Here is a 144,179-nt window from a genome sequence, read left to right on the forward strand (position 1 = left end):
AATGACGAGATTGAACAATTTGTTATTAAATGCAGAGATGGTCTCTGTAATCAATTCGACTAACACTGAGCGCGAGAAAGAAACAAGACTAATATTAGCATAGATGCCATTCTTTTTACGATGTCACAAGTACATTGTGGCTTAGAAGTAGTGTTCCCAGTTCCAGCGGATCTAATTAATGCAGCCTAAAAATCCTTTAACGGATTTGAATAATAAAAGTGTATTGGTGTGTTATGTGTAGGCTAGGTTATTAGGTTTATAGGTAATTAATAAGATTTTAAAATCTATCCAATGTTTAATAGGGAGCCAGTGCAGTGTTGACAGAACTGGGCTAATATGATCATACTTCCTAGTTCTATTAAGGACTCTAGCTGCTGCGTTTTGGACTAGCTGAAGTTTGTTTATCAAGCGTGCAGAACAACCACCCAATAAAGCGTTACAATAATTTAACCTTGAGGTCATAAACGCATGAATTAATATTTCTGTATTAGATGTTGAAAGCATAGGTCGTAATTGAGATATATATTTTTTTAAGATGGAAAAACGCAGTTTTACAGATGCTAGAAACATGGTTGTTGAAGGAAACATTGCTGTCAAACAGCACACCTAGCTAGGTTCCTAACTGATGATGAAGAATTAACAGAGCAGCCATCAAGTGTTAGACTGTGTTCTAGATTATTATACATGGGGTTTCTTAGGTCTAATTATTAGCACCTCCATTTTTTCAAAATTTAGCATTAAGAAGTTACTCATCATCCAGTTTTTTATATCAATTACACATTCTGTTAGATTCTCAATTTGGTGTGTATCACCAGGCTGCGCTGAAATATAGAGCTGAGTATCATCAGCATAGCAGTGAAAGCTAACACCATGTCTCCTGATGATATCTCCCAGAGGTAACATGTATAGGTTGAAAAGTAATGGTCCTAGCACTGAGCCTTGAGGAACTCCATATTTCACTTGTGAGCGATATGATACCTACTCATTTAGTGCTACAAACTGATAGCGGTCAGATAGATATGATTTAAACCATGCTAAGGTGCTTCCTCTAATGCCAACATAGTTTTCTAGTCTATCCAAGAGAATGTTGTGATCAATAGTATTGAAATCGAGTCTTAAACAAATCCAGGATTACAATTTACTGAATAAGTAGGTTCCCCATCTACGAGACACGGCGTAGAGTCTGACGGGCTCTAGTCCAAGATGACACCTCTAGATGAAGGTGTGGGCAGAGGGGACCACAATTTTGGATTCCATACTGGGAAAAAGAGGTGGCTGGTGAGAGGCCCATGGACGACACTGGCAATGAGTTATGCGCATACTCAACCCATGACAATTGCTGACACCAGGATTATTACATATTAATGCCAAATGTGATGAGTCGGCTGCCACTCCCCTTGAGTGTAACCATCACCCTGTCCTTTATTCGCCGCCCTTCGCCAGGCACCCGACAGGAGTGAGTGCGTGTGAGAGGAGGGGGGTGGTATTGAACATGTCTGGTGGAGTGTGACGAGGCACACCAGAAGTGGATTGAGCCTCGTCACCTCTGCAGTTAAATGCCAAGCGCGCCTCTCCTCGAGAGACCGGTCTCTTCCACCGTGCATGTGCGCTGGTGTCCTCGTGGGTTCAGGAAGGGCACGTGAAGGAACTCTCCACGCCGCCAGAGAAGCTAGCCGTCGGACCCATAGTCCCGGCAACGACTGCACACGTGTACCGCTGACGGGCCAGGATGCCGGGCTGTTTATCCCTTCTGACTGCCATTCAGAAGAAGAGGAGGATAAGCTGCCGGACCAGAGAGGGGAGCGTGTGCGGCCACCAGCCCCTTACCTGGACCCTTCCCCCTGGAACACTGCTCTACATGCACTGCCCCTGCAGCACGACGAGGACACCAGTTCCCCCGTTTATTTTGGACACTTTTTTCCCTGGACACTTTATTCAAATGTATTTTCATTAATACAAAAGCTTCTCCAAGGCCTGACGCCACACCCACTGTGTCTGTCTGTGTCTCCTCGCCACACCCACTGTGTCTGTCTGTGTCTCCTCCCACCACACAAGAAAAGGAAAAAAAGCACACATATATAGCACATGAGCTGTACTTATGTACTTCTACAACAAAAATCATTCAGTGGACAAAATACAAAGCGTTAGAAACTTAAATATTTTACTTTTTGTAAATACGGACTAAGTTTAGCCACCAGTGCAGCATCATGCATGAAGGATGTCTTTTTATACGTTATTTTTTCTTGCAGAAAGTATTCAGATTAACCATTTGTTCCTCTGGCTTATTTAACAGAAGATAATTACATTTTTAGAAGTTTATTTGTTCACATAATAGCCTGTATATATAATAGCTTGGCTATAGAGAGGCATAAGTAGGCTATATCTAATATTAGTATAAAATCTATATTTATATTTATGTTTATATTAATGCCTATGTAACCAGTTAAACCTATGTAACCGGTTTGTGTGACATTTTCATTGTGCTGACAGCAATTCTTATCTGCTAGGAATAGATAGTAGGACATTAATAAGGTTATACTCTACACCAGGGGGTTGAGTTTGGCATCTTGCCAAAAAAAAAACCTTTTCGCCACTATATGGTGGGCTAGAACATAGTCAAAGGATAATTTAGGAAATTAATTGATGAAACATTAAACTGGAATTGTCACTGACTGTCATAATTGTAACTGTCTTTTGTAACTGGTAGTGAGCTGTGTTAAATTCTGTAGTAAGGCAGCCATTAACAAAAAGCCGCGTGTCACGGATCTGCCAGGTTCTGCCACCACCCAATCCCAATGATCCACAGTTCACTCAGTGTCCGAGCTCGTACTTATGATGGAAGACTTAATATTGCACTTACCTTTTTGTTATCTGTGCTGTGGTGTGTGCTTCCTGGATCTCCCTCCACTTTGCATAATTATATCCTGGAATATATAAGAACTGGTTTCAACCTTGTTGAATCACCTGTCTCAAAGTATCTGTTCTCTGTATACAGACCTGTTTATCTGCAAAGTTCAATTTATGGTCTTCTGTGCTAATAAACCTTGTGAACATTTTACATACCTTCTGTGTGAGTCTGCATCCATTAAAGAAGCTCGGACCATATCATAAGTGCAGAATGTTACGAGCCTCCCCGTTTGTCTAGGGGGCATGTGAGGCTGTAACAAATAAAGTCAACAAAAACAGACAAAAAAAAAAAAAAAACGTCTGACGGTCACATCAATCCCCTGATCCAGAAAAGCACAAACGCAGTCTTGAATAAATCTTTCATTTATTTAAGAACAGAAGAATGACAGAGGAAGCAAATCTTCAGGAGAGGGCAAGGCCAACATAATAAACAAAACTCTCTAACTACGTTGAATATTATAAATAACCTGCTCAAAAGAAAATAAATAAATAACAGAAGTTATTTATTTATTGTCTTACCTTACTCCCTAACTAATATAAACATAGGCAAAATCTCCATTTGAAAGAAAATGGCACCCTCTCCCTACCGCTTCCAAAAGACAAACAAAGTTTAAAAGAAAACTGAAAACAAATCAAACACCAGAGCATCCACATGCTCTCCTATAGTTCGCGAGAGAACAATTCCCTCACAATACTAAGAGATAAAGACCATAATCGGCCGCCCTAAGTACAACACTTTCTGGATCAGGGAAAAGAGTGAACACGAAGCTGTCAGCGTCCATCATGGTTCCTCTGCGATCTTTATGCAGATCAACGATAAGCATCAGCTGGGCCCCAATTAACAATCTGCAACAAAGAGAGAAAGAGGGAGAGAGAAAGAAAGACATGCAACACCAAACATGCCCAATAGGTGACATCACCCTCTCAAGATCGCACATTACCCAAATACATCCGCAGGATGTAACACCCCCACCACTAAGACTACAAGTATTAAAAAAAAAAAAGAATTTAAGGTCAACTATTTGACTCTTAGTTAGTGGACAACATTTTGGTAGTTCTCTTATACTTTCAAAAGGGCATCCGCCATAACATTTTCCAGCCCTTTCTTGTGCCGGATATCCAAGTTATACTCTTGTAGTATAACTGCGTGCACACGCAGCGGCTCCTCTCTCTCCCTGCAAATCGGCGTTTTTGTGTCTTTTTTGTTGTGCACCTTTGTGCATTTGTCCGTCTTTGTTGCGTCCATTGATCCCAAGGCGCACATACTCCCGTGAATTCCTGCTCGCCATCGGTAAAACGATAAATGCGGACATAAGCGCGGACATTGATCCAGCGATCATGGAAGAGCTGCATGTCAGTGGTCAGCCCCGGAGACCTATTTGATCATCGACCCCCACGCCTGCAACCAAGCCGCAGTGGAAGCGCCACAGGCGGAACATGAGGAAGCAGAAGAGGGGGAAGCGCGGAGGCATCCGGGCTAGGCTAACGGCTAGCCCTCACCGGCCGGCTATCCCTACCATCATACTGGCCAACGTACGGTCACTGGACAATAAACTGGACTACATTCGGCTACTCCGCACAGCTTCCAAGACGGCGAGTGAGTGTTGTGTCTTTGTGTTTGTGGAGACATGGCTCAATGACAGCGTTCCGGACTGTGCAATTCAGCTAGCCCGGCTAACGTGCTACCGGGCAGACAGAGCGCTCGTCGAGGGGGGGAAGACTCGCGGCGGGGGACTCTGTGTTTACATCAGTGATGCCTGGTGCCGTAATGCGGTTGTGGTCTGTAAACACTGCTCTCCATTGGTGGAGCTTATGATCATCAAGTGCCGGCCATTCTACCTGCCGAGGGAATTTAGTGCCATATTGTTGGTGGCAGTCTACATCCCTCCTGGCTCCAGCAACAACAGGAGTGAGGCACTGAACGAACTCTATCAGCTCATCAGCGAGCAGAACACAGCCCACCCTGATGCCTTTCTCATCCTGGCTGGGGATTTCAACCACGCAAACCCCAAGAGCGTGCTTCCACAACTCCATGGTCACATCAACTTTCCCACAAGAGGTACCAACACTTTAGACAATGTTTACACTGCTCGTAGAGGAGCCTACAAAGCCCTCTCCCTCCCCCACCTTGGAGCCTCAGACCACACCACTGTTATGCTAATGCCAGCATACAGGCCACTGATTAAAGTGGCCAAACCAGCTACAAAGCAGGTACGTGTGTGGCCTGTGGGATCTACAGAGGCACTCCAGGACTGCTTCTCCACCACAGACTGGAGTGTCTTCAAGCAAGCAGCCACCTACAACAACATCACTGACCTCCAGGAGTACACGGAGACCGTCACGTCCTACATGAGGAAGTGCATGGATGATGTCACTGTCACCAGAACCATCACCATACGGGCCAATCAGAAACCTTGGCTAACAGGAGATGTCAAAAGGCTCCTGAGGGCCAGGAACACTGCCTTCAGAGCTGGGGACGAGGTGAGCCTAAGGACTGCCAGGGCCAACTTGTCTCGGGGCATCAGACTGGCCAAGAGACAGTACTCCAGGAGGATTGCAGACTGTTTCAGTGACAGCAGAGACAGCAGGAACCTGTGGCGAGGAATCCAAACCATCACGGACTACAAGCCCTCTCCACGGACCTGTGATAGCTCCACCTCTCTGCTGAACCATCTGAACAACTTCTTCGCCCGCTTTGAGGCAGACAACAACACTCCAGCACAGAAGCTACCACCTTCTCTTGGTGACCAGGTGTTGATACTGTCCCCTGATAGTGTGAGGCGCTGTCTCAGAGGGACAAATGCTCGCAAAGCCCCAGGCCCGGATAACATCCCTGGTCGTGATCTGAGAGACTGTGCTGCTGAGCTCACAGATGTCCTCACGGACATCTTCAACATCTCACTGAGCCAGGCTGTTGTCCCCACGTGCCTTAAATCCACCACAATCATCCCGGTACCGAAAAAGTCATCTCCCTCCTGTTACAATGACTTCCGCCCGGTCGCACTCACTCCCATCCTCATGAAGTGCTTTGAGCGGCTAGTCATGCACCACATCAAGTCTGTCCTCCCCCCTGCCCTGGACCCCTACCAGTTTGCATATCGGTCTAACCGATCAACAGAAGATGCCGTCTCCACTGCCCTCCACTCAGCACTCACCCACCTGGAAACCAAAGACTCACATGTCAGAATGCTGTTCATCGACTTCAGTTCAGCATTCAACACCATAATCCCGCAGCAACTCATCCATAAACTGGGCCAGCTGGGGCTCAACTCCTCCCTGTGCAACTGGCTGCTGGACTTCCTGACAGGAGACCTCAGGCAGTTCGGGCTGGCAGCAACTCCTCCAGCTCCATCATCATGAACACGGGGGCCCCCCAAGGATGTGTGCTGAGCCCCCTTCTTTTCACTCTGCTGACCCATGACTGTACTCCATCATCCAGCTCTAACCTCTTCATCAAGTTTGCGGATGACACGACTGTGGTGGGTCTTATCAACAACAACAATGAGACACCCTACAGGAGTGAAGTGAGCAGGCTGGCCATGTGGTGCAAAGATAACAATCTCCACCTGAATGTGGAGAAGACAAAGGAGATTGTTGTGGACTTCAGGAGAGCGCACACCCAGCATGCTCCGCTGATCATCGACGGTGCTGTAGTGGAGAGGGTGAACAGCACCAAGTTCCTGGGTGTGCACATATCTGAAGACCTGTCATGGAGTCACAACACCGCATCACTGGCCAAAAAAGCCCATCAGCGCCTGTACTTTCTCCGTAAACTGAAAAGAGCAAAAGCCCCACCCCCCATCATGCAGAACTTCTACAGAGGCACCATCGAGAGCATCCTGTCCAGCTGCATCACGGTGTGTCTGGAGCCTGCACCGTGTCCTGCCGTAACACACTGCAGCGCATCGTGAGAGCTGCTGAGAAAATCATTGTGTCTCTCTCCCCTCTCTTGGACATTTTCAACGTTCGTCTCACGCGAAAAGCCACCAGGATAGCAGGAGACCCCACCCACCCATCCCACTGCCTCTTCAACCTGCTGCCGTCGGGGAAGAGACTGCGGAGTCTCCGAGCCAGAACCAGCAGGCTCAGGGACAGTTTCATCCACCAGGCGGTCAGGAGACTCAACTCCCTACCTACTCTCCCTTCACTCACCTCTACCTCTGGCCCCTGCCTCAGGCCTCAGACCTCAGACTGTGATCCCGCCCCCCACATAAACTCATAATCTCAGGGTCTACACTTTTGCACCTCAACGCACTACCTCACTTTAACTTAATTTAATTTTCCAACAAGTGCCTTGTCTGTATGTTTAATGTCTGTATGTTTAATGTTGCACTATTTATATTTTAGATATTTTAGATATTTTACCATTATTTTATTATACTTTAGTTTTTTTATTCTTTTATCTTTATTCTTTTATTCTGCATGATTGCAAGGTCAGAAGGGAAGGAATTTCATCTGTGCTGTATGTTGTACATAGAGCATATTTGACAATAAAGTTGACTTGACTTGACTTGACTTGACTTGTAGAGTAAGGGACCACCGTAGCAAGCATTGATTTTCACCTGACATACGAAAAAGGAACACCAAGGGGTTATGATCAGTATAAACCACCACAGGGGTAACACTGTTTCCCAAATACACGTCAAAATGCTTAAGAGCTAATAATAGCGCAAGGGCCTCTTTTTCGATCACACTATAATTCCGTTGAGCTCCAATGAACTTTCTAGAAATATAGGAAACGGGATGTTCAACACAATCTTCATCTTCCTGTAACAACACTGCTCCAGCACCATTATCGCTTGCATCCACCTGCAACTTAAAAGATTTTGAAAAATCAGGAGCAGAGAGAACAGGAGCCTGACAAAGGAGATCCTTTGCGGCTTCGAAGGAAAGTTGACAGTCAGTGGACCACACAAACTCCCGTTTTATGCTAAGGAGATCAGTGAGTGGACAGACCAAAGTAGAAAAATTTGGACAGAAGGCTCGATAGTAACCACTCATCCCCAGAAAACGTCTCAATTCACGCTTATTAGATGGAACAGGGAACTGGAGTATGGCTGCTATCTTAGCATCAATTGGTTTCACGTGTCCCTGACCAACTTGCTTGCCCAAGTAAGTGATCGTACCTTTAGCAAATTCACACTTTGCCAGGTTCAGTGTTAATGATGCAGTCTCCAAGCGTCCACAAACATCTCTAAGAGTCCTCAAATGTTGTTCCCAATCATTTGAATGAATCAATGTCATCCAGGTACACTTCACAATCTGGAACTCCAGACAATACGTGATGCATCATCCTCTGAAATGTAGCAGGTGCATTTCTCATCCCGAAAGCTAAAACTGTATATTGTAGAAAACTATCGGGGGTTACAAATGCAGATATTTCAGAGGCTCGTTGAGTAAGAGGCACCTGCCAATATCCCTTCAATAAATCCAGCTTAGTAACATATCTAGCTGAACCAACCTTATCAACAATCCTCGATTCTAGGAAGAGGGAAAGAGTCAGGCTTTGTTATACTATTGACTTTACGGTAGTCCGTACAAAATCGAAAGGTTGAATCAGGTTTAGGTACCAGCAGACAGGGGGAGCTCCATGGGCTCTGACTGGGTACAACCATACCATGCCTTATCAAGTAGTCAACTTCTGCTTTCATAACTTCACGCTTTTGTGGATTTAATCTGTACGGATGCTGCTTGATTGGATTAGCAGTCCCCACATCAATGTCATGGGCACAGACAGAGGTTCTACCAGGCACATCACTAAACAAAGTCGAAAAGTTACTCAACAACTCCAACAAGTCCTGGGACTGTTCTGCAGTAAGATGTGAAAGAAAACTAGAGAGATCTTGCAGTATAACAGAATAACGAAGGCGGGCAGGGGAAATAGGGCAGTCTCCGCCTGGGAATTCACCTTCCTCTGCAGAAAAGTTAGCCACTGTGCTCACCGTAACAGCAGCACAAGTGAAGGGAGGATCAACTAGATTGCTATGGTCGTCACATGAAGTCCTACTCACATACGCTTTAAGCCGATTTACATGGCAAACACGACTCTTGCACCTTCGGTCCGGCGTAGCAACAACAATTTGTTTTATTCAACTTCCTTTGAATCAAATATGGACCTGCAAACTTGGCATGCAGAATCGACCCAGGCATAGGCAACAAAACCAATACCCGATCACCAGGCCCAAAGTCTCGTTTCACGCTTTTAGTTTCAAATCGTTGCTTCATTTCTGACTGGGATTCAGACAGATGTAGCTTAGCCAAATCGCGTGCTCTACATAACTTGTCACGAATAGAGGTAACGTACTCATCAACAGGCACAGGCTTAGGGGACTGACTTAACAGTTGATCACTCAATAATTTTAATGGACCACGCACAGTATGTCCAAAAACGAGTTCAGCAGGGCTGAAGCCAAGAGACTCCTGCACAGTCTCTCTTGCTGCAAACATCAAATAAGAAAGACCCTCAGCCCAATCTCTACCAGTCTCGATGCAGTATCGTCGTAACATCACCTTGAGAGTCTGGTGGAACCTCTCTAAAGCCCCCTGTGATTCAGGATGGCAAACACTGGACATTTGATGACCAATTCCAAGCATCTCCAAAGCTTGCCTGAAAACTTTGGAGGTAAAATTTGAGCCCTGGTCACTTTGAATGACCCTTGGTAGCCCAAAAGTAGTACAGAACTTAAGAAGCTCCTTAACCACCACCTTAGCTCTCAATGTACGTATTGGAATCACTTCAACAAAACGAGTTGCTGCACACATTATTGTTAAAATGTACTGATGTCCTGTTGGAAACAGAGCTTTTAAGCCCAGGCCAGAAAAAGTACCTAGAAATACGCTAATAAGTTTTTGTTATACCAAGATGTCCCGAAAGAAAGTTTTCATGGGCGAGTTTCAAAACCTGTGACCGATAGGTAGATGGCAAAACTATTTGCTGAACCTCCTGCCATCCTAGCTCTTCTTTTGAGGGTTTCCATTTGCGCATTAGCAAGCCCTCTTCCCAAAAATATACCACTCCTGATGTAGAATCATGGGCACCACTCTCAGCAGCCTTTACACATTTCGCCAAAGAAGGGTCTGCTCTCTGTGCTGCAGCTAAAGACTCTCTGCCAACCTTCAAAGAAGTCTTCACATCACCCTCCTCCCCCAAAGAGGGAACATCAGCATCAGAATCTGGTGATACAAACAAAGTACATTCTACAGAATTAGACATGTCATTAGCTAAAAAAGTTTTCGACAGGTCTACCACTTCTTTAAACTTCTGTGCTTGAGCACGAGTAACCGCACAACAGGGAAACACAGAAGGAAACTTTTCAGCTATATCACCGCGTAAATAGGTATTAGGCATGCGAGTCACAATCGGTGTAGGGAAGACTATGCCACCTGCAAGATCATTCCCAAGAATCAAGTCAACACCATCCACAGGTAACCGTTCACGCACAGCTAAATTGACTATCCCACTAACGATATCCGACTTTAAATATACAGTATGAAGCGGCACGTTCACGCAGCGCATCTCAGTTCCTCGTACCAGTACTTCATTACCAGTAAAGGAAGAATCAGAGAACGGCAAGACGCCTGCAGATATAAACGATTGAGCTGCACCCGTATCACGCAAAATTACTACAGGTTTAAACTTGGAATCAGACGATAACGAGACTGTACCCACAAACAAAAAAGGCTGATAAGGCTCTTCTTCATTAACAGAGTGTACGGACTCAACAAGAGCAACATTTTTAGGTTTAGAAGCGCCATTCTTCTGATTCCACACTTTGCAATCTGCAATTAAATGATTTGGATCGACAAACTCGCTTATTAGCACCCCCACTTGATTTGCGAACCGTTTCACCCTTAAACGAACGGATAACACGCGGCGTCGAATTTCCTACATCCCCCACTGGAGTTTTGACAGTCGCACCGGAAAAAAAAAACATTCTTGTGTGTCAACACAAATTCATCCAAAACAGCAGCAGTAGCAAGAGAAGTAACTTTTCGTCCGTTTAAATATACACCAATATTAGTTGGAACGCAATTTTTAAACTTTTGTCGATAGGCCTCAGGGACCAGCTCATACGCACGCAAAACAGCAGACTTTACAGTTTCATAGTCAAGGGAAGCTTCAATAGGTAAGGCTGAACAGACCTCTTGAGCTTTCCCTGTGAGACTGCATTGTAACAGCAAAGCCCACATCTCTTTTGGCCATCTTAGCTTAGTCGCAATTCTCTCAAATGCAATCAAGTAAGAATCGACTTCAGCCTCCCTAAATAGAGGCACAAGTCGAATATACTTACTAACGTCAAACACTTCACCCGAATCAACTTGAGAATAATCCTCAGTCACAGTGCTATCTGTCGTAATTATGGGCGAGGATACCGACCTAGGTTGAGCACATGGAACAGGAATTGGCCCTCGAGCCAACCGTTCAGATTCCAAATTCAATTTACGCATTTCAATATCTCTTTCTGCCTGCTTTTCTAACATACGAAATCTAATCCTCTCTGCCTCACATTCTTGTTTCTTAATTAGGAGATCATCTCCTTTAATTTTAAAACAATCCTTGGATCCTGAGGTCCAGAATCAAAATTCGGACTCACCTCTTGCGCCATAACACCCACTGCATCAGCATCCCCTGCCGCACCCATCTGAAGCTCATCATCGTCACCAGATTGCCTAGGTAAAATGCCTGCAGCTAACAATTTCTCATAAAGATCTTCTTTAAGCACCTGTTTAGTGGTATCCTTTTGAATCTTAATATCAAAGAACTCCGCGATCAAAATTAAGTCTTTTTTTCTACAACTATTAAAAACTTCGACCGTAGGCGCAAGTGTGAATGCCGTTAGATCAAATTCCATTATGCGTCTCTCTATTCTTTCCCCACCCACAGATGAAAACAGTCAAAACATGAGAGAAAAAAGGAAGAGTACTCACCACAATACGCGGCCTATCAAATCCCGATCGTTACACATTTCAATTTAGGGCGAACAGAATAAATCGTCCACTTTACGATCCACAACGTAAACAAACTCTCTCTTTATGGGGAGAAAAAGAGAAACGGACGAGCCCCCACTTGTTACGAGCCTCCCCGTTTGTCTAGGGGGCACGTGAGGCTGTAACAAATAAAGTCAACAAAAACAAAAACAAAAAAAAACGTCTGACGGTCACATCAATCCCCTGATCCAGAAAAGCACAAACGCAGTCTTGAATAAATCTTTCATTTATTTAAGAACAGAAGAATGACAGAGGAAGCAAATCTTCAGGAGAGGGCAAGGCCAACATAATAAACAAAACTCTCTAACTACGTTGAATATTATAAATAACCTACTCAAAAGAAAATAAATAAATAACAGAGTCTTACCTTACTCCCTAACTAATATAAACATAGGCAAAATCTCCATTTCAAAGAAAATGGCACCCTCTCCCTACCGCTTCCAAAAAACAAACAAAGTTTAAAAGAAAACTGAAAACAAATCAAACACCAGAGCATCCACATGCTCTCCCATAGTTCGCGAGAGAACAATTCCCTCACAATACTAAGAGATAAAGACCATAATCGGCCGCCCTAAGTACAACACTTTCTGGATCAGGGAAAAGAGTGAACACGAAGCCGTCAGCGTCCATCATGGTTCCTCTGCGATCTTTATGCAGAGCGCTGATCAACGATAAGCATCAGCTGGGCCACAATTAACAATCTGCAACAAAGAGAGAAAGAGGAAATTTCGGCTGAAACATACAAAATACACCATTTTGGCACCCATTTGGCTGCTGCGTGTAAATCCGCCAGGCTGTCCCCCAGAAAAACAGTTTGTACCCCAAGAACAACGCTCACAACTCCATGGACTCATCCTTGGGCACTGACCACCTCACTGGCCTCTCTCACTGCTACAAGATCGCTTATGGTGGCCTGAAATGGCCAGAGATGTGAGAAGGTACGTGAGTGGATATAGAGATACCAGTCAGCAAGCTATGTCCACTTCCAATCCCGAATCTGGGATGGAGCGCATCAACATCTACAATGGGGGCACTAGCGCAACATCACCGTCATTTTTTTTCATTTTTAAAAAGAAAAGGAGCGCTTCACAAAAATTAACCGAGACTCAGCGAAAAAGACATAATAAAATGAAGAGTCAGGAAATTAATCTTTGCTACACGAACTCAGAAAACAATTGTTATGAGTAAATAATACAAATATCTTTATATTATTTTCCCCCGACATGTTTATGGTAATCACTTTTGTGTGTCTTTGTAGAACTTCAACTTCATCTGCTGACGGAAGCTCTCTTCTGTTGCGGGAAACTGAACACCGTGGAGTCGCCCTAAGTCGCGTATCACATTTAGTGTTGTATTCACCAGCGTCGCACGGCAATTTTTTGATCACTAATTGATGGATGTCTAAAATATAAAAATAAAGAGAAGCCTAAAACAGGCCTGAGGGTTGGTAATTGTCTGAACTATGAAGTGAATGAAAATTGTCCCGAAGCCAGACCCAAGGTGACGTAAAAAAGTCGGGGGCCGTAGTTCCCAGGGCTCTAGCACACGTTCTGCCTTACTAAAACACACATATGTGGGAGATGCAATGGACAAAATAAATAAATAAAAGAGGACTTGAATAAGCCCATTAATGCTAACTAATCCCAGCAAACATTGGTTCCATGACAATGTTCTGTCCGTGGACAAAAATAGTCGCGGTAGGATGAATAAATATGGATAAATATGTAACACTGAATATTTCCTAAATACGCATTTAGATACGTTGTTACATGTCTACAGTTCTCTGTGGTTGCACGTAAAGTTTTTACTTTGACCATTAGCTGCGTTTAGTTCAATATATATCCTGTTGTGATTCAGTTGTGTGAGGACATCCAGCAGGTCCGCGCACCATCCGCATTATGTAATTTTCGTCATCAGGAGTGCAGGCAATTGTTTGAAACTGCTCATGTATCGAGTTCCTACGTCCACAACCCAACCTAAGCGAGTCCTCTGTGATCTGAGCAATGAATCATGAACAAAGGATCTCCATATATAAACCAACTGCAAATAGATGAAGATAGCAAAGCCTGATAAGCTTCAGGATACAACACAACAAAAACTATGGACAGATCTCATAGACACTGATACTTCTACTCATTTCTTTACTAACAGTTTGTCATCCAGTGGACGCCTGGTACAAACAAGCAGCGAGACCGAGTTATTACTCCGTGGGCAGAGCTTCCAGACTCCTGTCAGAACCAAAACTTGAGCCCATCGCCCCACTAACAAATATCAGTGCCCTTTTCCCCCTTTCTCGTTTTCTGTAGCCTATTTGTGTGAAGGGTGTCTTTCCAGAACTGCAGAGGTGTGAGTTTCTCCAGGACAGTAGCTTGTTTCAGTGTGGGGCCAGTGTAATCTTCAGTATGCACTTACAGTTTTTCTCAATTGCTTAAACACATTTCTTGAAACTATGCCTCGTATTCTCAAAACAGTAAACACAAATCCATAACGTCTCACCCAATTCCCCAAACATCCTATTTTCAGGTCAAAATGAAGCTCTACACTCAAAACCATTCACTCTTGCTGAAAAAGCCTTCAGACATCACACACAAGGCCTCAAAAACACTCACACTACAACATAGTCTTACACACTGGTGCAATAAATTAAAAACAATATTTCCAAAACTGGGAAGTTATGTTGCTTGTGGTTCTTCCCCTCAAAAACATTTTCACATGATGAACAAAAAAGACGCAACCAATGTACACTGGCAAATTTTTATTCATGTACTATACAGTACAACACATACACAAAAATTATTCCACCTCAGCATCCCGTCTTTGGTCTGGGTCAGGCCAGAGAATCTCATCTACGTCACAGGCTATATTGGCCCTAGCCAGGCAGCGGGGGTAAAATCCTCTTGCATGCCTGATCCACCCCTGGCATGCATCTACTGTTATGTCTAGGCAGGCTTCTTCCATGGCCTGGAGGAGGTGAACACGGACATAAGGCTCTCTGTCATACACTTTCCACCGCCATGCCGAAAAAAACTCCTCTATCGGGTTTAGAAAGGGAGAGTATGCAGGCAGAAAGATGTTAGAAAACCTTGGGTTATTGGTAAACCAGTCACAAACCAGAACAGCATGATGGAAGCTGACATTATCCCAAACAACAACGTAGTGAGGCTGCTCTGGCTGTGCTGGTTCCCTGTAGTCCAGCTGGAACATATGCTCTCTTAGACCATCAAGGAAAGCAAGGAGGAGCATAGTATTATAGGGTCCTAGAATGGCATGGCGGTGGAGTACCCCTCGTTGGCTGATGGCTGCGCACATAGTGACATTCCCTCCACGCTGACCAGGGACATTTACAATAGCCCGATGACCAATTCTGTTCCTCCCTCTTCTCCTCCTTTTGGTCAGGTTAAAACCTGCCTCATCCACAAAGATAATTTCATGGGGAACAGGCCGTCCTTCAATCTCAAACATTCTCTGCAAAACACAAAACACAGTAGAGTAAATCACTACCCTGAACCACAGTTCAAGAGGGCACAAATGGCAGCATAAACTGCTATGCTGTGATGGAACACAATACTTCATACAAAATCAAAACTCATACCTGAACATATTCCACTCGTTGGTTTTTCACTCTGTCAGAGTTTCGTTCGAAAGGGACGCAGTACACCTGTTTCATCCGAATTGGTTCTTTCGGAGGATGCGATCAATTGTGGAGAGGCTGATGGCATTTATCCCTCGAAAATGATGATCATCCTCAATCACTCTCCTTTGAATCTCTCGCAGGCGGATTACATTATTGGCAATTACCATGTTCACAAGCTCCCTCTCTTGCTCCTCTGACAAAAGCCTTAGCCTGCCTCCACCAGGTGGTCGTCTCTGTGTCCTGCAAAAATAGAAGCACTTATTACTGTAACTGTCCCACATCCTTTTTACAGGAAAAAAATGGAAACATACAGAAACTCTGTATGCAAGGCAATTTGATGCATTTCTTTATTACAGTAGCATAGTACAACAGTGTATGTGTTGTCACAGCATGAGTTCAGCACTCAAAAGTTACTGTACAGAGCAGTCTTACTGCAACAACATCTACCTGTTTTCCTCCCTGAAGGTTCTGATGATGGAGGCAACAGTGAAGCGACTCAAATTTGGCTGTACTCGTTGCCCAGCCTCCCTCATAGTCATACCATGGACAAGAACATGGTCAACTATAGTGGCTCGAATTTCATCCGAGACTGCTTGTCTCCTTGCCCTTGCTCTTCCCCTTCCTTGTTGTCGTCGTTGTCCTCCTCCTCCTCCTCCTCTTCCCCTTCCTTGTTGTTGTCGTCGTTGTCCTCCTCCTCTTCCTCCTCCTCTTCCCCTTCCTTGTTGTTGTCGTCGTTGTCCTCCTCCTCCACCACGTCCTCCTCCTCTCCCTCCTCCTTCACCACGTTCTCTACCTCTACCTCTACTTCTTCATCCTCTTCCTCCACCCTGGTGTCCCTGACCTCTTCCCTTACGTCTCTTTGGATCCATTGTTTCAAACCTGAATAAGTTGACTTTGGCCCTTTTATCTATCCATCGAAGGTTCTGATTGGTGTGTGATAAATTTTGACTCCTAGTGTTTCCACTTGGTTAATTGTGTGCTAATTGAGCTCAAGCTGTGCTGTGTTAAGTTAACATTATTGAATGCTAGTGCTTTCTAAATGACCACATGGTGTAAGCACTGAGAAATGTAGGGATTTGTGTGTAGAGTTTTGCAGTAACAGTTCACAAATATAACTCATGTGTCAAAGCAGGGAATAGTGTTTATAGTTTAGGGAAATGGGTGTGCTTTTTCAAAAATGGCGTTATAGTTTTGAAATTTTAGTTCAAAAGACTGGTTATAGTGTTTTAGCAATTGAGAAAAACTGTAAGAATCTGCCACGGCAGCTGAGAATGGACCTTTTTGTTATTCCGAACTATACATACAGTATCTGTGAGCAAGGTGTGAACAAGTGCACTCTTAAAATTGCAGCAATGTGGATTAAAACGTTTGAATGTCATTCATTAATTCACTTCAAAACTCTAATGTATTCTTTACAGTATGAACAACAGTGAATTTTAGTGGATGCATGAAGTTGAGTGCAAACACAGGTGTCCACAGGAGTAATCACAAATTACTATCAGTTTCTCTTATATTACATTGTGTGCCAACCACAAAGTTAGTCGACTAGAAGAGGTTTGGTCAACCAAATTTTTATCAGTCTCTTAAAAAACCCGGCGAAGTCATTTAACAGGTCGTTAGACTAGTCTATGATAAAACAATCAAGTGCATCCAACGCTCTCCTCAACGACCTCAAATATGATTAGTGTGAATGTTTCATGTGAATTATGTGTATATATGAAATATGTAAGCATTAGCAACTTTACAATGCTGCTCAATCTAATGTTAACCCAGAGAAATGTGTGCTGTTGAAGTGTGTGGGCAGCGTGAAAAGCGCTCACTCGCTTCAGGATAGATGAAGGTGGCTGAGCACTTACTTGCGCTTAAAATGCTGCAAATTTTTGGCCAAACAGGAGTAGTACATCTTTAGGAGTAGTACATCGCTAAAGATTGCGTTTATTTGTGTGCACTTCACATTTTTGTGAAATAATTAAAGCAAACATGATGTGCTTTCTGTAGTCTTGGTCTTTGAACGTGAGCTCGAAACACCGCATATATATTTGCTTTACATATATTTAAAATCTCTCTTTAGTGAGTGAAATGTATACTTTTAAACGAATCAATTAAAACACTTTAATGATCCCACAATTATGTAAATTAAGCAGGTAACAAATTAAAGAGGCTCGTAATTAAAACATTATAAAAACACATTTATTTATATATGGATTACCTGATCCATTAAAAAGGCTATTTTATTAAAAATAGACAAACAGCAGACAAAAATAAAAATGGGAATATTAAAAAAAAAAAATTAGAGTAGTGAGATTGTTTGAAGGTTATGTTTAACAATAGTGCTCATGATGAGCTGGAAGGCTTCATGTACGCTGGAGGGGTCTGTGGCATTGGTGAAGTGAGAGTACACCATCTTGCCTGAGGTGGTAGCACATTCCACAAACTGGTTAGTTACATATTGAGCAGCACAACTTACATCACAGTCAGAACCTGCATTCCAACAAAGAGAAATACATGGATCAATTAACTTAAATGATTCAAACTTGACCAAATATTATTCCAAAAGTTAAAAAGATGACGACATTTCTATACTACTATTACATACAGTATAACAGCGATCCACTTTCCTGCAGAGTTTAGCTCTAACCATTTATACACCTTAAACCCTGCCTTAACTGTGACATTTCTAGGCAAATCATTATATACTAAAACACACACACAAACACTAAACAATGTGTAGTACCTTTGAAACCTGGCTGATAAAGTCGCAGATGTCTTCCAGAATACAGTATTTTCTCAGCAAATAAATCAATTTTGTTCATGAATAAAACCTGAAATTGAATTCAAATGTAGTTAAAACAAACAAACAAAAAATCTAAAGCCATTCAGCCCTTTCAATTAATTCATCCCTATTTTTTTTCTATTACAGAACAAAGTGTTTGTTCTATTTATTAATATACTGATTGAAAATTATTGTATAATAATTCTTAATAGGAGCATTAACTAATGGACAAAGGTTCCATCATATGAAAATGCATAACTGAGATAAAGAATAATGGGTGTAAAGCCAGAGACACACTGCATCATTTTCAGCTGTCCAAGCCAAAAGATTGGCACTGTAAAAAATACATACATGCATACATAATCATCATGGCAATTGAGAAATCTTAATTGTTTCACAATGCCAGTCTTTCGACTGGGACAGCCGAAAATTGTCCAGTGTGTCTTGGGTTCAGCACTTGTGATGAAGCAGATTGGGTGCACACACTAAATCTTAATAATTGCAGACAATTATGGCCGGTTACATGCAGGAAGATGGGCTTATGAAATGAAACCTTTCAATGGACTCTTTTTTTTTTATCCTAGTTCAGATCAAAGAAGACAATAACAATTAAATATATAGCGTTAAAGCCATGTCAGATTACACCATTTTACAGACAGACATGAAACAAACCCAGCTCACCAAAGAAGTTCCTCTGAAAAACATACTGTTACACGTGGATCTGAAGTATTCCAGGCTTTCATGGAGACGGTTCTGTTGTTCACATGCATATACACATATGCACACACACAAAAAAGTTAACTTACATGGAACAGATAAGACAGCATTTTACATTTTGAAGGTTTTTGTAGCATGGCACAAGGTCTCTAAAAATAAAGTAGGCCTATGCTATACTCACCTTGGAATGATTTTCATGAAGATTTTGATCATACCCACTAAGAGCCACCATAAACAGCACTGCCTGGACACTGTCAAAATAACTGTACCACTTCTTTCTTTCTGAACAATGACCACCCACATCATATAGCCTATTTACAAAAAAAAATAAATAAATAATTAAAATAAATAAAAATAATAATAATGATAAAGGAATTAATGAGTCAATTGTCAAAGAGACAAATGTTTTAACAAAGTTGACCAATTTAATAAAGTTAAGTGGAAATATACAATGTGCTTTGATTCAAATCAAATTCAACTGTACATAATAATAATTTTAAAAATCATATTTTTAATCTTGACTAGTTCTGCTCACTGATTTTACAGTATGGAAATGAGCCACATGAACATTCTGATAAACATCATCTTTAGTCAGTCAGTAAGGAAAATATGGACACAGAATCACACATTTAAACATTTTTAGCTATGATAATTTCAGAAATCTATGCTTGCCTGTACAGTGAGTTGTTGACTCTGAACTGGCTTTCAATGACACCCTGAGTCCTTACTCTCACTCTGAGGACATCTGTTTTAGTGGGGATGTAGTTTGGAGCGATGATGCGACTTATGTTCTCAAAAAAACTAGGATTTGTGCATACAAAACAGAGGAAAACACAAAGCACAAAATCAGATAAAACGTTTAACGCTCATTTCTACCACGGTCCTCAGTAGAACATTGTTACTATGTAGCAGCTTTAAAGACAGTGGGTAATTTTTTCTCTTCTTCTCCAAATGTGATTGGGGTTGTTAAAAGTAATACACAGCCTCCCAGTAATCACTCTTGAGAGGGTCAAGTGAACTGTATTTCAGATCATTCTTTTTAATCCTCCTTCAAAGACAACTGGTGACAAAATGGAAGACTACGTCTGCTCGGCATAGCTCGTGCATCCATGGTCATACTTGTTTCAGTTTCAGTTTTGTGAAAAGATTAAAGACTTGAAGAAATAGGAAGAATGCGGTTTTGAAGGCTGTGATATAGTTTATTTTTGCCCTCCTCTGGTTATGCTGCAGTTATTTGCATCATCAAAGAATGATTGGTTACGTTGAAAGACCACAGATGCAGTAAAATACAGCAAATTATTGGAGCATTCCATAAACAAATGTGGCATTATTAATATGGTATATGTAGGAAAATATTCCATGATTTTTCAGACCATTGATAAGACGGATGTTCTTGTAAAATAAAAGGTAACTTCTGTCAGTGGTTGATTATAGCCTCTGTAATTATTGTTGGTAAAGAACAAAGTGAGCAGAGCATAACTCTGACTAGCTAATTTATCATGGGTCACAAACTCTTCATTGGGTGACTACTTAAGTTATTTTAATATTTTAATTTATCTTGTGTGTTCATCAATGAAACTGAAACGCCTGGTTTTAGACCACAATAGTTCATTAGTATGGTGTAGAGCCTCCTTTTGCAGCCAAAACAGCATCAATGGTAATAAAGTCTCACACAGTGGCCAGAGGGTTTCTGAGCCATTCCATAGTTGAGATTGTGTTTGTAGTTGAGAGAATGAGAAAATGCCAAATTGTGAGTTAGCAACCAAGAAAAACTAATATAAAAGATCAAAAAGGATTAATGATACAGATATGAATAATGAATGAGGTTATGAGATATATATACACACATTAAAATAACATAAGACAAACCAATTTAATAATCAAGCAATAATAATAGGATGTAAATGAGAATAGAAGCAAGACCCATAGAATTTACAAATGCACATTTTTACATCAAGAAAAAATTGGATATAAGATGATATAAGGGTGATTTAGAACATGTGGAGTATCTCTTTCATGTCAGTAAATTTAAGGGAAGCAAACAGTGTCACCCAAAAGGAAACTATAGCTTCATTATGCACTGACGCAAATTGCAGAGAGGTGATTACTCACTATAATGCAGAATCATTGAGCTGGAACTCATGGCCTCTGGACACTGCTGTCCTCATGCCCAGATCCCCCCACAGACTGCAGAATGAATAAGCCACAAATGGCAGCAGCTCCATATCCTCTCCTACACAACACTTACATGACAAGATTGCGCGTGCGTGGGCCTGTAAGAACATAACAACCTGAATGACCTGTTATTGAATCAGTCAGGCTTCCTCTCAAGGCCTGATCATAAGGTTAAAAAACAATTTAAAATTGCAAAATGATTAAAACAAACAAAAAAGCAGAATAATAAGAGTAGGAAAACAAATAAAAGAATGCTTTCAGAAATATAAATAATCATTGTTTATTTTTTGTCAGTTTACAAAATGCAAAGTGAGCGAACAAAAGGAAAAATCTAAGTCAAAACAATATTTGGTGTTACTAACTTTTGCCTTCAATTCTTATAGGTACACTTGCACAAATCAGGGATGTTGCAGGATTATAGGTGTATGATCAAACAATTATACCAAACAAATGCCAAATGTCACACATAGGTTGAAACACAGTCATGAACTGAAACAAACAGCTGTGTAGGTGGGTGAAAAACTGGATGAGAAACAGCCAAATACTGCTACCAAGGTGAGGTTGTGACCTCACAGTTTCATGTCACGGCAAGATTGAGCACAGCAACAAGACACAAGGTAGTTATACTGCATCAACAAGGTCGCCCCCAGACAAAGATTTCAAAGCAGACTGGGGTTTCAAGGCCAAGGCCATGTATGCATTAAAACATAGGAACTGGGGTGCAGAAAAGTGGCAGCAGGTGGTCTGGACTGAAAACTAAAAATGTGAAATAATTGGCTGTAGCAGAAGGCAGTTTGTTTGTTGAAGGGTTGGACAGAGGTACAATAACGAGGGTCTGAGGCACATTTGAGGCTGCATTTCTGCAAATGGAGTTGGAGATTTGGTCAGTATTAATGGTGTTCTCAATGCTAAGAAATATAGGCATAATGCAATACCATCAGGGAAGCATATAATTGGTGCCAAATTTATTCTGCAACAGGACAACGACCCCAAACACGCAGTCAAAATAATTAAGAACTATCTTCAGCATAAAGAAGAACAGGTAGTACTGGAAGTGATTGCATGAGCTACAGAGCCCTGATCTCAACATCGAGTGTATCTGAGATTACGTGAAGAGACAGGAGGATGTGAGTAAGCCTACATCCACAGAAGATCTGTGGTTAGTTTTTCAAGATGTTTGGAACACGCTACCAGCAGAGTTTCTTTAAAAACTGTGTGCAAGTGTACCTAGAAGAATTGCTGCTGTTTTGAAGGCAAAGGGTGGTCACACCAAATATTGATTTGCTTTTGATTTCTTATTTGTTCATTTATGAAATAAATGTTTAACACTTCGACTTTTGAAAGCATTCTTTGTGTATATTTTTTCATACCTGCCTAAAACATTTGCACAGTACTGAATATACCAAATGCTGTTTGTTTTTATAATATTCTATATTATAACTAGACAATATTTTCATACAATATTATGTATGATATTAGAGAAAAAGTTTTTAGGTGTAGATAGATGTGAGATACAAATTGGTGTCATGTGCATGTACAAAAATGTCATTGTAATTCTTTTTAGTTTTAAGAAAACAGAAAGGTTTTTTCACAATGAACGGATATAGGGTCTAATGAAACTGCCATGCACATCATGAACAGATGTATATAGAGTAGTCTGCATTACCTACCTTGTTTTTCTTGTTTGACAAATTAATGCGCAGCATTCCCATGCCATGCAGCACAAACTTCATATTTGTCAGCAAGTTATCCAACACAGCAGGCTGTACATTTAGAAGAAACCAAATAATTAAACATACATTAACCATTTAGAAAATAATAAACCATGCAGTGTGCTTTATTGATGTACTAATGTTGTAGCACTGTAAAATACAGCATAGTCCAATACTATTTATAATTCATATTGTACAAGCCATGACATTATTGGATTATGATCAGATTATGTTTAAAGATGTGTATTCTACATCTTTAATTAGATATATTTACATTGTGCACAATTAGCTTATAGTTTCTGTATAAACTTAAGTCACTGTTCATTATTACAGTACACTGTATTACTGTTCTTTCTAACCTGTTTTTAGGATGTATAATGTGAGCTTTACCCTAAAGTTATTAGGACAAAGAACTAAAGCAAGTTGGACTTCTGTGCAGTGTAACTTAAAATAACTTATATTACCTAATCAGGTTATTTTTTCAATTGATAATGCATCACAGCAAAATATATCTGAATATATTTTTCATACAATGTAATGCAATTTATTTTGTTCAATTGAGAAATATAGTTTGATCTTGATTTCTTGATTTGTGTGTGCTGAGTAAACATGATGGTTATTGTTAAGGGAAAAACTTTTCAAAGTATGGAATCCATTTATAGGATTTTTGAAAGAAGCTGAGAATTTGTTATATATATATATATATATATATCGTAAATTCTGGACTATAAAGCGCACCTGCATATAAGCCGCATCCGCTCTATTTAAAAAAGTTTTGCTCTTCCCGCTGCCTCCTCCAGCGTCTCACCATAGACTCATTGACGCTAAGCTTCCGAGCAGCAGCGCGGTTTCCTTCTTGTATAGCGAGATCGATGGACTTCAACTTAAAACTTGCATCATACGAACTTCTTCGTGTGGGTTCCATGATGAAGGGTGAGGATTTGAAAAGATAGAGTTTGACAGGATTGGTCATTTGTCGTCCTTCTATCCGCTTCTACCGACTTATATCTGCTAAAGAGGAATTAGCATATGCTTCTTGAACTAGCGTATTCTTCTTTGCATTTATTTTGTCTTAGTTTTGATTCTAATTCCGGTTAGAGCGCCCCTAGCGGTGGGGAAAAAATCTGCAGAATAGCCGCACCTTTGTATAAGCCGCATGGTTCAAAACCTATAAAAAAAGTAGCGGCTTATAGTCCAGAATTTACGGTATATATATATATATATATATATATATATATATATATATATATATATATATATATATATATATATATATATATATATATAAAACTAAAATAAGTGTTAAGCTATTCATTTTTGTAAGCAAGTGCAGCCCAGTTGAGAAGTTAACAAAAGTAATGCAATGTAAAAAAGCAATTAGTTACCTTTAAAGGGAGAAATGCAATACTGTAATGGATTTCTTTTAAAATTAACAAAATACTAATAAATATAAAATATGCAAGTCAGTGTTGCACCTTGAAACTGATGAGTTCTTGTTTTGTAAAGCCATGGCTGTAGATGATCTTCGTCTGTTTGATTAATGTACTTTTGCCGCTTTCTGGAGTACCTATATGTTTGGAATAAAACATGGCAGTAAAGTAGTATTACATTAATACATTTCTATTGAATAAATCAAATCAGACTTGAAACTATAAATACGATGCGAAATGGTGGTTCAAAGGGACTGCGTATTACATTCAAACTCAATTAATACATTTTAACACGGATTTATTTTGTACCATGTTTCTCTATCACAACAAGACCAGTTTAGAGTTACCCAGTATTAGGACCCTATGCACTTGCGGTTCACGCTCAATTCGAGCATGCTGCTGATTGCAGGATCTTTTCTCTTCATTTCGCAGAATCACGCAAGTCTGCACAGCCGCGAGACATCCCTCCACAGGATCAAACGACAACATTATATGAATTAACTAGCCTACTACTCAAATCAGCATTGTCATTTGAATACAACTTGATATTTAACTTACCTGCAGTGATGTTAAAACGTCAAAACATCGAAACATTTCTAAAACGATTATATACTTAAAATCTTATTTAAAACTGACAATATTTACGAGTAGTCTTTGGGTAACACACCTTTTCGAAATGCGTCTCAGGAATGTGACGTCACTGCATATAATAAGTAGGCTACCTTAATTAAACGTGCTCTCTAATTGGTTACGCAAGACAATAAACAGATTAACAGAGATTAAAGATAATAATAATAATAATAATAATAATAATAATAATAATAATAATAATAATAATAATAATAAAGAGTAATAGAATGTGCTTTCTTTGTTTCTTTGTATGTATCTAAATATCAAAAATAGGCCTAATTAGATATATATTTAGGCAGACGTGATCTCCCTTTCTTTCTTAGTAGAAATCTTACAAATTATGAAAATGTTTTGTATTTCACAGTATTATATTAGTTTCAGTATCTTTCAAGTTAACTAATATGTAAAAATAGGGTTATACTATATAAAACAAACAGTTCAATGTTGATTTGAAATACTATAATCTCTGAAACCATTATATTTAGACAGTAGTTAGTATCATGATTAAGGTTTCTTGTTTAAAAAATTGCTTATAATTAAACACATTATATAGCACAGTGCATCAAAACAAGGTTAGTTGGTTTCAGTGCATTGTGGTTTGTATGAATTTTACACAGATGTCCACAGACATGAAGACCTCTTGTAGCTATAATTGGTAGCTCATTCCGGCATACACACATACATGAGAAACAAACTCAAAACTATCTATATATGAAGACTGTAAAAGTGTTTGCCTGTCCTCATGTATAATGTGGCTCAACTTGACATGCTGATGTAAAAATTGTCTTCTAAAATCACTCTAAATAAAATAGAAAACAAAGGAACTAACTCTGGATCAGCTCTTTCACTCTAGAATTATTTAATTCTAAATCCATTTAAAACATATATTGTATTTTAGTTTAAAGGAAAATTTCACCATGAAATAAAGTTTTGTAATTTATGAAATGGAAAGTTTTCATTTGTCCACAAAATATTTAAAGAAATGTGACAGTAAAAATGTAAATAAGACTGACATTTCATGCCGTTTGTTTACACAAAACTCTTTTTTTAAAAGAAGACGTTTGGGAAAATAAAATACAATATATGTAAACTTTTATGGTGAGTGGATTGCCACGAGTGAATTTTTTTTGTGACCTATACCCTTGGACATTTATCTGTCTAGGGAAATGTATCTAACAAAACATCCTGAAATACATTATATTCTTTTGACTAGTTATAATGGTTAAGTTCAAAAACTATAATAAACAAACATTTTTTGTGGGGTTTTTAACTAAATTAAACCCCATGTTTGATAAACACCATATCTTAACTATTATTTTCATATATTTTTTTAATAGAACAATTCACTTTCTTATATACCTTACAATGAAAAATACTTCATATGAGGATTAGCCATTAATAATGACAGATAAATATTAATTATTCATAATTAATACACTGTTTAGGACAGAAGACTAGTGCTCTTCTGATGGGTTCATATCTTCAGGAGTGTTGGTTTCCAAGCAAAGCTTAGAACAACTCTGGAATTAGATGTGGAGGTAAAGGTCACGTAGGTCATGTTGGTCACCAAAGTGGCAACATCCTGCACACAACAAAGTGCAGCACAAGTTACAGCCTCCTTATTTCCTTAGTGAACAGATCTGATGGAAATGGCCCACTGCAATCAGTAAATGATGAAAAGGGCCATCAGTTGGAGAGTGTGAGAGTGGTTCACAAAAGCAGATGCTCCCAAAAACACATGCTAATTATTTAATAAAAGGAGCTCTCAGCTGCTGGTGTTCTGACAGTATGTAAGTCCAGAATGTTGAAACATTAGAAAAAAGTCAACTGCATGTACTGGGTTTTGTTAGTCTTTCATGATGTTTTTCCCCTTCCCTACAGCACAGCCTGCGCTCTCTCTTTAGCTTTCTCTTCTTCTCGTCGCTTCATAGCCTGGATCACCGCCATCTCTTTGGCCTCTTTTTTCTGGTTTCTTGCCTCAAACAGCAGCCTGGAAGAAAGGAATAATGTCAACATTGATCACTCCTGACAGTGATTATGCATTACAACTTACTGTAAAAGAAATACTGAAGGAATTTTCTAGATTTTCTATTATTACCAAAATGTTAGCTATGTTCATATATTAAATTTAGTTGTAGCATCACTTGACAGAGACTGTAAATCTATTGATAAGGTTTCTTTTTTTATATATATATATATATATATATATATATATATATATATATATATATATATATATATATATATATATACACAAACCAGATTCCAAAAAGTTGGGACACTATACAAATCGTGAATAAAAACTGAATGCAATGATGTGTAGGTGCCAACTTCTAATATTTTATTCAGAATAGAACATAAATCACGAAACAAAAGTTTAAACTGAGAAAATGTACCATTTTAAGGGAAAAATATATTGATTCAGAATTTCATGGTGTCAACAAATCCCAAAAAGTTGGGACAAGTAGCAATAAGAGGCTGGAAAAAGTAAATTTAAGCATAACGAGGAGCTGGAAGACCAATTAACACTAATTAGGTCAATTGGCAACATGATTGGGTATAAAAAGAGCTTCTCAGAGTGGCAGTGTCTCTCAGAAGCCAAGATGGGTAGAGGATCACCAATTCCCACAATGTTGCGCAGAAAGATAGTGGAGCAATATCAGAAAGGTGTTACCCAGCGAAAAATTGCAAAGACTTTGCATCTATCATCATCAACTGTGCATAACATCATCCAAAGATTCAGAGAATCTGGAACAATCTCTGTGAGAAAGGGTCAAGGCCGTAAAACCATACTGGATGCCCGTGATCTCCGGGCCCTTAAACGACACTGCACCACAAACAGGAATGCTACTGTAAAGGAAATCACAGAATGGGCTCAGGAATACTTCCAGAAACCATTGTCAGTGAACACAATCCACCGTGCCATTCGCCGTTGCCAGCTGAAACTCTACAGTGCAAAGAAGAAGCCATTTCTAAGCAAGATCCACATGCTCAGGCGTTTACACTGGGCCAGGGATCATTTAAAATGTGTGTGGCGAAATGGAAAACTGTTCTGTGGTCAGACGAGTCACGATTCGAAGTTCTTTTTGGAAATCTGGGACGCCATGTCATCCGGACCAAAGAGGACAAGGACAACCCAAGTTGTTATCAACGCTCGGTTCAGAAGCCTGCATCTCTGATGGTATGGGGTTGCATGAGTGCGTGTGGCATGGGCAGCTTGCATGTCTGGAAAGGCACCATCAATGCAGAAAAATATATTCAGGTTCTAGAACAACATATGCTCCCATCCAGACGTCATCTTTTTCAGGGAAGACCCTGCATTTTTCAACAAGATAATGCCAGACCACATTCTGCATCAATCACAGCATCATGGCTGCGTAGGAGAAGGATCCGGGTACTGAAATGGCCAGTCTGCAGTCCAGATCTTTCACCTATAGAGAACATTTGGCGCATCATAAAGAGGAAGGTGCGACAAAGAAGGCCCAAGACGATTGAACAGTTAGAGGCCTGTATTAGACAAGAATGGGAGAGCATTCCTATTTCTAAACTTGAGAAACTGGTCTCCTCTGTCCCCAGACGTCTGTTGAGTGTTGTAAAAGAAGGGGAGATGCCACACAGTGGTGAAAATGTCCTTGTCCCAACTTTTTGGGATTTGTTGACACCATGAAATTCTGAATCAACATATTTTTCCCTTAAAATGGTACATTTTCTCAGTTTAAACTTTTGTTCCGTGAGTTATGTTCTATTCTGAATAAAATATTAGAAGTTGGCACCTACACATCATTGCATTCAGTTTTTATTCACGATTTGTATATTGTATATTTTTTTATATATATATATATATTATATATATATTTTATTATTATTTTTTTTTTTACAAATTAAAAGGTAGGATATAACAGGGCTAAAGGCATTTCATAAAATTGCTTCAGAAAAGTTTAGCACTATTTTCTGTATATTTTGTAGATTTGAAGGAATTCCCATAATATGGTTATGCATTATTGACAATAAATAAAATATTTTGTTAGATGATGTTATTAATATGTTTAAATATTGTTTCAACCTAAATGAATTTATTAACTCTAAATTGCATACCCATAAGCACAGCCTTTTACATCATTTTTAATAATTTGAAAACTGCTTTAAATACATTCGAGAATCATTAATTAGACCTCTGTCTCAAAATAGACAAGTAGAACATCGAAAAAATCGAATTAGGCAGAATCAACAGTGTTGTGTGCTTTGGTGGTAAGTATGTGTTGTGCCATCAAGTGGTTTAAGAAAAATGAAGTAAAATTTTTCAAGGGAAATTAAGTCACATTTACCCGTTCTACCCTATATGCTGGTTAAGTCATAATACAGATTACAGTGAACAAAGAAAGTTGTCACAAGTGACAGAGATTAATATAACACCTGTTTTTGATGATTCTTTGCACAATGACATCAGTGGTAAGACTGTTTCCACTATCCACTGTTCGCAATATTCCCATTTTTCTGGGTACCTGTGCATAGAAAACGTACAGAGATTATGAAATAGAAGTATACTGGAAGTGTGTTGGAATTCTGAATAATTATCATATTGTGCCACTTACAGCATATGGGTCTGATCCATCTCTGTCTGGAAACACTTCAGTTTTTCCATGGCACACCAGGTCTACCTACACCATAGGGACAGTGTATTATTATATGGCTGCGTTTACACAGCAGAATAGGGTTTATTTCATTATGTTCCCACACATATTAGTTATTGCTAAAAGCAACTGCATTTTATAGCCAAACTCACTCCCTTAAATTTTTGGATACTCAACGGCAGTTTTGATTTACTGTACATGAACTTTTGTAAATTTATAATATGGATGTGTCCAAACACTGAAATGAACGTGTCCAAAACAGTATTATAAATACAGTATCATAAAAACCTTTAAAATCACGATTATGCACGATTGTCTTAACGCAACTCTACACAAAGGTCCTTTGGAAAATAATTGTAAAAATGATTTTATTTACCATAACATTTATTTTAATTATTTTAATTACATTTTAATGAATATATTAAAATTCATTTTAGAATTGTAATAAAAACATTTAAAAAAATGATTTTTTTAAAAAACAAACCTAAAAACATGACTACTGGCCACACATTGTATGGTGATGGTCAACAACCAGTGTTCTATCCACTTCTGTTAAGGTCCACAAAGTCTGACAAAAAGCCAAGAATCAAATTCAATACAGTAGATGAGTTTTTACCTTGAAATGGTCCAATAAGTCTTTTGTGACAGCATATGGTGCTCCTATAACAACCTCAGAGACATACTGGGAGATTTAAAACACAAAATGAAGAAATTAATTCATATCAAACTATTTATATAAAACAAGACATAAATAGCATTAACTGCAAAGCAAAATATCTATTCTCACTCGACAGGCCAGCACACTCAGAGTCCTCTCATGGATGTTCATGATTGGGTAGTTTTTCCCCTTGTAACGATTTACCTCCTATATGATTATAACAATAATGAAAAACAAACAAACATGCAATAATGTTCACTCACATGTCCTTTGAAAGAAAATCAGCATCATGCTTAACCTTAGAAAATGTTAAATACATATAATTTTAAAAATATTAAACATATTTTAAAGATTTTCCTGTATTCGGATTACCTGATCGAAGTGCAAGCCTACAATAACATACGGCTTCTCTAAAAGCTGGGACACTGCATCCAGGAAATCCACATGGCCAATATCTGATTTGCATCAGGCTCAAGAGGACAACATTAATATTATCTTACTTGTGTTCTCAGAAAAAGCAAAGAATGCAGGAATGTGTCAAGAGCAAAATACAGAATGCATATTCACAAAAAAAAAAAAGGAAGAAAAACTATAGCACTATACCCACATTGATAAACAAATGTAGGATCTAATTTGTATTTCCCACAGGCAGAATAGGTCAGCCATTTAAATATTAATATAAAGAATAAATATATAAAACTTGCTACTTGCAATCTGCTATAGACTAACTGAGAACTTCTATATTTTTGCTTTCAATGATAAATGACTAAATATAAAGTACATATTTTTGAACATAGTAACATTTTACACAAAGTCAGAATGTGTTCAAAGTTTAGAATGTGTATGAAGCCACTGAACCTCTTAACAGCCTTATAAAACAAAACTTTTATTCACATTGTGAATGTATTATACACAAAATGCAAGAGTTTTGCATCCAATAAAATTGGTAAAAGAATAAGTACAATTACTGATGAATTCTTTTTTAAATATAAAGGAATGACAGTATAATGACTCTCTATTCTGTGCTAGTTGTTTGCTTTGATGCTGTCTGTTTGAAAGGACATTATTTAATTTGTTGTTGTTTCTGAAGAGCATTTAACATGAAGTTCCCAGCTTACCAAATAAAAATGACAATAGATAAGAGAAAGAATAGAATAACAATGATAACACAGTTTATGGCACAGTAAGGTTAATTATGTGCCTTTGCATATAAAAGTAATTTATATACCTTTATATAATAGGGGGACATGTCTCCAAGTGATTTTTTGTTTTTCAGTAGTGTAATTGCTAGCTCTTGATGTTGTGAGTAGCCAGTACTCGCCAACTGTCTAACTTAAATGAAAAACCTATTTCAAAAGGTCTGTTCAATCCCATGCGATACAGTTTAAAAAATGTATTGCCAAAAATGTAAAATTGTATTCTTTTAATTTGACCAAGAAATTTTGGGTGCCCTAATTACTAAGCTTGTAAGGATACGAAATAGATCAAAAGCTCCTGCCACATAGATGATGCTATCTCCCGGCTGTGGTTCCTTTCCTGAGGCAAACTGAATTATTTTTTGGGATGTCTGCAGGAATTGTGACACTCCTGTCCAGGGACTGTGGCCTTTAGGGCCCTGTGGTGTGGTGAGCAGAACACAGATGATAACAAATATTATTTTTCTAATCATTCTAACATTCTAATCATTGTTAATAATGGACATTTTTATAGTAAAACACTTATTATAATTAAACACAATATATGGAGCACAATAAGAGCACTTTGGTGGTTCTGACAGGTCATACAAGAACTCATACAGAACCAGCAGCCCTTTGAAGGTGCTAACAAGTGTTTTTTTTTGTTTGTTTGTTTTGTTTTGTTTTTGTTTTTTGATGTCAAGAGCACACAGTAATGACTGAACAATAGTCTTGTCATCAGCAATCTGACATACAGTGCATCTGTGCCTCTGTACCTGAGTCTCTATTTAGAGGCAATGACTAGGAAATATTTTGTCAATGTTAAACTCAGAAACAGATTGTGCCATTCATGGTTCAGTCTCTGATCATGGTTCTGGTCTGGGACAACAATAAACTTTTTTATGTGCCAACTTGGTAGAGGCATGTGAAGGCAATGCTTTCAGTAGGAGGAGCAAAAGGGCAAAGCAGAAAAACAAGTAAAGGCAGGTAGAGGTAGAGGCAATCTTGAGAATGACTAATCAAATTTTTTTCATTTAATTTGTACTATGAAATTCTGGGCTCCCTACTTACATTTGCAACTGAAATAAAAAAAATCCAGATTGCGTAAAAATCATTATGACAGGCTTGTCATGCTTATTTGTTTAAGGCAATAGGGTTTTGTAAACACTAGAAATACTCGGTAGAATACTTTTTTTAAATGTTTCACTCTTTAAAAAAACTTAAAAGAAAAGGCAAACAAAAGGGAATAAAACACTCACTCTTCCAAAGTTGTCTGTGTGTTGTTGATAGTCTGAACTGCCCTGAAAAAGAAATAAAAATGAAAAAAAATTATTGTCCAATTTGACAATGTGTAATAGCATAAATATAACACATTTTAGAAACATACTCAACACTGCAAAGAAAAATGTGCCGTTAAATAACAGTAATTTATTAGAAGCAGAGTTGCCAGTAATGTTATGATTAGGGTAACTTTACAGCTTTACGTCACCTACAACTTGGATGCCCTGGGGGTAAGCAGATAAACATTAAATTGTAATTATTTTGGTGAACTATCCTTTTGACTCTGTGTAACATAGTTGGACTCTTTTGTTTTTGTTTCCATGCACCATGTGCTCTGTGTGTGCCCTATTTTCTGTCTCCTGTTAATAGTCTCATTTTGTTCAGCTGTGTCTTGTTCATTTAGTAATTTCCTGTGTGTTTATAAGTTCCAGTTTGCCTTAGTTCTAATCATCAAGCAAGAGCCCACCGATGATGGAGGATTGGAGTTAGCAGCGACCACAGAGTCATCGCCAGAAGGAGCGACAGAGCAGTGGATCGCCATGCTAACCAAGCCGACTACGTCAGACCAGGTGCGTGAGCCGGCAAGAGTGCACGCCACAGTGGAGAAAGCCAAGTACACTGAGAGCGCGGAGGGGAGCTCCACTCACTGCACCAAGGCTGAGGGTGAGCTTATAATCCCTCTGGGGCTGCTGGATCTATAGGAGGAGCTGGATGACTGTGATCTGGCAATAGACCTGGCACATCCCCTGTATCTTGAGTCCCCGCCAGTCCCGTCCAGGCGTTCTGAGTTTGTGCCTCCAGCGCTCCCTCCAGTGATAACAAAGCCAATGCTCATGCAGCCAGAGTGCCCTCCAGTGCCCGCACAGCCAGAGTGCCCTCCAGAGTCTGCTCCTCAAGCATGCCCTCCTGGCATAAAATTTTCCCACCCCATACACTCTCTGTCTAAGTCTCCTAGCAGCCCATACGCTCACCTTCATCTCACCATCTGGTGCTGGGGTTCACCACGGGTCTGCCAGTCACCGTCGTGGGTCTAGCTCCCTCCTCTCCACCATGTCCCATCAGCCCATCAGCTTCACCAGGCTCCATCGTTCCTCCAGCTCCATCTTGGCCTGTCGTTGGCCATTCGTCACCTCGGTATTCCTCTCCTCCGGCTTCCTCTCCTCCAGCTTCACCTCGTCCCTCCATCCCTCTGGCTATATCAGGCTGCTTCATCCCCCCGGCTCCACCTTGGTCCTCTGTCGCTCTGGCTCCACCGCTCCTCCTTCTGGTTCCCCGTCTCCGCATCGGTTTCCGCTGCCATCAGCGTTGCCTAGGTCCTCCTGCTCCTCGGTGTTGCCCTGGCTCTTCGGCTCTCCGTCTCCATCTCTGTCTTCTCCACCACCACCGTCGCCAGCCATTCCTCCTCCGTGGCTCCTCCCTCCATTGACTCCACCGCGGCCCGTCATGGCTGTGCTCTGCATCTTATGGGTCTCCTCCTGCTCTGGACCCCTCCTGTCTCTTCCCTGGCTACTCCCTCTGTCTGTTCCTCCCTGGATGTTGGTTTTAATGACTCTGTTTGCCTCCTGGGGGTTCGTCCTCCACCAGACCTCCTCCTAAGTTCCGTTATCCTCATTCTGTTTTAGGTGTGAGGACGCACCTTCCGAGAGGGGAGTGAAATATAATATTGTTGGACTTTTTTTGTTTTTATTTCCATGCCCCATGTGCTCTGTGTGTGCCCTACTTTCTGTCTCCTGTTGTCTCATTTTGTTCAGCTGTGTCTTGTTAATTTAGTAATTAGTTTAAGTTCCAGTTTACCTTATTTCTAATTGTCTGGTCTTTGAATGCGTGTGGTTACAGTCTGCCTGCTTGTAATATTATTATTTGCTCTTTTGTTGAAGATTAAAATTATTGAAAGTTATATTATTTTCGAGTGCTCCTTCCTACAAACAGTTTGTTTAAAATACACTAAAAACACTAAATACATAAATCATGTTTAAAATTCATTCTGTGTTAGTACTGTGAACTTATATAATTTCAGTACACAGAGGACACTTTTTTTATTATAAAACTGCCAACATTTTAAATAACTAAAAAACTGTCTTTAACTCAAATTGTTGCAGTTCATCATCAGCTACAGCACATTTACTAAAATACTTAAAAAAAAGCCCTGCTTAAGCAACTGCACAGTTACTGTCTTTAAATAAAGCTGCAGAACATCTGTGTTTATGGCACATCATTGGCTGAAGCACAGACTCTACTCTGCACAATGGTGACCCACAAAACTACATTAAACTAACAGCTCTCTAAAAGACACATTAATACAGTTGTTAACATATTTACTCTCCTTCATGACTTCAGTTCATGACTTTGCATAACTATTTTCTATGGACCTTCACTACTATTTCAGTAAAAAAATTGTTAGGTTAATCTGTCTGTTACATTTTACAGTAAATTTGTTTTTCTTTGAATTAACAAGAATCTACAGGCAGCTCAGTTCCCAGTAATTAACTGCTTTTCAACAGGCTATTGCTGTAATTTAATTACAGTTTATTGCTATTAGATTAGCCAATAAATGAGAAGACTATTACCTATAAACCCCCCAAAAACATGTTTTTTTTGCTATAACAAATCTGTTTTACAAACAGTTACCACAGCCCAAAAAAAATCTAGTGTTAAAAAGTAAAGGGAAAAGAGCCCAACCAAAGACTGACACTGAATGCAATAATGGTGAACGAAACATTTTCAATAAAACATTGAAATGTATATTAATTCTCAAATAATTTTTGTAGATATATGACAGGAATAAAGTCAGACTTTAATGTGTGAAGCTGGTTATGTTATGAAAGAGGTGTCTGAAATGTGCGGATCCATCTGCAGGTTTTCATTGAAAGGTATAGTCAAACAGGCAGGGTCGAGAGGCCGGCAAACAGGAATGGCAGAGACAAAGATGCAAGAATAGTCCTGCGGCTAGTGAGGGTCAGTCGAACAACAAACAAAAGTCCACGAAGGGGTAAAAGAGAGCAAAAGTCCAATAGCAAGGCGAAGGTCGGTACACAGGCAAACTAAACACAAAAACAAGGCTAGGAAAACAACAAAGGACCACTTTGTGGGAACTAATTTCAACACTCAGTGGAGAACAGATTAGAAACTGTTGTTTAAATAGACAGGATAACAAGCTGTCAAGATAACAAGGGGGGGAGGGGGTGACCCTGGTGATGCTGTTCGCGGAGTTGTTTGATCATTCTTTGCTTTTTTTGTTCATTTTTTTATTTCATCAAAGGCTGTGGCTAAAGTGAGTTGTAGTTACTCAGTGAATCTGTTTGTTAACAGCAGCTGTTCATCATTGGCTGAATTCACTCAGTTCTCATGCACTCTGACAGGTGGACTACGTTAGTAAACTCATGTGGGGAAAAGTTAACAAGGCAGTAGAGTGTGATTTGAAACACAGCCTCTTAGTGTCAGTTTTAATTAACAGGACAGCAGAAGGCTACTTTGTCAAAAACATCAGTTATTAGAAGGAAGCATTGTTTTTTTTTTCAAAGATTTTACTGCTGTAATGGAAAAACAGTATGTTACTGTCAGAATATGGCCGTTTTTTTATGTTTTTTTTACAATGTACACAAGTAGGCAAAAGCAGACATGAATACTTGGCCGAGGTTGACTAGTGAGACCTATCTACATTAAATGTTGAGTATTTTTGGGCCTCACCATGTTGCTGTGATGAGCTTTGGTCATAAGCAGCATGCGGCCGACCAGATCTGTAGTGGACACACCTTGGGTTCTCTTGCATTCCCTGAAAAACACCAACTTTAAATGAGAACCATAATAAAAATTTGCAGCATGAACATGAGAGGTGGGAATGGCCTTACCTGTACCTACCCGACTTCTTCACTTCTTCATATGTATCTTTCCCATCTACTGTGAGAGTGATGTCATCTAAGGAGACATGACCACAGTTGATTCTGGGCATAGTACAATTTGAATTGTTGTGAACTGAATTGAGTTGTGAAAAACTGTGCCTGGAGGACCAAGACCGAGGAAAAAGACAAGTTACTGAAACTATATTCACTAGGAGAGTAGTGATGCTCTGGAAGCATTAAGCTTTGCTTTTACTTAGATGCAGGACATACATATTTTACTTAAACAAACTGTTGACATTTTACGTGCAATTTGTGCACAGGAGCACTGCCTCACCATGAACAGAATAGGTACAGCTTATAAAAGTAAGTACAGCTAATGAAGTAATAAATTAAGTAAATATGTTGCACTTATATTTTTACATTGTATAAATTGTATGTTCATTTTAGTATGAATGTGAAGTATGTAGTTCAATCCATTACTGCAAAGCATCATGGCTCTAATGGTCTCATATTCTGTAATGACTTTAGTATCAATATTTTAGACATGGTTATTATGATTAGGCACTGACCTCCATGAACACAGAAATCGCAAGAATATTTGTCCAAAGTCTCAAGTGTAGTAACGTATGGAGCTCCTTCCACAATCTCATCCACCCACTTGATTGCTCGCACCATCTTATATCTCTCAGCTTGGGTGAACACTGGAGGACCTTTGTGCTTAGAGATCTCCTCTGCATGAAAAGAAAGACATTAGTTAACTTAATTTCCATCTTATATTATTAGTTTCACACACACACACACACACACACACACACACACACACACACACACAAATAAGTCCTTTACACAATCTGACATAGCTGTGTTTAAAATTGAACTGGAGTTTAAATGCTGGGCATCCAGCCAGAGGAGAACTGGCTCCAACTGAGCCTGGTTTCTCCCAAGGTTTTTTTTCTCCATTCTATATGGATGGGGTTTTGGTTCCTTGTCGATGTTGCCTCTCGCTTGCTAAATTGGGGACACTTAATCTCTAGTGATTATCGCCAAAATGATTACAGAGACCGTCTCAGCATTTAATGACAAATTGTTCGATCTCGTCACTATATATGCCTATCATTGTACTCTCCTATTTTATACTGTTCAGTGCTTTGATACAATCTGTATCAATCTTTTAATTAAAAGCGCTATATTAATAAAAGTGATTTATTGATTGATTGTTTCACTATGAAATTTGTGGCAAACTCTCCTAAAAGTGTTTCTGATTTTAACAACTAGGTAGCGTGGAAAGCAAATATACAGCGGGGGAAATAAGTATTTGACACGTCAGCATTTTATCAGTAAGGCGATTTCTAAGTGGGCTATTGACACAAAATTTCCACCAGATGTAGCCAACAAGCCAAGTAATGAATTCACATAAAGAAATCAGAGCATTTAATTATATAAGTTGAGTAATAATAAATAAAGTGGAATGACATAGGGAATAAGTATTGAACACATGAAGATAACAAGGTGCAAAATGGCATAGAAAACCAGGAGATCACCTGAAATCCGTTAGTATTGATAGAGAAACCCTGCCCCCTATCAGTACTAATTGATATCAGCTGCTTTATGATGGCCTATAAAGGCTTCTCATTATCCAGGAGGCAGACAGGAAAGACTTCATTATGGGCAAAATCAAAGAACTCTCTCAAGATCTTCGCAATCTTATCATTGAAAAGCATTTTGATGGGAAAGGTTATAGGTGCATTTCCAGAATGCTGAATGTTCCTGTGAGCACTGTGGGGGCCATAATCCGGAAATGGAAAGAGCACAAGTTCACCATAAACCGGCCACGATCAGGTGCTCCACGTAAGATCCCTGTCCGAGGAGTCCAAAGAATAATCAGGAGAGTTCTCCAAGAGCCAAGAACCACTCGGGCAGAACTTCAGGAAGACCTTGCATCAGCAGGTACTGTTGTTTCAAAGAAAACTATAAGCAATGCACTAAACCGCCATGGCATCCATGCACGCTCACCACGCAAGACTCCATTGCTGAACAAAAAGCATGTTGAGGCTCGGTTAAAGTTTGCAAAAGAGCATTGGGAGAAGCCTGTGGATTATTGGGAGACTATAGTATGGTCAGATGAAAGCAAAATTGAACTTTTTGGCAGTCATTCTACACACCATGTTTGGAGAAGAAATGGCACTGCCCACCACCCCAAGAACACCATACCAACAGTTAAGTTTGGGGGTGGAAGCATCATGGTTTGGGGTTGCTTTTCAGCAACAGGTACTGGCAGACTTCATATTATTGAAGGCAGGATGAATGGAGAAATGTACCGGGACATTCTGGAGAAAAATCTGCTGCCATCTACCAGAAAGCTGAAAATGAAAAGAGGGTGGACATTTCAGCAAGACAATGACCCCAAACACAAGGCCAAGGAAACAATGAAGTGGTTTCAAAGAAAGAAAATCAAGTTGCTTGAATGGCCCAGTCAATTTCCTGACCTAAATCCCATAGAAAATCTATGGAGAGAACTGTAGATCAAAGTTCATAAAAGAGATCCAAGGAACCTTAAAGATTTAAAGACCATTTGTGTGGAATAATGGGCAAGAATCACTCCTGAGCAATGCAGACGACTGGTCTCTCCATACAAGAGGTGTCTAGAAGCTGTAATCACCAACAAAGGCTTTTCTACAAAGTATTAAATAATGTGTGTTCAATACTTATTCCCTGTGTCATTTCACTTAATTTATTATTGCTCAACTTATATAATTAAATGCTCTGATTTCGCTATGTGAATTCATTACTTGGCTTGTTGGCTACATCTGGTGGAAATTTTGTGTCAATAGCCCACTTAGAAATCCCCTTACTGATAAAATGCTGATGTGTCAAATACTTATTTCCCCCGCTGTATTATAGAAGCAAAGTACGAATGGAAAACGCATGTTCGGCTCTCCTTCAGGTATAAAATCTATGAATCGTAAATGATCTTGAACTTGCTCTCAAATAAAGGGTTTCTGTCTTGTGAACGACTCCTAATTAATGTCATTCACATATAAAATATCACCAATCATCATAATGTACAGCAGTGAGCTGCAAGAACATCTTACATTTTTAAAAAAACCTACAATACATAATAAATTGCAATAAATACTCTATACTCAATACAGCAATAAAAAGTGTGTACATCTGCTCAGACCCTGACATGACTATGCAGTTTTCCACATTTAAAGACAAATTTATGCATATGGATACTGTAAGATCAAATATTTTAAATGAGGTCCATGGACTCTGACCCATGACTGCCTGACCACTTTTCTGTCTAATACCTAAGAGCCGGACACCACTCAGTGTGGTTGTACTGCAGTTGAATTCTGACTCAAGGACCTACATTACTACATGCTCTAACATATTATTACTTAAGAAAGTATTTTCTGTGGCCACAAAAATAGTACTTCTTAGAGCTGATATGAACTTACACGAAATGTTTGATGGAGGAACAGATTACTTGATTGTAATCACTTATTACTTACATTTCCCTTTTGAGCAGATTTGCTACAAATATTCTAAATCAATCAAAAACTATTTCAATTATGTTTTCATTCCATGTCTGTGCAACTAAACAAACATATCAGTCATTGATTAAAAAGCCTGTTGTCTATGCAATTTACATATTTTTGGTATACAATATTTCATCATAAAAATAAATATGTAAATAATTACACATAAAGTTTAATCCTACTGCCCCAAATGTATTAAATTTGTCAATGTGTTACACTTGTGTTGTGTTGATTATACTGAGTGTCATGTCAGTGTAACACATACAATATCATGAAAGGATAGTCAACAAAACACTGGGACCGTTTGTGTGTGTAAATACCCTTACCGTCGGTATGCACTCCCACAATGAGATAGTCCCCCATAGCCTTGGCTTGTCGAAGTTGGTTGGAATGACCATAATGGACCATGTCATAGCTAAAAAGGGATTAAGGGTAGATAAAGACAATTGTTAATATGAGGAAAATATCATAACATATATGTTTTACCTAGAAAAAGTTGTGTTGTTATTCGTTATTCTCTCTCTCTCTCTCTCTCTCTCTCTCTCTCTCTCTCTCTCTCTCTCTCTCTATATATATATATATATATATATATATATATATATATATATATATAGATAGATAGATAGATAGATAGATATATTGTGATGAGCCAGCTGCCTCTGCCCTTATTATCACCATCACCCCGTCCTTTATTTGCCGCCCTTCACCAGGCTCACCCAACGGGAGTAGGTGTGTGTGTGTGAGAGGAGGGGCATGGGATAGGACAGGTCTGGCAGCATGTGACGTGGTACACCTGATGGAAATTGAGCCTTGTCACCAGCGCAGGATGCCAGGCTGTTCATCCCCTTTGACTGCCATTCAGGGGAAGCCAGGAGAGGCCGCGGCCACCGCCCCTCACACTCTGGAGATTCCCCCTGCAGCACACTAGTTCCCCAGTTTATGTTGGAAACTATTTCCCCCTTGGACACTTTATTTTGTATTTTAATTAACAAAAAAAAAGCCTCTCTGAGGCCTGACACCACACCCACTGTGTCTGTCGTATGCTCCTCCTGTCACACTGTTCAATCAATCAATCAATAATTTTTATTTATATAGAGCTTTTAACAACGCAAATTGTATCAAAGCACTGAACAGTATAAAGTAGAGGAACACAATGATAGGGATGTATAATGACGAGATTGAACAATTTGTTATGAAATGCAGAGACAGTCTCTGTAATCAATTTGACGATAATCGCTGGAAATTAAGTGTCCCCAACAAAGCAAGCCAGAGGCGACAGCAGCAAGGAACCAAAACCCCATCCATATAGAATGAAGAAAAAAAAAACTTGGGAGAAAACAGGCTCAGTTGGGGTCAGTTCTCCACTGGTGGAAAATGTGTGCAAGGCGGAGCTTAGACAGCATAGTTGGGTAACACCTGATGATGTCATCCCCTCTCCTAAAGATTGGGACAACCATGCCGGGATAGAGGAACGACGGAGGCTCGCTTCCAGCCACCAAAGGGGTAAGTGATGTTTGCTTTTGCTGTCATTTACCCAGTGGTTGGTCGAGCTTGTTGAATTCCCAGTTTCTCTGTCCCGGTGTGAGAGGGGAGTTGCCCAGAGAGGAATCCCTGCCCACTCCTGTTTGGGCGGTGACCACTTGATGATTGTTGGACACTATTTCCCCCTTTGACACTTTATTTTGTATTTTAATTAATAAAAAAAGCCTCCCTGAGGCCTGATGCCACACCCATTGTGTCTGTCGTATGATCCTCTCATTACAATTTTATATATATATATATATATATATATATATATATATATATATATATATATATATATATATATATATATATATATATATATCATTTAGCATCTGCTTTAATTTATTAACAGGATGAAGCCAACAACTAGCTGACAGCTTGACTTTGCTGTATCTTAAGTAGACAGAATTACAGCAACACTGGCCATGAGCATGAAATATTAATTACTGAAACCGGTTTGCACTTTGCAGGCACCCAAACAGCAACTGAGCTGGGAGAAAGATATCACGTGTAGAAGCCAGCAGTGTTTGAAAGCCCTAGAAATTTGATGACCCTGGCCATGTATGGGGTAAATATGACAAAGCTTTTTATATTTTGCATGCTATATTTCACACTAAAATCAAGAGAAAAAAAATTATATAATCTAAAAATAAATAAGTAAACAAATTCTATATATAAAAATGCCTTTGCTGTAATAATAAAAAAATATTCCAGCATTTATACATCATGATAGTATTTAAAGTAATATATTCACTATAGTATTATGGTCATGAGAGTTTAATGAGGACCGTTATATTGTTATAATGTAAATTTAGAAAGTTTAATGTAAAGAAAAAGTAACATCCAATGTGGGGGCACAACAAATCATAAAAAACTGTTTGGGTTTTTTGGGGGGTTTTTTTCAGAGAGTTTGTAGATTTTAATGTTTCACTGTGTGATTCTCAGTTAATCACATACTAATACAAAAATATATAAAGATAGTTAGTGACTGAGTGACTCACTCTCAGCTGATCAGACTTGCCTACCACTCATGATATGAGGTTGCTGCAAGGGTCATTTTATTCTTCTGAGGTCGATACAGCCCTGTTAAATCACTTGCTTGTCTGTGTGGCTGACCATAAACGCTGACTATTGCTCAACATGGACTTCTGCATTCTTGTGCTGCAAACAGTACATCCTCCTGACCTATGCCCTGGTCAGAACATGTCAGTGATGGATTACATGACATTTTATTGTGAATGGACTTTAGCATCCTGACAATTTAGGATTAGTGATGCGCTTAGACTTTCACCTAGAACCTTCACAAAAATATTCACCAAGATTTTCACTTGAGTTAAAATGGTTATTATAAACCTTTGGCCAGTAGTGGTCTGGTTACTAAAATATACTGTAAATGAAAAACAATTGTGGATATGGTACATTTCTGTAACACTGATTCTTTGAACATTTAGACAGTTTTTTAGGCAATGAAAAATGAAAATAAGATAGATAAAATAGATAGATGCCAGAAAACAACATATGTAGGTTATATGGACTGCTTATCTTAGTGAAGACAATTCTTCGACTCTGATTCTATTTCTCAGATTTCACTTCTAACCTAGTTGCTAGTTCAGACAGTCTCAATATTAACAATTCTGGTTTGCCACTGACTTTGGTCCAAATTTGAACATTGGTCTTTTAACTGCATCCCTTATTCTGACCTTTCTTTTTGCCTGCATCTTCTGGATAGGCTTAGTTGCTGTCTGGACTGCTTCCCTGGGCTTGGACCTTTGCCTGGCTTTCAAGATTCCTTTTGGTTTACCTTGCTGTTGAAGTTCTCAGAACTCTTTTCAGTAAAGTATTGCTCTTAAGTGTATCTGCTCCATTTTTTCTGAAATCCTTGCATTGCTATGCAGGTAGGTGGTTGCTTTCTGTCCCAAGCCAATAAAGCCAAACCTCATTATGGTTTTTATGATATTGTTCTCCATGAATATGATATGGGCTCCTACTTTAATGTAACACTATGGGATACAATTTGATCATAGAGTGTGTGCACACTTAAATTCACACCAACGCTCATATTTGTAAAAATCTTTGATTTGGAAAAGTACTTAGGGTCATGTCAGGGTCTAAGAAGACGTACAAATTGTGGATTTGTGAATTAGGTTTTATAAAATGAGCAAGTTGTTGATTTTTTTTTTTTTACGCAACAAGCATGTTGCCAATATCATCCAAAACGGCTTAAAGAAACAAGCATTTTGTTGTAGTAAGAACAAGAAAAAAACAAGCAATGAGCATATTATTTTATATTTTTTATATATTTCATATTATTATATTATTGTAAAATTATTAAATTACAATTGTCACATATTGTGATAGCCAGGTGTTGTATATAGATAGACATGGATCAGATATAGCTGATGTAAGCTAAACTAATGTGACCTGCCAGATGCTATGCTTGATTACTGTAGTATATTCCTCCTCAGCATGATTCTGCAGATGTCTCCTGAAGATGTCAAAGGCTCTCAAGCTCATACGGCTAATAGAACTTATTGATGACATAGCTAAATGCATTACTAAAAAACCCAACCTGGCCTCATAAAAATATGTACCTTTTTAATGTACCTTACTGCACTTTTCACCTCAGTTTCAAAAAGAAATTTTTTACAGGTTCAATACATGTTGATATATGTATGTATTGCAGCGGAAATATCTGTGGACTGTCGCAAAAAAGGTTAATGCTCTTGTGGGAAATAATTCCCTACACCAAATCCAACCCTAAACCTACCCAGTGTTGACAAATACAAAACTGATATAAAAAGTATTAGTTGTTGCAAATGTGCCATTTCAAATTCCTTTTACACAGATTTGAACTGTTTTGTCAAACAGTATTTACAAGGCATTAAAAATTCCTTGCCTCTCAAGTACATCTCCTTACAACATGAGCTACTGAACAAACCTACAGTCTACAAAAACCCATAGATACTAAACAGGATATGTATAATGTTAACATTCAAAAGTATAATTTTTCAAATCTCCCAGCATATTAATACAGTATTATTTTGAAATGGCAACATGATATTCTTCAAGTAATTGGGCGTCACTTTCACAAATGCTATTGGTTGAGCTTATCTTTATTTGTGTAAGTTGTTTATTACTTGCACAAAAATTGCACATTTTTTGCAGTTGGCACATATGTTGTGGTTTTAAGAGACTACATACCGCATAGCAAAAAGACTGAACAGAACAGGGACTATAAATACACAGGAATAATAAGGGAACTTGATAATAAACAGGTGAACATAAGTAAATAAAGAGACTAATAAAAATACACTAAGACTAAAATGAAAGAGTAAGACACAAACTAATCCTGACACTAAACACAAGACTACAAGATAACAGATGAAGATGAAATGAAAGATGTAGATTAAAAAGAGGAACCAGGAAAGGGGAACACTATGATTTGTGCAACCCTTTTAGGTATTGCTATAATTATGTGCTAGAAGGGATACAGCTACGTCAGGAAACAAAAATAAATTTTTCTACCTATTAATTGTGATCTGAAATTGTTGTTCAAAGATGCAAGATGTGCGCAGGCACAGTAAGCCCTGGTAGGACAAGATAGGTAAACCAGCCCCTCCTCTTTATTGTCACCAACCCCGCCCTTTATTCGCCGGAACACTATCACCGATTTGAACAACCGCTGGTGTTTGGGTAGGGTGCGTGATGGACCTCACCCCCCGCCGTCCGAGAAGCGCGCGTGGGACCTCCGTGAGTCAGGGTGAGCACACAGCTCATCCCACTCTGCGCCGAGCAAAGAAACGACGGAGACGGAAGAAGAAGCCGCCCCTCGCCCGGGCCAGAAAAAAAGCGCGTGGCGACCGCCGGACTCCGCCCCTTACCTGGACCCTTCCCCCTGGAACACGGCCTCAAACTTTCCCAGCGGCACACGCGAGGACACCAGATCCCCCTTTTATTTGACACTTTTCTACCTTTTGTATTATTATTATTATTTTGTCAATAAAATTAGATTGTGGTGGAGAATATTAATATCTACGCCATCCCCTCTCGCTGGTACGGAGGAACAAAGACTCGCTCCCAGCCACCAGGAAGGGTAAACGCATGCGTTTACTAGATTCGACTACAAATAGACCGCTAACTCCTGTTCAACCTGGGAGGAATGTGACGAAGTCGGCTGCCCTCCTTTTGTCCTTTATTCGCCGCCCTTCACCAGGCTCCCGACGGGAGTGGGTGTGTTCGAGAGGAGGGCGTGGTATCGGTCAGGTCTGGCGGCATAAATAGCGTCTCCTACCGGTCTCTTTGCATGCACCGTGGGTCCAGGAAGGGTGCGTGATGGACCTCAATCCGAGAAGCGCGTGGGACCTCCGTAGTCCAGGCTGTGAGCACACAGCTCATTGTTCGCGCCCGGGCCAAAAGGAGCGCGGCGACCGCCGGACTCCGCCCTTACCTGGACCCTTCCCCCTGGAACACGGACATGGCACGCACGAGGACACCAATGGACACTTTTCCCATGGACACTTTATATTATTTTGTCAATAAAAGCCTCTCCGAGGCCTGACAATCTGATAGGTAAGATAAAAAATATAGATAGCCCTTCCCATATTCTTTCAGTAACTGGGCATTCTAGATAGTTGAACAATTGTAGATAGTTAGTCTGTCACATTTATTGAGGATTCAAGGAAATGCATGATAAATGCAAAATAAGAAGGTGAAAGATAGATCTAGGAAGATTTTTATGGACTAAAATAAAAGATTAATAAGGAAACCAAGACATACAAGCATAAATGCAACAAGTCATAATTATCACAGCAATACTGCATGCAATATTGCTTCCTCTACATCTTTGACGAAGAGTCAAAGATGTTCAGATCCATTTGCAAGCTCTTTATTGAGAATGGTCTAACAGGCAAAAACTCAACAACAGCGACAGTAATATCGGAGACAATTTGGAGGCAAAATCATAAACAGTGCAAGGCTTGGGTCGAGGCAAGCAGAGTCAAGGAATCCAGGCAAGGGGTCAAAAGGCAGGCAGCAAACAGTCAGAAACAAACAATAGTCCAAGATTAACATGGGAAATCAATAGTAGAATAAGAACGCTCAGAATTACCAGCTGGGGCAAGGATAAGACTTAACACTGAGGGTGAGCAAAGTTTATATAGAAGGTATAATATAGAGGTACACCTGTGCAGGTAATGATGTAACAATATGAAACAGGGGTAATTTGTTTTATGATCTTGAAGGGACCCACATACCTAGGGCTTAGTTTTTTGCAGGGAAGGTAGATGCGCAATCCCGGGAAGATAGCCAGACCCATTGCCCAGGTGAGTAGACCGGAGACTTTCTACGGTGACAGTCGGCTTGTTCTCTTACTGTTCTTATGGCTCGTTGCAGGTGAACATGAGTAGAGTTCCATGTTTCTTCACTTCTTTGCAGCCAGGTGTTACCAGCCGGAAGGTCGGAAGGTTCACCAGACCAGGGGAACAATGGTGGCTGGAAGCCCAAAACACATTAAAAAGAAGTCAGTCCTGTGGATGGCTTATGTAGGGAATTCTGAGACTATTCAGCCCATAGGAGGTAGTGGCTCCAATCTTGCTAATTGGCATAACAATAGGATGTCATTCAGATAGACCTTAGAAGCAGAAGACTTGATTCATTAACTCCTCAGCTGTCTCCTAGGCAGTGGGCAGTTTGTGAAGTGGCCTGAACCATCAAACTTTGGAAAATCTGTCAACAATGGTGAGAATGGTGGTAAAATCATCTGAAGGTGGTAAATCAGTAACAAAGTCTACTGCAATGTGTGACCAGTGTCTTTGGGGAATGGGTAGTGGCTGGAGTAGGCCTCCAGGTCATTGGTGAGATGACTTTGTGACATTACAGGTAGGAAATTGTTGGACGAATCTCACCACATCCTTCTAAAGAGTGGACCACCAAACTTTATTTGTGGTGAGTTGGAGAGTCAGTGTGATGCCTGGATGTTCTGCACTGGGAGTGTCGTGGACCCAGTGTAGAACATGGGTTCGAAGATGTTGAGGTACAAATGTCGGTGTAGGCAATTTGGTGTTGGTGGATTGTTGTTGAGTTTGTTTTCGGTGATTATGTCCCATTATACTGGTGCTATAATGATTGTTTGTGGAAGGATGGGTTTGTGACTGGGAGAGCTTAATGTCAAACTGCCTGCAGAGCACATTGGCCCGTCATTGTGACAGTAACACTCCTATGCCTGTATTTGAAGCATCCACTTCCACCACAAATTCTTTTACTGGATCGGGGTGATGAAGAATATGAGCCATGGTGAATTTCTCCTTAAGAGCTTGGAAAGCCTCTATACACTTGGGCGACCATTGCAGATGATATGTCCCTTTCTTGATGAGAGAAGTGAGAGGGGCGCTGTTGTGCTGAAGTTACGAATGAATCTCCGGTGAAAGTTTGCAAATCCTAGAAAGCATTGCATCTCCTTTGTGGGTTGAGGACAGTTGATGCTGGCATGAACCGTGTGATCATCCATGGTCACCTCCCCAGGACCAATAATGTAGCCTAAAAAGGAGACTCGGGTCTGGTGGAACTCACACTTCTTTAATCTGGCATAGAATTCTGTATGAATTGTTGGAGGACAGCTCTGACGTGTTCTATGTGGGATGAGAAGTCTGGTAAGTATATGAGAAGTTCGTCAATGTAGAGAATGAGATGTTGGTTTGCCATGTCTCAGAAGATTTCATTGACGAAGGCCTGGAACACGGAAGGACTATTGGAAAGAAGTTTACATCATTAAACTTTAAAAGAAGGCAGACTAAGGGATTCCAAAGAAAATGAGACATTCACCAAAGCATTATTGGTACAAGTGGGTGGACAAGGACAGGATGCTCGTAATTGTCTGGATTGCCCACATTAAAGGCAGAGATGATTCCGTACAAGATTCTTGCATTCTTCTGAACTGAGATGAGTATAGCCGATCTGCATAGGCTCGGATTCTGACATGGTTGATGGGAGTCCGAGCGTCAATGTAGATAATGAGATGTTGGTTTGCCATGTCTCAGAAGATTTCATTGACGAAGGCCTGGAACACGGAAGGACTATTGGAAAGAAGTTTACATCATTAAACTTTAAAAGAAGGCAGACTAAGGGATTCCAAAGTAAATGAGACATTCACCAAAGCATTATTGGTACAAGTGGGTGGACAAGGACAGGATGCTCGTAATTGTCTGGATTGCCCACATTAAAGGCAGAGATGATTCCGTACAAGATTCTTGCATTCTTCTGAACTGAGATGAGTATAGCCGATCTGCATAGGCTCGGATTCTGACATGGTTGATGGGAGTCCGAGCGTCGCTCGGATTCTGACATGGTTGATGGGAGTCCGAGCGTCGCTACTGGAGCTGAGGCACCATGGCAAATACTTATGAAAATATGGATGCAAATAGTGAGTTTAATAAACTGATCCAAAGATTTGCCATCATCGTGTTAAGCCCCTTGCTATACATCAGTCTGAGCAGCTGCAAGAGTGCAGAAGGTTAATGTGTATTAATGTGTATTAATGCGGCTGTGCTTTTACCTTCCCTTTAGCCGGGTATTCAAACACGTCTCTGAACTGATGCAGGAAATTGGAATAGGAAGATAAAGTCATTTGTCTGCCCCCCAACATGGCGGTAACCCTATCCAGTGCTTTCCCAGTCAACAGTGAACATACAAAAGCCACCTTGCTATCATCTGTGGGGTATAAATGGGGTTGTAGAATGATAAACAGTGAGCAATGCAGTAGAAAACCTTTCTATTTGGAGGGTTCGCCATCAAACTTGTTGGGCAGTGACAGTCGAGAAAAGGCGGCAGTGGCACTGACGCTGGTGTTGATCTGAGTGGGGGGTGAAGCTGCCCAGTAGCGTTTCTGGTGAGGGGTGTGAAGAGTTGCACCATGCAATCAACATGTCAAAATCGACAGTAGAACAAGAATTACCAGTCATGGCAAGGATAAGACTTCGCACTGAGTAGTTTATAAAGAGGGTATAATGAATTACACCTGGGGAGGTAATCAGCCCTAGGTATGGGGCATGATGGGAAATGCAACTCGGAACGGTTAGAACTCAGAAGAGAGAGCCCCAGAGGCCGCGATTTATGAAAATATCACACATCCAACAATATAAATACTGCAGTGTCCTAAATGATTGTCATATTTTTACAATTTAACAATTGTAAATTTTGAATTCTTTAGTTTACAATTCAATAATCTATTGGTTAAAAATTATATTTGTTAGTTTTAAAACAAAGTGCTTATCCAATAATGTAAATTTACTAGTGCATTAAGGCATTATGAGAACAGGTATTCACTCCATTCACTTAACAAATTATGACTATGACATTCCCTTGTTATGAAGTAGAGGGTTTTATGAGAAGAACAAGCAGGTGTGGGCTGACGAGGTCGAGGGGAGTCACTGAGCACACTGTTTACACTGTCTAATATTCTGGCATCCCAAACATTTTGCAACATTTGAAAAAAACACCACCATCACACAGGCGGACAGAAATGGCTGGAATTCTGAAAGAGAAAGGCTCTATAATCCTGTTCATCATGCACATGAATCACTAAACGTTTTTTTTTTCAGTCAAATGAACTCTCAAATGCTGATACTTAATCAAACTAAGCCTGCTTTTACAGAGAGATGTCTTTCAACTCATATCTCAAGGCTGATAACCCAACTCATAGTTAGTTAATGGCAAGTCTGTTAGCACTCCACAACTTTGTTAAAATGTAAGTCATCCTTACTCAGTGAATCACATGTGCTAGTGCGAAATAACATACGGGATAAGGGTGGACAGTGTTCCTTCTTCTTCTTCTTCTTCTTCTTTTGTTAGCATGTTGTATAAAAATGTATGATCTTATTAATAATCGTTGTTGTTTCTGTGTTATTTACCAGAAATATGCAACTTTAAACACGCTTAAACATACTCTTATATTCACATAATGCAATAAGGTGCATAATACAAGCAACACGATATAGCCAAGTATGATTAAATATTCATAATTGTTATTTTTAGTAAAAGTGGTAGTAACATTAATGGTAGCAATCAAAACTTCTTGAGCAGTGGACTTTATATTAGCGGTGGTGCATTGCTGTGGCTGTCAAGTCTGTAGATCGTCATATTATCTCATTTAAACGTAAGAAAAGCTTTAGTCGTGGGATATTGTTTTTATCCCAATGCAGTGAAAATGCATTCCAGCGTACACTCACCATCCATCGCACCAGACGCGGACAGTACGCCTCCTCTTCTCCGGACTGCAGGCTGCGGCGGCCGGAGCGCTGCTCACATGATGACCGTTCTTCATCATTTTATACAGCCCTATTGACAAGCACTTTAGCACAAAGTAAAGTCAAATCGATGATATTCACTGGTATTCAGCGCTTGTTACAGGACTGAAAAACCTTTGTCTTTTTCCAGGATAACCGGCTTCTGCATTAATGAAGGTGACGTTCTAATGTGGGACAACGCCTCCTCTGCCGACCAGCAAAATTACGAATCATACTACTGTGAAGGCTTACTCATGAATATTAGTGATGTAAGATGACGTTTGGTCCGTGAGCTTCATTCATTTGCTCGAAAGGCTACTATGTTTTAGGGGATGAACGAGTCATGTCGTGTCTCATGAATATTAATTTGCGTGGTTTACGCCTCAAGAAGGTTTTCAACCAACGCAGCCCAGGTCAGAATTATTCATAGCCTGCACCTTTGCCATAGTAGGAGCTGTAAATTCGTTTCCCGGGAAGTGGCGTCATATGGTACGGACTCGTACGATGAGCGGTGACGGGCAGCGGACATTACTGTTACATAATCGCAGCTCTTATGTCACGTGACATGTGTTTATAATGTGTAAAAATGGAATAAATGTATGGAACCAGTTAATTTTAATGGGCTAATTGGGATGCACTGGCAATGTAGATTTATAGCATTAGCTTACAAAGGAATCGGTAAAATATATATTATATGTTCAGTTAACTTTTAAAGGGTTTATCTCAATAATACTAAAATTGATTTCTGAAATTGTCGGTCATGATCTCATACAGCCTCTTGGTCTTCGTTTAAAATGGAGAAAGCTTTAGTCACATATTTAAATGTGTGAATCATAAAACACATCTAATTATGCAGACAGCACATTCTTTTATAAGCTCACACCAGTTTAGAAGCACCCACTCATCACTCTAATAATCACAAACGTCTTTGAAGAAAAAAAAAAAAAACAATTGAAGAAAAAAAAAACAGTATGACACTTTCCGAATTAAAATAATTGTTTAGATGAACCAGCCCTTTATTGGCACAGTCAAACTGAAAAGAAGCTTTTAGCTCATCTCTTGAGATTTGTGAAGCAGCAGCAGTTGTTATACACCAGATGGCGCTACATTACTGCACCAGCAGATTTGTCCGCCATATGTCCACCATTTCTCTCCTTTCCAAAAATGTTTTTCTTAAAAACTAACTAGTCATTGAGTTTCTATACAAAAAAAACATTGCAAAAATTTCTGGTAGTCCCACACTCAATGTTAAGCTTACGACCTAGGGAAATAAGTGTCTTTAAAATAGTGTTCAATTTGAAAACTCAATTTGAAAACGGTAAACATACATATGTCAGTCTTTAACAAATATATTTTGGATAACGTGAATGAAACTCATTAGCAATAAATCTGGATCGTCTACAAATGAAGCCAGAGCACCTGCTGGTGATAGAAACATTGAAGTGTCATATTAGCACAGGTACAGTTTTCGATGCACATATTGGATGTGTTCTTTATGGAAAGAAACATTTTGCTAGATACTCTTGCACCATGCAGCTGCTGTCTTTTATGCACTTCTGAAGAGTAATACGTTCAAATGCACGCAATAGACAATTCGGTTCTGACTAGGTATAATTTTGGACTTAATTCTTCCAAGACAACTCCCACCAGTTTGAATTTCCAAATCTCACATTGCCATTCTTTGATAACGATTTCAGGCTTTTGGTTTGCTTGTGATATATTGCCCTTTGTCTGTTTTGGAGTTTTCTGTTTCTGCCTTTTTGTTGTGCTTTTCATCATGTCTTGTTTTGTGTCAGTTCTGTAAGGAACTCATGCAGAACTCTTCAGGAAATGTAAATTTGTTTAAAATCAGTACTCCTTATACAGAGCATGATGGAGACTTGTCAGATATAGATTTCATGTACATGAGGAGTTCATGTACATGAGCAAGGCCTATTTCTGAAAAATAATATGCAACCACAATCAACAGATATTATTTTCCATGCACATGAAACTGATCAGTACCCAATTTCTGTCATGAATACCAAGGTCTGCAGTGATCTTGTCCAACTGTTTTGATGTTTCATAAACGTTTCACAAATGTTGACCATTCTCTCTATGTTAGAATTAATTCCAGGCCAGCAGATTAAATCTCAATCTTTTTTATATATATTTCTTCATCCTAACACGCCCTTCATCTATCCTGGAAAGCATGTCTTTTGTCAGCACTTCTATTCTGCCTCATCTCAAAAGACTGCCAAACTGAGCTCAGCTCTAACATTGTAGAATTGTGAACATAGGTTTTCAATTACAGCTCGCAAAACTGGATATTTTGCTGTCTCCTCAGCTATTCGCTTGGATTTCCGATCAAACCGCAGTGGAAGTCACTTTTAAACATTTACATGGTTATGGTGCATGAAGTGGTGCATCAAGCTAGGACTATGTACGGCAATTCCCTGCACACTAATTCTAATCATATTGTTGCAGACTTCTCATTCTAAATAAGTGGAGGTATCTCATTTAGATTTTTAATCAGTTGGCTACATACATGAAATAAGATTCTTTGTTTGAATTAAAGAAGAGTAAGGACTGGTTCTGTTGTCAATATTTACTTGAGCAGTTGGTATTCTTGCTCATGTTTACTTCTCCATTTGAACAACTTTTGAATCAACAGTTCCCTGAGGTTTGCAATTTATGGAGTGAGGTTTGGAATGAATTTACAAATGAAATGGAAAAAAAAATACTGTGCACGAGCCATCTCACTTTTGAATCCACGTTCTCTTTATGCCTCATATTTAGATTTGGATTTAGATTTGACTTGTCTTTTGTGCTGAACACAGCAGTGCAAATAGTTATATTTTGTAACGGAAACACACTCAGACAGGAAGTAGGTAAAATGATATGGTTTATATGCACAGATGAGCAATGGAAAGTCTATAGCAGAGAAATCATGCGAGTATATAGCCCTTAGAAAGTCATTGACTGGAATCACAGCGATACTGAGCAAAGTTCTTATCTTTTGCAATCAGGAATCAGGGAAAGACGAAAGAGATCCTTGAAGCACACAGCACAATCACAGAGAACACTGACAAAGACACTGGAGACAGCTGGGACATGGAGAGAATCACAAGAGGTAGTAAGTTAAGTCACAGCAAGGTAAGTCTTTTTAATCAGTACTTTGTGACAACAAGTTGTATGCATGAGTCCACTACATGCATACAAGCCCAGACATTGACTGAACTGTGATGTGTGCTTATATAGTGCTCATGGTGATTGGCTAGTGAGGTGCAGGTGTGGCTGGTTATTAAATTGCTGTGATTGGGAAGTGGCAGAACCTGGCAGATCCGTGACATATATAAAACTCATACAGGTTCATATAAGTATATCATCAACGTCATTAAACATTAAAAAAATTAAATGTACATACACATAACTAAATAAAACAAATACACATTTTTTTATTTGGCCAGTTTGCAACATTTTTACATAAAATTGATTACAAAATAACAATTTTTCACTTAACATGGACTGAACATCATATGACAGTGTAACACTGTAACAATTATTTTTGCATTGAATTTTTCCTTTTTCATAGCATTTGTAAAGAATTTCATCTGAAAAGCAAGCTAGTGTTCTACTCCTAACACAGCCAAAGACAAGCTATATTTCTCCTGTTGTTAGATATAAGCGATATGGAAGAGTGAATGTCTCGATGATGATGGTGCATGGGCCCCATTAATTGTGCCACTGGCTCCAGGCTGAGAGATCTGGGGCAAGCACCTGCTGCAGAAGTGGGTAAGAATGACGAATGCTGTCCTACATCACCCATTAGCTCACCTCTCCCCTCCATGTGCCAAATTACTCACATTCTAGGGGCAGTCTGGGCTTTCCTCTGGAGGGGAGCACATCTCTAAAGAGCTCTTAATGTCCCACGGACAGGTCAATCACTAGATAGTAGATATTTCACAATAGTTACAATTATATTAGCCATAATAATTGCCAATTGAATGAAGCGTCCATGGTTTTTTCAATGATTAATATCTTGAATATTGGGAGTGACAAGACACCCCCTTATATCTATTACAGTATGTAGCTGCGTTGACATGCATATACTCAAACCGTATTAATTTGGACAATTGCATGAGCCTATTTTATTGCAATTCCATTTTTAGGCCCACAGTTTAAAAGCAGAGAAAATAAAAGTGATGATAAAAGAAACGTTTAGACCAGCAAACACTTCTAAACAGAGGAAAAATTTGCCTTGTATGCTACAGACCCAAATTTAGGACAGACACCTCAACATCGCTCATGACTCCAGTGTTTTACTCACGTCAGGCCAAAAATATGTTCTCAGAGGTTGCTTGAACTAGGTCGACTGACATCTTTTTTTGGATCACAGAGAGAGAAATTGTGCCATCTAAATGATAGCAGTCTCCTAAAACTAAAATGAACAGCAATAAGCCTTCCCCACTGGTTTATTTTTACATGAGTCGAACTGGGTCAATAACGATGCCATGGAACATAACCAAAAATATATGAAATTATATAATCATCAAATCTCTCAAACTGGGAAACAAATTTGAGAGAAACTATGATTATACTGTATATATACACAGTTGCTGGTCATATAATTAGAATATCATCAAAACGTTAATTTATTTCACTAATTCCATTCAAAAAGTGAAACTTGTACATTATATTCATTTGTTACACACAGACTGATATATTTCAAATGCTTTTTTTTTTTTATTTTGATAATAACTGACAACTAATGAAAATCCCAAATTCAGTATCTCAGAAAATTTGAATATTACAGGCCAAAAATTACAAGACCAATACAAAGAAAGGAAATCAACTGAAAAGTATGAACATAAAAAGTATGAGCATGAACAGCACTCAATACTTAGTTGGGGCTCCTTTTGCCTGAATTACTGCAGCAATGTGGCGTGGCATGGAGTCTGTGGCACTGCTCAGGTATTATGAGAGCCCAGGTTGCTCTGATATTGGCCTTCAGCTCTTCTGCATTGTTGGGTCTGGCATATCAAATCTTCCTCTATTTTCTACGAGGTCAGGCGAGTGTGCTGGCCAATTAAGAACGGGGATACCATGGTCCTTAAACCAGGTACTGGTAGTTTTGGAACTGTCTGCAGGTGCCAAGTCCTGTTGGAAAATGAAATCTGCATCTCAATAAAGTTGGTCAGCAGCAGGTAGCATGAAGTGCTCTAAAACGTCCTGATATATGGCTGCATCGATCTTGGAAAACACAGTGGACCAACACCAGCAGAGGACTCTGGGAACAGCCAGCCTCTTTTGCCATGACCTTGTGTGTCTTGCCCTCCTTGTCTTCCCCATGATTGTGTAGTCTACAGAACTAGACTAAGAGACCATTTAAAGGCCTTTGCAGCTGTTTTGAGTTAATTAGCTAATTAGAGTGTGGCACCAATATTCTACTTTTCTACAATACTGAATTTGGGATTTTCATTAGTTGTCAGTTATGATCACCAAAATTAAAAGAAATAAACATTTGAAATATATCAGTCTGTGTGTAATGAATGAATACAATATACAAGTTTCACTTTCTGAATGGAATTAGTGAAATAAATCTAAAACTTTTTGATGATATTGTAATTATATGACCAGAACCTGTGTGTGTATATATATATATATATATATATATATATATATATATATATATATATATATATATATATATATATATAAGGTATTTAAATCCTGCACGTTCTGGATCTTTCTCAAAACATTTTTATTAGTCATATACAAAATAAAAGAAGCTGTAATTCAACAAAACATACATTATGTACAACAGTAAATCAATAACTTAGCCACATCTGAAAATGTTTAACTGCATGGTTCAAATCCACAGTCATTAAATATGAATACAGTGTTCAATCTAGATTGCAAAAAAGTACAACAATTTAATCAATAAATAGTTACAATTCACCCATTTTGTTACGGTGTTTCATACAAAGCACTGCAATATATCTTATTACAACCCAATGATAAAAATAACCAAAACATATTCTATCAATGTTCACCAATCATAAACTCACATTTCATATTTTTATTTTATTGACCCACAAATCTGAGACAAAGAACTACTCTTAGTGCCAAATATAAAACTCTTTACAGTCACTTGCTCGGCAAACAAACAAAGGGATGGATTATCAGCCTAAAACTTGATAACATTGCCATTAATGTGCTGACTGAAAAAAGTAGCTCTTTGATTCATTAATGAATTAAGATCTATAAAAACAAATGACAATGCCTGTTGCATAGCCAACAATTAAATTAATATAGTCATAATTAGTAACAATAACAATAGCTTTGTCCCAAACCTTAGTGCGCTTCAGAGGCATGTTACTTGAAATGTAACAGAAATTAGATACAATAAAAGAGATAGTGCTTCTCACAGTAGGTGTACACAGTAATTGATTCTGACTTAAGAATGTTGCCAAGCATCCACATTCATATAATTATTTGAATTATCTATATTATTTTTAACATATGTTTTCTACGCATGTAGCCGCCATTTTTGATTTTTTAAAAAGATAATTTTGAGATAGGATATACGTATGCAACAAAAACTTCGAATTTGACCAAAAAAGGTTGTCCTTGGAAAGCAGATTGCTGGAACAGCCTTTAAATCAGGGATGTGCTTATGATGCACTAGGATGGTAACTAAGGTCGGAACAGAGCTAATAAGCACACATTTAGCTTTGCAGTGGTGACTGTATCTCACTGAAATATCTTTCTACTCAGCAGTCCTTTTACAATAGTGCTAAAATACAAACTACCACAAATATCATTGGTCAAGAATATCAATAATTTATGTGCACAAAAGGGTACAGTGTGGCACTTATCCAAGAACTACATTAAACACCACAGAGAAGTGCTGTGTAAAAGAAGTATGATAAAATACCTCCAAAAAGCTGCTTTTCAAAACAACATAAGATGGGTGGATGTGTTGAGAACAGACCAATCATCCAACTGTGGGATGCATAATTTACTGTAGCAAAACCTTTTTCTGATGGTGGGTAGAAATATTTTCAGAATCTAGCCTTGAATCTACATTATGAGGTGGAGTTGAGGTAAGAGGGCAGTGCATTCTTGTCACAGTGAATCAGTTTCAATGTGTTAATTTCTCCTTAAAGTAATAGTTCATCCATAAATGAAAGCTGTCTTCATTACTTTAAAATAAGCCCCACCAGCGGATCAGGATTAGACCATTGAAGGGGATGATTTCGCTGTCTGTACACCATCCTGCTTATTACACATTTAATTTAATAATAATGATAGACATTATATGATGCTTTATATTGCATACAAGAGTGAAAACATTTTATTAGAACTGACGTTTAAGGGGATGGTCTGAAGGGAATAAATTACTTACAGTGTATTGTTTAGTCTTTTATGAGCGAACAGTTCATACACAATACTATATGTATATTCTGTTCACAACCATTCAGCTGATTTTTAATCAGGGTGACAAGTTGAAGTACTTCTGGTGCTTTTTATTCCCATATTACACCGAACATATGTCCTGAGATAACAACAGGGAAGAGCATATCAAAATAAGCCCATTTCATTAGTGCATTTCACTTACCCTGATCATCTCTCACAGAGGAATCTTGTGAAGCTTATTTAAAACATTTTTGCGCTGTGTGTAGTTCTGTTCTGAATCCACAGACAACATCTGTCTATCAGATAAAGAACATGAGCGAGATGACAGGGTTGACAGACAATTACCTTATTATTAAATATTATTACTCTGTTCCAAACCCTAGTGAGCTTTGCTGTTTGTAGACATACGGTAGGCAGCATCTGAAGTGAAATAGAGTTAAGTGACTGATCCAAAATATTCTATAACGGCTAAAACACAGTACTCGCAGCTATTTTCAATAGAGTTTGACATTAGATAATTGCCAAGCTTAATCAACAATACATCTAACAAAGAATAAATAAATACCACAAACAATTGTTGGGTTACTTTCGGTAATTTATATACAAACATTTGTAATAACTGTAATAACAGATTAATAGTTGTAATAACAGATTAACTGTTCAACTGACATTGATTTTTAACCCTTCCACTTAACATTATGATCAAATCAAGTAACATTCTACTGTATATTTGGTCAAAAAGTAATGACTTTATTATATAGTGGTTTGGAGAATAGATGCTTTTCTTTTTCAGTGAATTAGCCACTTGATCTTTCATGCCATGCCATGCTTTCTTATTTGGTGTCTTTTACAACAGTCTTCATGTTGGTAGAGCATATATGATGCCATAAAATAAAGACAGTTCACTAGGATTTGGAACAAAAGCACAACTTTAAATTCAGGTCTTGCTATTTTTGTTGCCCTCAAACATTAAGGATAAATTGTGTTTTGCCCGACCACCTGTGCTGTAAGAAAACCGCAGACTGACTATGCACCATTATGAAGCAACATGTCCTCCAAACAATACGTCGGTTTAGGTTGTTTACACAAATCCCTGAAATACCACCCTGTAAAGCATATACTACAATTGTGCCACCCCTACAAAGTTTTGTACTATCTCAGCATGGCGTTACATGATGAGACTTGATCATGCGTGCATGGAATTAAAACCAGAGATCGCACATGCTCATAATATGTTATTACGATTTTGAAGGATTTTTTGTAACGGGTACGTTTAGGTGTGGAGTTAGGTGTGGTCATTCGTACGAATTGTACACATCAAAATATATGTTTTAATTACAGTGAGACACTGCATTTTGATTGAGTTTTGATTGGCAACGTGACACTCTCATTATTTTTAATAGAGGGTGCTTAAATTAAAAGGTTAAATATAGGTTGTATAAAGTACTTGCACATACAACCTATAGGGTCGTTTTTTTGGAGGACAGGCTGTTATGAAGTGTCACATTGGGTTTGTTATAGTTAGCTGCAGTAAAGCCCAAAATTATATCATTCAACAAAACCCAGATGTTCTGAGTGCAAGACATCTTCATTACAGAGATATGGAAGGAGCCAATATGAACGACTGGCTTCTGTACACTGTCTATATTACTTTATAATATTCATTTAAAGAATACAGCTGGACACTTACACAGTGAACAACACTGCCACCTGACCACATACACAGCACACCACGCGCTACCCCACTGCACGCGCCTACTTACTAGAAAAGCAATCAGACTTCAATAATAAGCCACTTTTGGTACAATTGCAAAATTGATATCAAACTATTTTTTGTTCTTATAAATAACTTTTTTTCTGTTTTCTTATTCAGGAAAGAAAAACAACAAAGTAGATGGAGAAAGACATCAGAGAGCATTTGTTAACAATAAAGCTTGTGTTGGGTCGCTTCTGGAAAATTAACTGAGACCAGCCCATCCACACAAAGCACAGAACAACAAAACTACAGCTCTACAACTCTGAACAAAGCTAGAATGATCAGTTTTACCAACACGGTTTACCAACTTCAAATATTTTCTAAAAACAAGTAAATGCCTCCTCTCTGTGGTATATCTTTAAGAAAAGGCTTTCATGTCTGCAAAAGATGAACATCACCTGCCAGACAACTCAACGGGGCCTCTGCTCTCCTATGCATAAAATACAGTAGTTTATTGCCTCTCCTGGTCATATTCCTCAGAATATAACTTGTAAACATCATTCCACTAATGGAATTGAACTTAACAGGAAAGAAAACTAATAGGCTGAAGAGAATTTTTGCTCGCTTTGTGAATTACAAGATCCATATGTATTAAGGGAACACTGCCATTTCTGATAGAATAGTGAATATATTTACTTTTCCCCATCTGTATATTAATCAGTGGGCAATATCAAGCACAGGTAGCTCAAGTTGGAGCTAAAAACTGGCATTTCAAGTTAGTCATATGTGCTTGGATTGTTCATTGTCAATCCAAATGAATGATTAACTTTCTTCCATGGAACACAAAATGAGATTTAGTAGAATTAACATGCTCTTTTCCATACAGTGAGGGCATACAGTAGCCATGTCGGTCCAGGCCTAAAAAGTATTAAAATATTTCTATAAAAAGGAACACACCCCATTTCAAGCTATTAACAGTCTCATTAACAATCTCTCCTTCTCTTCCTGCATCAGGTTTGATGTCAGTAACAGTTACTTTTTATGGGAATTAATTGTTTAATTACATTTTTTGTTTTTAAACCCAGAATTTATATTTTTGGTAACTGTTAAGGACCTTTCACTCAACATCCCCACTCAAGTGATAATGAATAAATGAGAAAGTAACTTGTGATATTTATTTAAAAAAGTAAATTACATTTAAAAGTAATGTGTTACTTTACTAGCTAATTTAAAAAGTAATCTGCTCATGTTATTTGTAATGTGCCACCCCAAGACAGATGACAAATGGCATCAATTCTTTTGTGTTTAATCACAGATTGTTTAAAAATATTTTGTGACTGTTCTTATGATACTTTTATGGCACATAAACTTTTTTTGAGATTGACATTCGCCAGTCAGTACATACTAGAAAGTATGTACTGACTGGCGAATGTCAATCTCAAAACAATTAGAAACGGTGTAGAAAAAAGCAGCACAAAAACTAATTTTGTGTTCCATGGACCAAGTCATTCAACATGACAGCCACTGCATGGCATATGTTTCTAATAATGTCTGTGTGAACCTCAAGTATGTAATATTCTGATTAATGATACATTGATAATTGTTTACAAGGGTTGTAAATAACATCAGAGAAACTTTGGTGCTGTCTGTTACAATGCTGCCATAGATCAGATCTTGCTGAATTTCATCATGTCATATAACATCAGTAACCCTGTGCCTGATGAATACACTGACCAATACACTTACAAATGTTCCCCGTTTGTGCATTACGACCGTGCTTCTGTTTTAGACTTGACAATAGTGATGACACTGGTGGCGGCCACTTTGCCTGGTATGAGGGGCCCTATGACAGATGTGATGGGGCCCCTGGCAGCGGCAACAGGGCTGCGGGCCACAGTTCTGGCAAAACTCTGGAGAGCCTCATATTTGGAGCGCAGCACATCAAGCTCCACCTTCATGCTAGCATTTTCTGACGCAAGCTTCTCCACCTCCTGTTGTAGCTCCGCCTTCTGTTTCTCCAGCTCCTCCTTTTGCGTGACACGTTTGACGCGGCAGCTGGCAGCATAGCCACGGTTTTTGAGTGTGCGCCGCCTCTGTTTCAACTGCAGGATTTCCTCCTTGGTCAGACCACGCAAGTGCTGGTTCAGCTCCCGCACAGACATAGACACCAGCTCGTCATCTGTAAGACTTGTGCCATTTTCACCTGGCTCTCTCTTCACCTGCAGGGAACCACATGGGACGAGATCAAGAAAGAAGAGTGGGAAAGGAGGCCAGGGAGGACTCAGGGCAATTGGAATGATCTTTAATATTAAACAAGCTGCAGTGATGAGCCTTAACCAGCACATGTTCAGTAAAATTCTCACTTTAAGTGAGAAAAGGAGGGGTAGGAATAATAGTAATCTTGTGTATTAAAAGCATATCGGTATGTTGGCTTTCTCAGTTCTCTAAAATATACAGCTGATGCATTTGCAGTTACCAATAGGATATGTGGCCATTTCTACCACTGAATAACAAAACATATTCTCACAATTGCATTTTCAACTAGTTGTGTCTTGGCCAAATATTATCATACCCTAACAAACCATACATCAACAAAAAAAATTTAATTCAACCTTATAACTGCTTTTTTGTTCCAGGTTCACATTCTGAGAAACAAGAAAAAAAATGTGAAATCGCACTTAACCATTTTAATTTTATTTTACTTTTTTTATTTGGTGGCAGAAACAGGCTTCCATAAGTGTAATTGCAATGTAATTTTTCTGCTCTTCTTCTGCTGATTTGAATCAAGAATTATAATTTTTTTTCTGGAAATATCACCTAAACATACCTTCAGTGCTTTGTTGCCCTTGTTTGTAGTAGTCATACCACGAGAGCCACTCTCCACTTCCCCACTCGTCAGGTCTGCGAATACAAATGAGAGTTCACAAAGATCAGGCAGATGTTTCACACATGATTTGATCATTAAGATCTATTCCAAAATGTATTTAAATTCATGTAATAAATCTCGAACACATCCTTTGAAATCATTATAGAATCCTGGATGAAAATTGTAACCAGAGATGCAACAGATTGCAAAATAAAATCCTAACAAACACAAACAAGAGGTTTTGACATTTGCTATTCATTATAGGGTGAACTGGGTGGTTACTACAAGCTTCTATTCCACTGTCTAAATATGACACAGACTCCTCCCTCAAATCTTCCTCAATTAATATTTTTAAACTATTTTATCATTCACAAGCTTAGAATGCACATATCACATAGCATAGCACAAGGTTTTATACTGACATTTTTGTGAGTTATTCACATATTCCTATAGTTTGTAACAACTTATTTATATTATATGAATTTAAGTTAAGACTTTTCTATAAAACAAAAAGTTATCTAAACTATATATGGAATGCAAAAACTTTGAAGCTCAATTTCTCAAAAACACAAGAAATGCAGACTGAACGTGTTATTCCAAGAACATCTCTCCAGCGCAATTAACGTATTATTCATACTAAATCACTATTCTTATGTATGATAATAATAATACAAATGTTAGTGATGCCACTCTTTCTTAGTGCTTTCTGAGGAAAGCAACACAAATTGAACATAACGCAGTTCAAGTTCAAATAATACGTTTTAAAACTGTTGTCTGTAACAGATAAATAAAACCATTTAGTTTATTAAGGGAAAAAAAACACTGTATATAAAGACCATTTTTTTTTTATAATAAACAAACCTGTTCTCAGCTCCCTTACTTACAAGTATTTAACAATTACAACATATTTGCAATACTATTTACAAAGACAAAAAGTAGCTGAGAGGGCAATTCAAAGCACAGGCAACAAACACAATCCCAATCCCAATCCAAACAAACAATCTCTGTAAACACTCTCGTTAAGCAAGTCTCTTTGCACACAAACTCTGCTGCACTACACAATCAAACTCTCTTTCCTAAAGGTCTACTCAAAACCCATCATCTACTTTTTTTTTTTAAGTACAACTGGATGTGACCGAACCAATCAGAACACAGCAAAAAAGGTACAGAGATAAAACAAAACATAAAACGACAGGGTTATAACAACCCAGGTACAACTATTAAAAGTGATTACTGCAAACCACCAAAATCATTTCAGAAGCACCAAACTGCTGCATTCTGGGAAAATAACCAAAACCAACAATAAACAGAAAATCGAACCTAGTATCAATTGTGCACCCATTGTGAATTACATTTTATTTAGACCACAATATCAGATTCTGGAAAGACAAAACCATTATAGAACTGGTTTTATTTTTATTAAAAAAACTTGGATAACACTTTAATACAGTTGGGGTTACTGTATATCATTAAGCTATATAACATACTGTATGTCATTAAACTCATGGAAAAAAAAATAATAGGCCAGACAATTAGCAGTTCTGAATAAATGTGGAAAAAGTAATATCTTACCTGGCCAAAGACCTTATTATCATGCAGACAACAGAGATAATGCCACGAGAAGAGCATGAAGGGATAAAATTAAAGCAGATGTGTCACAGTGGGGATGTTGTCACATGGGCAGAGACAGCAGAAACTATCAGACATGCCTCTTTCTCCACACAACACACCTTTTGGGTCAGTGGCTTTCTACCACCCCAGTGGCTGCCAAATACACACGCTCTGCCATACTGTTGAGTTAAATAAAATAAAGACATTAAAATATAATAAAAATATTATAATAAGAATTTCCTGTTGAAGTACTTTTTTAAAAATAAGTCAAAAACACAGTTACATAAAAAAAAGAAGACAGTTAAAGGTTAGGATGTTGGTTTGGATGAAATTGACTAAAAATGTACAGATCCATCCACCAAGTTGATGCTACAGCTTCTAGTAGTAGCCTATGATTTTTTTTTTTACTATTGTTACCTCAGGATTATTTTTAACAGTGAAGAACTGCAAACATCAGTTCTTCATTTCAAAAATTAACAAATTTGCCACCATTTAAAAAAAAAAAACTTTAAGGAGGAAAAGTGAGGACGTCTCTCAACAGCTGTTTATGAACAATATTTATTCATACCCCACATTTAGGCACATGCTAGGCTTTTAAAGCTCATGGTGTACATTACAGCCCTCAGACTGGATTCACTGTCTGGTCAGCTGAGATTTAGGTACGAAAATAAAGGCTATCATTTTTTGCAGTATTATATTAGAACTGTTTGTTGTGCTTTGGGACCTGTTCAGACCCAGAAATAGTGACAAGATGTCAAACAAATGTATAGCTGACTAAAACCACTGGGAAAAAAACTGATTATCTCTAAAGAATAGACATCAGATTCACAGGAAAACAAAAAACGCTGAGTGAAGCCACTTACAAGAAAGCAGGTGTAATAGTGAGAGGGGGAGGAAAAAAAAGAACAAATAGAACAAGGGAACATGGGGGTGCTGAAGGAAACAGCCTTGTGAAAAATGTGTCATCAGCACATTTGGGCTAGCTTGCAAAATGAAGGGTAAAAACCCCTGATCTCAGCAAGGACCCCAACCAAGGCACCAATTAGGAGGCTGTGTAGCTGAACTCAAATGACCACAGCAATCATTTCCAACCCTCAAACCCTGCCAGCATTCATAAATTTAGAGGGTGTTTAGACCTGCAAGGTCTAGAGATACATGCAATGATAAATAAATTTCAGTACATATACATATGATAAATGCTGAGCCAACAAAAGTGCTGTGGCCTTGTGTCCCTGTGTCATGTGTTAATGATTGCCTTCCTTTACCGAGGCCTCTGGGACTAGTACACAGATGGATGCCATTGGGCTGGGCTATGCTAAAGAAACACCAACCTGCCCCATTTACCCATGCTCTACAGCACAATGTGACCCACCAATGAAAGAAAACAAACTAATTTTACTGCTTCTGAAGTTATTACACAGCTCAGTCTGGAATATGTTTGTATTTTGGGCAACAACAGCATTCTGTGGTTAAGGATTTCTTAACAATAAGTGCAGTAAGTTACTTGTATTTGCAGCTTTGTAGCTTCAACAGTTTGAATTTGATTACTAATTTCATAATGCATTTAAAAACTAAAACAAGAATTACAAATATATTATATATATATATATATATATATATATATATATATATATATATATATATATATATATATATATATATATATATATATATATATATTCTCACAAATTCTTAATTCCCTTATCTATTTGCTTATTATTAAGCACAATACTTGCATATCTGGCTGTTTATTAGTATGTATAAAGCACATCTATGCCTGATTCTACCATATTTGACCACATTATGCCTGATGACCAGATTTTAGATTCCTTAAACCAATGCCACACCTCAATCAACTGTAACAACTAACTCACTAACTATCAATAAGCAGCAAATTAGGAGGCAAATGTGGTAGTTAATAAAGAGAATTTGTTCCCAAAATAAAGTATGACCAAATTAAATGTTTATGTTCAAGACATTCAGGCATTCAGAAGTTTTCTGCAGTTCAGTCAATCAATCACCTTTATTTTCTATAGCGCTTTTAACAATACAGATTATATCAAAGCACTGAACAGTACCAAAAAAGAGAATACAATGATAGGGATGTTATAATGACGGGATTGAACAATTTGTTATTAAATGCAGAGACTGCATTTTCCTGGTTTTTGAGGGACGTCATTTAAATACATTTGAACAGAGCTTATTTTTTACTGTTACTGGCAGATTATAAATGATGCACGCATTCCATGTTCTTTTAATTTGTAATTATATATATATATATATATATATATATATATATATATATATATATATATATATATATATATATATATATATATATATATATATATATAGTGACAGGAGGAGCCAGCGACAGACACAGTGGGGGCGTGGCGTCAGGCCTCGGAGAGAGCTTTTTATTATTAACAAAATAAAAATAATACAAAATAAAGTGTCCAAGGGGGAAAGTGTCCAAATAAAAGGGGGATCTGGTGTCCTCGTCGTGCTCCGGGTAACGTGCAGGTTTAGGCCGTGTTCCAGGGGGGGAAGGGTCCAGGTAAGGGGCGGAGTCCGGCGGTCGCACGCGCTCCCCTTTTTCTGGTCCGGGGCGCGAGGGGCGGCGGCTTCTTCCGCGGCGTCTCCGTCGTTTCTTTGCTCCGGCGGCAGAGTGGGATGAGCTGTGTGCTCACAGCCTGGACTACGGGGGTCCCACGACGCACTTCTCGGACGGCGGGGTGAGGTCCATCACGCACCCTTCCTGGACCCACGAGGACACCAGCGTGCATGCACGGGGGAAGAGACCGGTCTCCCGAGGAGAGGCGCGTTCGGAACTTAACGGCGACGGTAACGAGGCTAACTCACTTCAGGTGTGCCTCGTCACACGCCGCCAGACCTGAACAATACCCGTGTGTGTGTGTGTGTATATATATACACACACACACACACACACACACACACACACACACACACACACAGTAGTTTTAGGGATTTCCTTGTTCCTCAAGTCATACTTCTCAAAGGTATAGAATGTTGAAAAACTATTTTAGAATTAATTCCACATATTTTAAAACCTATTAGTTTTTTTAACAACCAGTCAGTTAACATTTTTAGGGTATTACAAGGGATAGTTTACCTGAAATAAAAATCCTGTCATTATTTACTCACCCTTATCACTGTTACAGAACCTTTGTGAATTACTTGAAGGGACACAAGAGAAGATATTTTAAATAACATTTGGTGGTGACCATCGACTTTCTGGACACATACACACACAAAACACATATACACACTGAAACTTCAGTAAGTCAGTTTTGGAATTATGTAAAGTGAACAGATTTCAGAAAGCCACATACTCACACCACTAGCTCCACTCATGACACAGAGTAAGAAGATCAGTAAGTCGATCAATAAAATCATTGAAAAAAACAAACTAAAATATACTAATGTACACTGAAGTCATTGTCCAACCTGCTGACCTCTCGGAAGCCTTGATGCCCCTTAATTAAGACTGCCACTGGCTTAGAAACCCTATATTTAATTTCATGCATGATCAGCACCTCTTCTTTATATGCCTCCTCAAACCTAAAAATAAAATAAAAAAAAGAGAAAACAAGCAGTGGTGTGCAGATCTAATCATCTCCCCCTTCAACAGAGTCAAGTCCATTATCAAACAAGCTGCATGGGTCAAGCACCATTTTACTGCAAATTAAAAATCAGACTCAGCTGATGGCTGAGGTTGTGTTTCTTCAAGACAGGCATCAATTTATGTGCAGAAGACACGGAAGTCATCAGCTAGAAGCTATTCAGAGCGTGAAAAGGAGATGCAAATCATTCTGATGCTTTCAGCAACAAAGAAGCGATCTTGCATGATTAACAGTCAATAAGCCAAGCACTGTTGATAGCAATACATGAGTGGGGGTGGCCAAGAAGATCTTGAGAAGTATTCTTTCAAAGTCAAACCGGTTTAGATTTCAGGAAAAAAAAAGCCTTATCAGTCAGCTTGTGGTAACAATGAATTTCAACATTGGCAAAGAGATTGAACTTGTTAAAATGAAAGGTAGATTCATTATTGACATTTGAAGTCACTCTCCAATTTTCTAAAAAGATTAGAGTCTCTTTCTAATGCTGTATTGATTTTAGAGCAACACTCATGGGTAAGGTGTTGAATGCAAAACTTTGAATGAGAAAACTTTCATAAATTCATATTTATTTCATGCCAGACTTAAATGACAGCGGAGACGTTTAGACTTGGAGTAAAGCTGTCAAATATTAAGGACTAAATACTAAATATAAAATAAGTAATCAAACAAACCGAACATACTAAAACTATGGTACAATGAAGAGAAAAGAAGAACACAAGAGGTTTCATAGATGTGCTTGGAGAATGGGACAAGGGTCAACCCTAGCGCTTTGAATTTTTTTTTTTGGAATATCTGCATTTTTGCTAAAGCGCAATGCATGTGGGAGAAAAAAAGAAAATATAACGAATTGAAATTAAGGAAGCAAAATCAGAATAAGTCAAATGACCTACTTATTGCTTACTCCAGACTAATCAAAATGAATGCATTATAACGGAGTGTGAATAACAAAACTATTATGTGACATCTGGTAAGAGTTATTTATGCGTTTAAACACAGTTGTTTGTTAAATTTGAACTCTCTGATGGCTTACTCTTTGTTAATTCAACATCTTCGAATAAAACTAAAATAAAACATTCTTGCACAGTGTTACATCTCAAAGAAAGAAAAACGCCTAGCAACAGCAGGCAAAAGACAACTGCAGTGAAAAAAAAAAAGAAAAAAAAAAGACATCCTCACTTACACCGAGTTTCATCATCGACACCCCTCCCAACACCCCCCAAAACCCTATTGATCTTTTCTGGAGTCCTGTGCTGTTGAAGCTCTGCATCCAGATAACACTGTACTTAAGGACTCTTTCAGGGACTGTAATTCCTGCAGAGATGGCATAAGAAATGAAAAATATGATGAGCACCTCCTCCACTCATTAAAGACTTTCTTTAGGTTGCATCAACTCCTGTCCTAACAAAGCTTCAGCCAATGAGTGGCAGCTCATGTTAAACAGAAATACCAGTCAAAGTCTGCATCACCGACAAAAGGGAGGCAGGATTTACAGCAGGCATGTGAAAGAAAGCCGCTATCTAAACCCCTGCTGCTCAAAGAAGGTGCTCATCTGTTCTTGTTACCTGCTCTGGCAGGTGCAATTACATATGAACAGATAAGGTTTATGACACAAAAGGGCATCCTTGTATATGCAAGGCAGATTTAGGTCAAGTCAAAACGTTTTTTACACAAACTTGTCCGAATGTATAAATGTGTATCATACAAAATAACAAAGATTCTGCACAACACCTCAATCAAAAGCTTCTTAAGCTTGAAAAAATTCAATATCATCAAACACAAATGCAAGTTTTTGGGTAAGCACATTAACACAATAAAACCACACTGGCATACATATAGACAAGGTTCAACAATATAATGTTTTTTTTGCTATGCACATTAGGTCAGGGCAAGTTACATTTTAAAATTTAATTACACAACTGAGCCTGTTATCAGTGTGTTTTTAACAGTCTTTGTTTTTCAGAGCAATAATCCTGGAAATTTTCAATAGCTTCTTTGTCATAACTAGAACATAGTGAGTGCATTGCCAGATCAAAGCTGTTTCCAAATATTTAATTGCTATACAGTAAAAAAAGAAATTGTTCAGACGTAAAATGTTACATGCTTCATTCCAAAAGTACAGGAAGGCTATAAAGTCATAGGTAATGTACTATATTAAAAAGCTTTTACAGTGTCACTCTAACCTTCAGCGCAATACGGATCACATACGCAGTCAGGACTCAGGTGTGCTCTGGATGTTTAGAATTGTGGTCAACAAAAACTGCCCCTTCTGCTGCTGCTGTTTTATGAGTATTATAACACAAGAGCAAGCCAATTCAGTAAGGGAGCCTTAGATCATTCTTAAGACAAGTCTATCAGGAACTTGCATATGGCAGTATTAAAACTGACAGATACTCATGCATTCAAACAGGTCAATGCACATTAACAAACAGCGTTTATTAACACACAATTGAGATCACACTAAAAGCCATCTACTTCTCAGTCTCATATTATATAACTATAGTCATCATCACGCAGACAAATACATAAATCCGATAACCCGAGCTAGAAGCATGCATGAACCGAGCTGTATTATGATGAATCAGCATCTACAATCCGATTCAAACAAACAAAGCGATTCACTTTTCCATGCCTACGGGAAAGATATCGGAATAGCGTTCGAACAAATGAAACGCTCTTTCACCCCGATGTTTTACTTGTCAAATTTGTGATGGAAAGACTGTATAACAAAATACTTTATTCGCCCATGTAGATATGATTTTATGAATCCAGCATAAATTCATATTTCGTATGACAAACACGCGCCCTACCTGGTGCTGAAGCGCACGGCGCCCTTATGATGAAACAGCAGCTTTGTGCTGATGTATGTGTGTGTGTGCGCGCACACATTTCTGCACATCCCCCTAGCTGTCACTATAATGCCTCTAATTCACACAGGGAATCCCCATAGGCTGTGCGTCTGCGACTCCGGTCACGCTTATTATATGTGTTTATGATACACAGCAGCTCGTTTGCATTTTGAATAATAAATGCACGTGAGTTTATACAGCTGCTTCAAGTATATGATAGACTATATTTTATATATGCTGCCTATGTAAAGGGGGTGAGTGGATGCGTGCGTGCACACTCAGCACAACACCACTGCCACACAATCGATGTAACAATAATCGAGTCGACTTACCTCTAACAACAGATGCCTTTCTGTATGAGCGTGTATTTGTAGTTAGAGGATCCAAACGTGGTTGCGTGAAATCCGATGTGTAAATGTGTTATTGTTGCTCGGATTCGCTTTCTCTTGTACTGAAATCATCAGACGTCATATGATGTTTGATCACGTGGCTTCATTCATGAAGGCGCTACGACACCGCTTATTTAAAGGAGCCGTCTAGATGCAATTTTTTGATGCATTTATATTTCAAACATTGAATATATATATATATATATATATATATATATATATATATATATATATATATATATATATATATATATATATATATATATATATATATAAATAAATACTGATATATATAATATCCCCTATAAAAATGTGTGTGCATCAGGCTATGTTACAGGGCAACATTTAGTATCAGGTGGAAATTCACACCCTTTTTAATGATTTAGGGACAAATGCCCTTTTCACAGATATCTTTGTCCAGTGTCACATTTTGTTGTTACATAATTCCTACTTTATGCTAGTTTCTAGATATTTTTAGGTAACAGCATAGCAAAAAAATTTATCTTACGGAATATAGGAAATCTTTTAATATATTATTATTATTTATATATCTATTTATTCATTTAGTTATTTTAACTGAAAATAGGATTTGAAATTAGCTTATTCACTGTATATCACATTGCAAAACAAATACTTTATCAGTGCAGCTGGTACAACTCCCTTATGTGTTCTTAAAAAAAATCTCAAATTCTCTGCAGCGTTTGTGCAAACACACACAGAGACAGACAGACAGACAGACAGACAAAGGACACAGACACAGACAGAGAAAGAGAGAGAGATGTCTTCATATCAAGTGGGACTCTTAAATTGAAATTAACACTGTTCCTGGTAGTTTGCCAGTGACTTCACTTTATCATCCAATCAAATTCTCTTCTTTGAGAACAGCTCTTTCAAGCAAGTGCTGCCAGTAGAGTCGGCTCTAAAAATGTATGATACATTTAAAAATGTATGATTTAACAACATAAAAATTACAACAGAATTTACATTTTAGGAATGTGAGATGTTTCTGGGCTGCCGTCTTTGGCCAGTTACACAGATTTTTGTGTCCAAAGCTTTATGTTGATTTTCAGTCTTTAATTCAGTACTTTAATAAGACATTTTAAATGTAGAAGTCTGCTTTAAAGGTTAGTAATTGTGGTGAGCAGTTACAAAAAGTACCAATGTAAACATACTCATCTTTTTTACATAAAGAACATGATGAATGATGGGACTTCGAACACTGCTATGAAGCAGTGCGGATTTTGTGTGCATTAAGGGTTTTAATAAATGCTGAGGAAGGCTGAACTCACTCACAAATTACAGCCCATCATTTAACTATTAGTTTAACCCTCATTATAGAGATAGGCACTTTCAAAACCTTTACGAATAATTTGTTTTAAACCATATACTGTTAAGATAAATGATGGACAATGCTTTGCGTAAAAATATAACACCAAAACGTCTCGGTTACGTATGAAACCCTTGTTTCCTGATGGAGGGAATGGAGACGTTATGTTGTGACGACAGACTGGGGATCTTCTTAGCTCTGATTAAGAGAAAACGGCAATGAAATTTGGCAAGTGGTTAACTAATCCTGATGGTAACAGCTGACAGCGGAGACAGACAGAACGGGAATCTTATCGTGGAATACACATATATAAACATATCAGCCATATGGCCAGTAAAGGTATTTGGTGTCACCCAGCCTGCAGCTCTGGAAATGTCTGCCAGAGAGGCGCCGGAGAATAGCACTGGGGGTGACCTAAAAGGATTTAGCCTTCTGGCACCCCTTAGGAACCTTACGACGAGACTGTGCTTTGCCAAAGACTGGATGTGCTGCAATAGCAGCCATATACACTTTCAGAGTGGAGGGTGACAGTCTACACTCCAGTTTCTCTTACTGGAAAAAAAGCACTACTGCAATCGAGCATCTTCAGTGGTTTTCTCTGCACGAGGAACACAATTCAATGAACAGACTCCTGTCCAGAAGCAACACATGGAGGTTCCACAGGTCGGGTGGTGGGTGCCAGAGGGTGCTGTACCCCTGAGAGAGGAGGACCTTCCTCAGTGGTATTCTCCGGGGGTTGGGGAGCTGCTGCGATGAGCGTGAGTTGTCTGATGACCTGTTCCTTGTCCTTCCTGTCCTAGAGTGTCTGCGGCAGAAGGCTCACTGGGAGTGGGCTCACTTGGTGGTTGATAAAACAGTCACAGTGTTGTCTGTGCGAACCAACACGTGCTTGCCCTGCAACAGTGGCCGGAACTGTCACAAAGCTAGATGAACTGCCAGTAGCTGTTCATGTAGCTGACGTGCCAAAGCAGTCGAGGCCCTGTCCAGTGCCCAGAGGCTGCCTGCCCGTTGCATGTGGTGCCCCAGCCCAAGGAGGAAGCATCTATTGTGACAACAACATGCCTGGACACTGGCACCCCGGCCCATAAAAAGGCAAGGTTTGACCACAGGCTGAAAGTAACATAACTCGCAATGAGCACATAACCCCTCCCTGAACATGTCCTCAGTGTGCCGGATTCCCAGACACTGCAGACAACACTTGTGGCTGAAGACAGGTAACGACCAAACCCAAGAGTAGATGGCCGAAACGGCATCTTAAAGGAAAGACACGAGTTTAGAAACTGCTCTTTTGTGAAACACCCAGGAGAATCGCTGACCGAACAGGGACACTGTTGATTGTTTCGTACAGCCACACAAAAAGTTCCTCTTTCAGCTTTTTTTGCTAGTGAAAATGCCAGTACAGCAACCATGCAGCACTGGGCTCCGAAGCAAAATCTGTGGTTACACCTGTCGCCAATTCATACCCGTGTTACGGGGAGTGGCTCAGGATTAGTTAACCACTAGCCAAATTTCATTGGCGTTTTCTCTTAATCAGAGCTAATAAGGGCTCCAAGCAAGACCCCAGTCTGTTGTTACGACATAACTCGTAGTGACTGACAGACAGCGAACTAGAAATGCAGTCAAGGCCAACACCACATTAACTGCATAAAAATACTTTAATAATAAAACAATCATCCATATCCCTGCTAAAAAAAAAGGGATGACTTAATTTTACAAAATAAAATTAAGCCCATAAATGATTTACCTCTAAGCCCTTCTAGGTGTATATGACCAAAATCGCTGTTTTTTTAAAGTTAAGCAACAGAAGTAAAAAAAAAAAAAAAAAAGGTTAACACTTTATTTCATGGTTACACCTATTAGTTGCTTATTAGCACGCATATTACTAATTTTTTTTTGCCATTTATTAGTGCTAATTAAGCTCATATTAATACCTTATTCTACATTTCTAATAATTTCCAGTTCTTAAATTTAGCAAATACCTTGCTATTAATAAGCAGAAAATTAGGAATTTATTAAGGGAAAGGTCATAGTAAATACTTAACAAGTATCACCTATTCTAAAGTTACCAGAAAATTCTTTAAAAATAGTAAATTAACATTTTTGCATAGTGCACCATTTAACTTGCCATTTCTGCTGACTAGCAACATGTATGCAACTCTGCACAGCCACATGGAAAACCACATTGTTTGTCTGCAAAGGTATGCAAATACGTAATTTGACAGGAGGGTAGGCTACACAATCATTGAATTCAGAGTGCAATGACTAGATGAACATTTTATTGTGCAGAGTTTAATTTTTTTTTTCTTTTGTAGAATTTTAACCAGACACACAAGTTTTCATTAGATTAATGAACCATTACAGACCCCCCTCACCCAATACACAAATTGGGTGCAAGTATGTTTGTGTATGAACCATGGTAACCAGGTCACCTCTGCTAGGGTCAACATATTTTGTTTTTTATGTTGATTTTCAGTCTTTAATTCAGTACTTAGATTAAATTTCATATGGAACAATATTTTCACATAATAATCATTTTATATGGAACAATATTTTAATCCAAAAAATAGTCTTGACCATAAATCCACTTAAATCTAGCCTTACCCATGAGTGAGGCCTAAAATCAGTTACTGACTCTTTTCATGGCTTCATTCTCTGCTTGTGTATTTATACCTATTTAAAGTTATGCGAGTTAATGATTACATGGGTTTCTGGTTCTGCCTTACAAATTAATGTCCCTTTACGATTTGGACCCTTGTTCTAATGCATTGATACTGTAATTCTGCTACAGTTACTACTGGTAGCTGATATAAATAATAGCAATAAATCATAATTGCAATTATTTATATACACACTCCCTTAATAAGCAAGTAAATACTTCCAACATCTTCAAATATAATTGCCTTTATTTTAATACAAAGCATTATTATTCATAAATAATAACTCTAAACTAGAGCAATAAACTCTAAGCTAAACTCTCAACTGCATTTTCCTATCTCTGTGCAACCAACCCCTATACCGGTTACTTTCCGACGTAACCTTCGTTCCCTTTCTCCCTCCCATCTCTCCTCTGCTGTGTCCTCCTCCCTTCCCTCACCTACCCATTTCTCTTCTTTGGATGTGAATGCATGTGTATATACCTTGTTCAGTGCTCTAACCTCCTGTCTAGATGACATCTGCCCTCTCTCCTCCAGGCCAGCACGGACTGCCACCTCTAGCCCCTGGTTGTCTGATGTTCTCCATGAGCATCGGGTCAAACTCAGGGCAGCGGAGAGAAAGTGGCGCAAATCTAAAGATCTGACAGACCTGAGCAGGTATCAGACTTTGCTTTCTTCCTTCTCTGCCGAAATCCGCACTGCCAAATCATCATATTTCCAAAACAAGATCAACAACACTTCAGACACACGTAAGCTCTTCAGATCATTTAACTCCCTGCTCTATCCCCCTCCACCACCTCCCACCACCTCAATATCACCTGACGATTTTGCCACATTTTTTACAAACAAAACAAAAGCGATCAGTAGCCAGTTCTCAGCCCCCCCAACGCACAACCCTCAACCAACCGCATCGACTACCGATTCCTCCACTTTCTCCTTCTGCTCCCTTACTGAGACAGAAGTATCCAAACTTCTCCTCTCCAGCCATCCAACAACATGTCCGCTAGACCCCATACCCTCTCATCTTCTGCAAGCAATCTCCCCCACTGTCTTGCCGGCACTCACGCACATCATCAACACATCTCTCCTCACAGGCACCTTCCCCACAGCATTTAAGCAGGCTCGGGTAACCCCACTGCTCAAAAAGCCCACTTTAAACACTTCCCTTATTGATAACTACAGGCCAGTCTCTCTTCTTCCATTCATAGCGAAAACACTTGAAAGAGTGGTTTTCAACCAGGTATCACTGTTTCTTTCGAAAAACAACAAACTAGACCATAACCAATCAGGTTTCAGGTGCGGCCATTCAACTGAGACTGCGCTGCTCTCAGTCACGGAAGCCCTGCGGACTGCAAGAGCTGAATCCAAATCATCAGTTCTCATTCTGCTGGATCTATCCGCTGCTTTTGACACTGTGAATCATCAGATCCTGCTGTCTACCCTCTCTGGGATCCCACTTCGTTGGTTCGAATCCTATCTCACTGGAAGGTTTTTTAGGGTGGCCTGGGGAGGAGAAGTATCCACAGCACATCAACTGGTCACTGGGGTTCCTCAGGGATCGGTTCTTGGTCCCCTACTCTTCTCCATTTACACTACATCACTAGGCCCCATCATACAGGCTCACGGCTTCTCCTACCACTGCTACGCCGATGACACACAGCTCTACCTCTCTTTTCATCGAGACGATCCAACGGTAGCTACTCGGATCTCGGGTTGCCTGGCGGACATCTCGACATGGATGCAAGAGTACCATCTACAGCTCAACCTGACAAAGACTGAACTGCTTGTATTCCCTGCCACTCCAACTACACAGCATGACTTCACCATCCAGCTAGGTTCTTCGTCAATTACCCCATCAACCTCAGTCAGAAATCTTGGTGTAATCCTCGATGACCAACTAACCTTCAAAGATCACATTGCAAAGACTGCTCGATCCTGCAGGTTTGCACTACACAACATCAGAAAGATCAAGCCCTTTCTAACAGAGCAAGCTGCACAGCTACTTGTCCAGGCCCTTGTCATTTCTAGACTGGACTACTGCAATGCTCTTCTGGCTGGACTTCCATCGAACACAATAAAACCTCTACAAATGATTTAGAATGCAGCAGCACGGCTGATATTCTATGAGCACAAGAGAACCCATGTTACACCTCTCTTTATCTTCTTACATTGGCTACCGATTGCAGCTCGCATCAAGTTCAAGGCACTGATGCTTGCATATAGAACAACCACAGACTCGGCACCGGTCTACTTCCACTCACTATTACAAATCTACACACCCTCTAGAAGTCTGAGATCTGCTAGCGAGCGACGCCTCGTGGTACCATCTCAAAGAGGCTCGAAATCACTCTCCAGAACTTTCTCGTTCTCTGTTCCTGGCTGGTGGAACGATCTTCCCGTACATATCCGGAATGCTGGATCTCTGTCAATCTTTAAGAAACTGCTGAAAACTCACATCTTTCAGCAATACCTGACCTCATCATAAAAAAAAAAAAAAAAAAAAAAAAAAAAATTACTCTCACTGTCTCTCTTCTCATCCCCCTTGTTTATTCCTTCCCTTCTGGCATGTACTAATTTGAACACTCCCTGTGACTGGGTGTTATAAGCACTTACTCTGTCTGTTTGTCTCTCAAAAAAAATGAATTGCTGTTGTACTCTCAATTGTAAGTCGCTTTGGATAAAAGCGTCTGCAAAATGACTAAATGTAAATGTAAATGTACATCACTCCAAGGACACTCACTGCCCTTTCCGTAACCAACTCGGTTCATCCAAAGCGAACCACCAAGCTAGAGAGACTCCATTCGAACGGCCCGGGAAAGCCCGACCTCGTCATCCCATGGACGAGCCTGACCAATCAGCAAGCCGGGATTTCCCCAGACAAGCCGAGTGGTAAAACTACCTTTTACTACCTCTCTTTACTGAATCGGCGCAGACACATATAAGCAAAGCTAAACCCTAACTTTGCTTTGTTGGTGCTCTTAGTGCAATCTCAGAACTAGTTAACAGACTTTGGACAGACAATTATCCATTTTCCCTTCCAACCCGTGAATGTGTGTATGAATGTATGTGTGTGTGTGTGTGTGTGTGTGTGCGCATGTTTAGTCTTCTCAGTGTAGTCTTGTCAATTAGTAGGTATTGAGTAATAAATTTTGTATTACGAATTCTCGTTTGTGTGTTATGTGACTGGAAAGTTAAACTCATGCCCAGATCCGTTGCTACCTGCTCGAAGTAAAGCTAAAATCAGATAAATGAGTAAAGTCCAATTGATTTATTTTGCTGATCACAGAGTAAATTCATATTGGTAACATACACTTAAATTGCTGGACGTATTAGGTGATTTAAAGGTATATTTGAATTGCATACTAACGTGAATCTTTTAAGATTCAATTCCCCAAACTTGAATTAAGAGCTAATTCAAATGATAATTCATAATTATCAAAATTAATAAAAGGTATAACCCGACACGGGTTTCGATCCAGCAGGCAGACAGGACGAGTAGTTGGACAGACGGACAGAGAGAAGGATAACCAGAGTTCAAAACATGTGTCCTTGTGATCAGCCGTGGAAGGACTGGCGTGAGTGTGTTTTGAAGGGTGGTTGGTGAGTAGCTAAAGGTGCGGGTAATTAGTATTCAGGTGAATGAGATCATGACCAGGTGGTGGCTTCGGCTGATGACGGAGGTAAGAATTACAATATATTACATAAGTTACCTAATGTTAGATTATTTCATCAGCCCTAAATGCCTTTTTTTCTTGGATGAGAATTCAATTTCACCTAATAATGGATTTGCTGCCTATTTTTTTCCTAAGCGTTTATTTGTCTAAGTTTGTACTGTAATGTTATATGCAACAGGCCCTTTCAGAGTGAAACCCAGGTAAAATGTGACATTCTCATTGTTGTGGGGTACTGAGGATGACTTCAGAGCTGGGATATAAAATTTCATTTCTTTGGGACCCTCAAGAAATACTTTCTCATCCTCTGTCCAGCCTGTGACACACTTCAGCAATTTAGACATTTTTGGCATTTTCCATACTTCCCCGCTAAACCATTTCAAACGTTTTTATGAAACAGAAAACATTTTTGTAAATGTTTCAAACTTACTCTTGTGGACAAATTTTTCAAACCCAGTCCCATTGCTCAGGAAGAAATGAGTGTAGATCCTCTTTTTCCTTGGAGGAATGTCTTTTAATGTCTTGTCATAGAGTCTCTGGAGGTGTTCAACAGCATAGAGTACGGTCTTGTACTTGTGTTCTTTCTCCACTTCCGAGTCCTTCTCTTCTGGCCAGAAAAGTAAGACGAGCAAGAAAAGAGCACTTTGTAAACATCTCTGTTTCTCTTTAGGAAACTGGCGACTCAGCCTTTGTAGATCCTGAAATGGGAGGCTTGGGAGACTGAGTTGAGAGACAACTTAAAGCCAAGTGTGATGCTATGTAGTTAACTAGGTCTGCTTGTGACATTTGCGCTGTCATTGGATTGCTTGGGTAAAGTGAAATAATTTTCTCCAGAATCATGACAGAGTTACCAACTTTCTGGTTTGTTAGGAGGGAAAAAACGGATGTCATATTTCCCCCACCATAAAAAAAAATCATCATATGTTTCATGACAGGAGTTAACGTACATTGGTTTTGATCTTTCATTTGAGAAACACGACAGAAGTATTTACCATAAGCAGAAGTCTTATTTACCAGCTAGTGCATAGGGTGCTTTGTGGTCCTCTCAACAGTCTCCGATGTCTTCTCTTCATCTGTGTTCAGGTCAGTCTGGAAGTAACTTAAGTCTTCTGAAATCCATTCCAATGCCTCCAGCATTATACTTTGCAGATTTTTCAGCTTCCCATGAAAATTTTCCCATGGTACTTCTACTTCAGCAGGCATATAATCTGTGAGGAGGTATTTTATGCATTGGGAATGATTTTTTCTTGAGAACACATCAAGAGAGGAAATTTGCTTCAGCAATAAACATCCTACTTCTACTACTCCAAAAAAGCCAGCATTGTTAATGGTCTCATTGTCTTCGACTGCTGCTTTTTAACATACCTGAAAACTTTCAATAGCCTTTAGTGCAGTTTCCAAAGCATCTACAATATTTTCTTGTGTTTTTTCAATTTGCTCCATTGTTTTACATTTTGCTGCAAACCACTGCCTGTAAACCTGACCTTTGGTATCTAAAAAGTAGGAATTGCTTGGCCTTTTTGTTACTGCAGTTTTTGCCCACTGTTCTGCTTCTTCAAATCTATCATGCTTGTAATTGAGTCGAGCCAGTTGTTGAGCAAAAAATGCATCTTCGTTAAAGCACTTATAAGCCACCTTGAGAAGCTCAATAGCTTTATCTGGACACTCTTTCTCTCTCACATGCTCAATTAAGGGGGAGAAAAAGCTGTCTAATTCATCACCTTTGCTGATCCTGCGGCGTGTCATGAATAGGTCTCTCAAGAACTTCATGTATGGATCTTTACCAAACCTATGCTGAAACAGCACATCGTTGTTGAGAAGATCCAAAGCCTGATCACTTTGTCGTTGCTTGTCACCCAAAAGTTGATGGAGTATTTCCTTTGCAACCAGTGGATGAATGATTCTGATAGAGTTGATGTAGGTGTTTTCATCTTTCAAGTCTATTAAGACCAATCTAGCTTGATCATTTAGAGAAGTCACAAATACATGATGTCTAAATCTATCAAAACAACTGGAAAGAGACAAGAGAGCTTCGCAATGTGACTGAGAGATGAATGAGTTCTGCACGTAAGTGTTGAGTAATGCAACATAAAGAACAAGCTTAGTAACCATAGACTCGTGATCAATGCCTTGCAATAAATGCTTGACAAACTGCTTCACATATTCAGCAATTTTGTGGCTCTCAAATTCCTCACTCATCAAGACAAATGTTAGAATGAATTCTGGACTGAACTGTTCTTCAAGGCTTTGTCGTTTTTTGGAAAACTGCTTTTTTTCTGTGTCTGAAAGCTTATGAGTAATAGAAACATTAGATTAGATTAGATTACATTAGATTAGATTCCTTGCTCTTTTTTGCTGGATTGTGAGATCGCCTACAACTTAGCAGGATGAAGCCGAGAGTTCCACGTGCTATTTTCTTGGTATTGATAGCCACTTCCAGTTCATGCTTGACATCTTCTATATACTCTTGATCACAGTCTTCAAACAGCAGAAGTACAGGGAGGCATTTTTGGGGATCTTTTTCTTCATATTCTCGTAGCCAGATGGCCTCTTCTGAAACTATGGTTGCTGAGTGTGAAGAATTTACAACTGCACACCTTAGATCCCTTCGGTTATTCCACAGTACCTGCCTTGCCACAGTACTCCCACCACTGCCTGGATGATGGTATATGTTGATGCAGCTGATGGGTGCCCGGTCCAAACTCCAACAAAGACATTCTTTTACCAGACTGTCCACTTCACTGTAAGCATCTCTTTTAATAACCTCCCCGACTATTTTTTTATCTGCAAGCCAGAGATTCATCCAAGTTACTCTTCCTCCATGGTAAAACTGCTGTTCAATCATGTCCTTTTCAGATTCAGTAAGTTCGGGACTGGTTTCTTCACAGTGGTTTAGACTCAAAATCTCTAAAGAACATCTCATTTCCTCCTCTCGAGTATCAAGGAAACACTCTCCTTTGACATGGATTGGTAATCGTTTCATTGTCCGTGTAGTGTTAGACTGGACCTGTTGGAGAGTTGAATTGATTTGACTTACTGTCATCCCAACAACACTGAACTATTTATTGTTTCCATGTCACAGGATCCTACAGCAAAGCGCTTCCATTCCTCGAAATTCTCCTCCGATTCTGCAAGACAGATAATGTCTTCATGTCCTTCCATGTCAGTGATGATAGAACGTGTTTAGGAAAGGTGTATCAACAGGCGAGATAAGGAGAAAAATCACTTGAAAGGTTCCTTTGGGTAAAATATCTTTGCAAATCAGTGACACACAATCTTTAAGGAGGGTCCTTTTTGTTTTAACCCAATTCTTCTCATCACAGGGAGGCTCATTGCCTTTAAAATCATTCCGGCCATTGCAAAATATCCAGCTGATTTGATCAAACAAACGCAGATGACTCACAAATTCTCTGATGCTCAAGCCACTGGGAATTTTGCATGAAATGGCGGTTTACTGCATGGTGTTTATTGTATTGATGGCATAGCCCAGACACATTGGAATCTGGATCAAAATCAAACACACAGAAGATATTCATGTTCAGCAAAAATTAGTATGTGCCATTTTTCTTTGTCCATTATTTTCTTTCCACCTGTTATGAGCATGATGAGCTTTTTTCCCAGGTTCTGGCACGGATCTGGTGCTGTGAAATTTTGCTTTTTCTCTGCTTCTTCTCTCTGAGCATCCCTAAAATTGATGTTTTGTTAGAACTCACTGAGGTCTGCCACTGGTTTGCTTTTAGAACCCACTCTGCGATAAGCAGTTTTCTTATCAAACTGAACTTTGTTTGCCTTCTCATTGAAATTTGGCAAGCTAACAGAGAACACCTTATTTTTGACTATGCTCACTGCTGGCTTAATATCCACCTCCACAATGTAGAGTTTCTCTGTGCTGTTTGAACAGACTACTTGAACAAACTGAGGTTCACTGATACATAATCTCACAAGTTCTCTATCAGAGACAGAGAAACTCCTCTCTATATAATCTAATGCAGTGGTTTTCAACCTGTGGGCCGCGGCCCCCCAGTGGGCCGCAACGGTATTGCAGGGGGGCCGCCAGTTATTATCAATAGAAATAATAATATTGCTAATGTACGTAAAAATGTGTAGTAATAATTAAATATCATAATTAATTAAAAATTAATGACCTATTATGCATATTTTCTGGTTATTCAACATTACCCGTTTATTCAATAAAGACAGTTAAAAGTCATGCTTCTGAGTACTCAGTTACTAACCCGACACAAATAACAGGTTCATTTAAATTTTTTTGCAGTGGGCCGTGGAAACATATGTGTTTGGTTGTGTGGGCTGTGAGTTAAAAAAGGTTGGGAACCACTGATCTAATGCATCACAGTATACATCTTTTTCCTTAACAGGAATACCAATGATATCACCATGTACATAACCAGCGTCACCTCTATTGTCCATGACACCAAAATGTATTGTGCCATTTGTACGAAAATTCATACAACCTGTAACAAATTTCAGCACTTCCTTTGCAAACTTGGCCTGTAGTCTTTGGCGATCCAGCGTTGCAGCAATGTCAAATGACTTGTACTCATGACATGGACTAATATAATTATCAACCCCTGATTCTGGTGAGAGTACACTATTTTTAATGTATGTAAAATCAACTCCTTTCATATCAAAAGGTTGTGGTTTTGAATTTCTCTTTGTTGTTATAATGAACACAGGATCTTCTTTATGTTCTTCCTTGATATCAACACTTTTAATTGCACTTGCTCCATGGTAATTTTTTCCGGAGGTTTGTTTATGTAATTGTTTGCTCCTGGCTTTTTGAGAATTTACCAACTCATCTCTTTTTTTGATGATCAAAAGTGCAGGCCCAGATTTCATTTCTATCTTTTTTTCCAGATATTCTTCCGAGAGTTCACAAAGAATCTGGCCATCTATTTCCTCTTCATAAAGTTTTTTGATGTATCTTTCTTTTACTCCTATGGATGTTAACCAGTCCCTCACCATAGACTCAGTCCACGTCTCCAGTGGAGGATCCTCTGGCTTTTCTGCAAACCAAAAATAACTTTAGGTGAGTAATTTATTGAAACTACTTTAAAACAATGACTGGAAAACTATTTTATACTTACCCATTGTTGTATGGCATCTAATAATCATTCACGGTACACAGCACAGATACACCAACATTGCAAACATTGAAAAATAGAAAATTACATTGTTATAGCCATCAACAATACAACATCTGTATTTTTGTTCATCAAAAGGTTTTTATTAATTTCATTAAAGAATTGTACAGCAAGGGGTGTAAACACAAAGTTGCTTATTTCAACTGTTTATTGCTAATGCAAACATCTGCAAAACAATAGGAATAAAATGTTTGTAGAAACTGTGATATACAAAATTCAAAGTGTGGTCCAAGTAGGATTGCATATATGCATATACAATTACAATATATACATTAATAGTATAATTTTATATAGTATAGTTTTAGATTTACAAACGACCTGCTTCTATTATCTGATCGAGGGTTTATAGGCAGCCTCCATAGCCATGACTGAACTGGATGATGATTCACAGGTGGCCCTTATAACCGGGAAGGAACAGGGTGAGAGTGCAAAGAAGGCTTCCATAGTTGTAGCAGGGCTGGTCAATGAGTCACAGACAGCCTTCACAGCCGGGACGGAGCAGGGCAAAAATTCATATGTGGCTTCCATAGCCGTGACTGGATGGAACGATCATTCACAAATGACTGCCAGTGCCGTGGCAGGACTGGACGGGAGTTCATTATTGGCTTCCATAGCAGCAGCAGGGCTGGTCAATGAGTCACAGGCGGCCTTCACAGCCAGGACGGAGCAGGCAATTCAAGACTGGGCAGGGAGAGGGCTTTGTTGTGACTGATACCCACACCAGAGGTTCTACGGAAGTTGTTGACACCCCTGGAGTAGGCTGGCAGATGGGAAAGGTCTCAGGAGCGAACTCTGGGTCAGGAAAGGCCTCAGGGGCAGACCTGTGTGCAAGAAAGTCCTCTGAAGCAGGCTTGTGGACAGGAGCAGATTTGCAGACTGATGTAGAAGTGGAGCAGTGTGTGGCCCAAACACACAAAATGGGAACCGCCATTACAGGAAGTTCAGTGTATGGGGTGTAGAGAACAGTCTCAGAGATGACTTGTGCTAAAGCCCTGGCAATACCGGCCGCCCAGACAGGTCTTCCAGACTGGATAACAGCATCAAACGCCCTCGGAATGCCCTGGTGTCCTCAAATGCAGCTAGAAAAGTCAGGTTTAAGGAGGTGAATCAAAAACTGTAAATGCAATAAGACTAATCTGAGAAGGGATATTCAAAGGAACAAAAGGACTTCAAAAAGAGAGTAAACAACACAGCCCCTCCCTGTTGCATTTATGACACCCTCCTCACCTCCTTCTACCCAAAAGACTTGGTTTAAAGTTCATTAGGAATAAGGCATTATATGTCATGTGTCTTATGAACCTATTGTTCTTCAGTCTCATGTTTGGTCTCATTTGAAAGGTCTCAGTGCAATTGGTAAATTGGTCTCAATTTCACAGTAATCACTTATATTATGGAAAAGATTAAGAACTTGGTAGAACTGTGTTCTGTTGAGAAAGAGGTGTGCCCTCCTTTTGGGTCTCTGAACGTGTTTCAGCCAGGTGTGACCCTGGAGCACGGGAACCTAAACACCAAAAGGTTTATACAACTACATTTGGGATCTCTTTGTCTGGTCTGAGTATATAAAGAAAGTGACAAAACACAACAGGGCGCGATTCTGTAGCCAGATCGGCCCATAGTGTGGTGTGTGTCCCCATACACCACACTATGTACTTTTTAAAGACCAGGTATAATGACCTTTTGAAGTTTGTTTTATTTTGTTTTGTGTTATTTTATACTGCTGATCAGTTGTGCAAATGTTTATCAATTATACCAATTTGGAAACTATTCTTGCCTGGCAAAATAAACGTTAATCTTGGTTAACTTATAATATTGTCTGAAATAACTTTTCTAGTAGGTTAGTGACTTCTGAGGTTTTCCGCATTGTTGGCGTGCTAGGGTGAGTCAGATCAACGATCAATGGATGGAGCCGGGGGCAGGTTTTTGAGATCTTGACTTCTGGCCACCAAACTGGCTTAGCATGTTATTTAGGGAACGCATAAAAATATTACACTTTTTGAGTCTATTGAGGAAATGGATGTATTAAGGTAAGCAATCTACGCGGTAGCCTCTGACTAAGACCTGGACTAGCCCAGATGTGTCATGAGTCTGTTCTGGCCAAACAAGGTCTCTAACCCAGACTCCTAACGAACGACAAGTCGAAACTAGGAAATATTATAGTAAATTAATGATCCAAATTTAATCACAACTAGAGGGATCAGCAGTTACATTTAAATAAATAGAACTAAAATCACGAAAGATTGGCAAAATCATGCCCACCGTTTGGTAAATCGGACCATGCCGCCATTTTCCTCGTACCTGTTTACAAACAGAGGCTGAAACAGAAAGCCCCGGTACAGAGGGAGGTGTCACGCTGGTCTGACCATTCGGTGGCCGCTCTGCAGGACGCTTTGGATGACGCAGACTGTGCCATGTTCAGGTGTAGCTCCGAGGACATCAACATGTTCACGGAAGCAGTGGTGGGATTCATCGGGAAACTAGCGGATGACACGGTAGAGAAAACCGTCATCAGGACGTTTCCCAACCAGAAGCCGTGGGTAGACAAAACTATCCACGACTCTCTGAGATCCCGCTCCGCAGCCTAAAACACGGGGATAGTCACCGGGGATATGACCGAATACAAGGCTGCGTGTGCAGAGCGGTGAAGGAGGCAAAGAGGCGCTACGGGAGTAAACTAGAGTCACAGTTTCAACACAGTGAGGCAGGGACTGAGAAACATCACGGACTATAAAACGCCAAGCTCCAGAGTGGAGAGCGCGGATGCTTCTCTGGCAGACGAGCTAAACACCTTTTATGCTCGTTTCAAAGCTGCAGCTAATCACGCTAATCACGCTAGCGCCGCTAGCGGTGTGATGAACAGCATACACGCCGAGAGAGCCGGAGAAGAAATCGCGTTCACCATTTCGGAGCACGACGTAAGGAGGGCATTCAGGAGAGTGAACACCAGGAAGGCAGCAGGACCTGACGGCATCACAAGTCGGGTTCTGAGAGCCTGTGCTGACCAGCTAGCACCGGTATTCACTGAGATATTTAATCTCTCTCTGAAACAGTCTACAGTCCCCTCGTGTTTCAAAGAGTCCATCATTGTTCCTGTGCCGAAGAAACCTCAACCATCTTGCCTAAATTATTACCGCCCTGTAGCTCTGACGTCTGTAGTGATGAAGTGCTTCGAGAGACTTGTCAGAGACTTCATCACCGCATCGCTACCAGACACACTGGACCCACTACAATTTGCCTACCGCCAAAACCGGTCTACGGAGGATGCCATCACACACCTCCTCCACACAACCACAAGCCACCTGGATTTTAGGAAAGGGAAATATGTGAAAATGCTGTTTGTGGACTATAGTTCAGCGTTCAACACCATAGTTCCCTCCACGCTCACCTCAAAGTTGGAGGTCCTGAGTGTAGGGTTTTCACACCTAATTTTAATTATCAATCAATCAATCAATCATTTTTATTTATATAGCGCTTTTAACAACACAGGTTGCATCAAAGCACTAATTATGATAATTATGAATTGTCATTTGAATCAGCTCTCAATTCAAGTTTGGGGAATTGAATCTTAAAAGATTCACGTCAGTATGTAATTCAAATATACCTTTAAATCACCTAATACGTCCAGCGTTTTAGGGAAATTTAAATGGATGTTACCAATATGAATTTACTCTGTGATCAGCAAAATAAATCAATTGGATTCTTCGCTTTACCTCGAGCAGGTAACAACGGATCTGGGCATGAGTTTGACTTTCCAGTTACATAACACACAAACAAGAATTCGTAATAATGAAACACAATTTATTAAACAGTACCTACTAATTGACAAGACTACACTGAGAAGACTAAACATAAACACACACACACACATGCATTCATACACACATTCACGGGTTGGAAGGGAAATGGATAATTGTCTGTCCAAAGTCTGTTAGCTAGTTCTGAGATCGCACTAAGAACACCAACAAAGCAAAGTTAGGTTTTAGCTTGCTTATATGTGTCTGCGCCGATTCAGTCAAGAGATGAAAAGGTAGTTTTACCACTCGGCTTGTCTGGGGAAATCCCGGCTTGCTGATTGGGCAGGCTCGTCCGTGGGATGACGTGGTCGGGCTTTCCTGGGCCGTTTGAATGAAGTCTCTCTAGCTTGATGGTTCGCTTTGGATGAACCGGGTTGGTTACGGAAGGGCAGTGAGTGTCCGTGGAGTGATGTGACGGAGCGGACCGGAGTCGAGGGTATCGGGTCGTTCTTGTTCAGAGTCTTCTAACTTCTCCCAGTTCCGAAGTTTCTCCGTTTCCTTGGCGATTCCTGCAGCGACCCGAATTCCCTGCGACTCCCTGTGGTTCCGAAGAAGTTCTTCTCGACTCGACTCCGACTCTTCTCAACTCAACTCGGAGAGCTCTGTTCCTGCGTTTTGAGGTGCAAGTTTTGGGCCGTGCCCTGGGCAGTTGTCCAATCCCGAGGTCGAAGGGGCGTGTCCACGCCTGCTTTCGACTCCGGTTTCGTGCATACTTTATCCCAGTTAGAATTGACATTCTGCACTTCTGTTCCCTATCAAAAGCTTATAAGTGGAATACACTGTTGTGCATTGCACAAACACATATATTCATTCATCACGATATTGGAAACATCGTAAGCTTCAATTTGATATCAAACATGCATTATCTAGTGCTTATGGAACGCTCTCTGTTAGAGGATTATTTAAAGAGTATATAGCGGTTCCTACATACATCCCAAAACATTTATTAAGCAGTTATTTACAGATGAACCTTTATTCGTTTGAAAGGAAGGCATTTAGATTGTTCGTTTAGTGGTTTTATGTGTGTCCTGGCAGTTCCTTTATTGTAGCGAAAAGGAAAAAGCGCGTTTTTGAGGAATGTGTCTTGGGACAGAGCAAGCCTCCCTGGGGGGGGTTGAAAGTGTGAGGCTGTCCTGACCACGTTGATTCACCGCGGGAGTCTTATCACCTTTTGACTTGGTGGCTTGGTAGAACTGGTCCCAGGTCAGTGCACTGAACGGGTTATCGGGCTGTCGACCAGATGTTGCAGTTTAAATCATCCCAATCTTGACGTGGGTACTCTCGGATTGGTCGAGCTCACTGCAGCGACGGCCCCTTGCGAACACCTGGCAGACTTTGCGGCGCTCTGCATCGCTCGGCTGACCATCTTGATTGCCTTTATGGTCCGAGGTGTGGAGGATGCGCGATTTTACGACCTGGTTCTAGAGCGATTCCCCCTTATATGGTTCGTGTCTGTTCATCAAGGCCCCACATGGGACTCAGCCCATCCCTGCGTCACTGGATCACCAACTTTCTGACTGACAGACCACAAGCCGTACGGATGGGAAAACACACCTCATCCTCCCTCACTCTCAGCACTGGAGCCCCTCAGGGTTGTGTTCTGAGCCCCCTGCTGTACTCGCTGTACACACATGACTGTGTGGCCACTACAAACTCCACCACCATCATTAAATTTGCTGACGACACTGTCGTGGTGGGCCTGATCTCCAACAACGATGAGATGGCCTACCTTCAGGAGATCAACAACCTGGAGAGATGCTGTCAGGAGAACAATCTGCTCCTGAACGTCAGCAAATGGTCCCCTCCCTGCTTATCAGGGTGATGAGAGTCACAGCAGGCTGCTGGGTCTCAATGGCTGAATGTCTACGTGGTGTCTTATTGTTTCATGGACAATTAGATTAGTTTTGGTGCAGACCTAACCTGTTGAAAAGAGATGGTCAGCAAAACGAAGAAGTTAATAGTGGACTTCAGCATGAAGCATGTGTGCTCTTACCATCCCATCAAGATCGACGGGACCTCAGTGGAGAGAGTGGACAGTTTTCGGTACCTGGGTGTTCACATCACGCAGGACCTGTCTTGGTCCTGTCACATCAACACCCTGGTGAAGAAGGCCCGGCAGCGTCTATACCATCTGAGGCGCTTAAGGGACTTCAGACTCCCATCTCAGGTGCTCAGGAACTTTTACACCTGCACCATCGAGAGTGTCCTGATGGGAAACATCACCTCCTGCTTCAGGAACAGCACCATGCAGGACAGGCGAGCTCTTCAGAGGGTGGTGCGGTCAGCTGAGCGCACCATCCGCACTGAGCTCCCTGTGCTGCAGCACATCTACAATAAGCGGTGCTGTACCAGGGCCAGGAAGATCATGGAAGACCTCATCCATCCCAACAATGGACTCTTTTCTCTGCTGCGTTCAGGAAAGCGCTTTCGTTCCCTGAAGGCAAACACAGAGAGAATGAGGAGGAGCTTCTTCCTGCAGGCCATTCGGAGTCTGAACCAGAGAACACCCAGTACCTAATCACCGGGATTCCCATGTCCACCCCTCTTTCCCCAGATACTCGCCACTTACATTTGGACAATTGCACTAGTCACTTTGCATTGGACATTCGGACAGCCACTTTACATTTTACACTTTATATTTTATATTCTACACTTTACTTTATTTTTTATACTTTACTTTGCACACTTCTTTTTTTATACATATTTTTATATTTTATATTTATATATATATTGTGACGGGCGTCCCGAGAAGATAATGCCACTGACAGCGGTTGTGCACCGGCTCATGATTCACGTATCACTTGTATTGTTGAATAAACGTGCCCTCCGGGGTTCAAACGCCTCTGTTTGTGGTGTGCTTCATCCGCCCCGTGACAATATTTAAATTTTGTTTAGTTTTTTTGTTGTAAAGAACATTTCACTGCATGTCGTACCATGTATGTATGTGTATGTGACAAATAAAAATTAAATGAAAAAGATTAATAAATATTAGTGATTTTTAACGAGACGCAAAGAAAAGAACAAACACGCATTGACCTTCGACTAGGGCCTCTGGATTCCGTTCTGCAGGAAAAGGGGGACCCTTACACAGCAACTCAAGGACGCAAAAATCATCCGTGATTCTGAAAGTCCATTTGCTTCACCTATAGTCATAGTGAAAAAGAAAAATGGCTCCATCTGACTCTGCGTAGACTATATAAAGTTGAACAATCAAACAATAAAAGATGATTAAGCCCTACCAAACACTGAAGAGACGTTCTCTGCCCTAACAGGATCTAAATGGTTTTCTGTTATGGACTTGAAATCGGGGTATTATCAAGTTGATGAGGAGGACAAATATAAAGACAGCGTTTGTGACACCCATGGGATTCTGGGAGTTTAACAGGCTACCACAGGGGTGACAGATGCACCTAGCATTGTTCAACATATTATGTACCTTTGACACATTGTTTCTGAAAACAGTGTGGAGACTGACCCCAATAAAATCTTGGCCAAAACCCACTAACATCAGTTAGCTGAAATCCTTCCTAGGATTCACTGGATATTATCGGAGGTTTGTCAGGGATTACTCTAATATTGCAAAGCCCTTTACCTCAAACAAAAAAAAAAAGTCCAAACCACACTGGCAAACTACGCTGATTTTAGGAAACCCTTTGGCAGCAGATGGACACCTGAGTGTGATGCTGCCTTTCAGGAACTGATCACTAAGCTCACTACAGCCCCAGTATTGGGGTTTGCAAACCTAAAGTTAATGTATGTTCTTCACACAGATGCCAATCTTCATGAGCAAGAAGGACAACTCAGGGTTTATTGCATTTCAATCAATCAATCAATCATTTTTATTTATATAGCGCTTTTAACAACACAGGTTGCATCAAAGCACTGTACAGTATAATGACAGGGATGTATAGTGACGAGAGTGACCAATTTCTTATTAAATGCAGAGACGGTCTCTGTAGTCAATTCAACGATAGTCACTAGAAGTTAAGTGTCCCCAACCAAGCAAGCCAGAGGCGACAGCGGCAAGGAAACAAAACCCCATGCATACAGAATGGAGAAAAAAAAAAAACCTTGGGAGAAACCAGACTCAGTTGGGGTCAGTTCTCCTCTGACCGGACGCCCAGCACTTAACTTCCAGTTCAATTTTAAACGCAGCTGTGTCAGGTAGTGTAAATGACTTAGTGTGTGCGTGTGCGTGTGTGTGTGTGCATCAGGATCTGGTGATCTGTCGACGGGCGCATCTAGGTGTTCTGGTCTCTGATGAACATAATCTCTGGGTGCTGATCCACCATCTAGTCTGGATACAAACTGTGAAAACAGATTGAGAAAGAAACAGGACTAATATTAGCGTAGATGCCATTCTTTTACGATGTCACAAGTACATCGTATTGTAGGAGTAGTGTTCCCGGTTCCAGCAAATCTAAGTAATGCAGCCTAAAAATCCTTTAACGGATTTGAATAATAAAAGGTGTGTTGGTGTGTTATGTGTAGGCTAAGTTAAAAGATGTGTCTTTAATCTAGATTTAAACTGGCAGAGTGTGTCTGCTTCCCGAACAGAGTTAGGGAGATTGTTCCAGAGTTTAGGTGCTAGATAGGAAAAGATCTGCCGCCCGCAGTTGATTTTGATATTCTAGGTATTATCAAATGGCCAGAGTTTTGAGAACGCAGCGGACGTGCAGGACTATAATGTGATAAGAGCTCGCTCAAGTATTGAGGAGCTAAACCATTCAGGGCTTTATAGGTAATTAATAAGATTTTAAAATCTATTCGATGTTTGATAGGGAGCCAGTGCAGTGTTGACAGAACCGGGCTAATATGATCATACTTCCTAGTTCTAGTAAGGACTCTGGCTGCTGCGTTTTGGACTAGCTGAAGTTTGTTTATTAAGCGTGCAGAACAACCACCCAATAAAGCATTGCAATAATCTAACCTTGAGGTCATAAACGCATGAATTAATATTTCTGCATTAGAGGTTGAAAGCATAGGTCGTAATTTAGATATATTTTTAAGGTGGAAAAACGCAGTTTTACAGATACTAGAAACATGATTTTCAAAGGAAAGATTGCGGTCAAACAGCACACCTAGGTTCCTAACTGATGATGTAGAATTAACAGAGCAGCCATCAAGTGATAGGCTGTGTTCTAGATTATTATATATGGGGTTTTTATGTCCAATTATTAGCACCTCTGTTTTTTCAGAATTTAACATTAAGAAGTTACTCATCATCCAGCTTTTTATATCGACTATGCATTCTGTTAGATTGACAAGATGGCGCCGTTGAGTTCGGCTGCCGTCACGACCGCTCCTGCAAAACTTTTTGTTTTTCTTTTAATTTTTAGTATTTTGGACAGTCTCATGCGGTTTTCTTTATATAAGATGGCTATTATTACATACGACCGAGCCACTCTTATATCTATTGGTGTACAATGCACCCAACTTTCGCCGTTTTAAACCCGGACCCATGCTGGCGAGCGAGATCCTGACGAAGACAAAGGACGCGACCCGCACCGGCGTCCACGAGGGAAACGAGCGGCGTCAGGAACAGGTTGAGGGCACGCTCACACCGCGCCCCTACCTAGTGTCCTGTTAGCCAACGTCCAGTCTCTGGAAAACAAGCTCGATGACCTCAGGGCAAGGATCAAGTTCCAGAGAGACATTCGGGACTGCAACCTCCTCTGCTTCACCGAGACATGGCTGAACCCAGCGGTACGGACCACGCCATACAACCGGCCGAGTTTTTCTCCGTTACCGCATGGACAGAACAATGGAGTCGGGAAGACACGGGAGGTGGAGTGTGTCTGATGGTGAACAACCGCTGGTGCGACAAGCGAGCGTTGTTGTTCTTCTCACGCTCCTGCACACCAAACCTGGAACTTCTGACCATCAAATGTCGCCCTTTCTATCTTCCACGGAATTCAGCTCGGTCATAGTCAGCGCCGTTTATATTCCACCTCAAGCGGACACGGACGCTGCAATATGGGATTTACACGACCACCTCACAACACACCAGTCACAACACGGGACGCCGCACTCATTGTGCTGGGGATTTTAACAGTGCAAACCTCAAGCGTGCACTGCCGAACTTTCACCAGCACATCACCTGCCCCACCAGGGGCGAAAGGACACTGGATCACTGTTACACACCCTTCAGAGACAGCTACAAGGCAAAAATCATGCCCACCGTTTGGTAAATCGGACCATGCCGCCATTTTCCTCGTACCTGTTTACAAACAGAGGCTGAAACAGGAAGCCCGGTACAGAGGAGGTGTCACGCTGGACTGACCATTCGGTGGCCGCTCTGCAGGACGCTTTGGATGAGCGCAGACTGGGCCATGTTCAGGTGTAGCTCCGAGGACGCCAACGTGTTCACGGAAGCGGTGGTGGGATTCATCGAAACTAGCGGATGACACGGTAGAGAAAACCGTCATCAGGACGTTTCCCAACCAGAAGCCGTGGGTAGACAAAACTATCCGCGACTCTCTGAGATCCGCTCCGCAGCCTATAATACGGGATTGTCAACGGGATATGTCTGAATACAAGGCTGCGTCATACGGCGTGCGCAGAGCGGTAAAGGAGGCAAAGAGGCGCTACGGGAGGAAACTTGAGTCACAGTTTCAACACAGTGACTCTAGGAGCCTTTGGCAGGGACTGAGAAACATCACGGACTATAAAACGCCAACCTCCAGAGTGGAGAGCGCGGATGCTTCTCTGGCAGACGAGCTAAACACCTTTTATGCTCGTTTCGAGGCTGCAGCTAATCACGCTAATCACGCTAGCGCCGCTAGCGGCATGATGAACAGCACGCACGCCGAGAGAGCCGGAGAGGAGATCGCGTTCACCATTTCGGAGCACGACGTAAGGAGGGCATTCAGGAGAGTGAACACCAGGAAGGCAGCAGGACCTGACGGCATCACAGGTCGGGTTCTGAGAGCCTGTGCTGACCAGCTAGCACCGGTGTTCACTGAGATATTTAATCTCTCCCTGAAACAGTCTGTAGTCCCCTCGTGTTTCAAAGAGTCCATCATTGTTCCTGTGCCGAAGAAACCTCAACCATCTTGCCTTAATGATTACCGCCCTGTAGCTCTGACGTCTGTAGTGATGAAGTGCTTCGAGAGACTCATCAGAGACTTCATCACCGCATCACTACCGGACACACTCGACCCACTACAGTTTGCTTACCGCCAAAACCGTCTCACGGAGGATGCCATCACACACCTCCTCCACACAACCACAAGCCACCTGGATTTTAGGAAAGGGAACTATGTGAAAATGCTGTTTCGTGGACTATAGTTCAGCGTTCAACACCATAGTTCCCTCCACGCTCACCTCGAAGTTGGAGGTCCTGGGACTCAGCCCATCCCTGCGTCACTGGATCACCAACTTCCTGACCGACAGACCACAAGCCCGCACGGATGGGAAAACACACCTCATCCTCCCTCACTCTCAGCACTGGAGCCCCTCAGGGTTGTGTTCTGAGCCCCCTGCTGTACTCGCTGTACACACATGACTGTGTGGCCACTACAAACTCCACCACCATCATTAAATTTGCTGACGACACTGTCGTGGTGGGCCTGATCTCCAACAACGATGAGATGGCCTACCTTCAGGAGATCAACAACCTGGAGAGATGGTGTCAGGAGAACAATCTTCTCCTGAACGTCAGCAAAACAAAGGAGTTAATAGTGGACTTCAGCACGAAGCAGGTGCGCTCTTACCATCCCATCAAGATCGACGGGACCCCAGTGGAGAGAGCGGACAGTTTCGGTACCTGGGTGTTCACATCACGCAGGACCTGTCTTGGTCCTGTCACATCAACACCCTGGTGAAGAAGGCCCGGCAGCGTCTATACCATCTGAGGCGCTTAAGGGACTTCAGACTCCCATCTCAGGTGCTCAGGAACTTTTACACCTGCACCATCGAGAGTGTCCTGACGGGAAACATCACCTCCTGGTTTGGAAACAGCACCGTGCAGGACAGGCGAGCCCTTCAGAAGGTGGTGCGGTCAGCTGAGCGCACCATCCGCACTGAGCTCCCTGTGCTGCAGCACATCTACAACAAGCGGTGCTGTACCAGGGCCAGGAAGATCGTGGAAGACCTCAGCCATCCCAACAATGGACTCTTTTCTCTGCTGCGTTCAGGAAAGCGCTTTCGTTCCCTGAAGGCAAACACAGAGAGAATGAGGAGGAGCTTCTTCCCGCAGGCCATTCGGAGTCTGAACCAGAGAACACCCAGCACCTAAATACCGGAATTCCCATGTTCACCCCTCTTTCCCCAGATACTCGCCACTTACATTTGGACAATTGCACTAGCCACTTTGCACTGGACATTGCACAGCCACTTTACACTTACACTTTATATCTTATACTTTATATTTATATTCTATTTTATTTTATTTTTTTATATTCTACTTTGCACACTTCTTTTTTATATATATTTCTTATATTTTATATTTATATATACATTTAAATTTGTTTCTATTTGATGCTGGATGGTTGTAAAGAACATTTCACTGCATGTCGTACCATGTATGTATGTGTATGTGACAAATAAAATTTGAATTTGAATTTGATTCTCAATTTGGTGTGTATCACCAGGCTGCGCTGAAATATAGAGCTGAGTATCATCAGCATAGCAGTGAAAGCTAACACCATGACTCCTGATAATATCTCCCAGAGGTAACATGTAAAGGTTGAAAAGTAACGGTCCTAGCACTGAGCCTTGAGGAACTCCATATTTCACTTTTGATCGATATGATACCTCCTCATTTAATGCCACAAACTGATAGCGGTCAGATAGATATGATGTAAACCATGCTAAGGCGCTTCCTCTAATGCCAACATAGTTTTCTAGTCTATCCAAGAGAATGTTGTGATCGATAGTATCGAATGCTGCGCTAAGATCTAATAGCACTAATAACGAGATAAAACCACGATCAGATGATAGAAGCAGGTCATTAGTAACTCTAATGAGAGCAGTCTCAGTACTATGGTACGGTCTAAAACCTGATTGGAAATCCTCACAGACACCATTTTTTCTAAAAAGGAATACAGTTGTGAGGATACTACCTTTTCTAGTATCTTTGACAGAAAAGGGAGATTAGAGATTGGTCTGTAATTTACTAAGTCTTTGGGATCAAGATGTGGTTTCTTAATGAGAGGTTTAACTACAGCCAGTTTAAAGGTTTTGGGAACATAACCTAATGACAATGATGAATTAATAATGTTCAAAATAGGATCTATGACTTCTGGAAGCAGATCTTTTAATAGTTTAGATGGAATAGGGTCTAACATACATGTTGCTGGTTTAGATGATTTAACAAGTTTGTACAAGTCTTCTTCTCCTATAATAGAGAAAGAGTGTAATTTTTCCTTAGGGGATCTAAAGCTCATTATCTGATGTGAAACTGTAGTTGACGGCTGCATAGTTACAATTTTATCTCTGATGGTATCAATCTTAGAAGTAAAGAAATTCATGAACTCATTGCAGCTATACTCTTGGGGCATATTAGCACCTGTTGATGCTTTATTTTTGTTAATTTAGTCACTGTACTGAATAAATACCGGGGTTGTGTTTGTTTTCTTCTAAAAGGGATGAAAAATAATCAGATCTTGCTATTTTTAATGCTTTTCTGTATGACAGCATACTCTCCTGCCAGGCAATACGAAATACTTCTAATTTGGTTTTTCTCCACCTGCGCTCCATTTTCCGGGCTGCTCTCTTTAGGGTGCGTGTGTTTTCATTATACCATGGAGTCAGATTGTTTTCTTTTATCTTTTTTAAGTGCAAAGGAGCAACTGTATCTAAAGTGCTAGAAAAAGAGAGTGCATAGTTTCTGTTACATCATCAAGTTTTTGCATCGTATTGGATGAGCTAAGGAATTGAGATAAGTCAGGAAGGTTATTTAGAAAGCTTTCTTTTGTGGTGGAAGTGATGGTTCTACCATACTTGTAATAAGGTGCAGAGTTTACAGGTTTAACTATACAGAGTTCACACAAGACTAGATAGTGATCTGAAATGTCATCACTTTGCTGCAGTACTTCAACCATTTTAACATCTATTCCATGTGACAGTATTAGATCTAGAGTATGATTTTGACAATGAGTAGGTCCAGAGACGTGTTGTCTAACCCCAATGGAGTTTAAAATGTCTAAGAAAGCTGATCCTAATGAGTCTTTTTCATTATCAACATGGATATTAAAATCGCCAACAATTAAGACTTTATCTGCGGCCAGTACTAACTCAGTTAGAAAATCAGCAAATTCTTTGATGAAATCTGTGCTGTGCCCTGGTGGCCTGTATACAGTAGCCAGTACAAACTTGAAAGAAGATTTATCACTAGCACATGATTCTGTAGATAATGTTATATGCAGCACCAAAACTTCAAATGAGTTATACTTTGTAAGAACTTCTCTTCTTCAGTGTATGCGTCCCCCTGTGTCCGTTCATCAGCAGTACAGAACAAATTCAGGCGCCTGGAAGCAACAGTCGGAACAAACCACACGAGTGAAATCAAATCTGGTTTATTCAGAATGCAGTTTAACACAGAGAGTAAAACATCAGCTTATATAGCCCTTATGGGGCGTTGACCTGGGGCGTTGACCTCTATTGCATAGCTGGACATGCCTCAACTGCCCACTACGGAGAGCACAAAAGACAACTCCATATATGGGTTGAAGATTCACAAAACTAGCAGACTAGAGACAAAGCAAGTCTATATAAGGAATGAAAGACTACAGAGTTAGTAGAGTAACCTGAAACTATACCTGCAGGGCGAAAAGGGACTAGAACAATTGTCATACCTTGCTCACACACACAGTAATAGAGAATTAATTCTCTCAGTCCCCTCTTTTAGGCTGAAGAGCCTAATTTCTGGCCATCGGAGCATAACGAGGACCTGTCATACTGTCAATTGTGGCATACACACGATCCATCAAACATCTCATAATGCATGGTCCAAAAACACAAAAAGCAAAACCGATTATTAAAATTGGTACAAGCATAGTAAAGAAAGGAGTCATCCAGCCAAACAGGTGATGTAAAATACCCCACCCCCAGTCCTGTATCTTTTGTTCATCATCATACAAGTCTTCTGCAACCTTTTTCATTTCCTTCACAGCATGGCCCACAGCACCAGCAGGTTCGTCCTCAGTTGGGACGTACGTACAACACTGGTCACCAACCAGAGCACATACTCCGCCTTCTTTTGCTAGCAACATGTCCAGGGCTAGTCGATTCTGTGTGGTCATCAGACGCAGAGCACCCAGCTCCCTCCGCGCTCCGTCTAATCCAATTGTGGTGTCATTAACAAATTTAGCCAGACGGTAGTGCAGAACTTCGGTCTGATGCCACAGATCACTGACACCATACGTGGGCACCAAAGAGGTCCAGAACCGGTGCCATTTAGTTGAGAGTTGATGTTCCTCAGGGACGTCATCAGCTACAGATCTCTTCAACCTGTGGTACTGTTTCTTATGCTGTGAGGTATGCTGGAATATCTGAACAGGGTAAGATAACTCAATTGGGGCGCAAATACCACTCCAATTACCAGGTATATCTTTGAACAATGCCTGGGGACTACAATACCACCACCAATCAATATCTAGCAGTATACAATCCCTAGTCTTATTACAAAAGGTAGTAATCAGATCCCCTGGGTGTGTATCGTTATGTGAGCCAGATTTCTTATACCCTACTGGTTGATACACATTGACGCAAGCCCTAGGGTCAATGCTACCAACTGGGTCCGAATAATTCATACTGGTACCATTATAACAGAATTTAAAGGTAAAATTTCTCTGAAAAATTGGCCTTATCCCAAGATGTTCCTTCAGGAAAGGAACCTGTGTTGATGTCATTGTGCCGCTCCACCCATCACAGTTAACGGCAGGCTTCCAGCTATTAAGCGATCTACATACAGTTGTTATATTGTTTTGAGGCATGACAGGCATGGACACTGATACAGTTGATGACATGATTTGCTGACATACATAACATGACTCATTGGTGTGATGTCTAGCTGTCCAATTGGCATATTGCCAGAACAAATTATCAGTAGGTAAAACACAGTTCACACATTGTAATGATACAAAAATCATGAATACTAACAGAAGCTGCATTCTGATCAAATAATAATTAGATAATATAATCAAAGGATATGTGCAGTCAGTTTCTATGTCAGCAACAGCGCTGCGTGTTCAGCTCCTCTGTTGTGCAATAGCAACCAATCTACGTAAGAAGTCGTCAGGTCGTCAGTCCAGTAATGCGCACCGCCCAGCCCTCCCGTCCCGTGACAGTAGTGATCAATGATCCTACAAGAGTGGCCCCTTGTTCAGGTGTTGACGGCTAATAACAATCTGGTCAGAAAACTATTAGACATTCATACTGCTGATTGATGCATTTTCCGCCTGGTTGCATGGATCCACTGTGGAAAAGAATCAGTTAGTACTGGCGGTTCGAGTTACAGCAACAATTTTGGTAGGAGCACTATATTTTGTTTTGTCCAATGGGTCTCCCATTTTTAAGAATTGTTTCACTAATACTGTGTCACCCACTTGAAAAGGGTGTGTCATGTCAATTGGCATAGGTGCTGAACTCGAATGCATTTTGCTCCAATTCTTGTGGAGAGCTTCAATCAGTAACTGCACATATTCACTCATATGGACATCACATCCCCCATCTCCCAAAACACACCCTCCCTTTCTCCAAGGCGCGGGGAAAGGGCGTCCCATCACCATCTCATACGGTGATAGACCTTTGAGACCCTTATGGGGTGACATTCTCATTTCTGCCAGGACAACGGGTAGCAGTGAGGTCCAGTCTTGGTGACCGACCGTTTGCATTGCTTTTCGTAATTTATCTTTGATAGTACGATTTGCCCTTTCGACTATACCAGATGATTGAGGATGATATGGAATGTGGTGTCTCCACGTGATCTGCAATTCTTTCATTAGGTTCATTAGTACTTTAGACACAAAGGCAGGGCCCTTATCAGAGTCTATGGCGAGTGGTATACCATATCTAGGAATTATTTCTTTGAGTAGATATCGTACCACAGTGGGGCGTCTTCCTTTGGGCATGGAAACGCCTCCACCCATCTAGAAAATTTGTCCACAAACACCAATAGGTATTTGTATGGGCCCCTCTTAGGTAGATGTATGAAATCTACTTGCCATTGTTGCAATGGGCCCTCTGGCAGAGGGAGCTGTTGATCACGACGCCAAAGGTTTAGAACAATTATTCATAGCACAAACCATGCACCTGTCTAAAGTGGAATTAACATATGTGGCTAAATGTTGGATGCACAAAAATTGGTCATTTCATCCAATACCCCTCTTCGGCCGCGGTGTGTGACACCATGAAACTCTCTTACCAAGAACGGGGCACAGGAGGCTGGCACACACACACGGCCGGAAGAGTCAACCAAAATACCGTCGTTATTCTTTGACGCTCCCTCAGAGATCCAAAACGCCACATCCGCTTCTGTAGCGGCCGCCTGTATAGCACAAATATCTATGTCAGGTAACATATTACTAGTCATAACAGATGTCGAAACAGCAGAGACCGACAACCATGATGGCATCAATCCAGATGCTGCAGCAGTTTTGGCTGCATGGTCAGCTAAAGTGTTACCTCTAGCCTCAAGGGTATCAAGGACAGAATGGCCCTTAGTTTTGATGATGGACAACAAACTAGGAAGACGACAGGCCTGTATTAAGTCTTCGTATGGTACACAGGACACGAGGCCAACATCATCCTTGTGTAAGGCCCATTATACATAGACCCCAAAGAAGACAACGTAGCCCCAGTATCCAACAGAAAGGGGTACGTTTGCCCATTCACATGTAACTCAATGAGTGGCAAGTCACGCCCTGTGGGGGAAGCAAAACAAAGAGATAAAAGTGCGGAATTTACAACTTCAGTGGGGTCAGAACTCTGTGGGCTGCCCTATTCTTGAGGACGGTAGACAGGCTGCTGCGCGTAGCCTCTAGGTTGGTAAGGAGCCTGAGACTGTTGCTGCTGACTGCTAGGCTGTGCATACATCTGCGCATACATCTGTGGGGACCCTCTCGGGGGCTGGGGTTGCCCCGCCCTTGCCTGCTCATCGGCCCTGCGCTTGTTACATTCTCTAGCCCAATGCCCAGGCTTGTTACAATAATTACACCTTCCTGGCTTCCTGCCCTTCTTAAATCCTCCTTGTGTACCTGGTGCATAGCCACCAGCTACAGACACACATACAACGTTGCGTTTTCCTACCTCAGGGAACATACCATCACTCTCTAAAGTTCTGATTTTGACCCCCGCATCTTTAACCTTCAGGTTATGTCTGTCACACAGATGGTACTTCAGAACATCCTTGTGGGTTGGAAAGCAGTTGGACATAAAGGTAGATATGAACATCGGGTTGGGCTCATTAATGTCCAGCTCCAGTCCGCCCACAACCTTCCACACGTCCGAAAAACGGGTGAAAAAACATGCAACAGTCTCATCCTTGCCCTGTTTACAGTTAGTGACTTGTGACAGATCACGGTTGGAAGATTTCAAATCCAAAAGATACTTTTTTAATTGTACACTCAGTTGACTCATCATTTCTTCCGGATCATCACGCCATGCAAATTCAATAACTGTCCTTTTCCTGCTGGTCTTTCCTTCCCCGATTCCTTCTGTTAAATCCTCGCGCTTAACTACGTCAAATTTCGGTGCGAGAACAGGTACTGCCTTAATTACAGCGTTCTCATCGTAGGCTGCGCCTAATTTGCTATGCAGAATGAATCTATAATCAGCCCCAACTAATTGACAGTGGCGCGAGCATCTGATTAACATATCAACGAAAGCCACAGGATTCTCAATACCAGGAAGCATAGATAGGATATCTTTCAGAGCACTTGGAGAGGGTGGTTGAATATCAATTCCCTTATTCCTCGCTACCCATACCGCAGCTACATTATCTGGCGAGGTGGACATGCTGGCAGGGTCTATTACAGAACCCTCGTCAGGCCCCTCTTTTGGGGTGTTGTGACAACGCTCCTTTTCACCAGACAAAGCAGCTAGGGACGGATAAATGCTCGACACGGGCGGATTCTTTGGGAGCGGTGCATTAGGCACAGGCGGTGCAACATAAGGCGGCGGTTTCTCGTCACACGGTTTAGACATTGTCAATGGTTTGTCTTTATCATTTTTCTTTGGTTTTGGTACAGTTTTCAAAACTGCTTTTGGAACATACGCATTCGTCTTTTCCCTCCAAACCTCTGCCATTTTATACCACACGTCATATCCTCCTCTCATATAATTGTAATCCCAATCAGGTCGCCCTCACCTCCATATACTAAATTGTAAACTGTTTTCATATGACTTGGGTCGAAAGTGCCCTCACGCGGATAATCTCGCCACTGGGTACCCGCTGTCCATCCCGCCAAATTATCAAGATATGGAACCGTGTAGTATCCCCAACCACAACGTTCCATCCATGCTTTGGGTGTTTCAGAGGGTTCAGGTTTAGGATATGTTTGTCCCATTCTGACCACTGATGACTCGGACACGTACTATAACAAGTCAATCTAGTCTGAATTTAATCAAACACGATACAATTGACTTACGCGGATACATCTACTCAGGTAGTGAAACTATACTTTCTCTTACCTGGTCAGATGTATCCCGGACGAGCCCCCAGAACTGTAAGAACTTCTCTTCTTCAGTGTATGCGTCCCCCTGTGTCCGTTCATCAGCAGTACAGAACAAATTCAGGCGCCTGGAAGCAACAGTCGGAACAAACCACACGAGTGAAATCAAATCTGGTTTATTCAGAATGCAGCTTAACACAGAGAGTAAAACATCAGCTTATATAGCCCTTATGGGGCGTTGACCTGGGGCGTTGACCTCTATTGCATAGCTGGACATGCCTCAACTGCCCACTACGGAGAGCACAAAAGACAACTCCATATATGGGTTGAAGATTCACAAAACTAGCAGACTAGAGACAAAGCAAGTCTATATAAGGAATGAAAGACTACAGAGTTAGTAGAGTAACCTGAAACTATACCTGCAGGGCGAAAAGGGACTAGAACAATTGTCATACCTTGCTCACACACACAGTAATAGAGAATTAATTCTCTCATACTTAAAGCCTGCCCTCTGAGAAGTACTAAGAATATTGTTATAAATTGTAGCAACACCTCCCCCTCTACCTTTTAAACGTGGCTCATTTTTATAGAAATAATTTTGGGGGGTAGATTCATTTAGAGTAATATAATTATCTGGTTTTAGCCAGGTTTCTGTCAAACAAAGCAAATCTAGCTTCTGATCATTGATCAAATCATATACATAAAGTGCTTTTGTGGAAAGTGATCTAATATTTAGCGAGCCAAGTTTTATCGTTTGCTTATTTGAATTATAGGTAGTTTTAATTTGTTGGACATTAATTAAATTATTGCTTTTGATTAGGTTTGGACATTCTCTGCATATTCTAATTCAGGGAACAGACACAGTCTCTATAGTGTGATATCTAGGTGAAAGAGTCTCTATGTGCTGAGAATTAACTGCCTTCTGTGACGTGAGGCAGCTAGCAGACGGTCGGTTTAGCCGGTCTGTCTGCTTCCTGACCTGGGCACTAGTTGGTCATGTTGGAGCTATAAGACTATATGCCATATTTCTAGATAGAAGAGCGGCACCACCCCAAGAGGGATGAAGACCATCTCTTTTCAACAGGTCAGGTCTGCCCCAGAAACTCATCCAATTGTCTATAAAGCCTATGTTGTTCTGCGGGCACCACTTAGACATCCAGCCATTGAGACCCAGCAATCTGCTGTAAATCTCATCACCCCGGTAAGCAGGGAGGGGACCAGAGCATATTACATTGTCCGACATTGTGCTTGCAAATTCACACACCTCTTTAATATTATTTTTAGTGATCTCCGACTGGCGAAGTCGAACATCATTAGCGCCGACGTGAATAACAATCTTACGAAATTTACGTTTAGCATTAGCCAGCACTTTTAAATTTGACAAGATGTCAGACGCTCTGGCTCCCGGTAAGCATTGGACTATGGTGGCTGGTGTCTCTATTTTCACGTCCGTACAATAGAATCGCCAATTACTAGAGCACTTTGATCAGGTTTCTCAGTGGGTGCGTCACTGAGTGGGGAGAACCTGTTTGATGTTCTGATCGGAACGGAAGAGCGGTGTTTTGACCCGCGACTAGCCTGCCTCACGGTCACCCAATTGCCCTGCTGCACGGGCTCTGAAGCTGGAACCGAACAATGTACACGATTCACTGTACTAGTCGCATCCAAAGCAGTATCTACAGCCCTCGCATTCTTACTGTCCTCAATTAAAGTTTGGATACGTGTCTCTAATTCTAAAACCTTCTCTGTCAGCCTAGCTATTTCCCTGCATTTATCACACGTGAATCCCTGATCGCTAATAGAGAAGGATAAACTATACATGTGACAGACGGTGCAAGCGACGATGCAGGGAGAAGCCATTTACTCACCGTAAGGATTCACTTACCACTCTTGTTTTGATGAGCTTGTGAAAATGGAGCGAACAAGCGCGAGGAACAAATGAACAGGAGCGGGGAAAAAAAGCCCACAATCGGCGCGAAAACGCGGGTGGGAGCGAAAGTGAATCGGCTAACGAGTACTAACTCACCGCCGAGTTTTAGATTAAAGCGAACGAACTAACAGCAGTCTAATTAGTTAGATTAATTTAATAGTATCAACGATATGTACACAGTTGAATTATATTTGATCGTTAGAGAAGAGGTGATAAATTGAAAAGCGAAGCTACACGAACCTACACGCAGCTACAAACAAACCAACCTCTCAGCAGACAGGAGCAATCGAGCAGGACAGGAGCAATCGAGCAATCCAACACAATGGTAGTAGTCCACTTCATAGATACAAGATTATACCATTTGCCAGCTGAGGGTTATCAAATTGTGAAAAACATCATGACAGACAATAACCCGCTAACATATATATTACCATCAGCCAAGCTTGTCGCAGCTGGACACCCATGGTTTGCATCCTTATCAAATTTCAATTTCAGCCTTCAATACTGAGCTGGAAAGAAGAATCAAAACGCCAATAGTCTGTCTCGATGACCACACCATTAGCCTGACATTGATTTAGGTTCAAAACTTGAGGATGATCGTATTTATCACTTCATTTCTCAGTTCATGCAAGAAGAAAATGCAAATTCCTAGCCCAGTGAGGCTGTGAAAGCCATTTGCCAGAGACATCAATTACATGAGCTTGAGGCAGAAGAGCATTACTTTTTACCTATTACTTTGGAATGTTTGGCTATGAGTGCTGAAGCCATTCCAGCAGTTTGTGCAAGCGGATTTACTCCCTTGGTCAAGCACCCTCTCCAAGATGTCGTCGCAAGACGCCACAAGATCCCACGATAAGTAAAGGGATTCTTTTAAGAGACAACATTGTCTATTTTTTACAGTACTTTACTGTATGATTTATATTTAAACTAATCAGTGAAGTCATTATGAATGAGTAGAATGTTTATCATATCAGCTCCGGGGGTTGCTTGAAATGCATGTCTGTTGTGAGATATGTAACAAAATGAAACACTTCAGCTAGTAATTTGAAAAGTAAGTTTTGCTGCTGACAGCATTTTACTTTTGTGTTCTGTACCTTAAGTGTTTTATTGTTTTATTAATTTGTCTCCAAGCCATTAAGAGACCAAGGCAACCCTGTGTACTGAATAAGAGTGTCGTTTCTGCATTAAGGCTGTTTAAACTGTATGGATACAGATAATGTGAAAGAGAATGCTGCCTAAGAAAGGCAAAATCTATGGAAGAGATTAAATTGCTGTTTCAGTCTGAAGCATTCAGAATGTCAGTTGCTAATAAGTCAGTTGCACCAGGAGCATAAATGGCGGACTCTACAGCATCAGTTTATTCAGCTACATTCAGATGGAATCCCAGCTGCTGTTAAGGTAAGGCAAGAGCAACCCATTTGGCCATGGATTCTGATGATGCCCTAAACTATCATGATGTTAAACAAGCTATCCTTGACAAATATGAAATTAACAACGAGACCTATAGACTCCAAGAAAGATGCAAGTAAGGCTGAAAGACTTGTTTAGGAGTCCATTTCTCATACTTCAAACAAAAGAGGGGATTGGTGATCATATTGTGTTAGAGCAGTTTCTAAGTTACTCAATCCAGTGACAAGGAAATGGATTATACAGAACAACCCTATTTCATCTAAACATGCAGCAGAGATGGCAAAGGCCTTTACGGCAGAAAGACGATCTGTGTATCAAACCAGAAGATGGAGGAACTACAGCAATAGCCCAACTGGTAATGATGGTTTGAATAGTGGTCTGACTAATTATAACTCAAGTACTTATGTCCCCCAAGTTTGTGCAGATACTGGTAAACATCTGGGAGTGGTTAGTCGTTACAAAGGTAAATTTAGGTAATGGTGTGTCATGCATATGGTCAGCCAGGACATAGGAAAATAGACTGCACTGTACAGAAAGTTTCCAATACTCACCTTTTGTTTTGTGCCATGAGCACTTTTACAGTTTAGAGGTAGAGTTGAACAGAGATGCAGTGTTTGATTGGGAGTACATTCTTCAAAACTCTGGTTGATTCAGGCTCGAGTCAAACTGCAGAGAACTGAATGTTTGAGTGAATTGAATATATCAAGACAAAGTAAATTGAGGGTCTATCAAATTCATGGAGAAAGGAAAGAACACCTTAAAACAGATTATCAGGCTTCCAATCTCTCAGTTGGTACCTTTTACAAACTGATAGGGAGTTAGCAGAGACTAGAGTGGTGACAAGAGCCCAGCCTAAGCATAATGAAATTCTTGCAGGAATTACCTTTTGATGTGCATCCTTTGTTTGAAAAGGCAGAAAGTGTGACCTCTCAGTCAATGGTGCAGCAGAAAGATTATTTTGTAATTTAAGATGACAGACTCCGTGTTCAGGGCCCAGAGGGAGAGAGGTTAGTGGTTCCAGAACCCATGAGACTCAAGGCATGGCAGATGGGGCATTCAGTGCCTTCGGCAAGACACCTGGAGCAACAGAAAACTCTAGCCAGGACTGCCAGTAGACATTACATTACATTAATGTCTACAAATTAAGCAATTTTATTCTATGTTGAAGATACATCCTATTCAAACCACACCCTACCATTCTCAGTCTGATGGAATGGTCAAAAGATTTAAATCAGACAATAAAATCAATGCTGCACAAGTTTGTGTCTGAAACAGGTGCTGAATAGGACCACTGGCTGCCTTACCTGATGTTTGCCTGCAGGGAAGTCCCACAGGATATTTACCCTTTGAGTTACTACATGGCCATTAAGTTCGTGGGCCACTTGATGTCTTGAAAGAAGCTTGGGAATGAGCATACAAACATTCTTTCTTATGTCATCAAGATGAGAGAGAAGATGGATTCTGGGGCACAGATTAACATGACAAATGCTTAACAACAACAAAAACAATGGTATGACCAATCATATGAGTTTTTGGAATTCTCTTTGTGACAAGCCAGGTAAAAGTAATCTATTGCAGCATGAATTTTTAAAATGGAGCTCATCAGACAAACCCATTGTAGAGTGCTCACCTTTAGTTACTGCATTAAAAAAGGAAGTAAAGTGATGCTGGACTTGGGGATCATAGAACCATAGTGAATGGTGCAGTTCGACTGTTTTGGTCCCATTGGCATTTGAATGAATCCAATGGGCTGGTCTAGTCATCAATGCAAAAAAGTGCCAGATTGTTAAACCTATGTTGGCTATGTGTTGGTAGGCAGATCCATCAGCTTGCAAGTAGATAAGGTGCAAGCCATCTTGTCATGTGCACCTCCAACAATGAAGAAAAGGGTGACATTTCATTAAAGAATTTGCTGATTTTCTAACTGAGCTAGTACTGGCTGCAGATAGTCTTAACTGTTGGCGATTTTAATATTTTAATAAAAAAGACGCATTAGCTCTAGGTCTAATACTGTCACATGGAATTGATGTTAATATTGTTGAAATTCTGCAGCAAAGGTGATGATATTTCAGATCACTATCTAGTCTTGTGCGAACTCTGTATAGCTAAACCTGTAAATTCTGCACTCTATTACAAGTATGGTAGAACCATCACTTCCACTACAAAACAATGATTTCTAAGTAATCTTCCTGACTTATTTCAATTCCTTAGCACATCCAATATGATGCAAAAACTGATATAACAGAAACTATGCAGTCACTTTAGATACAGTTGCTTAAGAAAGATAAAAGAAAACAATCTGACTCCATGGTATAATGAAAATACTCGCACCCTAAACAGAGCAGCCCAGAAAATGGAGTGCAGGTGGAGAAAAACAAAATTAGAAGTATTTCATATTGCCTGGCGGGGAGAGTATTCTGTCATACAGAAAAGCATTAAAAACTGCTAGATGAAAAACTTCAGATTATTTTTCATCTCTTTTAGAAGAAAACAAACACAACCCCCGTATTTATTCAATACAGTGACTAAATTAACGAAAAATAAAACGTAACATTACTAACATTCCCCAAATGTATAGCAGTAATGACTTCATGAATTTTTTTACTTCTAAGATTGATATCATCAGAGATAAAATTGTAACTACGCAGCCGTCAGCTACAGTTTCACATCAGTTAGGGAGCTATAGATCCCCTGAGGAAAAAATACACTCATTCTCTATTATAGGAGAGGAAGAATTGTACAAACTTGTTAAATCATCTAAACCAGCAACATGTACAGTATGTTAGACCTGATTCCATCTAAACTATTAAAAGATCTGCTTCCAGAAGTCACAGATCCTATTTTGACCATTATTCATTCATCATTGTCATTAGGATATGTTCCCAAAACCTTCAAACTGGCTGTAGTTAAACCTCTTATTAAAAAAACACATCTTGACCCCAAAGAAGTAAATTACAGATCAATCTCTAATCTCCCTTTTTTGTCAAAGATACTGGAAAAGGTAGTATCCTCACAACTATATTCATTTTTAGAAAAAAATGGTATCTGCAAAGATTTCCAATCAGGATATAGACCGTACCATAGTACTGAGACTGCTCTCATTAGGGTTACTAATGACCTGCTTCTATCATCGGATTGTGGTTTTATCTCATTATTAGTGCTATTACATCTTAGCGCAGCATTCGATACTATCGATCACAACATTCTCTTGGATTGCTCACAAGTAAAATATGGGCTCAGTACTAGGACCATTACTTTTCAACCTATACATGTTACCTCTGGATAATTATCAGGAGACATGGTGTTAGCTTTCACTGCTATGCTGATGATACTCAGCTCTATATTTCAGCGCAGCCTGGTGATACACAACAAATTGAGAATATAACAGAATGCATAGTCGATATAAAAAACTGGATGAGGAGTAAATTCTTAATGCTAAATTCTGAAAAAACAGAGGTTGTGAGGGACTGAGAGGTCAAGAAAAGGAACACCCAGGTTTACATAAAAAAAAAATGGGTCTTTATTTACCCAAATCAAATGAGTCAAACTGGTTGCAACAAAAACCAGTGAAAACAACAAAAACAAATAAAAACAACAAAACAAGAACTCACACAGGGGTAAGCTGGCCAATTCCCGTCCAAAGAAACAAAACACACAGCTTATAAAAGGAAAAGATGGGCCCATTACAACACAAAAAGGGGAGACACCAAAAAAGTTACACTACATTAAACACACAAAAATAAATGACAACAGCAAACAATACAATTCTAAATTAATATTAAAGAAAAAAAACTAAATAGATAACTACAATCCAAACCCCCAACAATTAATAACAAAAATCCTCAATTCTCCGTTTTCTCCCATTCCACCTTAGCCAATGGTACATCCAGGCGGAACCAATAAACAAATCCTGTGTTCCCACCAGGACTCCAATTTCCCTAAGTATCGCAACTCTGCCATCTGCGGCTAGCCAGGCCGGTAACTTAAACTCAGAATAGAAAACAAATATTAATAACAAAATACAATGCAATCCATCTGTGTGCACTCCAAATGAACCGCGATTGTGAGTGAAAGTGATGAAAAAAGTATGCAAACAAAAATAAAAGTAATTGTTTAACAGATGTGTGTTGTGTAGTTACTATAAACGTGATTAAAGAAAATAAACCAAACAAAGAATGGAAATGATAACCTTAAATCTATATGAAATGTATAAAAGGAAACTGAGTGAGCTTTGGCTACCTTAACGATCTTGGGCGGCCACATCTCGGGCCGTCACAGAGGTGCTATTAATTGGACCTAAAAACTCCACATGTAATAATCTAGAACACATTGTAACACTTGATGGCTGCTCTGTTAATTCTTCATCATCAGTTAGGAACTTGGTGTGCTGCTTGACAGCAATCTTTCCTTCGAAAACCATGTTTCCAGCATCTGTAAAACTGCGTTTTTCCATCTTAAAAAAATATCTAAATTATGACTTCAGCTAGTCCAAAACACAGCAGCTAGAGTCCTTACTAAAACTCGGAAGTATGATCATATTACACTGGTTCTGTCAACACTGCAATGGCTCCCTATCAAACATCGGATAGATTTAAAAATCTTATTAATTACCTATAAAGCCCTGAATGGTTTAGCTCCTCAATACTTGAACAAGCTCTTATCACATTATAGTCCAGCATGACTGCTGCGTTCTCAAAACTCTGGCCATTTGATAATACCTAGAATATCAGAATCGACTGCAGACAGCAGATCCTTTTCCTATCTAGCACCTAAACTATGGAATAATCTCCCTAACTCTGTTCGGGAAGCAGAAACACTCTGTCAGTTTAAATCTAGATTAAAGACACATCTTTTTAACCTAGCCTACACATAACACACCAACACACTTTTATTATTCAAATCCGTTAAAGGATTTTTAGGCTACATTAATTAGATCAGCTAGAATCCGTCATTATACATCCCTATCATTGTATTCTTCTACTTTATACTGTTCAGTGCTTTGATACAACCTGTGTTGTTAAAAGCACTGTATAAATAAAAATGATTGATTGATTGATTGATTGATAATGTTTGGCAGGAAAATAGCCTATTTAACTAGAGTTTAAAGTAAAGGGTGGCTGGGGGCAGAGAGCTGAAACTGCCCAAATTGAAATGCTCCTTGCTTCCACATGTTCCTTTTTAAATGCAAGCAGCAACATCACGAGCATTGTTAGGCATTAGGCAGAAGCACGCACATGAGTCCTGATCCTCTTGTGGTGTTATTGTTGCGGGTTGTGACGTCAGTAATTAGCGCCGTGTTACGCACATACATAAGCGTCTCAAACAGGTAGCTCAGGTATGCGACTCCCCTCTGGGATACTGCTGCTCTTCTTGGCTGGTGGTTTTGGTGTCTGCTGTGGTGGGTTTTAGGCCCCATGTTCCTGCCAGCTTCCCTTTTCATGTGTCTTTGTCGGCCGACAAGCAAGTTTAAAAACAGTACCTGATTGTGCCGGACGCTGTTTCTGGTGTTTCTCACAGATTGCAGTGCTTAGGGTTGTGTGTGTACCACAAGAAGCGATTTTTGTCTAGTCTATCATGAACAACAATGCATCCGATTTGATTTCTTAGTTTTTTTTATTAAAAATAAACTATTTTTTAAATTTGTATGAAAGTCTGTGTCTCCCATTATTAGCAACTGCCTTGGGTGGGGAACCTGTGTGTAGCCTTGGGGAATAAATTCCTTGCGTGAGACTCCCAAGGTGGCGTAGTCATTGTTGGTTGGGTTAACTGTAATAGACTCGGTCACCACACTCTCTTCAGTAATTAATAACAGACGTTTTTGTTTTTTTTGTTTTTTTGTCTAAACTATCACTTTAAGGGACCATTGTATCCTAGTCTACATTTTAATGTTAGAAAGAGTAGACTATTGTATTAGTTTTTAAGCTTTAAATGGGTCTATTTATAATGTCTAAACTGTAATAAATTTGTCTATTTAAAATATTTAATCATTTAATATTTAATCATATTTAATTATGTAAAACTTATATAAACTTATATATAAACTGTCTATAAACTTTTATCCAAATTCTTTCATTGTTTTTTAAAGTTTACAACACAGAGCCTTTGTAAAGCTGTTTCAAACATAAACCCTCCCTCCATCAACTGCTGCGCAAAAGCAAATATTTAGGTGAGATTGTTAGACGGAATCTAGACGTCATCGCGTTTATAAAATCAAGTATTTGAACCTAGATAGTGACCTATTAAAGATTAATCGTGCATAATATGAGCCGATAACCAATGCATTTTGTTCAAATGACTTCAAGACTTCAAATGTAAACACGGGGGATGGGGTCCATATTTGTGGTAGACAAAAGCTTCTACTATTTATCAACATTTGAGAAATCTAGTGCAAGCAACCACGGAGTTACTTATGTGTTGACCATTCAATAAATTTAAACCAATAATGAGAAAGTTTAATACCCCCGGAAGCTTCCTTCTCCAAAAGATAAAATATCCCCTGCTCTTCAGTGACAAAATATGGAGCTTGAATGGCAATAAACAGTTATTTTAGCATATTTTGGAACAATGAAAAACAATGATCAAACAAACTTACCGAAGCATGTTTGTACAACACTAATTTTAAGGTAAGGCACACTAAGTGCCATCATACTAGATAAGTAATAAAATTAATACAAAAAAAATACTTCAAAATGAGGTACATTAAAAATAAGAGCATTAGGTAAGTAGTTAAAAACAGCCAAACGCTGTTTAAAGATCAGCTACTTTAAAGGCAATTGAATTAAATAAGCAGTAAAGGAAATCAAAGAGTAGGTCAAACTTTGGCCACACTAAGGGCCAGTGTATTAGATAAGTAGTGAAGAAAACCAAAAAGCTAACAGCACCTGGAATTCCTAGGCAGTCTCCCAACCAAGTACTAACCAGACCCAACTCTGCTTAGCTTCTGAGATCAGATGAGATCAGGCGTGAACAGGGTAGTATGACCGTAAGTGAGAGCTACTGCAAAAAGCCCCCTATTTTAAGGTGAGGCGCACTAAGTGCCATCAACTAGATAGATAATGAAAGAAATACAAAGAAAATAAATATTTCAAAATAAGGCACATTAATGAAAAGGGCATTAGTTAATTAGTTCAAAACAGCCAAACGCTGTTTAAAGATCAGCTAATATAAAGGCAATTGAATTAAATAAGCAGTAAGGGAAAGCAAAGAGCTGGTCAAACTTTGGCCACACTAAGAGCCAGTGTATTAGATAAGTAGTGAAGAAAACAAAACAATCTTACAGCACCCGGTATTCCTAGGCAGTCTCCCATCCAAATACCAACCAGACAAAACTCTGCTTAGCTTCTGAGATCAGACGAGATCAGGAGTGAACAGGGTGGTTCAGCCACATGCGTGAACTGTTGCAAAAAAACCCTATTTTAAGGTGAGGCACACTAAGTGCCATCATACTAGATAAGTAATGAAATTAATACAAAAAAATACTTCAAAATGAGGTACATTAAAGATAAGAGCATTAGGTAAGTAGTTAAAAACAGCAAAACGCTGTTTAAAGATCAGCTAATATAAAGGCAATTGAATTAAATAAGCAGTAAGGGAAAACAAAGAGCTGGTCACACTTTGGCCACACTAAGGGCCAGTGTATTAGATAAGTGGTGAAGAAAACCAAAAACCTTACAGCACCTGGTACTCCTAGGCAGTCTACCATCCAAGTACTAACCAGGCCCAACTCTGCTTAGCTTCTGAGATCAGACAAGATCAGGCATGAACAAGGTGGTATGGCCGTAAGCTAGATCTACTGCAAAATGCCCCCTATTTTAAGGTGAGGCACACTAAGTGCCATCATACTAGATAAGTAATGAAAGAAATACAAAAAATACTTCAAAATGAGGTAAATTAAAGATAAGAGCATTAGTTAATTAGTTCAAAACAGCCAAACGCTGTTTAAAGATCAACTACTTTAAATGCAATTTAATTAAAAAAGCATTAAGGGAAAACAAAGAGCTGGTCACACTTTGGCCACACTAAGGGCCAGGGTATTAGATAAGTAGTGAAGAAAACCAAAAAACTTACAGCACCTGGTATTCCTAGGCAGTCTCCCATCCAAGTACTAACCAGGCCCAACTGGAGGGCCCAAGAGTATGTTTGGTTTAGAGTGTTACGTTAATGTAAACAAAGATGTTAGCGATCGCTGAGCACAAATTGCACTATTTGTTTGTAATGAGAATGCTTTAAACGTGCCTTTGAGTTAGTGATGTATCTGTATACATTGTACTTGTTAAACTATGTTTGTTACAGTTTACTAATTTTTTTTCTATATTCCTTTTATTTCATTTACAATTTTACTCGGTTCAATGGCTGAAGAGTTTAATTGTGTAACCCACATATTGGACTATTAAAGGAGCAAGGTGCTCATATCCTGGCTCTTGAACAGAGTTTGGCTTGCTGTTTATTTATATTACACGCTAGGAAGCAAAACATATAAAGAGAACAGTACAGTAAAAAGCCATGGATCAGCAGGTGCATGAGGAATGCTCAGAAGCAAACATGCTAACTGAAGGAAGCAGAGGGAAAGAAAAGGCACCATCAGAAGTCAGTTCTAAAAGGTCGTTATCTTCCTCCAAGTCCTCAGTTGCTAGTGCTGCTGCAAAAGCTAGAGGCTCAGCAGAAGCAGCACGTGCCAAGATGGTTTTCGCAAAGAAACAGCTTGAAATGAAAATGGAGAAAGCAAAGCTGGAACAGGAAAGACCTACTGTCGAAGCAAATCTGGAAGCATTAGAATTAGAAAAGGAAGCTGCTGCCGCTCTCGCTGAAGCGGAAGTGCTAGAGGCTGCAGCAATGGGACATGATGACAATTGCAGTGAAGTAAGATCCCTTTCATCACATGTGATTTCAATGAGAACACAGGAATATGTAAAACAACAGACTCAGGTGAGCTCTGAATTTTCTACACTACCTCTGAGTGTCTCTTCACCAGCTGGTGCACAGGAACCGCCTCCATGTTTCCTCTATAAGCCTTTGAGCCTGAATGCTGCGTGTGGTGGTGACAGAAATACAGTTCAGGAGCGGAGCAGGTTATGCGATATTGGACGTCTACAGAGCACAAGAATTCCAGATTCCCCAAACAATTTGCCTCATTCCATCCCGAATGTTTCATTTAAAGCATCACCACAGCAAAATCCTACATCAGAAAGTTATGCAGTTCATTCAGACGCACAGCATTACTTTCAAAATCAAGCCACGCCTATGCTAGACTTTGCTAAATTCATAGCGCGTAGAGAGCTTGTCACTACTGGGCTTACTAAGTTTGATGATAACCCAGAAAACTTCAGAGCTTGGGAGTCTTCATTTGCTAACGCCACAAAAGACTTACAGCTTTCAGCTAGTGAAGAGTTAGATTTCTTAGTTAAGTGGCTGGGGAAGGAGTCGTCAGATCATGTGAGGAGGATTCGAGCAATGTATGTTACTAATACTCAAGCTGCTCTCCAGATGTCAAGGCCGAGACTTCAGGAATGTTATGCCACCCCAGAAGTGATTGAAAGTGCTTTATTTACGCGTCTGGATAACTTTCCACGCCTATCTCCGAAGGACAATGTGAAACTCAGAGAGCTTGCAGACCTGCTTATGGAGATACTTGCAGCAAAAGGAGATGCATACTTACCTGGATTAGCTTACCTTGATACCCCTCGTGGCATTAATCCTATAGTGGAGAAGTTACCAGCGAATCTTCAGGAGAAATGGCTGTTCGCTTTGTCACGCTTCAAGGAAGAAAATAAGGTCAATTTTCCTCCATTCTCGTTCTTCACTCATTTCGTTTGCAGTGAAGCTAAAGCAAGAAATGATCCTAGTTTCAAGCTTTCAAACAGTAGCCATACAGTCGTCCGAAATGAAAAACCCATCTATAAACATAGCACTAGTAGAGTTCCTGTGTTAGTACACAAGACTGATGTTTCCAAAAATTATGAGTCTGATTCAGGTAGCTTGAGTGAGACTGCCAAGAGAGATTTGACGAAACATTGCCCTATTCACAACAAAGCACATCCTCTGTTGAAATGTAGAGCCTTCAGAAAAAAGTCTTTGTTGGAACGTAATAAACTTAACATTACAACTAAACATAAAAAGATGTTTCAGGTGTTGCTCTCCAAATCATGTAGCCAGAGAATGTCTAGCAAACCTCAAATGTGCTGAGTGTGATTCTGATCGACATTGCACAGTCATGCATCCAAACACAGCTTCTCTGCACTTCTCTGATGCAAGAACCAGACACAGATCGACAGGATGCCATTACCTCTGAGGTAACTTCAAAGTGTACAGAGGTTTGTGGAGAAAGTGTGTCAATGCGATCCTGTGCAAAAATGTGTTTGGTGCGTGTCTTCCCTCAAGAACAACGAGAACGAGCTATCAGGATGTATGCCATTACTCTTGCCAAAGGAGAGTTTTTTCAACTTTTTGGGATCCAAAGTAACCCTTCTCCGTATTTGTTGAGAACATGTGCTGGTTCCATGGAAACGTCAGGAAGGAAAGCGGTTGGCTTCCAAATCGAGACCCTGGATGGTAAGACATGTCTTGATCTCCCACCACTGATTGAATGTAACGAGATAATGAGCAACAGATCTGACATACCCACTCCAGAAGTCGCTCTTGCTCATCTGCACTTGAAATCTGTGGCACAGTTTATCCCAAAGCTAGATCCTGATGCTCAGATCTTAATTTTGCTGGGAAGAGACATGATCCTTGTACACAAAGCGAGACAACAAATCAACGGGCCTCACAATGCACCTTTTGCACAAAGGTTAGATTTAGGCTGGGTGATTGTGGGTGATGTCTGCATTGACAGAGCCCATAAGCCAATGGTGAGTGTCTTTAAAACTAACATTATGGACAATGGCCGCCCTTCACTTCTCACTCCATGTCAGAGCCACATCAAAGTGAAAGAGAAATTGTGTCATGGCGGGGAGCATAAATCTGTTTTTCCCTGTACATTCAATCACTCTACTCATTGTGTGCAAGCAAAAGATGAACTTGGGCTCAAGGTATTTGACAGAACCAAAAATGATAACAAACCTGCCATGTCCTTTGAGGATGAGACCTTCTTGAAAATCATGCAAACAGAGTTCCACCAAGATGAACAGAAAACCTGGGTCGCTCCTTTGCCATTCAGATCACCCAGACCATTACTTCCAAATAATCGGGAACAAGCTTCATCTCGCCTTAATTCTTTGCGTCGCACATTGAATAGAAATCCTGAGATGAAAGAACAGTTTTCAACCTTCATGGAGAAACTCTTTCAGAATCAACATGCAGAAAGAGCACCACTTATCCACGAGGATGAAGAATTTTGGCACTTACCCATCTTCGGAGTATATCATCCGCAAAAACCCAGACAAATTCGGGTGGTATTTGATTCCAGTGTGCAGCATGAAGGCATTTCTTTGAACAACGTGCTCCTCTCAGGCCCAGACTTAAACAACTCCCTGTTAGGTGTGCTTCTACGGTTCAGGAAAGATCGCATTGCAGTTATGGCAGACATCCAACAGATGTTCTATAGTTTCCTGGTGAAAGAGGACCATAGAAACTATTTGAGATTCCTCTGCTACAGTGACAACAACTTGAACAAAGAAGTGGTAGACTACCGTATGAGGGTACATGTTTTTGGAAACAGCCCTTCTCCGTCAGTGGCTATATACGGACTAAGGTTAGCTGCACAACAAGGTGAGCTAGAGTACGGAACTGACACTGCCCACTTTGTTAACAGGCACTTCTATGTGGATGACAGCCTCATGTCGTTTCCCACAGAAGCAGAAGCAATTGACCTGGTCAAGCGCACTCAAGAATCGCTTTCTAAGTCGAATATTAAGCTCCACAAGATCGCCTCAAACAGTGTTGAAGTCATGCAAGCTTTCACACCAGAAGCTCTTGCTGAGAGTTGGCCTGCACAAAAGAAGTCTGGGTTTGTACTGGGACATAAAAACGGACACTTTCACCTTCAAAGTTGTAGCAAACGACCAGCCATACACTCATTGTGGAGTGCTCTCTGTCGCCAATAGCCTCTTCAACCCTTTGGGCTTTGTAGCACCAGTGACAATCCGGGGCAGAGCATTGGTACGTGAGCTTACTAAAGACGTACATGACTGGGACACAGTTCTTCCTGAAGAGAAGAAAAACATTTGGGAAGAATGGAAAATCTTACTTCAAAAGCTTAGTAACCTTCACATCACACGTACATATCTGAACCATTCTCTTTCTAACATCACATACACTGAGTTGTGTGTCTTTTCAGACGCCTTAAGCTAGGCCATAGGGGCCATGGCTTACCTCAGAGCTCTGACTGATGAAGGCGAGGTCAAAGTAGGATTTGAGCTGGGCCTAGGATACATATACAATTAGTCCAGACGCTTCTTTGTTTATGTGCACAACCGTGTTCAGCGAATACGTCAGTCGACTTCTCCAGACCAGTGGAGTTATGTGTCCACAGTTCAAAATCCAGCTGACCTGGCAACAAGATCAGTGGTTACGTCACAACTGAACGACACCATATGGTTCACAGGACCCAACTTCCTCTACAAACTGCCCCAAGAGCAGCAGTGCGAGTCTTTTGAACTGGTTAATCCTGACGCAGACGCAGAAGTCAGACCTTGTGTAACTAACTATGATACTCGAGTTGAAAGAAGCCTCTTTTCAGAACGGTTTAAACGCTTTTCCACCTGGGAGTCTTTGCTAAGAGCTATTTCCTTTCTGATTCATCAAGCACATTCTCACACATCAAATTCCATCAGTACATCCCATACATGCAAAGGATGGCATCAGTGCACCAAAATTCGTACACCCGAAGAGCAGAAAGCAGCAAAGAGACTAATACTTCTACAAAACGATAACATCTTCTCCTTTACATTTTTCTTTCACTCTTTCAAACTTTCTCATGTCCATCAGTCCCCTTGCATTAAAAGTAACACAACTAAAAACCATTAAAAAAAGAAAAAGAAATACTTAAAAACCATTATTCTCCATCTTCTCCCTCCAGCCCTCTTAACGCTTCATACCTGTTTGCACTTGTCATTATTTTTTTCCTTGCATTTTCCACGTTTGGTTTTACCTTTATTGTTCTCCTTCTTATTTGTCCTCTCTCCCCTCTGCTGCAAAAAGCCCCCTATTTTAAGGTGAGGCACACTAAGTGCCATCATACTAGATATGTAATGAAATAAATACAAAAAATACTTCAAAATAAGGTATATTAAAGATAAGAGCATTAGGTAAGTAGTTAAAAACAGTCAAACGCTGTTTAAAGATCAGCTACTTTAAAGGCAATTGAATTAAATAAGCAGTAAGGGAAAGGAAAGAGCTGTTCAAGCTTTGGAGCCAGTGTATTAGATAAGTAGTGAAGAAAACCAAAAAACTTACAGCACCTGTTTGACAGAATCCTGGCTAAAACCAGATGATTATATTACGCTAAATGAATCTACCCCCCAAAATTATTTCTATAAAAATGAGCCACGTTTAAAAGGTAGAGGGGGAGGTGTTTCTACAATTTATAACAATATTCTTAGTACTTCTCAGAGGCAGGCTTTAAGTATAACTCATTTGAAGTTTTGGTGCTGCATATAACATTATCTACAGAATCATGTGCTAGTGATAAATCTTCTGTCATGTTTGTACTGGCTACTGTATACAGGCCACCAGGGTACAGCACAGATTTCATTAAATAATTTGCTGATCTTCTAACTGAGTTAGTACTGGCCGCAGATAAAGTCTTAATTGTTGGTGATTTTAATATCCATGTTGATAATGAAAGACTCATTAGGATCAGCTTTCTAAGACATTTTGAACTCCGTTGGGGTTAGACAACACGTCTCTGGACCTACTCGTTGTCAAAAATCATAAACTAGATCTAATACTCTCACATGGAATGGATGTTAAAATGGTTGAAGTACTGCAGCAAAGTGATGACATTTCAGATCACTATCTAGTCTTGTGTGAACTCTGTATGGCTAAACCTGTAAACTCTGCACCTTATTACAAGTATGGTAGAACCATCACTTCCACCACAAAAGATAGCTTTCTAAATAACCTTCCTGACGTATCTCAATTCCTTAGCTCATCCAATACGACGCAAAAACTTGATGATATAACAGAAACTATGCACTCTCTTTTTTCTAGCACTTTAGATACAGTTGCTCCTTTGCACTTAAAAAAGATAAAAGAAAACAATACTCTCTTACATTTTTCCATATTTTAGAAGCATCAAAATAATCAAATGGCTTCTCCCAATACTGCTCCTGTCTGCTGAGGCTCGATTGCTCCTGTCTGCTGAGAGGTTGGTTTGTTTGTAGCTGCGTGTAGCTTCGCTTTTCAATTTATCACCTCTTCTCTAACGATCAAATATAATTTAACTGTGTACATATCGTTGATACTATTAAATTAATCTAACTAATTAGACTGCTGTTAGTTCGTTCGCTTTAATCAAAAACTCGGCGGTGAGTTAGTACTCGTTAGCCGATTCACTTTCGCTCCCACCCGCGTTTTCGCGCCGATTGTGGGCTTTTTTCCCCCGCTCCTGTTCATTTGTTCCTCGCGCTCGTTCGCTCCATTTTAACAAGCTCATCAAAACAAGAGTGGTAAGTGAATCCTTACGGTGAGTAAATGGCTTCTCCCTGCATCGTCACTTGCACTGTCTGTCACATGTATAGCTTGTCCTTCTCTGTTAGCGATCAGGGATTCACGTGTGATAAATGCAGGGAAATAGCTAGGCTGACAGAGAAGGTTTTAGAATTAGAGACACGTATCCAAACTTTAATTGAGGACAGTAAGAATGCGAGGGCTGTAGATACTGCTTTGGATGCGACTAGTACAGTGAATCATGTACATTGTTCGGTTCCAGCTTCAGAGCCCGTGCAGCAGGGCAATTGGGTGACCGTGAGGCGGGCTAGTCGCGGGTCAAAACACCGCTCATCCGTTCCGATCAGAACATCAAACAGGTTCTCCCCACTCAGTGACGCACCCACTGAGAAACCTGATCAAAGTGCCCTAGTAATTGGCGATTCTATTGTGCGAACGTGAAAATAGAGACACCAGCCACCATAGTCCAATGCTTACCGGGAGCCAGAGCGTCTGACATCTTGTCAAATTTAAAAGTGCTGGCTAATGCTAAACGTAAATTTCGTAAGATTGTTATTCACGTCGGCGCTAATGATGTTCGACTTCGCCAGTCGGAGATCACTAAAAATAATATTAAAGAGGTGTGTGAATTTGCAAGCACGATGTCGGACAATGTAATCTGCTCTGGTCCCCTCCCCTGCTTACTGGGGTGATGAGATTCACAGCAGATTGCTGGGTCTCAATGGCTGGATGTCTAAGTGGTGCCCGCAGAACAACATAGGCTTTATAGACAATTGGATGAGTTTCTGGGGCAGACCTGACCTGTTGAAAAGAGATGGTCTTCACCCCTCTTGGGGTGGTGCCGCTCTTCTATCTAGAAATATGGCATATAGTCTTATAGCTCCAACATGACCAACTAGTGCCCAGGTCAGGAAGCAGACAGACCGGCTAAACCGACCGTCTGCTAGCTGCCTCACGTCACAGAAGGCAGTTAATTCTCAGCACATAGAGACTCTTTCACCTAGATATCACACTATAGAGACTGTGTCTGTTCCCGAATTAGAATATGCAGAGAACGTCCAAACCTAATCAAAAGCAATAATTTAATTAATGTCCAACAAATTAAAACTACCTATAATTCAAATAAGCAAACGATAAAACTTGGCTCGCTAAATATTAGATCACTTTCCACAAAAAGCACTTTATGTATATGATTTGATCAATGATCAGAAGCTAGATTTGCTTTGTTTGACAGAAACCTGGCTAAAACCAGATGATTATATTACTCTAAATGAATCTACCCCCAAAATTATTTCTATAAAAATGAGCCACGTTTAAAAGGTAGAGGGGAGGTGTTGCTACAATTTATAACAATATTCTTAGTACTTCTCAGAGGGCAGGCTTTAAATATAACTCATTTGAAGTTTTGGTGCTGCATATAACATTATCTACAGAATCATGTGCTAGTGATAAATCTTCTGTCATGTTTGTACTGGCTACTGTATACAGGCCACCAGGACACAGCACAGATTTCATTAAAGAATTTGCTGATTTTCTAACTGAGTTAGTACTGGCCGCAGATAAAGTCTTAATTGTTGGCGATTTTAATATCCATGTTGATAATGAAAAGACTCATTAGGATCAGCTTTCTTAGACATTTTAAACTCCATTGGGGTTAGACAACACGTCTCTGGACCTACTCATTGTCAAAATCATACTCTAGATCTAATACTGTCACATGGAAAAGATGTTAAAATGGTTGAAGTACTGCAGCAAAGTGATGACATTTCAGATCACTATCTAGTCTTGTGTGAACTCTGTATAGTTAAACCTGTAAACTCTGCACCTTATTACAAGTATGGTAGAACCATCACTTTCACCACAAAAGAAAGCTTTCTAAATAACCTTCCTGACTTATCTCAATTCCTTAGTTCATCCAATACGATGCAAAAACTTGATGATGTAACAGAAACTATGCACTCTCTTTTTCTAGCACTTTAGATACAGTTGCTCCTTTGCACTTAAAAAGATAAAAGAAAACAATCTGACTCCATGGTATAATGACAACACACGCACCCTAAAGAGAGCAGCCCGGAAAATGGAGCGCAGGTGGAGAAAAACCAAATTAGAAGTATTTCGTATTGCCTGGCGGGAGAGTATGCTGTCATACAGAAAAGCATTAAAAATAGCAAGATCTGATTATTTTTCATCCCTTTAGAAGAAAACAAACACAACCCCGGTATTTATTCAGTACAGTGACTAAATTAACAAAAATAAAGCATCAGCAGGTGCTAATATGCCCCAAGAGTATAGCTGCAATGAGTTCATGAATTTCTTTACTTCTAAGATTGATACCATCAGAGATAAAATTGTAACTATGCAGCCGTCAACTACAGTTTCACATCAGATAATGAGCTTTAGATCCCCTAAGGAAAAATTACACTCTTTCTCTATTATAGGAGAAGAAGACTTGTACAAACTTGTTAAATCATCTAAACCAGCAACATGTATGTTAGACCCTATTCCATCTAAACTATTAAAAGATCTGCTTCCAGAAGTCATAGATCCTATTTTGAACATTATTAATTCATCATTGTCATTAGGTTATGTTCCCAAAACCTTTAAACTGGCTGTAGTTAAACCTCTCATTAAGAAACCACATCTTGATCCCAAAGACTTAGTAAATTACAGACCAATCTCTAATCTCCTTTTCTGTCAAAGATACTAGAAAGGTAGTATCCTCACAACTGTATTCCTTTTTAGAAAAAATGGTGTCTGTGAGGATTTCCAATCAGGTTTTAGACCGTACCATAGTACTGAGACTGCTCTCATTAGAGTTACTAATGACCTGCTTCTATCATCTGATCGTGGTTTTATCTCGTTATTAGTGCTATTAGATCTTAGCGCAGCATTCGATACTATCGATCACAACATTCTCTTGGATAGACTAGAAAACTATGTTGGCATTAGAGGAAGCGCCTTAGCATGGTTTACATCATATCTATCTGACCGCTATCAGTTTGTGGCATTAAATGAGGAGGTATCATATCGATCAAAAGTGAAATATGGAGTTCCTCAAGGCTCAGTGCTAGGACCGTTACTTTTCAACCTTTACATGTTACCTCTGGGAGATATTATCAGGAGTCATGGTGTTAGCTTTCACTGCTATGCTGATGATACTCAGCTCTATATTTCAGCGCAGCCTGGTGATACACACCAAATTGAGAATCTAACAGAATGCATAGTCGATATAAAAAGCTGGATGATGAGTAACTTCTTAATGTTAAATTCTGAAAAACAGAGGTGCTAATAATTGGACCTAAAAACCCCACATATAATAATCTAGAACACAGCCTATCACTTGATGGCTGCTCTGTTAATTCTTCATCATCAGTTAGGAACCTAGGTGTGCTGTTTGACCGCAATCTTTCCTTTGAAAATCATGTTTCTAGCATCTGTAAAACTGCGTTTTTCCATCTTAAAAATATATCTAAATTACGACCTATGCTTTCTACCTCTAATGCAGAAATATTAATTCATGCGTTTATGACCTCAAGGTTAGATTATTGCAATGCTTTATTGGGTGGTTGTTCTGCACGCTTAATAAACAAACTTCAGCTAGTCCAAAACGCAGCAGCCAGAGTCCTTACTAGAACTAGGAAGTATGATCACATTAGCCCAGTTCTGTCAACACTGCACTGGCTCCTATCAAACATCGAATAGATTTTAAAATCCTATTAATTACCTATAAAGCCCTGAATGGTTTAGCTCCTCAATACTTGAGCGAGCTCTTATCACATTATAGTCCTGCACGTCCGCTGCGTTCTCAAAACTCTGGCCATTTGATAATACCTAGAATATCAAAATCAACTGCATGGCGGCAGATCATTTTCCTATCTAGCACCTAAACTCTGGAACAATCTCCCTAACTCTGTTCGGGAAGCAGACACACTCTGCCAGTTTAAATCTAGATTAAAGACACATCTTTTAACTTAGCCTACACATAACACACCAACACACCTTTTATTATTCAAATCCGTTAAAGATTTTTAGGCTGCATTACTTAGATTTGCTGGAACCGGGAACACTACTCCTAAAATACGATGTACTTGTGACATCGTGAAAAGAATGGCATCTACGCTAATATTAGTCCTGTTTCTTTCTCAATCTGTTTTCACAGTTTGTATCCAGACTAGATGGTGGATCAGCACCCAGAGATTATGTTCATCAGAGACCAGAAAACCTAGATGCGCCCGTCGACAGATCACCAGATCCTGATGCACACACACACACGCACACACTAAGTCATTTACACTATCTGACACAGCTGCGTTTAAAATTGAACTGGAGGTTAAGTGCTGGGCGTCCGGTCAGAGGAGAACTGACCCCAACTGAGTCTGGTTTCTCCCAAGGTTTTTTTTTTCTCCATTCTATATGCATGGGGTTTTGTTTCCTTGCCGCTGTCGCCTCTGGCTTGCTTGGTTGGGGACATTTAACTTCTAGTGACTATCGTTGAATTGACTACAGAGACCGTCTCTGCATTTAATAAGAAATTGGTCACTCTCGTCACTATACATCCCTGTCATTATACTGTACAGTGCTTTGATGCAACCTGTGTTGTTAAAAGCGCTATATAAATAAAAATGATTGATTGAAATGATTGAATACTCTATTGCTTTAGGTTTTACAAAGACTACCTTACGTATACAACAGTAAAACATCTTGATGACACATTCATTAAACGTAATCTTATCATCTCCCTCTTTCAAAAAAACTGTGGTTTTTCATTCTCAGATTCTTTTTCATTATCCTCAATTGCTTTTATCCAGTGTTCTGGTATTGCTACTTTTAATTTTATATACTGATCTTCAATATTCCTTTTGTCTTCTATATCTTCCCTTTCCTCCAGTGAATCAGTTATCGCTTGTGTAGGTAGAAACCCAGGTCTCACTTCGTATAATATATCTTTTATTTGTCTGTAGCCTACTGCAAACCAGTTTTCGTAAAACATTGTTTTTTTCCCTTTATTATTTAGGTTTAAAAACAAAGGTTGTCGTAGGTATTGCTTTCTCCCTTCAATCTTTACATACACATTGTCATAAAACATTTTCCAAGTTCTCAGCAGTTCTTTGTAGAACTCCGGTATATTTCCTATCATCTCATCTTTAAAAGCCATCCATAAAAAGTCATCTCCTATTTGTCCACACTTATTCATAAAGTAACTCATAACACTTTTCCATGGGATGTTATCTTTATTTAAAAACCTTTTTACCATTTTAATCCTCATGCTTTTCATTCTTAGCCATGGATCTATCAGTCCTAATCCCCCATCTTCCACATTTCCAATGATTGTATTATATGCAATTTTAGACGGCTTACCATCCCAAAGAAATGTTAAGATCATAGCTTTTATTCTCTTATATAGCCATATTGGTAAACTTACAACACTTAAAACGTACCACATTTTGGATAAAAAAAGAGAATTTAATACAAGCACCTTCCCTTTTAGAAACAGTACTCTCTGTTTCCAAAAATTTAATCTTTTATCCATTTTGTTCAGAATTTCGTTCCAATTTATTTCTCTAGTTACAATCTCATTGTATCCAAGCGTAATGCCTAAAATTTTAATATTGCTTTTTTGTTCTTTAAAACACCAATTTATTTGTGGAACTTATACCTTTCCCATTTTAACGTATTCAGATTTTTCCTTATTTACCTTTGCTCCCGAGCCACTACAATATTTATCAAAAATCTCTATAGCTTTCTCCACACTATTGGAATCCTTTAAAAAATAAAGTGGTATCATCTGCATACTGAAAATCTTTTGTTCCATTTCATTACCTTCTATTAAAATACCTTTTATTTCTTTTTCTCTATTTATTGCTAAACCTAACGGTTCCGCGACTATAGTGTACAGTAAGGCCGATAAGGGACATCCTTGTCTTATCGATCTTGAAATTCCTATGTAATCTGTTAAAAAAAACATTTTTTTTAAAACAACTAATAATTTCTGTGTAAAAACATTTCATCCACTTTAAGAAATTATTCCCAAAGCCAAATCTTTTAAGCAAATCAAATAAATATTTATGTTCCACTCTATCAAACGCCTTTTCTAAATCCATACTAAATAAAAACCCCTTACCTTTTTTTCTCTTTTGTATACCAAATTAAGTCTCTAATACTCGTTACTGTATCCGCTATATCTCTTCCCAGTATACTGTACGCTTGATTGGTCGTGATGATGTGTGGTGTTACTTTTTTAAGTCTATTTGCAAAGATCTTTGCTAATATTTTGTAGTCTGTATTGAGCATACTCAACGGTCTATAATTCCTCAAATCATCTTTATTTCTTTTCTTTTTATATATTATTTTAATCATACCTCTCTTCATACTCTCACTCAATTGCCCATTTTCAAAAATCATTAAGAACAGATCTTTTAGAATTGGTGTTAAAACATCTTTAAAAACCTTATAAAATTCAGACGATAAACCATCCAAGCAAGGGCTTTTCCTGTTGTTTAATTGTGTTATAGCTTCATTTATCTCTTCTTCTGCTATATCACTATTACACATTTTTTTTTATCATCTTCTGTTACTTTTACTTTAATTTGATTTAACAAGAATTCTTCATCTTCTACATTAACTCCTTCTATTCTTAAATTCACAAATAACCTACCAGATCTATCTGACCTGCTCCGCAAACCTGAGAATGCAGATGATCTTGAACAAATGACCAGCAGTATGTGCAGTATCTTCACTCGCACATTAGATACTGTCGCTCCCATCAAGTTAAAAAAGATTAGAGAGAATAAAAGTGTACAATGGTACAATAGTCATACACACGCTCTAAAAACAGCTACTCGTTCACTAGAACGTAAGTGGAGAAAGACTAAACTAGAGGTTTTTAGAATTGCCTACAAGGACATTATGTGCATTTATAGACAGTCACTAAAAGCAGCCAGAGCCGAGCACCTCCGTAAACTCATTGAAAGCAACCAAAACAATCCTAGATTTTTATTTAGCACAGTGGCTAGATTAACAAATGATCGGTCAGCAATAGAACGGTGCACACCCTCTCAGTTAAGTAGCAATGACTTCATACAATTCTTCACTAATAAAATAGATAATATCAGACTTAAAATAACGGAAAATCAACCCTTAACTTTGTCCTATAGTCCAGCCTTACTCAGTACCCAGCAAATTCAGTTACAGTGTTTTGCAACCATAGGACAGGAAGAGTTAAACTAATCAATAAGTCTAAATCTGCCACGTGTGTATTAGGTCCTATTCCAACTAAATTTCTGAAAGATATATTACCAGTTGCTGGTGAACCTCTTCTAAATATTATTAACTCCTCCCTATCATTAGGTCACGTTCCTAATCCATTCAAATTAGCAATTATTAAGTCTCTGATCAAAAAAACACAACTTGATCCTAATGAATTAACTAACTACAGACCGATATCAAATCTCACATTTATATCAAAAATATTAGAAAAAGTTGTGTCAGCGCAGTTATGCTCCTTCTTAAAGATGAATGACGTCTATGAGGAGTTTCAGTCAGGTTTTAGACCTCACCATAGCACAGAAACCGCATTAGTTAAAATCACTAATGACCTGCTCTTAGCCTCTGACCGAGGCTGCGTCTCGCTACTAGTTTTATTGGATCTCACTGCTGCATTTGACACTATAGATCATAGTATTCTCCTGGAGCGTTTAAACACCGCTGGTGTACAGGGACAGGCTTTAAAGTGGTTTAAATCATACCTATCAGACCGTTATCAATTTGTAGATATAAACGGAGACCGCTCTAGTATAATGCCTGTAAAGTGTGGTGTGCCTCAAGGATCAGTTTTAGGCCCCTTAGTGTTCTCGATATACATGCTGCCCCTGGGGAACATTATTAGAAAGCACGGGGTTAATTTCCACAGTTATGCAGATGACACACAGCTATACATTTCATCTAAGCCTGATGAGTTATCAAAAATGTCTAAATTAACAGAGTGTGTTAAAGACATAAAAGACTGGATGACTAGAAATTTTCTTTTATTAAACTCTAATAAAACAGAGGTGCTTCTTATCGGCCCAAAAACATGTTTACAGCAAATTTCTGAGCTCAAACTACAATTAGATGGATGTGATATAAATGTTACTCCGACAGTTAAAGACTTGGGTGTGATATTGGACAGCAACCTGTCCTTCGAACACCATATCACTCATGTTACAAAATCTGCCTACTTTCATCTTAGAAATATTGCTAAACTCAGACACATGCTCTCTCTCTCAGATGCAGAAAAGCTAGTTCATGCGTTCATGACATCTAGACTGGATTATTGTAATGCGCTGCTCGCTGGTTGTCCAGCATCTTCAATAAACAAGCCTCAGTTAGTGCAGAATGCAGCCGCTCGAGTTCTTACCAGGACAAGGAAATATGGTCATATAACCCCAGTTTTATCCTCCCTGCACTGGCTGCCTGTTAATTTCCAAATTGATTATAAAGTACTGTTATTGACCTACAAGGCTCTAAATGGTTTAGCCCCCATTTATCTGACCAGCCTTCTGTCTCGCTACAACCCGTCACGCTCTTTAAGATCTCAAAACTCAGGGCTCCTGGTAGTTCCTCGAATAGCAAAGTCCACTAAAGGTGGTCGAGAATTTTCACATTTGGCACCCAAACTCTGGAATAACCTTCCTGCTAATGTTCGGGGATCAGACAAACTCTCTCAGTTTAAGTCTAGGCTAAAGACATATCTTTTTAGCCAAGCATACTCATAAAGATTCACATAAACCTATGCTACAGTACATTGTGATTCCCAATAGTATGAATGGCCGCTACGCTAATTATCCTTGTGTCTCCACCTCGGGATGCACATCCCGAGGCATCTATGTACCGAGCCACTCCAGTGGACCCAGTGAGGAGATGACCTTCCTGCGATGACGTCGAGGAAAACTTAACCTTCCGTCTGGATTAATTCAATAATTAATTCTCTTAATGACTATTTCTATCATGAATTTTCTTGTATTGTAATTCATCCTGTTGTGTAATGATTTGCTTTTGTGCAGCCGCTTTAGAACAATAGCCATTGTAAAAAGCGCTATACAAATAAACTTGAATTGAATTTAATTTAATTAAATAAAACACTATAGAAATCCTGGGCAGCTTTTAATATTCCTTCTTTATCTTTTATGTTTCTACCTTCTAAAGACACATTCTTTATTAGGTCAGCTTTTTGTCTAGTCTTTTATACCTTATAAAAAAACTTTGTACTTCTTTCTCCTTCTACTGTATTCCTTATTTTACTTCTTATTCTAGCACCCTCACATTTGTCTTCTTCCATTTTTTTAAGTTTCTCTTCAAGCGCTACTATTTTCCTAATGTCTGTGGTTCCTTCACTTACCTTTTTCATTTCATTTTCCCATTTTTTGATTAATTCTCTTTCTTTAGCTCTTTTTGCTTTCTGTATTTTCTTAGAAAATTCTATAGATAATCTTTTAATGTCTGCTTTTATATTGTCCCACCATGTGCATATTGCTTCATCGTATAGAACATCATTTACACTATTAATTATTAAGTTTTCAATTTCCATTTTGTAAAAATCATTCTTTAAAAGTTCTGCATTAAGCACCCATACCCCTGGTCCTCTCTCCACACCACTGAAATCCATCGTTACAAATAAAAAAATCATGATCGCTCCCACTGTACATTTTATAAAACACTTTTAAAATAAAATGCTCAAAACTCAAAAAAATATTCTCTTTTTACTCTATTTCTTTCTCTCCATACATCTACTAATTGGTGTTTATACATCATGCTTTTCAATTCTTTTCTTCCAACATCGGCTCTGTACACCATGTGATCTTCAGCATCTATTCTTTCTAAAATAGTATTAAAACCCTGTATAATAATAACGCTCTTACATCCAATAATCAAATCATTCAGTTTTTTTAAAAAAGTAACTCTTTCTGTATCTTCATTTGGAGCATGTATATTACATATTATTATTTCTTCTCCCTTATCCATAATTTTTACAATTAAAATCCTTCCATTATTATCTTTAAATAAAACTTTTGTTGATTCCACTGCTCCTTTTCTAACAAGTATCGCCAGACCTTTTTTCTTATTGGCATCGTTGCTGCACCATATTTCTCCATCCCAGCCTTTTTTAAGATCATCCAATATTATTTCATTCCATCCAGTCTCTTGAATACAGATAACATCACATTGCTTTGTTAAATTGATCACATTTTCAAATTTCCATTTAGATGACAATCCTCTAACATTAATCGAGACCAGACTTAAATTACTCATAATAGAAGAAAGAAGAACCAAAACAGCCAATCATCCATATATTTTCTCTCTTAATATCTAAGAATTTATATCAACTTGTTCATCATTTTGTCTTGCTCTTCTTTCCTTAACCTTTGTTTCTTTAATACCTGTTCAATATTTATTTTGACCCCTCTTGTCATTTTACGTCTTTTGTTTATAATGTCCAGAGTTCTACTTTCAAGCTCAAAGTTAATTTCAGCCGTTTTCTCATCGCTTACCTCCACTTCAGTCCATCCAGCTGCAACTTCACTCGTTGTTGCACATTCCTTCTCTTTCGTTTGGCCTTCATTGTTAGTTATACACTGAGTCTCAGTCTCCGTTGTATGAACTTCAATTTGTTTATCTCAATTGTCCTCTCTCCTCATACGCTCCTCCTCTCCTCTCTCCTCTATCCATCATTTCAAAGGTTGGAAACCTCAGACAGAAAATCTGTCTGAGGTTTCAAAAACTAATATGTAACTCAAAAAAAAATAGCCTTTAATTAATAAAAAAATAAAAAATAAAAATAAAAATAATAATAATAATAACAGCAAACAAAATGGAGGAGAGCCTTCCTCTCCCTACTGCAGCCAAAAACTCTCTCTAGCGCCAACAGGGTGGTGTGGCCTTAGGCTAGACCTGCTGCAAAAAGCCCACTTTTTTTAAGGAGAGGCACACTAAGTGCCATCATACTAGATAAGTAATGAAATAAATAAAAAAATACTTCAAAATAAGGTACATTAAAGATAAGAGCATTAGTTAATTAGATCAAAACAAGCAAACGCTGTTTAAAGATCAGCTACTTTAAAGTCAATTGAATTAAATAAGCAGTAAGGGAAAGCAAAGAGCTGGTCAAACTTTAGCCACACTAAGGGCCAGTGTATTAGATAAGTAGTGAAGAAAACCAAAAAACTTACAGCACCTGGTATTCCTAGGCAGTCTCCCATCCAAGTACTAACCAGGCCCAACACTGCTTAGCTTTTGAGATCAGACGAGATCAGGGACGAACAGGGTGGTGTGACCGTAAGCGAGAGCTGCTGCAAAAAGCCCCCTATTTTAAGGTGAGGCACACTAAGTGCCATCATACTGGATAAGTAATGAAATAAATACAAAAAATACTTCAAAATAAGGTACAATAAAGAAAAGAGTGTTCAGGCCCAGCAGGCTTAGCTTCTCTATCAGTTGCTGAGGGATGATGGTGTTGAATGCTGAGCTGAAGTCAATGAACAGCATTCGGACGTAGTTTCCCTTTGAGTCCAGATGTGAGAGGGTGAGATGGAGGGTTGTGGTGATAGCATCGTCCGTAGAACGGTTTGGACGATACGCAAACTGTAATGGGTCAAGTGTAGGTGGTAGCTGTGACTTGATGTGCCTCATGACAAGCATCTCAAAGCATTTCATCACAATTGGTGTGAGTGTGATGGGACGATAGTCATTGAGGCACGAAACCACAGACTTCTTAGGCACCGGGACGATTGTTGTTGTTTTGAGGCACGTTGAAATGACAGAGCTGCTCAGAGAGATATTGAAGATATCAGTGAAGACATCCGCTAGCTGCTCTGCACACTCCTTTAGTACTCTGCCTGGAATGTTGTCCGGTCCAGCAGACTTCTGTGGGTTAACTGTGTTGTTTTTAGGGCAGCCCAGTTTTTAGGGCAGCCCAGTCCTTTGCTCTGAAGGCGAAGTCTCGCTCATTCAGGAGAGCATGCACGTTAGCGTTCATCCACGGCTTCCGGTTAGAACGTGTGGTGATGGTCTTGGAGATGGTCACATCATCAATGCACTTCTCGATGTAGCCAGTCACTGATGATGTGTACTCCTCCAAGTCAATGGAATCGCGGTTGGTTGCAGCTTCCCTAAATATTTCCCAGTCAGTACACTCAAAACAGTCCTGAAGAGCAGAGATGGATCCTGCTGGCCAGGTTTTAATCTGTTTCAGAACCGGTTTAGAGCGTCTGATGAGTGGTATGTATGCTGGAATCAACATAACAGAGATGTGGTCTGAGTAGCCGAGGTGGGGGCGGGGCTCCGCACAATACGCGCCGGGAATGTTTGTGTAAACAAGATCCAGCGTGTTCGCTCCTCTCGTAGCAAAGTCCACATGCTGATAGAATTTAGGGAGCACTGTTTTGAGATTTGCGTTATTGAAATCTCTGGCGATGATAAACAGTCCATCGGGGTGAGCGTTCTGCAGCACGCTAATAGCTTTGTACAGCTCGCTCAGAGCCTCCTTCGCATTAGCGCTGGGTGGAATGTAAACTCCGATGGTGTAGACGGTGGTGAATTCCCGGGGTAGATAAAAGGGTCTGCATTTGACAACGATGAACTCCACTAGCGATGAGCAATAGTTCGATATAAGCACAGAGTCCTTGCACCATTCCGTGTTGATATAAACGCACACGCCGCCACCGCCAGTCTTTCCACACAGTGTGGCATTCCTGTCGGCACGAAATGCGGTTAGCCCGGTTAGCTGAATGGCGGTGTCCGGAACTCTGCCGCTGAGCCACGTTTCCGTAAAGACAAAGACGCAGCAATCCCTATACTCACGCCGTGTTGCTCGGTGAAGTCGAATGTAACCCATCTTATTTTCGAGTGAACAGACGTTGGACAGAAAGATGGAGGGGAGTGCCGGCCAGCTAGGGTTAGCGTTTAGCCTAGCACGGACACCCGCCCGTTTACCACGCTTCCGTTTCCTCGAACACCGCTTGCGGCGTCCTTTTCCCCGGCCTTCGGCATCAGGAGACACCGAGGCCTGGTCCACATAGCAAGCCGAGGTCCCGGAGTCCGCGTGCAACGTCGTCTCTCAGTTTAGTTGTTGCGTGGTTTCTGAGTAGTTTCAGTGTCTGGTGGTTGTATGCGCGGACACAACTGTCGTTGGTATCCATGCCCTACGAAATTTTGGCGGAAGCATACAAAATAACGTCTTGAACAAACAAAAAACACCATTTTGGTTCCGGAGTGGCCGCTGCGTGCTACTGTCGCGCCGCCATCTTGGATCATTAAAGAAAAGAGCATTAGGTAATTAGTTCAAAACAGCCAAAAGGCAATTGAATTAAATAAGCAGTAAGGGAAAGCAAAGAGCTGGTCAAACTTTGGCAACACTAAGGGCCAGTGTATTAGATAAGTAGTGAAGAAAACCAAAAAATTTTACAGCACCTGGTATTCCTAAGAAGTCTCCCATTCAAGTACTAACCAGGCCCAACACTGCTTAGCTTCTGAGATCAGACGAGATCAGGCATGAACAGGGTGGTATGGCCATAAGCGAGAGCTGCTGCAAAAGGCCCCCTATTTTAAGGTGAGGCACACTAAGTGCCATCATACTAGATAAGTAATGAAATAAATACAAAAAATACTTCAAAATAAGGTACATTAAAGAAAAGAGCTTTAGGTAAATAGTTCAAAACAGCCAAATGCTGTTTAAAGATCCGCTACTTTAAATGCAATTGAATTAAATAAGCAGTAAGTGAAAGCAAAGAGCTGGTCAAACTTTCCCCAAACTAACGGCCAGTGTATTAGATAAGTAGTGAAGAAAACCAAAAAACTTACAGCACCTGGTATTCCTAGTCAGTCTCCCATCCAAGTACTAACCAGGACCAACACTGATTAGCTTCTGAGATCAGACGAGATCAGGCGTGAAGAGGGTGGTTTGGCCGTAAGCGAGAGCTACAGCAAAAAGCCCCCTATTTTAAGGTGAGGCACACTAAGTGTCATCATACTAGGTAATGAAAGAAATACAAAAAAAATACTTCAAAACAAGGTAAATTAAATATAAGAGCATTAGTTAATTAGTTCAAAACAGGCAAACGCTGTGTAAAGTACAGCTACTTTAAAGGCAATTGAATTAAATAAGCATTAAGGGAACGCAAAGAGCTGTTCAAACTTTGGCCACACTAAGGGCAGGTGTATTAGAATGGAAAAGAGTCCAAGAAGTAGCACCTTTCACAGCCAAGATGGGCTAAATGAAGCCTGGATGTTTGGCATTAAGTTTTGAATTCTTAAAAATTTTCTCCAGGGTTACCATGGTCGAGTGGAAAAGAGTCCAAGAAGTAGCACCTTTCACGGCCAAGATTGGCTAGATGAAGCGCCGGGATGTTTGGCATTAAGTTTTGAATTCTTAAAAATTTTCTCCAGGGTTACCATGGTCGAGTGGAAAAGAGTGGAAAAGCGTCAAAGAAGTAGCACTTAACCCAGCCTAGATCGGCTGGACAAAGCGCCTGGACGTTTGGACTTTCGCTTTGAAAATTAAAAAATTTCCTCCAGGGTGGCATGGGTTGTTTGAAAAGAGTCCAAGAAGTAGCACCTTTCACGGCCAAGATTGGCTAGATGAAGCGCCTGGATGTTTGGCATTAAGTTTTGAATTCTTAAAAACTTTCTCCAGGGTTACCATGGTCGAGTGGAAAAGCGTTCAAGAAGTAGCACGTAACCCAGCCAAGATCGGCTGGATGAAGTGCCTGGACGTTTGGACTTTCGCTTTGAAAATTCAAAAATTTCCTCCAGGTTGGCAGGGGTTGAGAGGAAAAGAGTCCAAGAAGTAGCACCTTTCACGGCCAAGATTGGCTAGATGAAGCGCCTGGATGTTTGGCTTTAGGTTTTGAATTCTTAAAAATTTTCTCCAGGGTTACCATGGTCGAGTGGAAAAGCGTCCAAGAAGTAGCACTTAACCCAGCCAAGATCGGCTGGATGAAACGCCTAGATGTCTGGACTCAGGTTTTGAAAATTAAAAAATTTCCTCCAGGGTGGCAGGGGTTGAATGGAAAAGAGTCCAAGAAGTAGCACCTTTCACGGCCAAGATTGGCTAGATGAAGCGCCTGGATGTTTGGCATTAAGTTTTGAATTCTTAAAAATTTTCTCCAGGGTTACCATGGTCGAGTGGAAAAGCGTCCAAGAAGTAGCACTTATCCCAGCCAACATCGCCTGGATGAAACGCCTAGATATCTGGACTGAGGTTTTGAAAATTAAAAAATTTTCTCCAGGGTGGCAGGGGTTGAATGGAAAAGAGTCCAAGAAGTAGCACCTTTCACGTCCAAGATTGGCTAGATGAAGCGCCTGGACGTTTGGACTTTCGCTTTTAAAATGTAAAAATTTCCTCCAGGGTGGCAGGGGTTGAATGGAAAAGAGTCCAAGAAGTAGCACCTTTCACGGCCAAGATTGGCTAGATGAAGCGCCTGGATGTTTGGCATTAAGTTTTGAATTCTTAAAAATTTTCTCCAGGGTTACCATGGTCGAGTGGAAAAGCGTCCAAGAAGTAGCACTTAACCCAGCCAAGATCGGCTGGATGAAGCGCCTAGATATGTGGACTCAGGTTTTGAAAATAAAAAAATTTCCTCCAGGGTGGCAGGGGTTGAATGGAAAAGAGTCCAAGAAGTAGCACCTTTCATGGCCAAGATTGGCTAGATGAAGCGCCTGGATGTTTGTTTTTAAGTTTTGAATTCTTAAAAATTTTCTCCAGGGTTACCATGGTCGAGTGGAAAAGAATCCAAAAAGTAGCACTTAACCCAGCCAAGATCTGCTGGACGAAGCGCGTGGACGTTTGGACTTTCGCTTTGAAAATTAAAAAATTTTCTCCAGGGTGGCAGGGGTTGAATGGAAAAGAGTCCAAGAAGTAGCACCTTTCACGTCCAAGATTGGCTAGATGAAGCGTCTGGATGTTTGGCATTAAGTTTTGAATTCTTAAAAATTTTCTCCAGAGTTACCATGGTCGAGTGGAAAAGCATCCAACAAGTTGCACTTAACCCAGCCAAGATCGGCTGGATGAAGGGCCTGGACGTTTGGACTTTCGCTTTTAAAATGTAAAAATTTCCTCCAGGGTGGCAGGGGTTGAATGGAAAAGAGTCCAAGAAGTAGCACCTTTCACGGCCAAGATTGGCTAGATGAAGCGCCTGGATGTTTGGCATTAAGTTTTGAATTCTTAAAAATTTTCTCCAGGGTTACCATGGTCGAGTGGAAAAGAATCCAAGAAGTAGCACTTAACCCAGCCAAGATCTGCTAGACGAAGCGCGTGGACGTTTGGACTTTCGCTTTAAAAATTAAAAAATTTCCTCCAGGGTGGCAGGGGTTGAATGGAAAAGAGTCCAAGAAGTAGCACCTTTCACGTCCAAGATTGGCTAGATGAAGCGCCTGGATGTTTGGCATTAAGTTTTGAATTCTTAAAAATTTTCTCCAGAGTTACCATGGTCGAGTGGAAAAGCGTCCAAGAAGTTGCACTTAACCCAGCCAAGATCGGCTGGATGAAGCGCCTGGACGTTTGGACTTTCGCTTTTAAAATGTAAAAATTTCCTCCAGGGTGGCAGGGGTTGAGTAGAAAAGTGTCCAAGAAGTAGCGCTTAACCCAGCCAAAATCGGCTGGATGAAGCGCCTAGATATGTGGACTCAGGTTTTGAAAATAAAAAAAATTTCCTCCAGGGTGGCAGGGGTTGAATGGAAAAGAGTCCAAGAAGTAGCACCTTTCATGGCCAAGATTGGCTAGATGAAGCGCCTGGATGTTTGTTATTAATTTTTGAATTCTTAAAAATTTTCTCCAGGGTTACTATTGTCGAGTGGAAAAGCGTCCAAGAAGTAGCACTTAACCCAGCCAAGATCGGCTGGATGAAGCGTCTAGATATGTGGCCTCAGGTTTTGAAAATTAAAAAATTTCCTCCAGGGTGGCAGGGGTTGAATGGAAAAGAGTCCAAGAAGTAGCACCTTTCACTGCCAAGATTGGCTAGATGAAGCGCCTGGATGTTTGGCATTAAGTTTTGAATTCTTAAAAATTTTCTCCAGGGTTACCATGGTCGAGTGGAAATACGTCCAAGAAGTAGCACTTAACCCAGCCAAGATCGGCTGGATGAGGAACCTGGATGTTTGGCATTAAGTTTTGAATTCTTAAAAATTTTCTCCAGGGTTACCATGGTCGAGTGGAAAAGCGTTCAAGAAGTAGAACTTAACCCAGACAAGAACGGCTGGATGAAGCGCCTGGATGTTTGGACTTTCGCTTTGAAAATTAAAAAAAATTTCCTCCAGGGTGGCTGGGGTTGAATGGAAAAAGTCCAAGAAGTAGCACCTTTCACGGCCAAGATTGGCTAGATGAAGCGCCTGGTTGTTTGGCTTTAAGTTTTGAATTCTTAAAAATTTTCTCCAGGGTTAACATGGTCGAGTTGAAAAGCGTCCAAGAAGTAGCACTTAACCCAGCCAAGATCGGCTGGATGAAGCGTCTAGATATGTGGCCTCAGGTTTTGAAAATTAAAAATTTCCTCCAGGGTGGCAGGGGTTGAATGGAAAAGAGTCCAAGAAGTAGCACCTTTCACTGCCAAGATTGGCTAGATGAAGCGCCTGGATGTTTGGCATTAAGTTTTGAATTCTTAAAAATTTTCTCCAGGGTTACCATGGTCGAGTGGAAAAGAGTCCAAGAAGTACCACCTTTCACGGCCAAGATTGGCTAGATGAAGCGCCTGGATGTCTGGCATTAAGTTTTGATTTCTTACAAATTCTCTCCAGGGTTACCATGGTCGAGTGGAAAAGCGTCCAAGAAGTAGCACTTAACCCAGCCAAGATCGGCTGGATGAAGCGCCTGGACGTTTGGACTTTCGCTTTGAAAATTAAAAAATTTCCTCCAGGTTGGCAGGGGTTGAGTGGAAAAAAGTCCAAGAAGTAGCACCTTTCACGGCCAAGATTGGCTAGATGAAGCGCCTGGTTGTTTGGCTTTAAGTTTTGAATTCTTAAAAATTTTCTCCAGGGTTAACATGGTCGAGTTGAAAAGCGTCCAAGAAGTAGCACTTAACCCAGCCAAGATCGGCTGGATAAAGCGCGTAGATATGTGGACTCAGGTTTTGAAAATTAAAAAATGTCCTCCAGGGTGGCAGGGGTTGAGTGGAAAAGAGTCCAAGAAGTAGCACCTTTCACGGCCAAGATTGGCTAGATGAAGCGCCTGGATGTTTGGCATTAAGTTTTGAATTCTTAAAAATTTTCTCCAGGGTTACCATGGTCGAGTGGAAAAAATTCCAAGAAGTAGCACTTAACCCAGCCAAGATCTGCTGGACGAAGCGCCTGGACGTTTGGACTTTCGCTTTGAAAATTAAAACATTTCCTCCAGGGTGGCAGGGGTTGTTTGAAAAGAGTCCAAGAAGTAGCACCTTTCACGGCCAAGATTGGCTAGATGAAGCGCCTGGATGTTTGGCATTAAGTTTTGAATTCTTAAAAATTTTCTCCAGGGTTACCATCGTAGAGTGGATAAGCGTCCAAGAAGTAGCACTTAACCCAGCCAAGATCGGCTGGATGAAACGCCGAGATATGTGGACTCAGGTTTTGAAAATTGTAAAATTTTCTCCAGGGTGGCAGGGGTTGAATGGAAAAGAGTCCTAGAAGTAGCACCTTTCACGGCCAAGATTGGCTAGATGAAGCGCCTGGATGTCTGGCATTAAGTTTTGAATTCTTAAAAATTTTCTCCAGGGTTACCATGGTCGAGTTGAAAAGCGTCCAAGAAGTAGCACTTAACCCAGCCAAGATCGGCTGGATGAAACGCCTAGATATCTGGACTCAGGTTTTGAAAATCAAAAAATTTCCTCCAGGGTGGCAGGGGTTGAATAGAAAAGAGTCCAAGAAGTAGCACCTTTCACAGCCAAGATTGGCTAGATGAAGCGCCTGGATGTTTGGCATTAAGTTTTGAATTCTTCAAAATTTTCTCCAGGGTTACCATGGTCGAGTGGAAAAGAATCCAAGAAGAAGCACTTCACCCAGCCAAGATCTGCTGGACGAAGCGCCTGGATGTTTGGACTTTCGCTTTGAAAATTAAAAAATTTCCTCCAGGGTGGCATGGCTTGTTTGAAAAAAGTCCAAGAAGTAGCACCTTTCACGGCCAAGATTGGCTAGATGAAGCGCCTGGATGTTTGGCATTAAGTTTTGAATTATTAAAAATTTTCTCCAGGGTTACCATGGTCGAGTGGAAAAGCGTCCAAGAAGTAGCACTTAACCCAGCCAAGATCGCCTGGAAGAAACGCCTAGATATCTGGACTCAGGTTTTGAAAATTAAAAAATTTTCTCCAGGGTGGCAGGGGTTGAATGGAAAAGAGTCCAAGAAGTAGCACCTTTCACGTCCAAGATTGGCTAGATGAAGCGCCTGGATGTTTGGCATTAAGTTTTGAATTCTTAAAAATTTTCTCCAGGGTTACCATGGTCGAGTGGAAAAGAATACAAGAAGTAGCACTTAACCCAGCCAAGATCTGCTGGACGAAGCGCGTGGACGTTTGGACTTTCGCTTTGAAAATTTAAAAATTTCCTCCAGGGTGGCATGGGTTGTTTGAAAAGAGTCCAAGAAGTAGCACCTTTCACGGCCAAGATTGGCTAGATGAAGTGCCTGGATGTTTGGCATTAAGTTTTGAATTCTTAAAAATTTTCTCCAGGGTTACCATGGTCGAGTGGAAAAGCGTCCAAGAAGTAGCACTTAACCCAGGCAAGATCGGCTGGGTGAAGCGCCTAGATATCTGGACTCAGGTTTTGAAAATTAAAAAATTTCCTCCAGGGTGGCAGGGGTTGAATGGAAAAGAGTCCAAGAAGTAGCACCTTTCACGTCCAAGATTGGCTAGATGATGTAGGGTTTTCACACCTAATTTTAATTATGATTATGATAATTATGAATTATCACTTGAATCAGCTCTCAATTCAAGTTTGGGGAATTGAATTTGAAAAGATTCACGTTGGTATGCAATTCAAGTATACCTTTAAATCACCTAATACGTCCAGCGTTTAGGGCAATTTAAATGTATGTTACCAATATGAATTTACTCTGTGATCAGCAAAATAAATCAATTGGACTTGTTTACTCGTTTATCTGATCTTCGCTTTACCTCGAGCAGGTAACAACGGATCTGGGCATGAGTTTGACTTTCCAGTTACATAACACACAAACAAGAATTCGTAATAATGAAACACAATTTATTAAACAGTACCTACTAATTGACAAGACTACACTGAGAAGACTAAACATAAACACACACACACATATGCATTCATACACACAATTACTGGTTGGAAAGGAAGATGGATAATTGTTTGTCCAAAGTCTGTTAGCTAGTTCTGAGATCGCACTAAGAACACCAACAAAGCAAAGTTAGGTTTTAGCTTGCTTATATGTGTCTGCGCCAATTCAGTCAAGAGATGAAAAGGTAGTTTTACCACTCGGCTTGTCTGGGGAAATCCCGGCTTGCTGATTGGGCAGGCTCGTCCGTGGGATGACGTGGTCGGGCTTTCCCGGGCCGTTTGAATGAAGTCTCTCTAGCTTGGTGGTTCGCTTTGGATGAACCGGGTTGGTTACGGAAGGGCAGTGAGTGTCCGTAGAGTGATGTGACGGAGCGGACCGGAGTCGAGGGTATCGGGTCGTTCTTGTTCAGAGTCTTCTAACTTCTCCCAGTTCCAAAGTTTCTCCGTTTCCTTGGCGATTCCTGCAGCGACCCGAATTCCCTGCGACTCCCTGTGGTTCCGAAGAAGTTCTTCTCGACTCGACTCCGACTCTTCTCAACTCAACTCGATGAGGTAGCTCTGTTCCTGCGTTTTGAGGTGCAAGTTTTGGGCCGTGCCCTGGGCAGTTGTCCAATCCCGAGGTCGAAGGGGCGTGTCCACGCCTGCTTTCGACTCCGGTTTCGTGCATACTTTATCCCAGTTAGAATTGACATTCTGCACTTCTGTTCCCTATCAAAAGCTTATAAGTGGAATACACTGTTGTGCATTGCACAAACACATATATTCATTCATCACGATATTGGAAACATCGTAAGCTTCAATTTGATATCAAACATGCATTATCTAGCGCTTATGGGACGCTCTCTGTTAGAGGATTATTTAAAGAGTATATAGCGGTTCCTACATACATCCCAAAACATTTATTAAGCAGTTATTTACAGATGAACCTTTATTCGTTTGAAAGGAAGGCATTTAGATTGTTCGTTTAGTGGTTTTATGTGTGTCCTGGCAGTTCCTTTATTGTAGCGAAAAGGAAAAAGGCGCGCTTTTAAGGAATGTATGTTGGGACAGAGCAAACCTCCTTGGGGGGGTTGAAAGTGTGAGGCTGTCCTGACCAGGTTGATTCACCGCGGGAGTCTTATCACCTTTTGACTTGGTGGCTTGGTAGAACTGGTCCCAGATCAGTGCGCAGAACGAGTTATCGTGCTGTCGACCAGATGTTGCAGTTTAAATCATCCCAATCTTGACGTGGGTACTCTCGGATTGGCCGAGCTCACTGCAGCGACAGTCCCTTGAGAGTGTTTGGTAGACTTTGCGGCGCTCTGCATCGCTCGGCTGACCATCTTGATTGCCTTTATGGTCCGGGGTGCGGAGGATGCGCGATTTTACGACCTGGTTCTAGAGCGATTCCCCCTTTTATGGTTCGTGTCTGTTCATCGAGGCCCCACAATAAAGCGCCTGTATGTTTGGCATTAAGTTTTGAATTCTTAAAAATTTTCTCCAGGCTTACCATGGTCGAGTGGAAAAGCGTCCAAGAAGTAGCACTTAACCCAGCCAAGATCGGCTGGATGAAGCGCTTAGATATGTGGACTCAGGCTTTGAAAATTTAAAATTTTCCTCCAGGGTGGCAGGGGTTGAATGGAAAAGAGTTCAAGAAGTGGCACCTTTCACGGCCAAGATTGGCTAGATGAAGCCTGGATGTTTGGCATTAAGTTTTGAATTCTTAAAATTTTTTTCCAGGGTTACCATGGTCGAGTGGAAAAGCGTCCAAGAAGTAGCACTTAACCCAGCCAAGATCGGCGGGAGGAAGCGCCTGGACTGTTAGACAGTTGCTTTGAAAATTAAAAAATTTCCTCCAGGGTGGCAGGAGATGAATGTAAAAGAGTCTAAGAAGTAGCACCTTTCACGGCCAAGATTGGCTAGATGAAGCACCTGGATGTTTGCCATTAAGTTTTGAATTCTTAAAAATTTTCTCCAGGGTTACCATGGTCGAGTGGAAAAGCGTCCAAGAAGTAGCACTTAACCCAGCCAAAATCAGCTAGATGAAGAGCCTAGATATCTGGACTCAGGTTTTGAAAATTAAAAAATTTCATCCAGGGTGGCAGGGGTTGAATGGAAAAGAGTGCAAGAAGTAGCACCTTTCACGTCCAAGATTGGCTAGATGAAGCGCCTGGATGTTTGGCATTAAGTTTTGAATTCTTAAAAATTTTCTCCAGGATTACCATGGTCGAGTGGAAAAGCGTCCAAGAAGTAGCACTTAACCCAGCCAAGATCGGCTGGAGGAAGCGCGTAGATATCTGGACTCAGGTTTTCAAAATTAAAAAATTTCCTCCAGGGTGGCAGGGGTTGAATGGAAAAGAGTCCAAGAAGTAGCACCTTTCACGGACAAGATTGGCTAGATGAAGCGCCTGGATGTTTGGCATTAATTTTTGAATTCTTAAAAATTTTC

At 40.1% G+C, this 144,179-nt stretch overlaps 4 protein-coding genes and 6 pseudogenes across 6 annotated transcripts; all 10 read right to left on the reverse strand.

Moving 5' to 3' along the window:
- Nucleotides 1-14,688: 14,688 nt before the first annotated feature.
- Nucleotides 14,689-15,562, reverse strand: LOC122352451. Its single transcript, XM_043249858.1, has 2 exons — nt 15,488-15,562; nt 14,689-15,360 (listed from the first exon to the last, which is right to left on the reverse strand). The coding sequence occupies exons 1-2, from the start codon at nt 15,560-15,562 to the stop codon at nt 14,689-14,691; spliced, it is 747 nt and encodes a 248-aa protein (XP_043105793.1).
- A 1,490-nt stretch (nt 15,563-17,052) lies between these two features.
- On the reverse strand, nt 17,053-25,022 carry LOC122352614 (guanine nucleotide-binding protein G(o) subunit alpha-like). 2 transcript variants are annotated; one of them, XM_043250085.1, is made up of 10 exons: nt 24,895-25,022; nt 24,684-24,801; nt 24,382-24,473; nt 22,865-22,957; nt 21,132-21,292; nt 19,692-19,820; nt 19,201-19,330; nt 18,984-19,055; nt 18,264-18,351; nt 17,056-18,010 (listed from the first exon to the last, which is right to left on the reverse strand). In XM_043250085.1, exons 1-10 carry the CDS (start codon nt 24,928-24,930, stop codon nt 17,820-17,822), a joined length of 1,110 nt encoding a protein of 369 aa, XP_043106020.1. In that variant the 5' UTR covers nt 24,931-25,022; the 3' UTR covers nt 17,056-17,819. The 2 variants fall into 2 exon arrangements, with proteins under 2 accessions (XP_043106021.1, XP_043106020.1); XM_043250086.1 differs by lacking the exons at nt 24,382-24,473; nt 24,684-24,801; nt 24,895-25,022 and adding an exon at nt 23,645-23,828 and having other exon boundaries at nt 17,053-18,010.
- Nucleotides 25,023-25,801: 779 nt separating this feature from the next.
- Nucleotides 25,802-51,119, reverse strand: LOC122353145 (ethanolamine-phosphate cytidylyltransferase-like). Its single transcript, XM_043251064.1, has 13 exons — nt 50,838-51,119; nt 40,419-40,507; nt 37,120-37,281; nt 36,560-36,626; nt 36,399-36,483; nt 32,690-32,731; nt 31,732-31,870; nt 30,628-30,710; nt 30,385-30,462; nt 30,214-30,279; nt 29,559-29,624; nt 29,380-29,468; nt 25,802-26,956 (listed from the first exon to the last, which is right to left on the reverse strand). The coding sequence occupies exons 1-13, from the start codon at nt 50,933-50,935 to the stop codon at nt 26,842-26,844; spliced, it is 1,179 nt and encodes a 392-aa protein (XP_043106999.1). The 5' UTR covers nt 50,936-51,119; the 3' UTR covers nt 25,802-26,841.
- Nucleotides 51,120-56,620: 5,501 nt separating this feature from the next.
- On the reverse strand, nt 56,621-71,430 carry mafga (v-maf avian musculoaponeurotic fibrosarcoma oncogene homolog Ga). 2 transcript variants are annotated; one of them, XM_043250840.1, is made up of 3 exons: nt 71,288-71,430; nt 62,819-62,892; nt 56,621-62,210 (listed from the first exon to the last, which is right to left on the reverse strand). In XM_043250840.1, the coding sequence occupies exons 2-3, from the start codon at nt 62,852-62,854 to the stop codon at nt 61,758-61,760; spliced, it is 489 nt and encodes a 162-aa protein (XP_043106775.1). In that variant the 5' UTR covers nt 62,855-62,892; nt 71,288-71,430; the 3' UTR covers nt 56,621-61,757. The 2 variants fall into 2 exon arrangements, with proteins under 2 accessions (XP_043106775.1, XP_043106774.1); XM_043250839.1 differs by lacking the exon at nt 71,288-71,430 and adding an exon at nt 70,917-70,976.
- A 7,715-nt stretch (nt 71,431-79,145) lies between these two features.
- LOC122352452 lies at nt 79,146-84,105 on the reverse strand (annotated as a pseudogene).
- Nucleotides 84,106-113,775: 29,670 nt separating this feature from the next.
- LOC122353326 lies at nt 113,776-113,894 on the reverse strand (annotated as a pseudogene).
- Nucleotides 113,895-114,571: 677 nt separating this feature from the next.
- Nucleotides 114,572-114,690, reverse strand: LOC122353371 (annotated as a pseudogene).
- An 18,020-nt stretch (nt 114,691-132,710) lies between these two features.
- Nucleotides 132,711-132,829, reverse strand: LOC122353301 (annotated as a pseudogene).
- A 2,115-nt stretch (nt 132,830-134,944) lies between these two features.
- Nucleotides 134,945-135,063, reverse strand: LOC122353319 (annotated as a pseudogene).
- A 276-nt stretch (nt 135,064-135,339) lies between these two features.
- On the reverse strand, nt 135,340-135,458 carry LOC122353399 (annotated as a pseudogene).
- Between the last annotated feature and the right edge of the window lie 8,721 nt (nt 135,459-144,179).

The sequence above is a fragment of the Puntigrus tetrazona genome, chromosome 10 (assembly GCF_018831695.1).
Source record: "Puntigrus tetrazona isolate hp1 chromosome 10, ASM1883169v1, whole genome shotgun sequence".
Lineage (NCBI taxonomy): Eukaryota > Metazoa > Chordata > Actinopteri > Cypriniformes > Cyprinidae > Puntigrus > Puntigrus tetrazona.

Coding starts and splice junctions, on each gene's coding strand:
- LOC122352451 (XM_043249858.1), bottom strand. CDS start 15,562: ATGAAACAGGTGTACTGCGTCCCTTTCGAACGAAACTCTGACAGAGTG. Junction 15,361..15,487: donor AACGAGTGGAATATGTTCAG/GTATGAGTTTTG, acceptor TGTGTTTTGCAG/AGAATGTTTGAGATTGAAGG.
- LOC122352614 (XM_043250085.1), bottom strand. CDS start 24,930: ATGTTTCGATGTTTTGACGTTTTAACATCACTGCAG. Junction 19,331..19,691: donor GTCAACAACTCACTGTACAG/GCAAGCATAGAT, acceptor TTTTGTAAATAG/GCTATATGATGTGGGTGGTC. Junction 19,056..19,200: donor TTCATGAAAATCATTCCAAG/GTGAGTATAGCA, acceptor TGTGAACAACAG/AACCGTCTCCATGAAAGCCT.
- LOC122353145 (XM_043251064.1), bottom strand. CDS start 50,935: ATGATGAAGAACGGTCATCATGTGAGCAGCGCTCCGGCCGCCGCAGCC. Junction 37,282..40,418: donor TGTGGGAGTGCATACCGACG/GTAAGGGTATTT, acceptor CTTTTCATGCAG/AGGAGATCTCTAAGCACAAA. Junction 36,627..37,119: donor CGATTTCTGTGTTCATGGAG/GTCAGTGCCTAA, acceptor ATGTCTCCTTAG/ATGACATCACTCTCACAGTA.
- mafga (XM_043250840.1), bottom strand. CDS start 62,854: ATGACTACTACAAACAAGGGCAACAAAGCACTGAAG. Junction 62,211..62,818: donor AGGGCAACAAAGCACTGAAG/GTATGTTTAGGT, acceptor GGTTCCCTGCAG/GTGAAGAGAGAGCCAGGTGA.